At 44.6% G+C, this 144,179-nt stretch overlaps 1 protein-coding gene and 1 pseudogene across 1 annotated transcript; one reads left to right on the plus strand and one right to left on the minus strand.

The window, feature by feature from the left end:
- The first annotated feature begins 6,443 nt into the window (after nucleotides 1-6,443).
- On the plus strand, nucleotides 6,444-57,471 carry LOC126239622 (dipeptidyl peptidase 1-like). The gene is made up of 10 exons (XM_049947873.1): nucleotides 6,444-6,507; nucleotides 11,195-11,374; nucleotides 19,728-19,879; nucleotides 19,958-20,107; nucleotides 20,266-20,408; nucleotides 31,539-31,664; nucleotides 37,534-37,717; nucleotides 40,257-40,365; nucleotides 46,171-46,334; nucleotides 57,182-57,471. Exons 2-10 carry the CDS (start codon nucleotides 11,209-11,211, stop codon nucleotides 57,362-57,364), a joined length of 1,377 nt encoding a protein of 458 aa, XP_049803830.1. The 5' UTR covers nucleotides 6,444-6,507; nucleotides 11,195-11,208; the 3' UTR covers nucleotides 57,365-57,471.
- Nucleotides 35,330-35,448, minus strand: LOC126208299 (5S ribosomal RNA; annotated as a pseudogene).
- Nucleotides 57,472-144,179: the final 86,708 nt, after the last annotated feature.

A 144,179-nucleotide genomic window follows, 5' to 3' on the forward strand; every position in this document is an offset into this window, starting at 1 on the left:
TCGTAGTAGACGTAGAATAACACCATCGTAATCTTGGCAGAAACGCCAGTTTCATCCAGTGACAGTTATTTTACAACAAGATCATACACAGAAACTGACGCTGGCCACTGAATAACCCGCATTTATGTCTGTCATATTTGCACGGAAAACCACGGTGTTTTACAACGTTGCAGAGTGCAAGAATTCTTGCAGAAGATACTCTTTGTTGCGGCTGGTGCATACTACACAAAACTTTTTACGTGGCCCTACTGTGGAACGATTAAATGTGATATGCTACGACTTATCTCTCAGATTTGTGGAGAAGAAGCAGATGCAGGACTCTTAAGCAATAAAGGATAATGCCGCCTAAAATTTAATTGAAAATATGATAGTTCTTAACTGTAGCACTGACAGCGTCAAAGATTTCTTAATGGGTTTTATTACTAATGACAGTAATGTCTGTGGCTTTAGCCGAGAAACATACATAGCCAAGAAAGTAAGGAAGCACAATGCGACGATGAAGTATGCATGAGTTCAACATGGCGTGAATGTTCATGTCAGCAAGAGTTAAGTTTTGCACTCCTGTGAACAGTAACGTTGTATCTCCTAATCCCATATCACTTTCCATACAGTGGCGTTCACGACACCCATTTCAAGTGCAGCTCATCGAGGACTGACTAATGGCTCCTTATTCCCATGTTAATGCTTTATTTGTACCAATTTGGGAATACACACATCATGTTGTACTCCTCGCTTGTTATATTGCTATACCTCTTTCCCTGCTTATTTAACCACTCGAAACTGTTGGAAAAGCAGTGCACATCAGGTGCCTCCAATGAGGTCACTTTATTCGATATGATCGGCCATTCTCCGTCCACATTTCCCACTTCATACTTGAAAATCACATTTCTCAACACTGTAACCGAGTACCAAGTCTTTTCACAAACTCGATCGGTCATGGTTCTTAACTGGTAAACATAGTTTGCTTCTCACATACCTCTACATCAGGACTTACCATTTAGTTATAAATACAGCGCCATGTGTAGCGCAGTAACAGGGATTTTTCACCCTACTGCCTTCTACACCCACATACATACTTCGCAAACTACTGCATTCTGCGTGGTGGAGATTACAACTAGTCATTCCCTTCCCTGTTCCACTCGCAAATGGAACGAGGGAAAAACGACTTTCTATGTGCTTCCATACGAGCTCTAATGTCTGTTATCTTACCTTTGCGAAGTGTGTCAACTTATCAGTTGGGCTTGCCTGTTCTAGGAAGCTAGTAACTATGCATTATATAAATTATTTATTACACCCTCTACACAACGATTTGTAGGTTGCAGTTACAGATCTATAGATACTGCTGATCCCACTTAATTACAACACACATACAGTTCATACAGCCATAATCAAAAAAGAGATTACGTAGGCTTTCCCGGCGTAGTAAATGAAAGTCTCTTTGGGTTTGCTGCCGGATCCTAAAATCAACTTGACTGGATATTTCGGTGACCCAACTGGTCGCCATCTTCAGGAGAACGCTGCTTCTGCTGATGAGTCCCGCTGAGAACTGACGCCAGGTTGCAAATCGACGTCCTATATAGGCCCCCGTTCAGTACACGGCGCATGCGCCGCCCATCACGGTTTCTGTCTTCCAATACAGGGAGGTGGCGCCGCCCTTAGTGGAACACTGCTGGTAACGATATATCGCAATCAAGGCCGCACCGAAGAACGTTCAATTTTGATGCGAGATAATACAGGATTCCACGTTTTGCTAAGAGGAAACCCATTGTCTCTGTTGATTAAATTTTTTGGAACTGTGTGTATAAAGAGGCGATTGAAATTAGGTTGGCTTATTAATCAAATATCGAGTCAAGTTGATTTTAGGATCCGGCAGCAAACCAGTTCATGTCATAATCAAAGAAGTTTCAGATGCATCACATTGGCTTTAATTTCAGTTATGTCGTCAAAATGTTGACCCTTCATGTGAGTTTCCGCACTTCATCATTTTGGGGTACATTTATAATTCTAATCACATGTGATGCTTTTTCCTCAGAAAATAATTAACTGCATTTTGTATTTCAATCAACTCACGGGAGGGATCCAACATTGTTGTTTTCATTCGAAAGTCAAGATGTCCACGAACTTCTTAGATGGATCGTGTACTTCACAGTGTTATACGACAGTTTATTTCCAAACTTTCCTGTAACCTGCATTATAGTTCAATGTGCAGATCTGAAAAGTAAGTCACGACAGATCTTTAATGTAGTATGAAAATTACAAGCAATAATAACTACTTCCAATGATTGTAAATCTGTTTCTGCACCTCTTTTGCTTTTGGTAGGGTGAGGAACTGTTGTAATTATGGTAGCCTTGGGGCTTTTAGCTGGCTGGAGAAAGGGGAAATTTATTTGGGGGACAGCATGAGTCATAAAGATGTTTAGTGCTGAAATCCAGTTCTGGGCAGCTAAAGCACAAGGCATAGCAGTTTGCTAGCCCAGCCCGACAGGGGCCTGGAATGAAGGACAGCCATTGTACCATAAAGCTTCACTGTGCAACAAGTGAAAGAAATGCTTTTTAGCAAAGATAAAAATCTGAAACACTGGAGATAACACAAGACTACGTAGCATGGGGTCAGCTGTTAAGTCCACGTGAGGCTAGCTGGAATGTATATTCAGATTTTACTAAGGAATTCTCTGGTTGGCTCACAGTAATTATCTTAGCTGTGGACCGAGCGAGGTGGCGCAGTGGTTAGCACACTGGACTCGCATTCGGGAGGACGACGGTTCAAACCCGTCTCCGGCCATCCTGATTTAGGTTTTCCGTGATTTCCCTAAATCGCTTCAGGCAAATGCCGGGATGGTTCCTTTGAAAGGGCACGGCCGATTTCCTTTCCCATCCTTCCCTCACCCGAGCTTGCGCTCCGTCTCTAATGACCTCGTTGTCGACGGGACGTTAAACACTAATCTCCTCCTCCTCCTCTTAGCTGTGGGAAGAAGTTTCCACTCGTGTGTATGTGGATGTCTTCACGTTGGCCATGGCCTGAAAACTGTTACATTGTGGGGGAGATTCTCTGCTTTCTTCGACATGCCAAGGCAGGAATATACCACACGGTTAACCATGACAAAATAAATGTGAGTACGACTTTGTTAAGGTTCTTTATTAAATTAGCACTGGTTGGAAATCGCAAGGTATGTTGCAGCTGGCCAGTGCGATTCCAATGTTAACACAATCTTCTAAGTTTAGTAGAGCAAAATAAGAGTATACTTGCTGGAGGGGCATCATAAAGATCAAGTCTTCTCAGGATACATAGAAAATGCTTGCTACAAGTGATCACAGAAAACTGCTGGGCACAAGATGTCTCCGAATTACAGCTGTACATAGAAACCATGCTGAACATACAATTATCGGCCACCACTGCAGCACTTATCCCTCACGTGTCTTTCAAGTGGTAACTATTGGCCATCTATGCATCCACTCAGACAAGGCAAGCGCAAAGTCAGTTAATTTGCATCAGGGTTTCATTCTGCAGATCGAATTTTCACAGCCAGCTAGTAGCACCCACCGTGGACTTATGCGAAGGTATTGGTGTTATTTCATACATTCCCAGCACCTTTCTGTAACTCATTACCCTTTTCTGTAATCATAGGCTATATCTGACAAATAATGTTATCTTGTTGTTTGACATACCCACTCATCGTGCCGTGGCTATTTCTATTCTCTGGTCACTTATTAACTGTCAAAATTCTTGATTCATTTGTTGAAATGTTTTGATGGCTTTTGGCAGTAAACCAAGTTGTTCCGGTAATCATTAGCTTCCCTCGTAGTTACATGGGTCCCATTATAAATATGTGCGTGTCAGGTGCGGTACCCATACTTTCACGCTTAATTGGATTACCCCCAGTAATTATGATTTAATTCGGCGTCATCCTTTCTGTGAGCTTCTTTTCTCTTAAATTGTATCATCTTATACGAAACTTCCGATCTCAGAAGGCCAATGAGGTAGAATGTGCAGTGTCTCAGAGGTATGCTAAACAACCCAAGTGACACCTGACAACAGCCACTAAAACAAGCTCGTCAGTTACTTCTGAGTGTTCATACAATGCTCAAGTACTGTTAGTGTGCTACCTGTTTAATTGTTTGCATCTGAGGTTAACTATAGTGACTGAGGCATAATCAAATTTATTTTCTTGTCCGTCAAATGGAGCATGTTGGAGCAGAATCCACAACTGCAGTGCTGGTTATGTATAGAATTCCGACTCCAGCTGAATTCTTTCTGTTTTCAAAAACACGACCTGTTTCCCCACCCAAGGCTATTATCTAGTTGCTACAGGGTGTTTCAAAAATGACCGGTATATTTGAAACGGCAATAAAAACAAACGAGCAGCGATAGAAATACACCGTTTGTTGCAATATGCTTGGGACAACAGTACATTTTCAGGCGGACAAACTTTCGAAATTACAGTAGTTACAATTTTCAACAACAGATGGCGCTGCAAGTGATGTGAAAGATATAGACGACAACGCAGTCTGTGGGTGCGCCATTCTGTACGTCGTCTTTCTGCTGTAAGCGTGTGCTGTTCACAACGTGCAAGTGTGCTGTGGACAACATGGTTTATTCCTTAGAACAGAGGATTTTTCTGGTGTTGGAATTCCACCGCCTAGAACACAGTGTTGTTGCAACAAGACGAAGTTTTCAACGGAGGTTTAATGTAACCAAAGGACCGAAAAGCGATACAATAAAGGATCTGTTTGAAAAATTTCAACGGGCAGGGAACGTGACGGATCAACGTGCTGGAAAGGTAGGGCGACCGCGTACGGCAACCACAGAGGGCAACGCGCAGCTAGTGCAGCAGGTGATCCAACAGCGGCCTCGGGTTTCCGTTCGCCGTGTTGCAGCTGCGGTCCAAATGACGCCAACGTCCACGTATCGTCTCATGCGCCAGAGTGTACGCCTCTATCCATACAAAATTCAAACGCGGCAACCCCTCAGCGCCGCTACCATTGCTGCACGAGAGACACTCGCTAACGATATGGTGCACAGGATTGATGACGGCGATATGCATGTGGGCAGCATTTGGTTTACTGACGAAGCTTATTTTTACCTGGACGGCTTCGTCAATAAACAGAACTGGCGCATATGGGGAACCGAAAAGCCCCATGTTGCAGTCCCATCGTCCCTGCATCCTCAAAAAGTACTGGTCTGGGCCGCCATTTCTTCCATAGGAATCATTGGCCCATTTTTCAGATCCGAAACGATTACTGCATCACGCTATCTGGACATTCTTCGTGAATTTGTGGCGGTACAAACTGCCTTAGACGACACTGCGAACACCTCGTGGTTTATGCAAGATGGTGCCCGGCCACATCGCACGGCCGACGTCTTTAATTTCCTGAATGAATATTTCGATGATCGTGTGATTGCTTTGGGCTATCCGAAACATACAGGAGGCGGCGTGGATTGGCCTCCCTATTCGCCAGACATGAACCCCTGTGACTTCTGTCTGTGGGGACACGTGAAAGACCAGGTGTACCGCCAGAATCCAGAAACAATTGAACAGCTGAAGCAGTACATCTCATCTGCATGTGAAGCCATTCCGCCAGACACGTTGTCAAAGGTTTCGGGAAATTTCATTCAGAGACTACGCCATATTATTGCTACGCATGGTGGATATGTGGAAAATATCGTACTATAGAGTTTCCCAGACCGCAGCGCCATCTGTTGTTGACAATTGTAACTACTGTAATTTCGAAAGTTTGTCTGCCTGAAAATGTACTGTTGTCCCAAGCATATTGCAACAAACGGTGTATTTCTATCGCTGCTCGTATAGTTTGTATTGCCGTTTCAAATATACCGGTCATTTTTGAAACACCCTGTACATGTCAGCTATAAAATGAAAGAAAAATGCAGCTGCCGCTGGAATTTTACTAAAAATTATTAGATATATCAGCTGACCGGAGTTGGAGGCAACTGTCCGTCTCCAGATATTTATTTTTTACTGTGTTATAGTTTGTTACGTCTCGACAAATGTGAATGGCGCCGCAAGAAGGCTATACTGAAAGTAAAGAAATCGTCCCATCTGTCGATTCGGTATCACTATGGTCACTATTGATAAAGACTCTTCATTCTACACTATTTGCTTTGATGCCGGCGTATATCTGCTTCTTATCATACTCATTCGGATTTCTGAGCAGTGGCCATCAAGGATAAGTGGAGATCAGACACTTGAGTGGAGAGAAAGTGATTTATTTTTATTTTTATTTTTTTTTTAACGTCAGTGCGATTCGTCACACGTGTTAAGTGCGTAAAAGTTTGAGGCAGCGAGTTAAGTAGCCACCAAGGATAAACGGAGATAAGGCACTTGAGTCAAGAGTAAGTGATTTTTGTAACGTCAGTGCGATTCGTCACACGTAATAAGTGCGTAAAAGTTCGAGGCAGCGAGTTAAGTATATAACAGTTGCTGACCGGTTATCTCTCACACTACAGCTGGTTTCTGATCCAGTTAAGAAGAATCAATGAAGAGAGGCCAAGTAAGTTACACGAATCTTTATTTGTATGACGTCTGTTAAAATTAAGGAATACTTTTACATGTTTAATTTTCACTGTGTTTCAGTTCTGCACTCTATCTTATGTCGATTCATACATCCATGCTTTCGAATTCTGTTACAGAGTGCTAACAGCGCATTTATTAGTGCTCGTGGAGCGATAATTTGTTTTTCCTGCTTATCCCCAATTTATCTGTTTATATCTATTGCACAGAACACATCTGCACAGCAGGGAAAATGTTGGCGATATGCGCTATGTGTCTTGTTTCGAAACAAACTCGTGCCATTCACTCACCTCAAAGTTTTTATTTCTTCTCCATGGATTTTAATACCTACTCCGAACTTTTCTTTTGTTTCCTTTACTGCTTGCTCAATATACAGATTGAATAACATCGGAGATAGGCTACAACCCTGTCTCACTCCCTTCCCAACCACTGCTTCCCTTTCATGCCCCTCGACTCTTATAACTGCCATCTGGTTTCTGTACAAATTGTAAATAGCCTTTCGCTCCCTGTATTTTACCCCTGCCACCTTCAGAATTTGAAAGAGAGTATTCCAATCAACATTGTCAAAAGCTTTCCCTAAGTCTACAAATGCTAGAAACATAGATTTGCCTTTCCTTAATCTTTCTTCTAAGATAAGTCGTAGGGTCAGTATTGCCTCACGTGTTCCAACATTTCTACGGAATCCAAACTGATCTTCCCCGAGGTCGGCTTCTATCAGTTTTTCCATTCGTCTGTAAAGAATTTGCGTTAGTAATTTGCAGCTGTGACTTATTAAACTGATAGTTCAGTAATTTTCACATCTGTCAACACCTGCTTTCTTTGGGATTGGAATTATTATATTCTTCTTGAAGTCAGAGGGTATTTCGCCAGTCTCATACATCTTGCTCACCAGACGGTAGAGTTTTGTCACGACTAGCTCCCCCAAGGCTGTCAGTAGTTGTAATGGAATGTTGTCTATTCCGGGGGCCTTGTTTCGACTCAGGTCTTTCAGTGCTCCGTCAAACTCTTCACGCAGTATCATATCTTCCATTTCATTTTCATCTACATCCTCCTCCATTTCCATAATATTGTCTTCAAGTACATCGCCCTTGTATAGACCCTCTATATACTCCTTCCACCTTTCTGCTTTCCCTTATTTGCTTAGAACTGGGTTTCCATCTGAGCTCTTGATATTCATGCAAGTGGTTCTCCTTTCTCCAGAGGTCTCTTTAATTTTCCTGTAGGCAATATCTATCTTACCTCAGGCGAGATAAGCCTCTACATCCTTACATTTGTCCTCTAGCCATCCCTGCTTAGCCATTTTGCACTTCCTGTCGATCTCATTTTTGAGACGTTCATATTCATTTGTGCCTGCTCCATTTACTGCATTTTTATATTTTCTCCTTTCATCAATTAAATTCAATATTTCTTCTGTTACCCGAGGGTTTCTACTAGCCCTCATCTTTTTACCTATTTGGTCCTCTGCTGCCTTCACTATTTCATCCCTCAACGCTACCCATTCTTCTTCTACTGTACTTATTTTCCCCATTCCTGTCAATTGTTCCCTTATGCTCTTCCTGAAATCCTGTACAACCTCTGGTTTTTTCAGTTTATCCAGGTCCCATCTCCTTAAATTCCCATCTTTTTGCAGTTTCTTCAGTTTTAATCTACAGTTCTTAACCAATAGATTGTGGTCAGAGTCCACATCCGCCCCTGGAAAAGTCTTACAATTTAAAACCTGGTTCCTAAATCTCTGGCTTACCATTATATAATCTATCTGATATCTTCTAGTATCTCCCCTCAGTTATGGTCTTCTAATAAGGAACACCTTGAGTGCGAGGTCGCAAAATGCGAATGACGTTTACGGCATTCGACGCCCTTCATATTGTTTACCGTGCAACCACAATATTAGCTGATAATGCCAACAGGGGGCAGGAATGGAGGTATCCAGTGTTGAGCACAGCATTGCATCATATCTACAACCACAGTTGCCGAAGTTGATATTTCGTCAGCAAGGAACGCAAGGAATTTCGCAGAGAGAGAAAGAAGTGGCGGATGAAATATTACCGTTTCTGCAAGATGAGTCATTGGGATATATATATGCTCTATTGTGCGAACTATGAACATGAGAAGTACAATGATGATGACACGTGCTTAACAGGTGAAAATAATACTGAAAAAGGTGTCTAGCAGTGTAGTTCATCGTCCTTGTCGGACAGGGAACAACAAAACCCGTCTACAGTGAAACGTGATAAAGGATAATCGTTGTACAAGGAGAGGGTACTAAGTATAATTACATACATGGAAGATCATCCGCAGCATAGTAAAAAAAAATAATTATGAACAGATTTTGAATAAGTCCGCGGCAGTATGACCGTGGAGAGTATAAGAAAAATTACGGATATTCAAAGGTGTACAAAGCCCACTCGTTACAAAAACTGGTGTTTCCGAGTTTCAAGGATGTTCGATAGAATTTACAGCACATGCATGATAGTTACCTGTTACGTTATGCACATAAAACAGTGGGTGACGAAAATTACGGAGACTTCAAGGGAAGCAGTGGATTGTTGCATAACTTCAAACACTGATGGAGAATTGTAATGCGTAAGCTAAGGAAATTACAAACAAACGTCAACATGACGATTCACAGCAAAGTGTGGAATCGGTACTAAAATTTGTAGCTGAGATAAACAGATTTATCCCCTTGCGGTAAGAAATTTTTTTTTTCAGCTCTGACTAATCGGGATTTGAAGAGGCAATGAATTTTAAAGGAACTCTGGAAATTAGGGGTACCATGAGAGTTGTATCAATATCAGAAAACAACAGTGCCTCTACGGATTCGTATACTTATCATGAATAATAGCCAGCGACACTGCTCTGTAAATTGTTTCTGTTTTATATTATTCACGATGAGCCCATTCCGGCATATTGCCATTATCTGGTGCTCTGTAAATACATAAGTAAGAGATGGGTCCGTAACTACGATCGGAAAAGCTATAATACATCGTTAGGTGTAACATCGTACAATTTCTGCTAACTGAAGATGAATATCTGACTTTAGTTGTATCCATGTATGCTACTTTTATGATAGCCTGGATCAGAGCTAGTTTGGATCATTACACGTTTACATAGTTACCATTCTGTTTGTTTTACTTTTATTAGAGATTTTTAGTTTACATTTTTAATCTTTTTGTATTAGTTTTTTATTGTGCATGATTTACGTTGGTGTTATGTCTCTTTTTATACTCTTCATGTTATTATTACTGTTACTATGGATATGTGTTATTTAGTGTCTCTGACATATTACTTTATCCGTTTCCTTGATTTATAATGGGAATAAAGTTTTCTATGTAGTTTTTGAGCTTTAGGTCGCTTTGTTCGTTTAGTACATTTGTAGGGTTGCTGTATGCATGTGAATATATCTCTATTTCCTCAAGGATGTCGATGAATGTTCGGTTCCGCATAATATCGAGGATTAAAATTTTTTTCTGTTTGTGGATGTTGAAAGAATGTGGATGGGTTGTTTTTACTTTCTCTGATGTCTATGTAGAATTTGTGGCATGTGTTACACGAAATTTTGTAAGTGCACCGGTTGTTGTGTATGGTAATTTTCGAGCTGCCTTTGTGAAATTTGTGTTTGAGGCTGTGTGTGTTTTGATATGCGAAGGCGAAGTTGGTTTTGTTGAATGATTCGTTAATTTTGTTCGAGATGTTTCCTAGGTAAGTCGTGGCGACGTATTTTGTTTTATTCTTTTTCGTTGTGTGAACGTTTAGTGCTTTTATTATGTGCATTGTACCTTTCTGGTTGTATTTTACTTTAGTGTATTTGTGTTACAATTTTGGGGTCATAATCGTTTTCCAGGGCTATGTATTCTATCTCCAGGCAAAAAACATAATCAGGAGCAAACCTATAAAAACAGCAAAAAACAACTTAATTCCACGCATCACTTATTTATAATGGTAACTATGTAAACATGTAATATGGCTGATACACCGCCATACAAACTGTCAGAAAAGTAGCATACATGGAAACAACAAAAATAAGACGTACAGCTCCAGTTCACACCTAGAAGAAAGTAATGATTCTAGAAAAAGAGGACTTGGCAGCAACTATGTTACATGTAAGGTAAAGATACCTAACGTTGTATTATAGCTTTTCTAATCATAGCTACAGACCACTATATCAAGATCATAGCTTACTTACTTATTTACAAATCACCTGATGATGACAATAAGCCTTATAGGGCTCATCATCAATGCTATAAAATAAAAACGATTTACAGAGCAGTGTAGCTGGCTATTATCCATAGTAATCAAGGCATTAAAAGACATATTTGACTCTGTAGGTCCTAAAGAACAAAAGTTGTGGATTTGTATGCACATAGGCCGACTGTTAATCTGCTTATTAAATTGGCTGGCAAGTTATTTGTTCTGCTGCGACAAGGTGAAGATGCTCTGACCCTACGATCCTTTCTCGTGTTGTGATCTTGAAATGGCGGTAGAGAATATTTGCATCACGATAAGTAGCATCCCTAAACGGACTACCGTAGAAAGTAAAAGACATCTGGGATAAACATTCAGGGGATGGTACTCACAAGTTTTCGAAGATAATATTTATGGGCTTTCACTGCGAAAACGATTCCAAAATCTTTCCAGACAGGTAATGTGCAATTTGTTTTCAATTTCAGTTACCACTAACACAATGAAAGAACTGCTGCATATCGCAGCGTTGGCAGCGCTATTGTCCGTTGCGTCTGCGTGGACGTCCAGGGTGCACCCCAACTGCAGCTACGCAGACATCGAAGGCAGCTGGATGTTCTACGAGGGGGAGAGGAACCTCAACAACAGCGCCCAGTGCCTGTCTGTCGGTAAGGATGTTCACAGTAGAGCATCAGAGTGTGATAGGTTTCACAACATTCGCACTGTAGACAACCTGTTGATGGAACACACTTTTCAAAGAGAGAAGTGGAGGGCAGCCATCATCAACAACGACTTTCAGTAAATACGATAAAAACTATGAGGAGAATAAGTTTGGTGATCTTAAACTCACGAAACAGTTCTTGATTGCTTTCCCTTTACGTGAAAGTAATTCAAGAGACAGAATTAATTAAGGTTCCGGATTTGTTAACTTTAAAGTACAAGACAGATATCTATTGCTTTTGGAATATCCCCAAGATCATTTAGGTCTCTAAAAGTAGACGTTCCATGGCTTTTGTTGTTTCGTGATGGGAATTGGAATTTTATAGTAGAGATTTAGTTCATTGCAACAGTGTATAAAATTATGAACTCATTAAAGGCAGTTATAGGAAGTTTCTTGCAAGTTGCATGTACACCGACGGAAAAAAGTCACAACACAAGAACGAGTTGCACGACATAAACGAAAGTTGTTAAGAGTGTTTCTACATCTGAAATGTGATGTTATTCAAACTTCGTGCAAGTCACATACAAGTGGCGCTTGTAGCGGCTCTATACGGATGCAAATCAGGTTTGCAGAATGAGATTTTCACTCTGCAGCGGGGTGTGCGCTGATATGAAACTTCATACTAAAACTGTGTGCCGGACCGAGACTCGAACTCGGGACCTTTTGCCTTTCGCTACCATGTGAGCTACCCCAGCACGACTCACGACCCGTCCTCACAGCTTGGAACGTAAAAGACGAGGTACTGGCAGAAGTAAAGCTGTGAGTACGGATCGTGAGTCGTGCTTGGGTAGCTAGGACGGTAGAGCACTTGCCCGCGAAAGGCAAAAGGTCCCGAGTTCGAGTCTCGGTCCGGCACACAGTTTTAATGTGCCAGGAAGTTGCAGATCAGGTTTGTTTCAAATACATGCTGTAACAGTCGTGAGAGTTAGTTAGCTTTGAGACTGGACGTGGTGTGTTGATTTTAATTAAGAATGACTTTAAGACGACAAAGACGCCATTATCAGCACCACATTGAGTTTGAAAGGGATCGTGTCATATGGCTACGAGAAGTTGGATGTTCCTTCTGCGATAATGCAGAAAGACTTGGCAGGCATGTAGTCAATGTAGATGTTTGTAGGCAGCAGTGGTCATAATATGTACAGTATCAACAAGACCGGACTACGGGCGACCACGTGACACTACCGAGAGGGAAGATCATCATCTTCGGCGTATGACTGACGCATCGTGCTGCATCTGCAGCAGTTGGTACCAATATGGCACAACGAAATTTTACAAATCGGTTACTTCGAGGATAGCTCCGAGCCAGACCATCTGTACCGTGTATTCAACTGACCCAAAACCACCGCCAGTTATAACATCAACGTTGTCAGAACTCATTAGAGCGCAGGGTGGAGGTATTTTATGTTTTCTGATTAATCATGGTTCGACTTGGATGCCAGTGATGGACGCGTGTTGGTTAGAAGGCAAGCAGTTGAAGGCCTGTAATCAACCTATCTGCGTGCTAGTTACACTGGATTTACATCTGGAGTTATGTTAGGGAATGTGATTTCATACATTAGCAGGAGTGCTATCGTAGTTTTCCCACGCACCTTCCCTGCAGATTTGTACGTCAATGTGGTGATTCGACCTGTTGTGCTGCCATTCATGGACGGGATTCCAGGAGGTGTTTTCCAAAAGGACAACGCTGGCTCACATACCGCTGTTGTAACTCAACACACTCTGCATACTGTCGACACTTTGCCTTGGCCTGATTCATCACCAGGTCTGTCTCTGATCGCAATCCATCAGATAGGGGACGTCATCTGACGACAACTCCCTTGTCTTCCACAACCAGCGTTAACCGTCCCTGTACTGACCAACCAAGTGCAACAATCATGGAACTCCATCGTACAAACACTCATTCGGCACCTGGACAACACAATGTATGAACGTTTGCATGTGTGTATTCAACGTTGTGGCTGTTACACTGGCTATTAACGTACCAGCGTTTCACATTAGAAATAGCTTGTCTCGCACTCACATAACCTGCTTTCTTGCATGATTAATGACTTAGATATGTTTGCTAGACCAATGTATTCCCAAGAGGTTATTACTCTACGCTAGTAATTTTTTGGTGATGCGGTTTCTTCCGTCAGTGTATATACCGGTGGCCGGTAGATAACAACACGGCAGTGAATAGTATTATAGAAATTTACAATATCAAAAACCTGGATCTGGGCACTATGGGACTTAACATCTGAGGTCATCAGTCCCCTAGAACTTAGAACTCCTTAAACCTAACCTAAGAACATCACACACATCCATGCCCGAGGCAGGATTCGAACCTGCGACCGCAGCGGTTCCGCCATTCCAGAATGAAGCGCCTAGAACCGCTCGGCCACAGCGGCCGGCTGCTCAATATCAGGTTTTGAATGTAGTATGAATCAGCCTAGTGAAAGCCAGTAAACGCCGTGGAGACGGCTCAGAAACACTGCAAGAACGTCTCGATCGATTTGATTCTGAGCCGAAAAATGGTGGCACTTGTTCTTGGAAGACATAGAATCAAAACTTAGCTCAGCACTGAAATATATAGCGTGTACAACTACTTCAAGGAGAGGGGCAATAACTTACGAACTAATCTTCCTATGCGTACTACAGTGGTTAAGTATACTTCTATAAAAAGAAGACTAGCAATGTTTATGATGAAGCCTGATTGACTGGATTACTGTTCCTACTGTATGAATGTGAAATTATGGATTCAGCGTGCCTAACCAAAAATCGAATGGCTATTCCCAACACTTGCAGCTGTGTTATCGAAATAAATCAGAACTGAACAAATGCCTGCACAGAACTGATGACAAGCAACGCCGCTCTATCTCTGTCTCTCCCTCTCTCTCTCTCTCTCACACACACACACTTACACGCGCGCACGCTCATACGTACACACACACAAACACAAACACACACACATGTACACAACTACTCACATACAGACATAAACAGTTATGAAATTATAATAACGTTCTGTATCTGACGTGCTAATATGGCCTAGCGCTCAACTCACGCAAAGTAGCTGAGTGTAAATATCGTTAGTGCAAATTTTCGAGCGTAAAGTTGTGTATGTTGACCCAGAAACTCAATTAAACAACCTTTGTTGTTGTTGTTGTGGTCATCAGTCCTGAGACTGGTTTGATGCAGCTCTCCATGCTACTCTATCCTGTGCAAGCTTCTGCATCTCCCAGTACCTACTGCAACCTACATCCTTCTGAATCTGCTTAGTGTATTCATCTCTTGGTCTCCCTCTACGATTTTCACCCTCGACGGTGCCCTCCAATGCTAAATTTGTGATCCCTTGATGCCTCAAAACATGTCCTACCAACCGATCCCTTCTTCTAGTCAAGTTGTGCCACAAACTTCTCTTCTCCCCAATCCTATTCAATACCTCCTCATTAGTTATGCTATCTACCCACCTTATCTTCAGCATTCTTCTGTAGCACCACATTTCGAAAGCTTCTATTCTCTTCTTGTCCAAACTAGTTATCGTCCATGTTTCACTTCCATACATGGCTACACTCCATACAAATACTATCAGAAACGACTTCCTGACACTTAAATCTATACTCGATGTTAACAAATTTCTCTTCTTGAGAAACGCTTTCCTTTCCATTGCCAGTCTACATTTTATATCCTCTCTACTTCGACCATCCTCAGTTATTTTACTCCCTAAATAGCAAAACTCCTTTACTACTTTAAGTGTCTCATTTCCTAATCTAATTCCCTCAGAATCACCCGACTTAATTTGACTACATTCCATTATCCTCGTTTTGCTTTTGTTGATGTTCATCTTATATCCTCCTTTCAAGACACTGTCCATTCCGTTCAACTGCTCTTCCAAGTCCTTTGCTGTCTCTGACATAATCACAATGTCATCGGCGAACCTCAAAGTTTTTACTTCTTCTCCATGAATTTTAATACCTACTCCGAATTTTTCTTTTGTTTCCTTTACTGCTTGCTCAATATACAGATTGAATAACATCGGGGAGAGGCTACAACCCTGTCTCAGTCCCTTCCCAACCACTGCTTCCCTTCCATGCCCCTCGACTCTTATAACTGCCATCTGGTTCCTGTACAAATTGTAAATGGCCTTTCGCTCCCTGTATTTTACCCCTGCCACCTTCAGAATTTGAAAGAGAGTATTCCAGTTAACATTGTCAAAAGCTTTCTCTAAGTCTACAAATGCTAGAAACGTAGGTTTGCCCTTTCTTAATCTTTCTTCTAAGATAAGTCGTAAGGTCAGTATTGCCTCACGTGTTCCAACATTTCTACGGAATCCAAACCGATCTTCCCCGAGGTCCGCTTCTACCAGTTTTTCCATTCGTCTGTAAAGAATTCGCGTTAGTATTTTGCAGCTGTGACTTATTAAACTGATAGTTCGGTAATTTTCAGACCTGTCAAAACCTGCTTTCTTTGGGATTGGAATTATTATATTCTTCTTGAAGTCAGAGGGTATTTCGCCTGTCTCATACATCGTGCTCACCAGATGGTAGAGTTTTGTCATGACTGGCTCTCCCGAGGCCATCAGTAGTTCTAATGGAATGTTGTCTACTCCTGGGGCCTTGTTTCGACTCAGGTCTTTCAGTGCTCTGTCAAGCTCTTCACGCACTATCTTATCTCCCATTTCGTCTTCATCTACATCCTCTTCCATTTCCATAATACTGTCCTCCAGTACATCGCCCTTGTATAAACCCTCTATATACTCCTTCCACCTTTCTGCCTTCCCTTCTTTGCTTAGAACTGGGTTTCCATCTGAGCTCTTGATATTCATACAAGTGGTTCTCTTCTCTCCAAAGGTCTCTTTAATTTTCCTGTAGGCAGTATCTATCTTAGCCCTAGTGAGACAAGCCTCTACATCCTTACATTTGTCCTCTAGCCATCCCTGCTTAGTCATTTTGCACTTCCTGTCGATATCATTTTTGAGACGTTTGTATTCCTTTTTGCATGCTTCATTTACTGCATGTTTATATTTTCTCCTTTCATCAATTAAATGCAATATTTCTTCTGTTACCCAAGGATTTCTATTAGCCCTCGTCTTTTTACCTACTTGATCCTCTGCTGCCTTCACTACTTCAACCCTCAGAGCTACCCATTCTTCTTCTACTGTATTTCTTTCCCCCATTCCTGTCAATTGTTCCCTTATGCCCTCCTTGAAACTCTGTACAACCTCTGGTTCTTTCAGTTTATCCAGGTCCCGTCTCCTTAAACTCCCACCTTTTTGCAGTTTCTTCAGTTTCAATCTGCAGTTTATAACCAATAGATTGTGGTCAGAATCCACATCCGCCCCTGGAAAAGTCTTACAATTTAAAACCTGGTTCCTAAATCTCTGTCTTACCATTATATAATCTATCTGATACCTTTTAGTATCTCCAGGATACTTCCAGGTATACAACTTTCTTTTATGATTCTTGAACCAAGTGTTAGCTATGATTAAGTTACGCTCTGTGCAAAATTCTACAAGGCGGCTTCCTCTTTCACTCCTTCCCCCCAATCCATATTCACCTACTATGTTTCCTTCTCTCCCTCGCAGTACCAGCACAGCAAGGCCGTTTTGGTTCATGTTACAAGGCCAGATCAGTCAATCATCCAGACTGTTGCCCCTGCAACTACTGAAAAGGCTGCTGCCACTCTTCAGGAACCACATGTTTGTCTGGCCTCTCAACAGATACCCCTCCGTTGTGGTTGCACCTATGGTACGGCCATCTGTATCGCTGAGGCACGCAAGCCTCCCCACCAACGGCAAGGTCCATGGTCCAACCTGAGCGTCAGTAATTGTAATTTCAATTGCATTCAACTAAATCGGCTCAGTACAACACTAACTGTTCACCTTAGAAACTAATATACAAAAACATAGTTTCGAAAAAAAATGAAGCCTGCACCTTTGATGATATGTAGAGCTGGTTCAAAGAGCTGCCCCGCTTACCAAAAGTAGCAGTCGACAACAGCTGGAGTTAGTGAACGTTAGGCGTTATAAGGGAAAGTTTGGCTTGCCGTCCACAAGTGACAGGTAGCAATGAAGGATTCAAATTCACGAATAGCATGCATAAAGATAGGGAAACATCATACTCTACATGCAAACGTAATACAGAGTTGATTAAAATCTACTTATGCATTTAAACTTCCATAAAGACTTCAAAGGCCGATAGTGGCGGTCTAAATATAAAAGCCCTGGCTTCTGTTGTGTATATGATAGCACCATTTCATCCTGCAAACAGCTAGCCAGACAAAGGTTACGCCACGCCGGAAGACGACTATTGTTACTCTGGGGATGCCCGTTAGTACTGCCAACCGAGTGATAACTTGACCTGGAGTGGGGCCAGTGGAACGATGTTAGTCCGCCTCAATCTCCGAGTTATAAACCGTTCAGTAATAAAAGGTCACACATCATGACGACAGGAGTAACACTGCTGTGCCTCTCATGGACATTAGTAGAATGGGACCTGTCCCCAGAGCACTGACACACTCGACGACGATGGTCACCCAGGGTACTGCTACAAAGCGATTCATCGATGAACACAATGCGAAGATATTCATCAGCAGTAGGTGCTTCTCGCCAAGGGCACCAACCCAAGTCTGGGTACTGCAGGATTCGAACAACCGACCATGTGGAAGCCCTTGTCAAGAATTGTGTTACATGCTGATAACGCTGTCTCACACGAGAACATGGCATCTCCATCTCCTGCACAGCAATCACTCAGCATTTGTTCACGCTCCTATACGCTGATCAGCCGTCCCACTACCATATAAACCCGTCCAGGCGACAAATGACTGTTAGCCAGACACATGTACAGTACATGCTGTATCAGTGAGCGTGCTCTCCTTTCGTAGAATGGGACAGGCGTGTGATCTATCTGAGATTGACCGATGGCAGATTGTGATAGCCTGAAGGCTCGGCACGTGCATTTCGGAAACTGCACGACTTATCGGCTATTTTAAGAATGCTGTGGTGAGTGTCTTCAGCACGTAGCGAAACCACGGTAAAACCACGTCCAGATGTCGTGGGGTTGGACGGCCATCCCTCATTACAGATGTCTAACGTCATAGGCTGGGTAGACTAGTAAAACAGGCGGCGAACTGTGGCGGAACTAACATCAGACTTTAAAGCTGTATAGACTTCAAGTGTCCCTGAACACACAGGGCAGCGGGCACCCCTAAGGATGGGCCTTCACAACCGACGTCTCCTGGGTGAGCCAATGTTAACACGACTACATCATAAACTTCTACTGGAATGGGCACACGGCCATCGGCACTGGACGTTGGCTCAGTGGCAGTGCGTTGATCTAATGAATACCGATACCCTGTGCGTCATGCCGATGGGAGGGCGCGCATCCCTCGTCTTCCAGCGGAATAGCTCCTTGACACCTGTACTGCGGGAACGAGACAAGTTGGGGCGGCTCCATTATGCTCTGGAGGACACTCACGTGGGCACCCTTGGGTACAGTGCAACTCGTGCAAGCCACCGTGACGGCCAAGAAATGTTGTACACTGGTTTCGGACCACGTAGACCCCCTCATGACGTTCATGTTTCCAGACAGCAGTGGCATTTTTCAGCAAGATAATGCGTCATGACACAAGGCCAGGAATGTGATGGAGTGTTTCGAGGATCGCAGTGGCGAGATCCAATAGATGTGCGGGCCCCCAGCTCGCCAGATCTGAACGCGATCGAACATATCTGAACGTGACGTCAGAGCTCATTGCGTCACTCCCCGGAATGTGGAGATGTGGTGCCAACTCCCTCCAGTGGCCTGCCAAGCCCTCTTTGCTTCCATGCCAGAACACGTCGCCGCTGTTATCCGGACCAAAGATCGACATACCGGTTACTAGGTAGGTGGTCATAGTGTTCTGGCTGATCAGTGGATCATCTAGCAGGCCTCGTAACAGCACCAAACAACAACAACACTAATGAGCTCTGGCGACCGCTCTACTTGTTACGGAGAATTACAGATATAATCATTTGCGTAGCAGCCGATCGTGTGTACGTGCAAGAAGCTACACTGACGTACAGACATCCAACCATGTCTTCTGGATGTTCCAATTTTTTTTCTCAGGAAGAATATGTCTTACAGTTCTTCGGAATGATTAAAATTTTATCATTAGTTCGCTGCTCAGCTAATCACTGCTCATATACTCTTTGCCAACTAAGAACTGAGCGACTTTTAAAATTGGATGATATTTTCTGGGGACTAACTTATCTTCGAACTGCTTGATGTGATATTCAAAACTGAATGTTCCGATCCCTCGAAGTTATGAGTTATTTTCCTTCACAGATCCAGTTCGAGTAACGAAAGTACAACTGTACTACCCCAATCAGGCGACCGACCAGTTCGGCAACGTTGGTACGTGGACCTTACTCTACAATAACGCATTTGAAGTTTTAATCAATGGAAGAAAATATTTTACATTTAGTTACGCAGAAATGGTAAGTCCACGTGCTAAGCATGAATAAAATATTTCATCATTTATATTCTGCTCTTTAACTGGTTTCATTTGCTGGCAGATTGACAACTACTTCATCAGAAGTCTGTGCAACCAGACGTATCCTGGATGGTCTTACGATGTTACTCTCAGACACTGGTCCTGTTTCTATGGGGTCAAGGAAACTCAGACTGGTACTAAACTCCACGCTGACAACTTCAAGACAGCGCAGGCAAGTGAAGCCTCAAGGTCGGGGGAAGTATTTTCGCGGAAATTTAGCGTATTTATGAGGTTGTGTTTATTTGGCGCAATAGATGTTCGAAACATTAATTCTTAGAAACATTGTGTTGCCACGAAGTCAACCTACATTTACAAACCGTTACTTTTCAGAATAACTTCGTAATGACGACGGAGTACCAAAAGAAATTCGTCAGAGAAATCAATAGCAAGCAGAATTCGTGGAAGGCTAAAGCGTACGAGCAGTTCAATGGAAAAACGGCAGAGGAAATGTTCCGAATGTCTGGAGGTCGGAGGTACTATTAACTAAAACATAAGTAACACGATTATAAACATAGGTTTCGTATTATGCAAGTTAATTATGTAAGTGAGATACCCCCTCTCCCCCCCCCCCCCCCCCATAAGGACACTTGACACCGATACTACACCACCTAAGAAATGATTTATGTCATTTTGAAATTTTATACGCACTTGTTATTCCTCCTAAATAAATCTAGATAATATGTACGTTATAGAAACATACACCGCATTGTTACATCAGTGTGAAACGTAGACTACCTTCAAAAAGTATCTTTGCTTTTCCTGTTTAAAACTGACACAGCAGCTACACTGTTGTGTTACAAGCCACGCTTTTTGATCGACAGGGAACCAGAGTGCGCCATTAGTGCACGAAGCTCAGCTATTGGAAAATAAATTTCATTCCACGTATCAAACAATGTCGCGCTGGGGGTATCATACGTTTAAAAGAATTAGGTCAGTCCAAAATGTCTTATAGATGCTTACATAACTTATAATTACAGATATAATCATTTGCGTAGCAGCCGATCGTGTGTACGTGCAAGAAGCTACACTACTAATGCGAAGATATTCATCAGCAGTAGGTGCTTCTCGCCAAGGGCACCAACCCAAGTCTGGGTACTGCAGGATTCGAACAACCGACCATGTGGAAGCCCTTGTCAAGAATTGTGTTACATGCTGATAACGCTGTCTCACACGAGAACATGGCATCTCCATCTCCTGCACAGCAATCACTCAGCATTTGTTCACGCTCCTATACGCTGATCAGCCGTCCCACTACCATATAAACCCGTCCAGGCGACAAATGACTGTTAGCCAGACACATGTACAGTACATGCTGTATCAGTGAGCGTGCTCTCCTTTCGTAGAATGGGATCGGTTGGTTCTGAGATGCCTGTACCGGAGTTTGTGACATTCCCCTTGTGATACCCTGACTATGTGTTCTTGAAATTCTGTTGCATATTTACCTCTGCTAACTTACATAACCAAGTTATCAATCCATCCGGTCTTTATCTCCCCGTGAAACAAGAATTATCTGCATGAGATCGAGACCCCACAATCGAAATGACTGTGATGTATCGGTTGCTCGCATAAGTGGCGTGAAAGATCAAGTAGTCAGGTTGGGCACCACATTTAAAACAGTCGCAACGCGTGAGAAAAATTTTGACTGTAAAGTCACAGCGAAACAAAATCTGACCTAGTTAAAATGTTTATGTACGAAACAAACGATCGTATGCTATCACGTGTAGCCATCTAAAACGACACAGTGACACCTGCACAGTATGTTGTTTCAATGCTTCACTGTTGCTACCGTATACATGATCGGTTGGTTCTGAGACGCCTGTACCGGAGTTTGTGACATTCCCCTTGTGATACCCTGACTATGTGTTCTTGAAATTCTGTTGCATATTTACCTCTGCTAACTTACATGTACGGCCGGCTGATGTGGCGCGCTTACAGGACATTGGACTCGTTTTTTGGAGGGATACGTTACAGTCCCTGAAATCCAGTATTAAGATTTTCGTGACTCCCCTAAATAGCTTAAGGCCTATAGGAGGAATGAAAGCATGGCCAAAACATCTGCATATCCCTACACACTCCGAGCTCGTTATCCGTGTGTCGACAGGACGTTAAATTCTAGTCTTCCTTCAGATGTACACTATTTTATTGATATCAACTTTCCCAAATGACATATGAACTACCTAACGACAAGGGAGCTTTCCTGATTACGTGGACGTTTTGTATCACATAGCACTCACAAATCAAGTTTGTTATTGTTTATGAAGTTCCAGTGTACTGATAGAGGATAAGACTAGCAATTTGGATTGTTAAGTGAATATTTTCCTTCATTATCCATCACACTTGCGACAATGATTACTTCTTCGTCGTGACTAGTTTCGGACCATCACGTGCATTTTCAAACCGGGGCCTTAGACGTAAATGTATTCATACATGGGCACATTGGTGGGAACTGTATGAATACACTTACGCCTAAGGCCATGTTTTGAAAATGGATGTGATGATTCGAAACTAGTTACCACAAAGAAATGACTATTATCTCAACGGCGACTGATTCCGAAGGAAAACAAAGATTTATTCTTACTGACAGGTTATTCGGCACACACACATATAAATGTTACACTCATTGGAAGACTGTAAAAACAATTTGTATTAAAATGCTCATTTAATTACAATAAACAGCTGTAGTTTTGTGCCACCCTGTTTATTCTGCTCGTACAGGAGAGAACATTTTAATTCTTTCATTTTTTCAAGTTGAGTTATCTTCACAGAAACCTCACGCCATTTCTCTAACCTATATCTCGTGTCCTGTTGTGTTTTGAATAAGAAATTTAGATCTCAAGAGGATTTTAATTTTGAACAGATTTACATTTTTTACTCATTTGAATGTGGAAAACTACAACTGTGATGAATAAAATTTCTAAGAAATGACACTAAGCAGTGATTGGTCCGACAGAATGAATCCGATGTGTGTGCGTTTCATATAATTACTTCCGTCAACTGATTGAGAAACTTCTCGCTTTGAGACTTTAGTCAAGCACTAACGCTGCTGAAAGCAACTTTTTTTTGTTTTTGGTCATCAGTCTACTGACTGGTTTGATGCGGCCCGCCACGAATTCCTTTCCTGTGCTAACCTCTTCATCTCAGAGTAGCACTTGCAATCTACGTCCTCAATTGTTTGCTTGACGTATTCCAATCTCTGTCTTCCTCTACAGTTTTTGCCCTCTGCAGCTCCCTCTAGTACCATTGAAGTCATTCCCTCATGTCTTAGCAGATGTCCTATCATCCTGTCCCTTCTCCTTATCAGTGTTTTCCACATATTCCTTTCCTCGCCGATTCTGCGTAGAACCTCCTCATTCCTTACCTTATCAGTCCACCTAATTTTCAACATTCGTCTATAGCACCACATCTCAAATGCTTCGATTCTCTTCTGTTCCGGTTTTCCCACAGTCCATGTTTCACTACCATACAATGCTGTACTCCAGACGTACATCCTCAGAAATTTCTTCCTCAAATTAAGGCCGGTATTTGATATTAGTAGACTTCTCTTGGCCAGAAATGCCTTTTTTGCCATAGCGAGTCTGCGTTTGATGTCCTCCTTGCTCCGTCCGTCATTGGTTATTTTACTGCCTAGGTAGCGGAATTCCTTAACATCATTGATTTCGTGACCATCAATCCTGATGTTAAGTTTCTCGTTGTTCTCATTCCTACTACTTCTCATTACCTTCATCTTTCTCCGATTTACTCTCAAACCATACTGTGTAGGCTACTCATTAGACTGTTCATTCCGTTCAGCAGATTATTTAATTCTTCTTCACTTTCACTCAGGATAGCAATGTCATCAGCGAATCATATCATTGATATCCTATCACCTTGTATTATAATTCCACTCCTGAACCTTTCTTTTACTTCCATCATTGCTTCCTCGATGTACAGATTGAAGAGTAGGGGCGAAAGGCTACAGCCTTGTCTTACACCCTTCTTAATACGAGCACTTCGTTCTTGATCGTCCACTCTTATTATTCCCTCTTGGTTGTTGTACATATTGTATATGACCCGTCTCTCCCTATAGCTTACCCCTACTTTTTTCAGAATCTCGAACAGCTTGCACCATTTTATATTGTCGAACGCTTTTTCCAGGTCGACAAATCCTATGAAAGTATCTTGATTTTTCTTTAGCCTTGCTTCCATTATTAGCCGTAACGTCAGAATTGCCTCTCTCGTCCCTTTACTTTTCCTAATGCCAAACTGATCGTCACCTAGCGCATTCTCAATTTTCTTTTCCATTCTTCTGTATATTATTTTTGTAAGCAGCTTCGATGCATGAGCTGTTAAGCTGATTGTGCGATAATTCTCGCACTTGTCAGCTCTTGCCGTCTTCGGAATTGTGTGGATGATGCTTTTCCGAAAGTCAGATGGTATATCGCCAGACTCATATATTCTACACACCAACGTGAATAGTCGTTTTGTTGCCACTTCCCCCAATGATTTTAGAAATTCTGATGGAATGTTATCTATCCCTTCTGCCTTATTTGACCGTAAGTCCTCCAAAGCTCTTTTAAATTCCGATTCTAATACTGGCTCCCCTATCTCTTCTAAATCGACTCCTGTTTCTTCTATCACATCAGACAAATCTTCACCCTCATAGAGGCTTTCAATGTATTCTTTCCACCTATCTGCTCTCTCATCTGCATTTAACAGTGGAATTCCCGTTGCACTCTTAATGTTACCACCGTTGCTTTTAAAGTCACCAAAGGTTGTTTTGACTTTCCTGTATGCTGAATCTGTCCTTCCGACAATCATATCTTTTTCGATGTCTTCACATTTTTCCTGCAGCCATTTCGTCTTAGCTTCCCTGCACTTACTAATCATTTCATTCCTCACCGACTTGTATTTCTGTATTCCTGATTTTCCCCTAACATGTTTGTACTTCCTCCTTTCATCAATCAACTGAAGTATTTCTTCTGTTACCCATGGTTTCTTCGCAGCTACCTTTTTTGTACCTATGTTTTCCTTCCCAACTTCTGTGATGGCCCTTTTTAGAGATGTCCATTCCTCTTCAACTGTACTGCCTACTGCGCTATTCCTTATTGCTGTATCTATAGCTTTAGAGAACTTCAAACGTATCTCGTCATTCCTTAGTACTTTCGTATCCCACTTCTTCGCGTATTGTCTTGAACTTCAGCCTACTCTTCATCACTACTATATTGTGATCTGAGTCTATATCTGCTCCTGGGTACGCCTTACAATCCAGTATCTGATTTCGGAATCTGTCTGACCATGATGTAATCTAATTGAAATCTTCCCGTATCTCCCGGCCTTTTCCAAGTATACCTCCTCCTCTTGTGATTCTTGAACAGGGTATTCGCTATTACTAGCTGAAACTTGTTACACAACTCAATTAGTCTTTCTCCTCTTTCATTCCTTGTCCCAAGCCCATATTCTCCTGTATCCTTCTCTTCCCCTACAACTGCATTCCAGTCGCCCATGACTATTAGATTTTCGTCCTCCTTTACATACTGCAAAACTCTTTCAATATCCCCAAACACTTTCTCTATCTGTTCATCTTCAGCTTGCGACGTCGGCATGTATACCTGAACTATCGTTGTTGGTGTTGGTCTGCTGTCGATTCTGATTAGAACAACCCGGTCACTGAACTGTTCACAGAAACACACCTTCTGCCCTACCTTCCTATTCATAACGAATCCTACACCTGTTATACCATTTTCTGCTGCTGTTGATATTACCCGATACTCAACTGACCAGAAATCCTTGTCTTCCTTCCACTTCACTGACCCCTACTATATCTAGATTGAGCCTTTGCATTTCCCTTTTCAGATTTTCTAGTTTCCCTACCACGTTCAAGCTTCTGACATTCCACGCCCCGACTCGTAGAACGTTATCCTTTCGTTGATTATTCAATCTTTTTCTCATGGTAACCTCCCCCTTGGCAGTCCCCTCCCGGAGATCCGAATGGGGGACTATTCCGAAATCTTTTGCCAATGGAGAGATCATCATGACACTTCTTCAATTACTGGCCACATGTCCTGTGGATACACGTTACGTGTCTTTAATGCAGTGGTTTCCATTGCCTTCTGAATCCTCATGTCGTTGATCATTGCTGATTATTCCGCCTTTAGGGGCAATTTCCCACCCCTAGGACAAGAGAGTGCCCTGAACCTCTATCCGCTCCTCCGCCCTCTTTGACAAGGCCGTTGGCAGAATGAGGGTGACTTCTTATGCCGGAAGTCTTAGGCCGCCAATGCTGATTATTTATCAAAATTCAAGCAGTGGCGGGAAACGAAACCGGGACCGAAGACGTTTTGATTATGAATCAAAGACGCTACCCCTAGACCACGGGTACATCCCTGACTGCTTTCCAGAAATTTTCATTAAAGTGAAAGAAAATAAAGCAATTAATAAAACAAAAATAGCGACGTGATCCAGTGGTAAGATGATGGACTTTTATTCACAAGGATGGTTGTCTAAATCGCCATTTAGGCTTCCAGCTTTGGATTTTTTGTGATTTTTATATCACTTAAGACGCATGATGGAATTTTTCTCCAGTTGACACGATCTACTTCTTTTCCCAGTTCGATCTTGTGTTCCATGCACAACGCCCTCGTCATCGCCTGGACGTTAGACACTTTATTTTCTTTCAGTTTAATGAAAATTTCTGGAAAGCAGTCTCCAGATTAAACAAATATAGGGAACTTTACTGTGCACAGGTTGTGTCGAAGAGCTCAAATACTGAAAACATGCTGTTTATAAACTGTCATTTCAAAATTATTTGCAGGGAAATGTTATCAGTGCAAATTTATCGAGACAGTTGTATTTTCGGAAACTAAACGTGTTAAAGTTTCCCGAAACTGCAACTGAACGAAAGAAGCAGATGCATTTACTATCAAAGAACTCATCCTGAAAGAGGAATTCGAAAAATCTCCGGAAAATGACCTGAAGGTCAAGAAATATCCCGACGTGGAGAGAATTTCATTTGAACTTCTCTGGACAAGATAAACAAAAGCGAATAGCTACATGCTCCTGAGCAACCATGTACGATTTTGTAAGATATTTACAGATTTTATGAACAAATTAATACCGATCGCTGAAAAGACGAATGCCACAATATGTAAATGTTAACAACTCTTTAGCCTATTTGGTCTCTATTTACGAAGAGAACGATAGCCCAGTTCAAATATAAAGAGAACCGAAACGATTTCGAAGTGGCACATTCCGGAGACTGAGAGAGGCGAGGAACAAGACAATGTTAGCTTTAAGTTCCTTCTAGACAAGCAAATAGAAAAACTGTTTTATATTATACGTGTTGTTGTTGTTGTGGTCTTCAGTCCTGAGACTAGTTTGATTCAGCTCTCCATGCTACTCTATCCTGTGCAAGCTTCTTCATCTCCCAGTACCTACTGCAACCTACATCCGTCTGAATCTGCTTGGTGTATTCATCTCTGGGTCTCCCTCTACGGATTTTACTCTCCAAGCTGCCCTCCAATACTAAATTGGTGATCCCTTGATGCCTCAGAACATGTCCTACCAACCGATCCCTTCTTGTAGTCAAGTTGTGTCACAAACTTCTTTTGTCCCCAATCCTATTCAACACCTCCTCATTAGTTATGTGATCTACCCATCTAATCTTCAGCATTCTTCTGTAGCACCACATTTCGAAAGCTTCTATTCTCTTCTTGTCTAAACTATTTATCGTCCATGTTTCACTTCCATACATGGCTACACTTCATACAAATACTTTCAGAAACGACTTCCCAACACTTAAATCAATACTCGATGTTAACAAATTTCTCTTCTTCAGAAACGCTTTCCTTCCCATTGCCAGTCTACATTTTATATCCTCTCTACTTCGACCACCATCAGTTATTTTGCTCCCCAAATAGCAAAATTCCTTTACTACTCTAAGCGTCTCATTTCCTAATCTAATTCCCTCAGCATCACCCGACTTAATTCGACTACATTCCATTATACTCGTTTTGCTTTTGTTGGTGTTCATCTTATATCCTCCCTTCAAGACACCATCCATTCCGTTCAACTCCTCTTCAAGGTCCTTTGCTGTCTCTGACAGAATTACAATGTCATCGGCGAACCTCAAAGTTTTTATTTCTTCTCCCTGGGTTTTAATACCTACTCCGAATTTTTCTCTTGTTTCCTTCACTGCTTGCTCAATATACAGATTGAATAACATCGGGGAGAGGCTACAACCCTGTGTCACTCCCTTCCCAGCCAGTGCTTCCCTTTCATGCCCCTCAACTCTTATAACTGCCATTTGGTTTCTATACAAATTATAAATAGCCTTTCGCTCCATGTATTTTACCCCTGCCACCTTCAGAATTTGAAAGAGAGTATCCCAGTCAACATTGTGAAAAGCTTTCTCCAAGTCTACAAATGCTAGAAACATAGGTTTGCCTTTCCTTAATGTAGCTTCTAAGATAAGCCGTAGGGTCAGTATTGTGGTGTCACCGCCAGACACCACACTTGCTAGGTGGTAGCTTAAAATGGCCGCGGTCCATTAGTACATGTCGGACCCGCGTGTCGCCACTGTCAGGATCGCGGACCGAGCGCCACCACTAGGCAGGGCTCGAGAGACGTACTAGCACTCGCCCCAGTTGTACGACGACGTTGCTAGCGACTACACTGACGAAGCCTTTCTCGCATTTGCCGAGAGACAGTTAGAATAGCCTTCAGCTAAGTTAATGGCTACGACCTAGCAAGGCGCCATTAACCATTTGTAAAGTTGCATGTACCTCAAGATAGAGTCTCACTTGTATCATCCAGAATGCTGTATACCAAAGGACCATATAAAAGTTAAGTGTTCTAGTAGCTACGTTCTTTTCTTTATCACATTCATTACGAATCCTGTTCCAGACTTAACGCCAGACGGCGTGAGTTGACGCGTGCCCTTTCGGCTACTTCACTGTGGACTGGCTGCCTTAACAGTCCACTACAAGTATTGCCTCACGTGTTCCAATATTTCTACGGAATCCAAACTGATCTTCCCCAAGGTCGGCTTCTACTAGTTTTTCCATTCGCCTGTAAAGAATTCGCGTTAGTATTTTGCAGCCGTGACTTATTAAACTGATAGTTCGGTAATTTTCACATCTGTCAACACCTGCTTTCTTTGGGATTGGGATTATTATATTCTTCTTGAAGTCAGAGGGTATGTCGCCTGTCTCATACATCTTGCTCACCAGGTGGTAAAGTTTTTTCAGGAGTGGCTCTCCCAAGGCCGTCAGTAGTTCTAATGGAATGTTGTCTACTCCCGGGGCCTTGTTTCGACTCAGGTCTATCAGTGCTCTGTCGAACTCTTCACGCAGTATCATATCTCCCATTTCATCTTCATCTCCATCCTCTTCCATTTCCATAATATTGTCCTCAAGTACATATACATATATTAGTATACATAGCTTTCGTGAATACTGAGAAAGGTTTTGACACTGTAAAATCGGAGAAAATGTGTTGGGATTGTTGAAGAAAGTAGAAGTAGGCTACAGAATCTGAAGACTGGTATGAATTCCTTACAAAAGTAAGACAGCTGTAACTGGTGAGATTGTATTACTGCGGTACTTGGATTCTTGAGACTGAATGAAAAAAGCATTTCAGTTGAGACAAAACAGTTTCCTTCACTAAAATCAGAGAGGTACTAATACACTCCTGGAAATTGAAATAAGAACACCGTGAATTCATTGTCCCAGGAAGGGGAAACTTTATTGACACATTCCTGGGGTCAGATACATCACATGATCACACTGACAGAACCACAGGCACATAGACACAGGCAACAGAGCATGCACAATGTCGGCACTAGTACAGTGTATATCCACCTTTCGCAGCAATGCAGGCTGCTATTCTCCCATGGAGACGATCGTAGAGATGCTGGATGTAGTCCTGTGGAACGGCTTGCCATGCCATTTCCACCTGGCGCCTCAGCTGGACCAGCGTTCGTGCTGGACGTGCAGACCGCGTGAGACGACGCTTCATCCAGTCCCAAACATGCTCAATGGGGGACAGATCCGGAGATCTTGCTGGCCAGGGTAGTTGACTTACACCTTCTAGAGCACGTTGGGCGGCACGGGATACATGCGGACGTGCATTGTCCTGTTGGAACAGCAAGTTCCCTTGCCGGTCTAGGAATGGTAGAACGATGGGTTCGATGACGGTTTGGATGTACCGTGCACTATTCAGTGTCCCCTCGACGATCACCAGTGGTGTACGGCCAGTGTAGGAGATCGCTCCCCACACCATGATGTCGGGTGTTGGCCCTGTGTGCCTCGGTCGTATGCAGTCCTGATGGTGGCGCTCACCTGCACGGCGCCAAACACGCATACGACCGTCATTGGCACCAAGGCAGAAGCGACTCTCATCGCTGAAGACGACACGTCTCCATTCGTCCCTCCATTCACGCCTGTCGCGACACCACTGGAGGCGGGCTGCACGATGTTGGGGCGTGAGCGGAAGACGGTCTAACGGTGTGCGGGACCGTAGCCCAGCTTCATGGAGACGTTTGCGAATGGTCCTCGCCGACACCCCAGGAGCAACAGTGTCCCTAATTTGCTGGGAAGTGGCGGTGCGGTCCCCTACGGCACTGCGTAGGATCCTACGGTCTTGGCGTGCATCCGTGCGTCGCTGCGGTCCGGTCCCAGGTCGACGGGCACGTGCACCTTCCGCCGACCACTGGCGACAACATCGATGTACTGTGGAGACCTCACGCCCCACGTGTTGAGCAATTCGGCGGTACGTCCACCCGGCCTCCCGCATGCCCACTATACGCCCTAGCTCAAAGTCCGTCAACTGCACGTACGGTTCACGTCCACGCTGTCGCGGCATGCTACCAGTGTTAAAGACTGCGATGGAGCTCCGTATGCCACGGCAAACTGGCTGACACTGACGGCGGCGGTGCACAAATGCTGCGCAGCTAGCGCCATTCGACGGCCAACACCGCGGTTCCTGGTGTGTCCGCTGTGCCGTGCGTGTGATCATTGCTTGTACAGCCCTCTCGCAGTGTCCGGAGCAAGTATGGTGGGTCTGACACACCGGTGTCAATGTGTTCTTTTTTCCATTTCCAGGAGTGTATAATGACAGTGTAGCAACGACCACAGAAAGCTGAGTGAAATGTGAAGCTTGTGGAACGTTACTGTAGAAATAACTATTCACCTCTTTATATCTAACAGACGTATACGACTCCTAAGTGCGAAGACAAAGGGACATGTGAGTAGAAAAGGTATTAGTGGAAAACTACGGCTTACGCTCACAAATCAAGATATGAAAGAAGTCGTGTGTAAAATCCGTTCAAAAATGAAAATGACTTCCTAAGGAGGCGAAATACGGAGATTTGTTCTATCCACACATCTGAAAATGATGCTACCAGCCATTCCTTATAGTCACTCAGTAGCTCAGTAAATCATCTATGTCTTTCTCAGTGGTATATCACAACAGTGTAGCAAGTGTCATGTAACTTGTGCATACGTTGTTCTAATCTACTGTGCCTGAAAGCGCTTCTAATTCGACAGTCCAAAGGAGCATTTAACGTAAACGAAACGAGAGAAATGTTTCCGTCATGCTGAATAAGAAGCGGTATGTTTTGTTTACAGGGATATCCCGGTGGAGAAACCACAGCCGTCTGCGGTGACGGAGGAACAGAGAAAGCGAGCGTCCCTGCTGCCCCGCCACTGGGATTGGCGAAACGTCGACGGTGTCAACTACGTGTCGCCCGTGAGGTTCGTATATCAGGCACATCAGCGCTGTTTGCAGTGTAGTGTTGGGGTATGACAATATTAAAGAGTTTGTCCCACATATTTCCACTGTTACATCCGTCAAAGTATATGTGGTTAGTATACAGAGGGACTAAGCTGTCCGCTGTGACCGAGCGGTTCTAGGCGCTTCAGTCTGGAACCGCGCGACTGCTATGGTCGCAGGTTCGAATCCCGCCTCGGGCATGGATGTGTGTGCTGTCCTTAGGTTCGTTGGGTTTAAGTAGTTATAAGTTAAAGGGGACTGATGACCTCAGTTGTTAAGTCCCATAATACTCAGAGCCATTTTTGAACTAGGCTGCCCCTACCGAAACTATTTATGCAACCCGCACTACGACTGTACACGGACAGGCAACAGTCACGTAGCGAAACAAGTTCCCTCTCGGAGATTTGCATAACTGTTAGCAAACGGAATCATACCGAAAAAAATACAAGTGATGATTGACTATGAGCCGCACAGTATTTTTGGATTAATATATACCTTACTTCTGCCATTCTTGTCGAGGTGCCTCCATTCATTCTTTGCGCAATTACAGGTGTAATCATAGAGGTTTCGGATGTATCTGGAACTTTGTTCTGTTTACAGTACTTAACATTTCATAAATGCTTCTGAGGCTATACAAGGTGTTCGGATATTCCCATTACAAACCTCGACGACTTGTAGAAGGGAGTGAGCACATAGTATTTTAAACAGGAACCCATGTCCGGGAACGTCGTTCAACGACGCTATCACAGCGTTAAAGTTGCAGACGTCGGCGGCTGCAAATATATGTATATACGAGGTGATTCCGTGATGATGTTACAAACTTTCGAGGATAAAGGGTCTGGATAAATGTATCAATTTGAGGTACGGGTCTCTGGGTCGGAAACGAGCGAGTCGAAAGTTGGAAGCGAAAATCATTCTGATACGTCTGTCAGTGGACTACACGTAGCGATACTGTTGTTACTGACAATGTACGGTATGCGATTTTCATAGGTGGTAGTATGGAGCAAAAGAAGAAAAATTGTCTTGCAAACATAAGCTCTAAAATGCATACCTGAGGACCTGTGAGCACCGTCTTCGCCAGTGTGAAAGACATCTCCTCTATTTAAGAAGTTCTCATAGCTCTTAAGTTATGCGTTCTAGAGCCAATGTTTACAGGAGGTTTTTTCTTGCTTTGGTCCATACTACCACCTAGGAAAGTTGCCTACCCTGTAATCCTATCAACAACGTGTATTTCACTGTCAGAGGTATCAGAAAAGGTTTTGCTTGTACCTTTCGACTCGTTCGTTTCTGGTAAGGGACAGTTTCCCCCGACTGATACATTTATCCTTCTTTATCATACTTTAAAGTTTGTAACATCGGCGTGGAATCACCCTGTGTACATTTACAGGAGCTGGCGCCTGTAACTTTTACGCTCTGTAGCATCGTTGAATGACGTTTCCGTACATCGATTCTAATTCACAGTATTATGCACTCACTCCCCTCTATAGGTTCTAGAAGATAGTAATGGGAATTTTAGAACACCCTGTGTATGGAAAGCTGTTACTTCCGCACTTCCAATTTTGATATCTTCTGTTAGTTTCGTAGTTTCCAGTGATGAAGCACACTTTACAAGGCAACGTTTCTGAACCATTTACTAAAGATTAAATAATATAAAAGCAATAAACTTACAGAGACTTCCGAAACCTGTATCTGCTAATTAGGCAAAGAAAGATTGGAGTCACTGGATGAGTGTGAGACAAGTAGGTAAACTTTGGTCCAAAAATACCGTGCAACTCATGGTGAACCCTCACTTGTATTTTTTACATTATGATTCCGTTTTCTAATAAACAACCAAAGCCTTAAGAAGGAACTTACATCGACTACGTGGCTGTCGCCTGTCTGGATACCGTTCCTAATAGAGATGTAGTGCAGGTTGTATAAAACAAATCGCTAGGGGCAGCTGAATCAACCTGTGTGATGTCAAATAAGTCCTCCAGGCAAAATTGTGGATCGCCGCTAGAATACATCATTTTCATACCTTGTACCAGCCGCTCTGGCATTGAAAAAGTCCTTAACTCGGCGAGAGATATAGTCAATAAGTTTCGTCTGGTATGCCATATGACAGATGATTAACTGCCTGGGAGCTACCAAGCTAAGAGCATGCCGACTGTTACCTTTACCTGTTGTTCCCAGTATTTTTTGTGCTACTGTGTTTGGGTGGTCGATGTGGGATAAGGTGCCTGTGTTTCATCTAACTGTAAGAGTAAGTGAGCAGCACTGTGAACGTGGCTGTTGTCGTCTTGGAAGGCGGGAGTGACCACAGCACACATACATCAAGAGGATGTAAAGATGTACAAGGAATGCGACATTTCGTCTCCTAGACTCTATTGATGAGCAACCTGGTCCATTTACACAGTAATCTGAATGTGTCGCGCCACTGCAACGTCGAAGAAGCACTTACGACCTGAATTACACTTTTAAAATCTGCAGATCTACGTCTCATTTGGTCTCCGGTGCGCTGAACGCCTTATATTGTTTCAAAAGTGCCAAATAGTGACTCGTCGGACGATACTACACGTTTCCTGTCAGCTACGGCCCAGGTTCTGTGTTGCATAGCCCACTGAAGACGCAAATAGCTTCATGCAGCGCCACCGAGCGAGATGGCGCAGTGGTTGTCATACTGGACTCGCATTCGGAAGGACGACGGTTCAAACCCCGTCTCCGGCCATCCTGATTTGGGTTTTCCATGATTTCCCTAAACCGTTTCAGGCAAATGCCAAGACGGTTCCTCTGAAAGGGCACGGCCGATTTCCTTCCCAATCCTTCCTTAATCCAAGCTTGTGCTCTGTCTCGAATTACTCTGTCTCGAATTACCTCGTTGTCGACGGGACATTAAACACTAATCTCCTCCTCCTTTAAGTAGCGCTGCGAGCAACGGCCTCATATGAGGTACTCGACTACAGATGTCCGTAGCGTGCAGTGGCCTTCTCAATGATGGCCTAGAAACTGACTGAAATTACGTGTTTGCGCTAACAGCAGCAGTTCCTATTGGGTTTGAAACCGTCACTGGGTGGACATTGCACTCCCTCTCCCGTTCCTCTCAGTATATTTCCATTACCACTGTTCTTATGCCGTGTGAGACGGCTGTGACTGGTCCACCATTTCTTGTAGACGCATTGGGCAATCAGCATTCATACGTTTTCATTGTGTGGTCATGGCCATGTCGAATCGCGATAGCTTCTTTCTGACATTGTGTCAAATCTCCTCCTCGATCGACTTTACTGCGCCGATTCTGCGCTATTGGTAAATTTTCCTACACTAACAGGCTTGCGTCAGCGGTGGAAGGTCATATGACGGACTGCTACCATTTCCACGTAGTATAGACCGCCTGAGGCAACCAGTTTCCTCTTTCAAGGAGGTGACTCGTAGTTTGCTTGGTGAGATTATAGTGTCTGCTAACTCCGTCCGAATAGGACCCGGAAAACCAAACGCTACCGACCGACTGCCGTGTCATCCTCAGCCGACAGGCGTCATTGGATGTAAATGCGAAGGAGCATATAGTCAGCACACTACTCTCACTGCCGTTGTCAGTTTTCGTGACTGGAGCCGCTACTTCTCATTCAAGTAGCTCCTCAGTTGACCTCACAGGGGCTCAGTGCATCCTGTTTGCCAATACCACTCGGCAGACCCGAATGGTCACCCATCCAAGTGCTATCCAAGACCGACAGCGCTTAACTTCGGTGACCTGACGGGAACCGGTGTCACCACTTTGGCAAGGCCATTGGCGTGGCGAGATTATAAGCGGATTAAAATACTCTCCTATCAGTACACCGAAAATAAAACAGTATACATTAAATAAATATTTAAATAAGAAATAAGTATGTAATATGAACCCTTTTAAAATGGGAGTAAGAAGAATAAAATAATTTTCCCATCCCTACACTGATCCCTAACCTCATACATAGAGTTCTAAAAAATTATGATTCTGAATTTTTAATAAGTATGAAGGTATTAATAACAAAAAAGTGTAGGATGAATGCAATACATAACTAATGCACAAGTAATTCAGGTTCTAACTGTTATCTCCTGCATGTGCCCCACGTTTTTCGTTACAAATTTTACAAGTATTTTCATAAGTAGTAACAGTTGATGACGTCAAATATTTAGAATTATCTGTGTAAAGTTAAGAAATTGTATAGGTCTAGGAGAAATTATTTTATACATTTAGGCCGATTCAGTAACCTGTTATGTTTGAGGGAGGACAAGTTACTCTCTCACTTACTTTTCGTATATGGAAAATTATTAAAGATTTTGATACCGCCTTACACACCTTGAGTGAGAGTCTAGGAAGTTAGTGGCCTGGGCGGACGTTGATGGAGCCTGGTAGGGCGCTAAAAGAATGAGGTGTTTTTATGGATCTTAGCTCACAGAAACAGCATTCTGAAGTTGAAAGTAATTGGTGGCGAGGCCATCCCTCAATAAATCTTGCCAGACAGGCCCACAGCCCTACAAGGGAGACAGAGCAGCCCCTATTTGAGACAGGTCTCCAGCAGAACAATGCCAAGCTACCTGCCACGGCGCCAGCAGAAGCCTGGGCTGGGGACGACTGACTGAAAGGACGCATCTACACAGTGGAGTCGTAAACAGGGCACTGTGTGCAAAGCCACACCTAATAAAAATTCATATGTTATTTGTTAATCCTACCTTTTGAGTTCTTATGGTGACATTTGCTCAGAAACTTCCATCCCCTAACACACAGTTCTTTAGAAGTCAAATACCAATTTTTATACACTTACTATAAAAAGGTTTTAATATAGTGAAATATTTTTATAACAACTTACACATCCTATTTTATTCCCTTAGAGATTGAATTTCCAAATACACTGAAACATGCATTTTTTTGTTTCTAAGCTATAAGCTAATCACAAAATTTCTTAGATTTAGCTTTAAAAATGCTTTCGTTATGAAATATATTCATAACGATTTTCATCCACTATTTCACCTCTGTAGGTATTGAATTTCCAAAACATTCAAACAAACACATTTTATTTGTAACTGAGACGCCAAATAACCGTTTTAATAGATGTAGCTTCAATAATGATTTATTTAAAAAAATCCAAACAATTTTTTATACCTTTAGTTTGAAAATACTTTAGTAGATGTTTAATAATTATTATTTTTAAATAGAGGACTTTCATTCACTTCCCCCCTCCCCTGTACGGTTGAAGTTTCCAAAAATGCTGTAACACCTAAACCGAGCGAGGTGGCGCAGTGGTTAGCACACTGGACTCGCATTCGGGACGACGACGGTTCAATCCCGTCTCCGGCCATCCTGATTTAGGTTTTCCGCGATTTCCCTAAATCGTTTCAGGCAAATTCCGGGATGGTTCCTATGAAAGGCCACGGCCGATTTCCTTCCCAATCCTTCACCAACGCGAGCTTGCGCTCCGTCTCTAATGACCTCGTTGTCGACGGGACGTTAAACACTAACCACCACCACCTGTAACACCTAATCCTTTATTTCTGTCCAAGAAACCAAATACCAATATTTGTAGCTCTAGCTACAAAAGTTTCCTAATAGCGACATATTTTCAAAAGACGTGTCATTCCCTATTTCACATCGTTAGGGGCGTAGTTTCGAAAAATTCCTTTTTAATCGATACCTACAGTATATGATCAACACCTTCTCCAAATTTCAACTTCCTATTATTTACGGTTTGGCCTGAGCGATGATTGGTCAGTCAGATGGAGATATGTATGTGACCGTTGAGCTGCAAATCGATGCTATAGACGAGTAGAGTTTTTAGCAGACAGCCTTACTCACATCTTGTACAACCTCTCGTTGCTGAAACCCGCATTTTCATCCATTAGGAATCAGCTATCCTGCGGGGCCTGCTACGCATTCGCTGTGATGGGGATGTTGGAGTCGCGACTTCGCATCCGCACCAACAACACCTACCAGCCCGTGTTGTCTGTCCAGGACGCCATAGACTGCAGCGACCTCGTAGGGGGGTGTGACGGCGGCTACGCATACCAGCTAAGTCGCTACGCGTTGGTAAGTGATGACAACCTAACGCACACTATCTTTGAGGACGATTACTCGCTCGGCATATTTTCTCCTGGTATTCACGGTAGCGTCATTTTAGTCTGTTTTAAATCAGCTTTAATCATTCATCATCTTTAATGGCTCATGCACTGCCGTCGTACTTCTGTGGAAAGTTTTTCAGATTCAGCGTTCGACTGTTCAAATTTTAAGTCCTCCGTGGTTCCTAAATTAATTTATGGCGAATATTAGGATGGTTTCTAAACTATGGCTACGGTGTATTTCGGGCCACATTCCTAATCGGGCAGAGCTTCCGTTCCATTATTAATGAGCGAATGGTAAACGGTTCGCTATTCCATAAACTTCTTTCCTTTCCTTTAGAATGGCATGCTGGAGTGACGGTAAACGAAGAAACACTGATCCTATGTACTGTTCAATAATCAGAGAAATACAGGATGGTCCAGAACTTATGAGGGGATTATGGCTGTGAATAACTTTTTAATTATCATCTCCAGTTTTGGTTCTTTGATCGGTGATGAATTTTTCCATGTTCAGTCTCCCGTCCTTTCTGTAAAAATCTGAAACAAAAGGAGATAAGAATAAATAAAAAACTCACTTACATTTATAAGCCCTCTCTGGATTTTATCCGTCTTGTATATTTATATCCAGTGCAAAACACGGTATTAAATAAAGCTTCGTAGCTCGACGAAATATATGGCCACAAGGAAGGGCATCCACGCAGAAGTGTACCTAATCATTCTAACAGCGGACTGCGCACGATAGGATAAACGATTCGAGCCATCCACTACCCATGGGGGTGCCATAACTTTAGGATGCTTTAACTATATCGGCTACGGAGCAGGGAACCCCGTACAGTGTATCACAGTGAACGATACACACTTTCTGTCTCACACTAACACAGTGAAATCATTGCTCTCGCCACATTCTCTTGCTAGCACCTACCGCCTTCAGTTCCTCACCCGTTGCAGAATACCCTGGAGTCGACGTGTGTACCTAACAGGCACGACATTTGCATAAAAAGCAGGCTGGTATGGTCTTTGCTGGTTAATGTCAACGGGCGTGTGCAGGTATAGCTGCAATGAAAAACAATATCCGAACCGAATCATAAAAGAGATTGTTCAACTGCTTCAGCGTTGAAGTGAGACAGGCATCGTAGCAGGATGGTGGCAGATGCGCCAAACACATACACTGGCTGTGGACGAACTTCTAACCAAGACTATGAACGACGATACCCCTTACCAATAACAGGCAGGTGTCCCCCCCCCCCCCCCCCCCGCCCCCACGGCCCCGCCCCACCGACTTGAGACAAGGCAAGCGACTGCCTGGAACAGCCCTCTTAAAAAGCACTTGATGCCAGCGACACCTAAGACGTTTTTATGGCTTAGCGTAGAAGGACTTCTCTCAGTGGGTCAGCTTTGTTCACCCTGCCATCAAAATTCTATTATTCGTGTCATTCATACTGCTCAATAATGAAGGCAATTTCTGTTGTGTCAGCTAGTGTGGGAGTCAGCACCGACACGAACAAGGAAGGAGAGAAGCTGCGATGGTCGACGGCAGGAATCCAAAATGATCTGTGCAGCCAAAACAACACCTTATTTCCACAAGGAAATAAACATAACTTCTCGCTACGAGATGGCTTCCTGTGTCTCCTACATGCAGTTACATTTACTTTCTACTACTACTCGCAGAACGCAGTATCGTCTTCCTAGTACCGATACTCTCGAAGTCTGCGACCGATCTGGGACCTATTAGCTATGGGCGGCTGGTTAGGTGAGTGTTGACAGGGGGCGCTGAACTCCGTCTTCTTGGAGGTGTGGCGCTGCCTGCTCTTTACACTGGCGCGCCGGTCAGCGCCTTCTCGATGCTGTTTCGCGGTGCTGCCCTGGTCGGTGTGCAGCCGATACTTTAGAACTGCACAGTTTATCTCGCGACAGGATACTCAAAATTCAGAATACATATCTGTTTGTTACTCACAATGCCATCACCATGGTGGCCGCCCTACCATGAGGTCCCCTTTCAGCTCTAGCAGGGTTTAAGGCACAGTTTGTGTGGTTGGTGCGGGGGAGAGGACCAAACAACGAGGTCATCGGTTCCATCGGATTAGGGGAGGATGGGGAAGGAAGTCGGCCGTGCCCTTTTAAAGGAACCATCCCGGAATTTGCCTGAAGCGATTTAGGGAAATGACGGATAACACAGATCGGGATGGCCCGACGCGGATTTGAACCATCGCCTCCCGAATGCGAGTCAAGTGTGCCAACCACTGCACCGTCTCACTCGGTGAGGCCCAGTATGGCGTTCAGTTTTAATCCACTGGAGAGTTATCTTTGTAAGTATTGAAACACTCAATATGTGACAGAGGTATCTCAAAAAGATGATTAGCTTGCATGTACTTATTTTTAAGATTTGGGTGGATTATAACGTAAATGACATTTTTCGAAATGCATCTTTACGTGTTTGCGGTTGCTGGGATAAAATAGTACGGGGTGCCTTTGCATTAGTTGACTTCTGACATTTACCATGAACTTTGCAGGAACAGGGCGTCGTAGAAGAACAGTGCAGACCCTACAATGCCAATAATGGCCAGTGTTTGGCCAACACGTGCGACCGCATTTACGTGTCGGACTACTCCTTCGTGGGTGGTAAGTCTCAGCGGAGCAGACCGCAACATTATTGCTTTCACTTTGTATTGTAGTCGCCAGTCCGAACACTGGTTTGAGGCAACTCTTCAAGTTAATGTCGAGGAAATTTCCTCATTTCCAACCACTGCACCAACGTCCATTTGAAACTATTAACTGCATTTTAACCTTGGTTTCCCTCTTCAATTTCTACCATCCACACTTCCACCACTGCCATGATTTTTTTTATTAACCTATTACTTCTTTTATTCAAGTTGTGCCGTAAAAATCTTTCTGCCATTCCAGTCAGTACCTCTTGATTACCTAATCGCTCTACCTATCTAATACTCAACATTCTCCAATGGTAGCACGTTTCAAAAGATCTCTTTTTTTTCGTGTTTGTAATTTTTTCCGTCCACATTTCAGTTGCATACAAGTCTACACACCAATGAAATTCTTTCAGGAGATACTGCTTGTCCTTACACATAATGTTGTATTTGTCGTCTAAATATTTATGCTTTTCAGGATTTTCTTCTTTTTATTGCCATTTTCCATTTTACAGATTGAATAGCAGGGACTGATGACAATACTTTTTCATTCCTTCCTGCAGTACTGTCTCACTTCCTTCTCTTTCCACTTGCAAAGAGTGTATTCCAAGTTCCCATTGTAGTCGTCTCACACTGAGGTGACAAAGTTCATGGGACGGCGAAATGCACATAAAAACATGGGGATAATACAGCGTACACAGTGTATAAAAGCGCAGTGCATTGGTGCAGCTGTCATTTGTACTCAGGCGATTTGTGAGAAAGGATTTCCCACGTGATTAGTGCCTCACGACTGGAATTAACAGACTCTAAATGCGGAATCGTATTTCGATCTACACTCATGCTCATAAATTAAGGATAACTGCAGAATGTGGTGCCACACAACGCGGCACTACTCAAAACTGGTGCTAATAGCATAGGTACATAAGGAACACACACGACACAGATCTGTAAGTCCAGGTTTGGTGATTAGTTGAGAAAACCGTCCCGAAACACATGTGTTGCAAAACGCCACTGTTTCTTGCGCATGTACCCCGACATCAATATTGGATATGATCACCATGCACAGGTACACAGGCCGCACAACGGGTTGGCATACTCCGGATCAGGTGGTCGAGCAGCTGTTGGGGTATAGCATCCCATTCTTGCACCAGTGCCTGTCGGAGCTCCTGAAGTGTCCATGGTGTTTTGAAGACGTGCAGTGATACGTCGACCGAGAGCATCCCAGACGTGCCCTATTGAGTTTAGGTCTGGAGAACAGCCAGGCCACTCAATTCGCCTGATATTTTCTCTTTCAAAGTACTCCTCCACGATGGCAGCTCGGTGGGGCCGTGCGTTATCCTCCATCACGAGGAAGGTGGGACCCACGGCACCCGTGCAAAGGAGGACTTCTGGTACAGAATGACGTCCCGATACAGCTGAGCTGTTACAGTTCCTTTCTCAGACATGCAGGCATGTACGTGCACCAATCACAATCCCACTCCACACCATCAAACCACGACCTCCCTACAGGTCCCTTTCAAGGACATTTAGGGGCTGGTATCTGGTTCCTGGTTCACGCCAGATGAAAACCCGGCGAGAATCACTGTCCAGACTATACCTGGACTCGTCCGTGAACATAACCTGGGACCACTGTTCCAATGACAATGTACTATGTTCTTGACACTAGGCTTTACGGGTTCTTCTGTGACCAGGGGTCAGTGGAATGCACCTTGCAGGTCTCCGGGCGAATAAAGCATGTCTGTTCAATCGTATGTAGACTGTGTGCCTGGAGACTACTGTTCCAGTGGCTGCGGTAAGGTCCCGAGCAAGGCTACGTGCAGTACTCCGTGGCCGTCTGCGGGCACTGCTGGTGAGATATCGGTCTACTTGTGGTGTTGTACACTGTGGACGTCCCGTACTGTAGCCCCTGAACACGTTTCCTGTCTGCTGGAATCGTTGCCATAATCCTGAGATCACACTTTGTGGCACACAGAGCGCCCGTGCGACGACCTGCTGTGTTTGACCAGCCTCCCTGGTATTATACCCCTCATAATCGATATGTGTTCTTTGAGCCATTTTCAACACACACGTCACCATTAGCACGGCTGAAAACATCTGCACACTTACTCGCTGCACCGTACTCTGACATGCATCAACACACCTCTGCTTATGTGGACTGCTGCCAGCTCCACCGTACGACGACCGCAAGTCAAATGCACCGCATGGTCAAGGTGATTTAAACCCGCAAACCCCCCACCAGAGCGTTGTTTCACCGTGTATCAGCATTATCCTTAATTTATGAGCATAAGTGTAGATGCATGGGTCATTTCATTTCGGAAATCGGTAGGGAATTCAATATTCCGAGATCCAGAGAGCCAAAAGTGTGCCGACATACCAGATTTCAGGGGGCCGTAACCGTTATGACAACAGGGTGAAATTTGGCTTTAATGGGCTATAGCAGCAGACGACCCACGCTAGAGCCTTTGCTAACAGCTGATCGCATGCAGCGCCTCTCCTGGAGAAGTCACCATAATCGTTAGACGACTGAATGAACTTGGCTGGGTCGATGAATCCAGATTTCAGTTGATAATTGTTGATGGTAGGGCATAGATCCCACGAAGCTATTGACTCGGGTTATCAACAAGGCACTGTGCAAGCTGCTTGTGGCTCCATAATGATGAGGACTGTGTTTACATGGTAAGAACTGTGTCCTTTGCGCCATGTTCAGCTACTCGGAGACCATCCGCGTCATCCATGTCCCAAAATTACGATGGAACTTTTCTGGATGACAATGCGCCATGTCAACGGGCTACAATCGTTCGCGGCTGGTTAAAAGAATATCCTGGGCAGTTTGAACGAATGATTTGGCCACCCACATCGCCCGGCATGAAATCCGTCAATCATTTGTGGGACGTAATCGAGAGGTCAGTTCGCGCACCAAATCCTGCTTCAGCAACGCTTTCGCAATTATGGGCGGCTATAGAGGCAGCAAGTGTCAATATTTCTGCAGGGGACATCCAGGGCTTCTTGAGTCCATTCCATGCCCAACTGCTGCACTACGTCGGGCAAAATGACATCTGAGACGATATTAGAAAGCCCCGTGACTTTTGTCACCTCGGTGTGTGATATAACATTAAATTTAGGTGCCATGCATCAATGGGCTACTGTAGTACGATACACAGACTTCTTTTGGTTTTCGTTAGTGACTTTCTTGGCCATTTACGAGGGCAGTTCAATAAGTAATGCATCACATTTTTTTTCTGAAACAGGGGTTGTTTTATTCAGCATTGAAATACACCAGGTTATTCCCCAATCTTTTAGCTACACAACACTATTTTTCAGCGTAATCTCCATTCAATGCTACGGCCTTACGCCACCTTGAAATGAGGGCCTGTATGCCTGCACGGTACCATTCCACTGGTCGATGTCGGAGCCAACGTCGTACTGCATCAATAGCTTCTTCATCATCCGCGTAGTGCCTCCCACGGATTGCGTCCTTCATTGGGCAAAACATATGGAAATCCGACGGTGCGAGATCGGGGCTGTAGGGTGCATGAGGAAGAACAGTCCACTGAAGTTTTGTGAGCTCCTCTCGGGTGCGAAGGCTTGTGTGAGGTCTTGCGTTGTCATGAAGAAGGAGAAGTTCGTTCAGATTTTTGTGCCTACGAACACGCTGAAGTCGTTTCTTCAATTTCTGAAGAGTAGCACAATACACTTCAGAGTTGATCGTTTGACCATGGGGAAGGACATCGAACAGAATAACCCCTTCAGCGTCCCAGAAGACTGTAACAATGACTTTACCGGCTGAGGGTATGGCTTTAAACTTTTTCTTAGTAGGGGAGTGGGTGGGGCGCCACTCCATTGATTGCCGTTTTGTTTCAGGTTCGAAGTGATGAACCCATGTTTCATCGCCTGTAACAATCTTTGACAAGAAATTGTCACCCTCAGCCACATGACGAGCAAGCAATTCCGCACAGACGGTTCTCCTTTGCTCTTTATGGTGTTCGGTTAAACAACGAGGGACCCAGTGGCAACAAACCTTTGAATATCCCAACTGGTGAACAATTGTGACAGCACTACCAACAGAGATGTCAAGTTGAGCACTGAGTTGTTTGATGGTGATCCGTCGATCATCTCGAACGAGTGTGTTCGCACGCTCCGCCATTGCAGGAGTCACAGCTGTGCACGGCCGGCCCGCACGCGGGAGATCAGACAGTCTTGCTTGACCTTACGGCCATGATGACACACGCTGTGCCCAACGACTCACTGTGCTTTTGTCCACTGCCAGATCACCGTAGACATTCTGCAAGCGCCTATGAATATCTGAGATGCCCTGGTTTTCCGCCAAAAGAAACTCGATCACTGCCTGTTGTTTGCAACGCACATCCGTTACAGACGCCATTTTAACAGCTCCGTACAGCGCTGCCACCTGTCGGAAGTCAATGAAACTATACGAGACGAAGCGGGAATGTTTGAAAATATTCCACAAGAAATTTCCGGTTTTTTCAACCAAAATTGGCCGAGAAAAAAAATGTGTTGCATTACTTATTGAACTGCCCTCGTATTAGGTAACCAGTACTCTCATGATCTGCCCGAGAGAGGCGACCCAGTCCCGGGTCGAATTCACGCTGTGGATTGATGACTGTTTTTGTGGTACAATAGAATCATGTCGTTTACTAAAGTTTCTAGGCTAACACCATACCAGTTCCCCATTTCCATTTCGATACACAAACAGTTACAGTATAATATTTCCTACACACAGAAACTTGTTAACACGGTTCAGACAGTTTACTCCATTATGATGACAAGCTGTCGGTCGTATAATTAAAACCAAATCATTGTATTGGTGACCGCCCGTCATTGGGCGGTCCTGCAACAGCGGCACTATCACTGAAGACCACGACAGTACCTACTGTAGCAAATGTAACCGTCGTCAACTCTCATATCTTCTACAGATTACAGTCTTGTCTGTTCTCTCTCACATCCTAAAATCAGTGTCGTAACAGGTATCTCGCTAACCCGTCCATCGTTCTGATAAGAAATTTCCGTAGACTTCTGCTGTCTCCTGTTACTTGAAGCGCCTCTTCATTTTGTACGGTTTATATCCCTGTAATGCTTAATGTTATTCTGTGGGACAACCTTATTTTTATTTCTCAGGAAACACGGTCCCACTGAGATCATTCAGTTATCGCAGCTGGTTTTGTTCACTTCCTCGGTCCGTTCGATAGGAAAGTTCCTACATATTACCTGTCTCTGTTTCCAGCCTAGACTACGAGCTAAAGTCTGAAATATAAATATCTTATACGAACTTCTGAACACAATTTGCTGGCTTACCCTGCTCCTGAAAAACATTTGTAATGGTGGTGTTCAAGAAACAGGTGACCCAGTGTTGTGGTTAAATATTCAAAGAGCTCCTTTAAATGCCTTCATTCATGCTGAAGTCCGTAGGGAATTTAGGGATTTGAAATAGGATGTCAGTGTTACGAGGACATACTCCTGCGAGGACTCAGCGATGCCTCTATCTCTTTCGATGCTCTGATGATGCGCTGGAACAATGTCTTACCCAGTCTTTCTCTTTTCAACAGCTGAAATCATCATTTATTTCTTCTTGTCCCTAATGAGTATGACTTGGTACTCACTAACTTCTGACTTAGTAAGAAGCAATCGCTGTGGAGCACCCAGTAGAATGTTTTTTGAGCTAGTGTGAAAATAAGACGAAGTCCTACTTACGTCTCATGGGTCGGTATTATTACTTTAGTAGCTGGTATGCAAATGTCTCTAAGGAGCGCTTGTCTATCCGCAGGTTACTATGGAGCCTGTAACGAAGTGCTGATGCAGGAGGCGCTGCTGAACAACGGACCTATTGCAGTGGGAATGGTGGCATCATCCTATTCGTTTCCGATGTACTCCGGTGGCATCTACCGTGACCTCCAGATCTCAGCCAGGAGTGATTTTTATCCCTTTGAGGTAACAATAGAATTACTCTATGATCCAGAAATTAAGAGTTTACCTTTTTCATTTGGTACATAGAACTTCCTAGTGCTCATCAAAATTTCTACACAATAGCGTCAACAAGATACGCCGTGAGAAGAAGTAAGACCCCGATGTTTTCATTATCGCTGTCAAGTAGAATTGTGTGTATGTATCACGTCAGATTACTTCAAAATGCGAGGTTGGGAAAGTCGTTCAGGCTTATGCATTCCCCATTATTTATTAACGCCTTATCCATTTGTACTAAACATGTGAAGTGGCAATCTGAAAATTCTTTCATCCAACTGTTTTCGCCGTAATATACAGTGTTGTAATTCAGTTTCATTCACACGTAAAACGTTAGGTGGCAGGTTAAAGTCTTATTAGAAAAGCTTACGTTGACGAGTATTATGGTAAACGTCAAAGAGGTCATCTTTGGTTCTGTGTGGAGCAATATAGTAACCGAAGTATTATTTCAACACAAGAGACATGAGATCAACCTTTGCGACTTCACCCACTTTTTTATATCCCATCAGTAACTTTTATGACCAACATGCTTGTTTTCAGGGGTACAAAAGATTTGATGAGGGTGTTGGTGGGAGAGATATGACTGTAAACCACACAAGAAACATCATTGATACTTTATTCCTCGTGTTCGGTAAGAAATATCGGACGAAAATATGTTGTAGACGTTTTTTGACTTTGTTGAAAGTAGAGGAGAAACTCAGAGGCGGGCATTCTAGCAGAGTAATTCTTTTTTTTCACCTAAGCCTAGGACGCTTATTTTAAAAACATAGGTGGAGTTCAGCTGTTGAAAAACACGAATCTACAGTGCCTGACAAAAGATGTGAAGTACACAGAATGGAGAAGGAAACGAAACATAGCTTCTCTGCTTGACAGGGTATGTGATGTTGCTACATTGATTACAGGATCGAGTCAAACTTACGAAGAACCTGGCAGTGTGAGACCACTACCAGCACGACGCACTCCCTCTCAGCGGTAGCGTTCTCGCTTCCCACGCCCGGGTTCCCGGGTTCGATTCCCGGCGGGGTCAGGGATTTTCTCTGCCTCGTGATGACTGGGTGTTGTGTGCTGTCCTTAGGTTAGTTAGGTTTAAGTAGTTCTAAGTTCTAGGGGACTGATGACCATAGCTGTTATGTCCCATAGTGCTCAGAGCCATTTGAACCATTTGAGTCACTCCCTCTCACCTTGATGCAACGATTAATTCCGTTCGGAAGGTTATCATAAAGCCGTTGTATCCTGAGTCAGGCTGGCCAACAATTGTTGTGCCTGTTCCTCGATATCTTTGATACTAGTTCTGTGACTGAGTTGACGTGCGAGCTGTTTCCATGTCTTCTGCTGGTGAAATATCAGTGGATCTCGCTTGTTGTAACCGCGACTGAAACGGTCGCGGGGTTGCCGAAAACGAAGGCGCGGCGAAATCAAACAGGAGCGGCCCGCGAACAGACAAAACGAACGGGAGAGGACGGATAAAAACAAAGACGGACGACAGAGCACGACCTGACAAACAACAACACGCAGGAAGGAACGGGGTCACAAGCGAAAAACCTCACGAATCCACAACGTCCACTCGTACATGGAAACAAAGTAAACACATGTCTGTAGATGAGATGTCAATAGACTCACTGAGCTTGTTTGTTTACTTATTCACATTTCAACACCTTACAAAAGGTAAGCCGGTATCGGCCTATCTACGCCGCTCTTCAGCTATAGAAAAACATACATAAATAAGGCATAGAAACAAACATAGATGGACGATAAAAACAGGAGACACACATATTAAAATAAAGGAAGGCGTTCACGGATTCACTGGTTGTACAAAATAGTTCAGCAGAATATACAAACGGAGAGAAGGGAAAGATGGTGCCCTGGAAGAAAAACACAGGAGGAGGAAGGGGAGGATTAGATACGGTAGGAGAGTTAGATGTAGGGGACGAGGGCATCATCTGGGAGGTGAAGTGGGCGGAAGCCACCTTGGGCAAGGGTATGATGGAGAGCAGGTGGGATGCAGGTGTACAGGCGCGGCAGCGGAGGGGGTGGGAAAGGATGGGAGAGAGAAGCGGGTGAGGGCGATCAAGTTTATGGGAGGTGTAAAGGATCTGTATCCGTTCAAGGAAGAGGAGGAGGTGTGGGAAAGGAATTAAGTCGCAGAGGATTTGCATGGGGGGGTGGGAGGAGGATGCGATAAGCGAGGCGGAGCGCATGGCGTTTGTTGTGTACATAGTTCCGCGTAGTCGGCGCATACACAACTTTCCCAATAGAGCGCGCCCCACTAAGCACAACAGCGCAGGCGCACCGCTCGTCCGTCTCCGCACTACAAGATGGCGCTGCCATAGAGACGGACCAAATTCTGCTTCCGCCGATCCGCGTATTAATATGTAACGCAGCCAATGAGATTGCTGCTAACGTAGAAGCTCTTCTGCTCACGGATCACACTCGCGCAGTGATACCTGAACATGCGAGGTATTATAACGAGTGTACAGACCTCCGATTAGTCAGTCTGCATTTGTCTGTACCAGTCTGCATTTGTTTGCACCAGTCTATAGTCGAGTTTCAGTCCACACATATTAAGATTAGCATATTCCTGTACATAGCCATGAAGATAAATGTATACACAATTTTGGCAAGTATCAGAGATATATGTGAGAATAAGATTAACGTACCAGTACCAAAGGAACTTCAGATTGTCAATTGTAAATAGCATCCAGAACCAACTTAAGTAATTTTTATGCTTGTTATCATTTTAATAGATGTTTGTGAAAATTAATCGAGTTCTGTTTAAAATTGGTCACTGTCAACCTGCTACTCTAAGCGTGCAAGTGGCATTTCTATCGTCTGACGTAACGGCAGAAGATAAACACGCCACGATTAGACCACCAGACATATTGCTGACACTCGCCTACTTCATTAGAGCGACTGGTCAAATAATCTGATGGTGTGCATGCTGAAGGTCTTACCGTATGCATACCACAGCGTTCCAGGATTAGAAGGGACTTTTAGAAGGTGTATCGGGGTGGACATCCAGGCTGAATGAAGATAATAGAGGATCGGGCGGACGAGGGATTTATGGGTGTGGAGGTGTCCAGACCCCATGTGCGACCAGAAAGGAGCTTGAAGAGGCGGAGCCGGGAGCGTGCCTTGGCTTGGATCGTCCAGAGATGGGGGATGCAGGAGAGGCGACGGTCAAGGGTGACGCCAAGGTACTTGAGGGTGGGAGTGAGGTTGATAGGGCGGCCGTTGACAGTGAGATAAAAATCTAGGAGATGGAAGGAAGGGGTGGTTTTGCCTACAATGATCGCCTGGTTTTTGGAAGGACTCGCTGAGCGAGAGGCAGGCGCGCAAATACACGATGGCGTACGTCACTATTCGCCGCTGGGACCACGTGCTCCAATGTGGCGCCATGACATTATACGTAGGCCAGGAGGGCCGGCAGCCATGGCTTATGCAGCGACAACCGCAGAGCCCTGAAGTGGTAATCAAGGTCCATGCTGTCAGGTGCGGATTCGAAACCCGCGGCACTCGGTTCCAAATCGCTATCCACAGAAGTACCTCAGCGTCACTCATACAGTTCATAGAGACGCATGCAAAGGGTAGACAACCATTGTCTGGTTGAAAAATGACGCCACGGTAACATCACGTGGGATGTGAAACGTGACAGCGGAGGATGTCCGTGTTGTACAGTTGTGCCATTCAGAGTTCCTCTGTCACCACTAGCCTGTCACCATCACACTCACTGGGCGACGGATATCCGCAATAGGGCAGAGGTGCCATTCGTTGTTGATCACATTGTGTCACGAATCAGCAGCAGTCCGTGATTTCCGATCACGGCACCGCTAGAAACACATGTGTTTGTGCTGTGGTGCGCATAAGACAGTAATTCCCCAGTCTGGCTGCTGTTAGTCTCCGATCAGTGGTGGGGGATGACACGGATCGTTGCAAGGAAATCATTAGTTATTCTCGAATGGCAGGCGCAGATGTGAAGGGGGTTGCGATGTACTTGATGGACAGTATGACCACGGGCATCACCTGCGGTGGTCAGACGTGGTCGACCTTGAGACTGTCAATGAGTATGCCTGCCGTCACATACACATGCAGACCAACATCGGACCACTGTCACATCCGAGTGCAGGACAAATGTGAATACCGCTCGGTTTCGGCAAGCCGGCCAATTGGAGAGTCTCAGTTTTGTCCTTTCTGACTCCATTAGGTACTGATAAGAGTATCCCCACACGAGTAGGCCGCATCTCAGCTCCTTCGCAGTGATCACGCAACATGTGACGCTGCTCACGTCCATTATACAGGGTGAATCACCTGCACCACAGATATTGCGCATATGGAAAGTACTATTGATGTGCGGTTTTCACAAAATGGGTTGGTTGTAAGGGGCTCGTATTGCTAGTCAATAAACAGATTGTAATAATTCTTAGAATGTATACTTTTTGTGCGAACATACACTCTTTTCAGTGGAACAATGCCTATTGGCATTAACAAACTAAAAGTAGGGTACATTATATGTCAGTGGTCTTTACCGCAGGATTTTAGTGCCAGTCGTTTACAATATGTCTTACTTGGAAAATGTTGTAACGGCGACCGGAACGGTCGCGTGGTTGTAGTGACGGAAACGCGGCGGGACCCGCGGAGCAGCCCGCTAACAACAACACAACGGCAGAGGATGGACTTGACCAGTGGAGGACCTTACGACACAACAAGAACAGACAACAGAGTCATGAACCAAACAAAACAACCACGTCCACTTGTACAGAAACACGAAAGTCAATACGCTGTTTGAGGTGATTTGTCCTGAGACGCACGCGAGGTTAGAGAGGCTGAGCTTTTTTTTTTTTTACTTTATTGTTCTTTTAACACCTGAACAATCAGGTAGGTTGGCAGCGGCACGCTACGCCGCTCTTCAGCCATAGTGGTGACAATGACAGTACAAGAACGGAGAATTAAAATGAACAGAGTGATGGGCAAAAAATAGTGGTCACAGATACACAAAAAGCACGGAGCCGTTCACACGCGACGATAACGACACTGGAAACATGTTGACACGGCGCACAAAACTGATGAATCCGACGGCACAAGTGAATGTAGAAGCAGGACGGCGGATACTAGAAACACAAAACGACGTCACACACACGAGACACAGATGGCGATGATCTCCGGCGCGCGAAAGTCCATGTAGCGTGTGCGAGTCCGGGGACCTGCCAAGAGGGGAAGAAGGGGGAGGACGGGTGGAGGGGGTGGAGAGGGGAGAAGATAGATGCCAATGGCTGAGGAGATGGGAGGAGGAGTAGAAGGACAGGGGAGGGGAGGCCCGGGGGAGGAGTGGGGAGAAGGGGAGGAGGGATGCAGGGTGCCCAAAGGAACAGATACAGGAAGAGGGAGGGAGGATCAAAGTTAGTAGGAGGGGTAGATGGTGGGGAGGAGGACTTCATCAGGGAGGGGGAGCTGGCGGAAGCCACCTTGGGAGCGGATGAGGCTAGCAACAGGCAGGCGCTTAAGTACGCTATCGGGGACGCCGCTATTGGCCGCTGCAACCACGTGTTCCCCCGTGGCGCCCTCACTCTAACTGCGGGCCAGGAGGCGCGCGCCGCCACAGCTTATGGCGCAATGGTGCAGAGACCTCTATGGGTCTTCGACGTCCATGACGTCTGCCGAGGGTTCAAATTCAGCGGCGCGTGGTAGCAGACGAAAGTTTCCACACTGGCACTTGTTTGTGCCATTAAACCTGCTTAGTTGCTAGGTACGATGTTATTATGTCAGCTTACAGTGAGATTGTGTATTCCATGGTGCATTGCGACTTCCTAGACACTTAGTGTGTGACATGCCCAAGCAGCAGGTCGTGAGTGGACTACGAGATTTACCAGCGCAGAAGATGCTGACATGCTCATGGCGTATAGAGCAGTTCACTCTGGTATGGTGCATCCGGCTAGATATCTCAATAGACGTCAAGCATCTCGGCAATTGTTTATCAACTTCTTCAACTAATTACGTCAGTGGCAGTGTGACACATAGACAATATAACAGAAGGAAACAAGTGTCGACAGAAGAGGGCGAAATTAATGTTGTCTCTGCTGTTGCAGTTATTTCGCACATTAGGTCCTGCGCAATCGTACGTGGACTTAGAATGAGTCAGGCAAGTGTCCCAAGCATTCTCCATCCCTGTCACATCTCTCCTCGTCAAGATGTGCATGGAAACGATAACAAGAGTCGGGTTAACTTCTGTACAGGGGTTTTAAGACAGGATACTCCAGATGTATTATAGATCTTGTTCAGTGAGTAAGCCGTATTTAGCAGTCATGGCCAGATAGACCGCCGAAGCATGCATCATTGGTCTGTTGACAAACCTTGTTGGCTTCGTCAGGTGATACGTCAGCGTCCACGGAGGGTAAACGCGTAGTGTGGGACAGTGAACCATCAGCTCGAAGGCCCGGTTTTCATAGACGGATCACTGAAAGCAAACAAATAACGCAAGATATTGCTCCATTTAAAAAAGTTTCTGTTTACACAAAAGTAAACTTTCTAATTACGATTACAATCTGTTGATTGGCTAACAGTACGAGACCCTGACTACCAGTCCATTGTGTGGAAACCGCACATCAATAGCACTTTCCATTTCGATAATACCTGCTGTGCACTTGGGTGACCGTTCTACTTTTCACAGAGAACTGAAACTCTGTCATTTCCAAACACGCCCATGGTTTGTTAGTGTACGAAGGTACTTCAGTATTCTGCCATGTCTTTTGGGTGCTTAATGTTTCTTATGACACAGTGTGTACGATAAGCTTGTGTGTAAAAAAAATAAAGGCATTAATCACACTTCTCAGTCTTGAATGTTTTTCATTAAATGATGGTACCGCTTTACTGAGTGCAACAACGGTGACTGAAAACGATGCTGCTGAGCAGCTGACGTCAAACGTTTTTGGTCAACAGCCAATACTGACATTGTGGGGCGACATGTAGGACCTCACATGAACCGATATCATTATTAACTGATACCCTACACTAATTAGTATGTAACGAGCCCTAGAAGACTAACTACAGCAAGGACGTGAGATGAACGTTAAAAGTCGGCACATTCGGAACTATTCATGTCGACCGTTACCGTTTCAGATTCTTTCCACCATTAGCGACGCAATGTTGTGACACTACAATTGCTTGTTGTCTGTGTGAGTTGGTGATTAACTGATTAATAACAGTAACTGTATTTATATTTAAATTCATTATGCAGTATGAGACACCAGCGGTTAGCACACTCGATTCGCATTTCGTAGGACGAGGTTTCAGATTCCCACCTGGCCATCAGTATATACCTTCCATGATTCCTCTGTATCGCTTAAGGCAAATGCAGGGTTGGTTCCATTGAAAGGACACTGCCCATATCCTTTCCCATCCTTCATCAGTCCGAGCCTCGGCTCCAAGCTGAACGTCGAAGTGAATTTGAACACTAATCTTCTTCCGTTTAATGTAAGACGCGATCAAAAACGTTCACTAAATGTTTTTGAATATCATTTTCCTACTATTCATTGTGTTGTATTACAACAGGCTTAATTTAATATTATATTCGTTCCCACAAAATGTACCGTATTTGAAGAAACAGTCTCTGTAATGCTCATTCACTAATCCAATTTATGTCTCCGTAAGTTCATTTTTGTACTGATGGTAGTGGGACCTCGGCTGATCAGTATGAAATGTAAAATCAAAAAATCTTCAGCCGTCTAAATATCCAGTTGTATTTTATTTGATCAACCAGCTTCAGCGTTACATTACGCCATCTTCAGACCCATTGACCGACGTGGCTCGGCACGGTGGTGGAAAAAACCGCCGCAAAGGCACTGGAGGATAACATGGTCGTGAGGCTGGGAAGGCAGTGAACATTTAATGAGGCAGTTTACGCCACCTGGTCACCTGCTGCCACTGACTGATTTCCTGAGGAGTCGATATCCATTGTGTCTGAGGGTCCATAGAGATACAGGTCCTCAGCAGACGCCAGAATCTCCTCCTCATCCTCAGACGCAGAGATTGTATGTAGTGGTGGGTTGGGTACCACAGCAAGTTCCTAGCTCTTAGGGGACATCATATTGGACTTTTCTCACTGCTCCTTGGGTTTCACTGGCTGGGAGGGCTTCACTGAGTCAATCTCCAGAACTGAGGAGGATCGTGAAGCTCTACAACCATCTGCTTTTGGGCACTTCAGCCAGTGGCAGGCGTCATTTCCCGCTGGGGAAACCTGGGAAGGGAGGGACCCAAGGGACCCCTTCTGAGCGAGAGGAGCCAAAGAAGCTGGACGTTTCTCTTGCTTAGAAATGGGGATAGATGTCCCCATTGGTTGGGGGCTTGTTGCTCCCAATACAGGTGATGCAGGAACAATAGGGTGTGAATTGGCCCCCCACCATCAAGGGGCAGGTGTAGTCTTCCGGCTCTGAGAGGTGACTGTTGTATGTGGAGCTGATGGGGCTGGACCAGTGGTAGCAGCGGAGTAAGATGTAGTCATGCAAACACGATGGAGACCCTCAAACTTCCGCCTACCCTCAGTGTAGGTCACTTGGTCCATCGTCTTATATTCTGTGATTTTCCTCTCTGCCGGCCGTGGTGGCCAAGCGGTTAAAGGCGCTACAGTCTGGAACCGCGCGGCCGCTACGGTCGCTGGTTCGAATCCTGCCTCGGGCATGGATGTGTGTGATGTCCTTAGGTTAGTTAGGTTTAAGTAGTTCTAAGTTCTAGGGGACTGATGACCTTAGAAGTTAAGTCCCATAGTGCTCAGAGCCATTTTCCTCTCTTTCTGTAAAATTCTGCAGATGTTTCTTGTGATCCACATGATTTTCCCACTTTAGTTCGTCTGACAAGGCAGCTCTGATTTCGCGCCATATTCAGTATCTTTCCGTGAACTCTCCATCCCTCAGTTTCAATCATCATTTTTCAGTTAGGCAGCTTGCATTGTTTATGAAACTTTATTTCAGCTTGGACGACACTTGTCATTTGTGTGAGCAGTACAGCTACATTCTGAAACAAAGCAGTAATTCCTAGTTCATTGCTTCCTAGGATCAACGCAACTTTCATGTGCTTAATAATTTTAGTCGTAAGTTAAATAATTACAGTTAATTTCTTTTTTACCTAGAATGCTTATCTACGAAAAGAACGTATTCTCTATACTTTAGTATTCGGAATAAATAACAAAGGTAGAAAAAAAAGAACAAGGAGAGGGTTTCAAATGGTTCAAATGGCTCTGAGCACTATGGGACTTAACTTTTGTGGTCATCAGTCCCCTAGAACTTAGAACTCCTTAAACCTAACTAACCTAAGGACATCACACACATCCATGCCCGAGGCAGGATTCGAACCTGCGACCGTAGCGGTCGCGCGGTTCCAGACTGAAGCGCCTAGAACCGCTCTTCCACTCCGGCTGGCGGAGAGGGTTTAGCAGAGATACTAACGCATGGCTGGAATGGTTACAAGAGCTGAGCGATGAAGATCGTTAAAGCGGTATTGATGACTCAGAGACGAGGACTGTGTAAACGAAAGCTGTCATGATTCAGGAACAAAACAAGAAGTGTCAGAAAATTATGAATTTGAATCACAGGGAAAAGTAATTCAGGAGCAAGTAATTCTGTTATAAAAATATGGAATAGCCAGATGAATGAAAAGTAAATATCCTACCAATTTCAGAATAAGAGCTTGTAATGTTATTACTCATTTACCTGGACCGATAAATGAAGCTCATATAACAAATAGAGGTCACTAAGCTATTGTTCAATGAAAATGTGGTACCAATTATTGCAAAATTTGCTATTAATTCCATCAATGAACTTCGTGGTAAATTTTATACGGAAAGGGATGATAAATAAGGAGATGGAACTGAGATCAGAGCTTTTTTGTTTTGTAGTATCTGTGTGGGTATCTGAGACGTTCCACAAGGAGTCTAGATTGCGCAGCCGCACCCGCCGGAGGTTCGAGTCCTCCCACGAGCATGTGTGTGTACTGTTATTAGCATAAGTTAGTTTAGGGATCAATGACCTCAGCAGTTTCGTCCCTCAGGAATTCACACACACATTTATAGTAGGAGTTTAACAAAGTTGCGGGATAGCTCAAAGGGCAATAGACTTCAATCATGCTACCTGTGTATGCACGTCGCAGTTGAGGTGCCTCAAGTTTGATAATATTATTGATAGAGGTATTCTCAGGACAATGACAAGTTGGCTGCTCTCTAGAGGTACTGAAGATATTTACGAACAACTGTCAAAAATATTTTTGTTATAACTTTGCTGTATTTGTGTATTTAGTGTATTGTATTTAGATTTAAGTGAAACACTTCTAAAATCATTCACATATACCGTTCAGAATGTCCAATCATACGGTTTATGTTGTGGATGACACCTGTCATCCGCGCGAGAAACTTTGTCAGGAATTACGGCGCGAGTAACGGAGGGTTAAGTAACGTCTGAAAGACGTACTGGAACTGACAGCCAGACAAATTGTTCGAATCTATTAACTCCTTTTGTAAAAGATTTTAATTGTTCTGAAATTAATACTCAGCTAATCGCACCATTTGTTAGTGCACCGTTTGGCTTTTACGTACAAAAGCACTCACCATCGGTCTGATTTTACCATTTTACATGCGTAACTCTGTCCAGGACAGATTAGAACTTTTTGTGCTACGATAGTAGAATTTCACTCTGGTTATTAAATACGACCGAGGACCGTGGGCGGCACGAATACTTGATTCGGGCCGTAGTTTGACGACCACTGCTGTAGAGAACACACACTTTACTTTCCAGCTTGTCAAGTAAAACGGAGACTACACGGTTCTTGCCTGTTCACAGTACACAGACCACGCAGTGATCATCGTGGGCTACGGCGAGGACGCCGAGTCTGGCGAGAAGTACTGGATCGTGAAGAACAGCTGGGGTGACACGTGGGGAGAGGAGGGCTACTTCCGCATCCGCAGGGGCACCAACGAGGCCAGCATCGAGAGCGACGCCTTTGAGGCTTCACCTATACCTTGAACTCCGACGGTTGTGTCGACGCTCGAGAGATCAAGTGTGAAATATCTTACTGTTTACATTAACTGTAACAACGAGGAAAGTAAATAAAACTCTTGAGTTCAGCAGGATTATGGTGTCTCTTTTATTCAAAATCAGACACAATATCAGTAGCCTGAAGACACGCATCAACATAAGTTCCATTGTATCGTACATTGTAGAACTGCACCAGATTCCTTATAATTCCTTTACGTGTCTCTACCCTGCATAAAGGAAGCGTGTGCGCAGAATAATGTGGCTGGTAGATGTGCAGTCAGCTGAACGGTATTGGTGGGGGTTGCAGACAGCCGCTGTAGGGGAAATGCCGAGCTCTGGAGGGGAAGTGGTGTTCTAAACTGAAGCCAACGCTTACATTTATTGTGAGTGTTAAGTGGAGCCCAGCCACGCTTACACTTACGTGGTGGCCATTCAGAAAGATTTACTGTCACCTGGGCGTTTGTTACTATGTAAAAAGGATTCCAATGGAAACGGCAAAAGATCGAACGATTTATTACCATCATACCTATTAACCACTTGTAACTTTCAGAGAAGCGACATGAGTTGCGAATTTTCATTAAAGCCTACATTTCTCGTTTTGCCATATAAAATTTTTCGTCTCTTTTCAAACTAAAGAGGAGTTTACACAGTGTCACCTCACTACCAAGTTCTGCAGATAAAATTGCTAGAGAATTCTGAAACAGTGCATTGACTTTGATTAAAACAACAGTCGAGATCACAGTATCATTTGTTTATTATTGGCTGTTTCGGTTAATGTTAAAGCCATCCTCAGATTTTATAGGCCATGCAAGGGTAGGAACAACAAAATTAAAAATGTTTGTAATATTGTCCCTTCCATTTTAGTGCCTAGTTTGTCATAAAAAATTTACAAAACTTTGTAATATGGTGTCGTCAATTTCAGTGCATAGTTTCTCATTAAAATTTTTCACGTGATATTGCGCCAATTATGTGGCACACGTCGTCATAAGACAGTGATGTTTTTTCAGCTTTTTCAGCAATTTATGAGTCGTCCACACAAACGCCTCCAAAGGTATCGACCTGGACTGTGATTGCAGTCTGCATCTCCAAGCGAACTTCTTTGGTTTCTTGGTCGCCACTTTTGCCATTATGTTACCATGACAACCACGTCCATTCAGTACACACTTCTATGATTACATGGCGGCCATCTTGGCCTTTACGGAGCCTAGGCAACGGAGTCGTTTTGAATTTTTACCAGAGGGCACTGCCCTGTAAATATACAACGACGTGTATATATTTTAATGGTTGAATCTTTTAATGTAATTTTACCTTCTATTATGCCTGTATGTAATATCCGTATGCACATATAATTACCACTCTCTAGTTTATTCGGCTAACGACAAAACATTAATAAGAACGGTGTGTATGTCACTAGATGACACTGCTTCTTCTCTCGTTCCGTAAATCTGTATTTTTTTATTTTAACTTAACTGACTACTTGCCTGATCATTTATAATCTTTTAATTTCTTATGTACTCGATTTGGTTTATGCGAACTTAGTTTGCAAATTTCATACACCAACGACATCTCAGTTCTTATGAAGCGTTTGCCGTTGGCTGTTACTGGCGAAAATCATAGACGGCGCGGGAACTGCACTCTATTTAACCCGTTGCTCCACAGTCATTGGTCACAATGTACGATCATGGTATCACGTGAAGAACCAGGGAGCTACCAGGGGTAAACTCTACAGCATTTCTCTGTTTTGTTTTCAAGCCATATGTAGGAATGCTGTTTGTAGCTTTCTTGTTCCTACCGTCGCATGGCCTAAAAAATCTGGGGAGGCTTTAACGTAAGTCGAAACCGGTAATAATAAACAAATGTTATTGCGACCTCGACCGTTGTTTTAATCAAAGTTAGCACCAGATCGCTGGGTACTACAGACAATGTAGTCTAAATTTATGCACTGGTTCATTATGTTTAGTACGTTAGGAATTGAGGAGAAGTAAAATCAATCGCTTACACAAAGGCACATCCTCAGAATAACAGTAAACTTGTAATGTCCTCATTTATGTTGTTTGAAAACCAACAGCATTTCTCATTTCACCGGCTGTCGATGTTCCTTAAAAACTAATTTGCTTTTCGAAAAAAAATCTGCTGTTAGTGGAAGAACACGGAAGATAATGAAGTGTTGCATACTAACAATACTGCAAAATTCTCTCCACTTTGGGTGCTATCATTTATCAAAACCTCGTTACGATATCTAAAACTGTTTTTCTTATTTGAGGAATGTTGTGTGTTTTTTCATTCCGGTCTTATCGCAGGCGCACAAGATCACAAATGAATGTGCTATATAAAATCTCTTTTCTCGAGGTTTCTGACAGACTCCCACCCAAGTCTAAAGAAAAATTCGATATGTTAGCTAAATTTCATACACGGCAAGGTATTGCGCAACATTCATCAAACGCAAAATCATAATGATCCATACTTTTCACTACAAACTCTTTCTGTCTCACTTAATTCTAACTTCTCAGCCCCTACGACCATTACGAAATTATGGGTACGTCGCTATGAAGCTGATACACAAACCTACAAGTAACGCAAAAATGTATTTTTTTAGCGAATAGTTTCTGTAAGATCGTTTGAGAAAAACTGCAGGGCATGCGCCTCGATTCTGTGATCGCAGCGTATCGCCAACCGGCCGAAAGCTGGTAACCTATGTTGATCTCCCTTTCCGAACAAACGAATGAACCCGTCCAACGCTTTGGAGGATAACTGATCACTGCGCATCGGCCAACATTCCCTACGCGGACGCTATCTGATGGTATCACGAATGACATACTTATTGAATACAACCATGTATTATTCGACTTTTTTATTTTATTACGGAGACCAAAGGTAAGAAAAATAACGCTCAGGAACTTTAATCACATTCTACAGCGACTCGAATATGAATATTTCACGCATGAGAGTGATCGAATACGCATGTTATAGTACATTTTAAAGTATTTATGGCAACAGCTTATGTATGGAAATGCTCTGCAGCAGAAGAATATCACACCAACCTTTCCTTTCTGGGTTTTCTGGAAGATTCTCCATAATGGGTGTTGTGACTTGGCAAGACAGCCAAGCCACTAGGAGATAGCCGAAAGGCACGCGTTTAAGCTCACGCAGGCTGGCGTGAGGTCTGGAACAGGTAAAGTAATTATACTAGCAAAAAAGGTACGTAGCTTCTGGAATACTTAACTTTAATCCATAATTGGTAAACATCGGTCTGACGGTACATGCATCACAAGATAAATAACAAATGATAATGGCGCCTTGCTAGGTCGTAGCAAATGACGTAGCTGAAGGCTATGCTAACTATCGTCTCGGCAAATGAGAGCGTAATTTGTCAGTGAACCATCGCTAGCAAAGTCGGCTGTACAACTGGAACGAGTGCTAGGAAGTCTCTCTAGACCTGCCGTGTGGCGGCGCTCGGTCTGCAATCACTGATAGTGGCGACACGCGGGTCCGACGTATACTAACGGACCGCGACCGATTTAAAGGCTACCACCTAGCAAGTGTGGTGTCTGGCGGTGACACCACAATGGGTATTGCTAAATTTAGTACACAACACAACCTCATACTTGACAGGGTTTTTCCCGATAATAAGCAGTACTTCTTTCCGTGACTGTGGAAACGTGTGGTTCAATTTTACCTACTGTTTATCCGCAACAAATCACTTAACGACGTGCCTCTTCATTTTATAAAGTTAGCCTAGCTTATCTGCATTCTTCTCAACTTCCACGACGGAACCCCATCTGTCTAATCACTCGGTTTTGAATAATTTCAAAGAATTGATCAATTACCATGAAGGAAAACTCAGCACGTGTAATGGAACACAGAACTGCTAACATAGTGTCAGCGTAAGCAGCTTTATATGCAAGGCTAACTTTCATAGCAGCCCGAACTTTGTAAATATGGGCCCAAAGTACAATTTCTTCCTGTTACGTCTGTCGATTCTGCTGCTTATATCAATCACCTCTCGATTATCTTTTATAAACGTTCCATGGTATTCATGTCGGGCAATCTGAGTAGCCAAACCATTCACTCGAATTCTCCAGAATGTTCTTCAAACCAATCACGGACAGTTGTGGCCCTGTTACATGGAACTTTGTGATCCATAAAATTCCATCGTTGTTTGCGAACATGAAGTCCGTGCATGGCTGCAAATGGTCTCCAATTAGCCGAACATAACCATTTCCATTCAATGAGCGATTCAGTTTCTCCAGAGGAACTCGTCCATTCCTCGTGAACACAGCCCATATCGTTATGAGGCCACCACCAGTTTGCATAGTGCCTCGTTGAGAAAGTGGGTACACGGCTACGTGGGGTCTATACACTGAAACACCACCTTACCAACTGAAATAGTGACTCATCTGACGAGATCACCGTTTTTCAGTCGTCCAGACTCCATTTGACCTGCTGACGAGACCATGAGAGGCGCTGCAGACGATGTGATGCTGTTAGCAAATGCACTAGCCTCGGTTATCTACTGCCATAGCCCATTAATGCTAAATTTCACCTCTCTCGTTTAACGGAAACTTTTGTCGTACGTCCCACATTGTTTTATGCTGTTACTTGACGCAGTGTTGCTGGTGTGTTAGCGCTGACAACTCTGTGAAAATGCCGCCGCTCTTGGTCCTTAAGTGAAGGTCGTCGGCCACTACGTTGCCAATCGTGAGAAGAAGTGCCTCTAGGTATCCTTGGTAACCTCTTGAAACTTAGGATAACGAATACTGAATTCCCTAACGATTTCCAAAAAAAAAAAATGGTTCAAATGGCTCTGAGCACTATGGGACTTAACATCTATGGTCATCAGTCCCCTAGAACTTAGAACTACTTAAACCTAACTAACCTAAGGACATCACACAACACCCAATCATCACGAGGCAGAGAAAATCCCTGACCCCGCCGGGAATCGAACCCGGGAACTCGGGCGCGGGAAGCGAGAACGCTACCGCACGACCACGAGCTGCGGATTAACGATTTCCAAATGGGAGATCCCATACGTCTACCTAGAACCACCATTGTGCATTCAAAGCCTGTTAATCTTTTCCCATGAATCACCCGCGAACAAATGACAGCTCCACCAGTTCACTGCCCTTTTATACTTTGTGTTCGCGATAGTACCTCCGTCTGTGTACGTGCATATCACTATCCTACGACTTCTGTCACCTCAGCATATACAGCTCCTTTAGATGCCTGAGAACAAAACAGGTAGAGCACAGTGGCGGAATTCGAAAAACAAACTTCTCTACAACGATTGCGAAATAACGTCATTCACTATTCAAGAAAAATGTGTTTGAGCTTAGGAAACCAGGGAACGGAAAAAAGCAATACATGTAATCTGTTCGAGATTTTACATCTTTTTATATTTGTGGAATCAATATCTGCTGCTGAGCGTCATTCAGTTCCGTGTTACTTCGCTCGCTGTGGGATGATCATGAGATGGGCGAGGTGTTTTCGTGCACTAGTGTCTGTAAACGCACGCCCATCGCCGAAATATTAACTGCAGGGCTGGGAATCACGTTAGAGGATACGCACCCGTTACTGAAGAGCATTCACATTATCCTCAAAGGGGAAGAGAGATGTCCTACACTTGTGTATGATATACGCGCAAAACACTACTAACCCACTTTCTTGCTGAAAACGTGAGACTGCATTGCCGAGCCGCGCATTGGGACGACCTCACCTCCGCACTCTTTTAAGGCGATAATCAGGTGTAAAAATGTTCTTTGCTCGTCGGTGAAGACACTCAGACACCACTGATCCAAGTTCAAGCCCGGATGATTCCTTTCCCACCTTCTTCGCACAGTGCAACGCCAGTGGGTTTCTACTGTTGTTCGAACTGCATAGGCAGAGGGCAATTTGATTGTGTGGAGACAATTACGTACTGAGGAATCGACAAAATCTACCCGATTGCCTGGAAAATGCAGTGTGCAGTTTCGTTTCATTCTTGTTGAGGTAACTGTGAACCATAATTTTCACGAAGAAGGCTGAGTGTTCCGGCATAAAGTCAAGCACTGGCACGCCAGACGGGAACGTTAGAGAAGAGAGGGCTGTGAGACGACGTAAGCCGATTCCACGTTGACCTAGCCCTCTCCAGACGACAACGCAAGGGCAGTGCCATCTACGCGAAGAGGACATAAGCGCCGCGCCGACTGGTCGTGGACCAGTTAAAGACCAGCCCGTTCTGCAAGCTCTATGACCACAGTGCCATCAAGAATAGTCACTTGTGTAGCAGCAACTTACGAACTGCATTACTTCTCTCGTATTACGAATTGTATACAATGAAGACATTTCTTCTTTGTCTGACGCCCTTTGCTCGCAACACATCTGTATCTCACAAAGTTATCATTTACTCTTGTAATAAACTTCCGTAGTAGACGCACTGACTCGTCTTGGTTCGAATACCAAAAAGAGGAGACCTCTTTCTAGGTTTCGACGTAAGTTCAACGACAGGATACTTTGTTAAGGTTCGAAAATTTCTGCTAAGAAGCTGGTTCCAGGGATCTGGTTACACATCCATGCACTGTCCCCTCCATCCTTGTCTCCTCTCTCTCCAGTCTTACGTAGAAACATTACACTAGAGTTTGCTACTTTGGGAATGACAGAAAATCGGCCTCTCCCAGTCCTATTGACTATTTGAGGTAACACCAGAATATATATGCCTCAAGGCGGTTTGTAATTAAAATACATAACTGCACAACATGTAAACTAGTGTAAAAGGAAACTGTGCCTGACCGACCAGTCGTGAAAGAAAGACGAAACAATCACCCTGGAACCTAAAATCTTCTAGCTAAGATGCCACTGAGATGACCAAACATCACACAGAATTTTGAAACACTGACCAACCTGGAGGCGCGTTGATATTACTTCCTCTCGGCGTGTAGTATCACGAATCGTATTGCCAGGACGACATCGATGAATCCAATTAATAACGGAGAGAGAAGTTCGTGGAAGACCGTGTAACTAGGAACACAGTATATTTTTAATCGTGACTGATTTTAGAATCAAATGAAGGAACGCACATTCGAGACTGTCATAAGGGAACCCTGTTTCTTTCTACAGTTTTTTGTTGTTGTTATCCATGAGACTGTGTTTTGTCCAGCATTTTTAAGTATTTCGTTTTCTAAATATTTAACTGTTGTATAGTATGTTAAAATATATCGTCAGTTTAATTGTGTAGGCTTCTGCGGCCAGAACCAGTTGACATAAGAGTTTCCTAAGTATCGTACCGCGTCATAATGTAAAGAAACTATACTGGGGAAAGCAGCGGCTATAATTACAATGGCATTCATCTGGTTTGCTGTTGTGTTCTAGCTGTGTGTATTCGCTTATATTTTGGCACAGTTGGTTACTGAGCATAATGTTACGCCGAAAGGAGCGGGAACTTTATTATAATGGATTGCTACTTGGGAAATAGTAGAGATCTGCCGTTCTCTATTACTTCTCGTATTGTGTGCTATGATCGGTGCTCATCAGCGAATCAAGCGTTGGCTCCTGTTTTCCTCCTGCGAGACACACGCCACGTGGCGGCAGTAACTCGCTAATAGAGCTCGCGTCATGTGTTGTTAGTGTGGCCTGTTGGACACTGAGGACCGGCAGTTAGGATGGGGCAAGCCTGTATCCATCCCCTTTGTTCATGTTGTTAGGGAGTTTTATTATTTATATGGCTTCTCTGATCTTGTGTATTGTCAAACTGACTACTAGTCCAGTACGCGAGTTTCGTGAAGTTTAACTTCTCTACTGCCGTCTTTCCGGATTTCGGCCACTGCAAACTTTCACCAGAAGAATGTAGCGCTAGTGTTCCCGTATGTGCGTTGCTGTCGGCACGCGCGTCTCATTGTTAATTCTTCAGGTACAGAATTTTGTGGCGAGTAAAATGCTGTCTATTTTTGAACTATTTATATAGCACGTGGACAGTTAATACCATGGAACATGTGATACTTGCGAAGGACAGAGTTTCTTTAATGTCTTGACAATGTTACCTCTGCTGGAAACGGAAATTTTAGTTTCCGACAGCTTTTATTTCAAAATTTATTTAACTTGTAGTTGGTTTATGACGATACTTGTGCTTAGTTTGATTTCACTTCCTGGTTATTGGGGTTTACTAGAGGAATAATGTAACAGATAGACTATTAAAATGGTTCAAATTTCTCCGAGCGCTATGGCACTTAACATCTGAGGTCATCAGTCCCCTAGACTTAGAACAACTTAAACCTAACTAGCCTAAGGACATCACACACATCCATGCCCGAGGCAGGATTCGAACCTGCGACCGTAGCAGCAGCGCGGTTCCGGTCTGAAGCGCCTAGAAACGCTCGGCCACAACGGCTGGCGATAGACTATTATATACGGGATTTCTTGATAGCAACGCTTTTAAAATATATCTGTCGAGTATTTGTTACAGTGTACATGACCATCTTACTACACTACACTACACTACATGACGACTTTAGGACATGTTTCTACGTTTGGAAAAACCTTAATTTTCCAGAGTAATTTTTGTAATTTCATAAAAATACTGCAGCACACAAAAAGTGAACGTGATCATTTAAAAACGGTATATGAAAATGTATTGACGTTGTATTATAGGGCTTGTAGTGGAAGTCTGAAAAGCATATCTAGGTACAATACCTTCCCCTACTATTAACTGAATTTCAAGGAATTTTTGTTATAGATCTGAGGGACGTATAATGGTTCTAATGGGGATTACTCAGAACGATGCACCCAAGGTGTCAGTTGTTTATCAGTACTTGTGCAAGTATGTGGTATTACGTATTGGTACGACCCCATGGGCGTCAGAATATTGGCACGGGAACTGCAAGTTTCCATCAGACGCTGACAGCGGTCGTGTGGGATTTGGCGGACCCAGTGATGCATGCTCGTCTAATCACAGCACCAGCAGCTCGGTAACACAAGCGCCCTCTGTCGCCGTGGTAGAGGACGGAAAGCAGCAACCAGACGGCCCGCTTGAACTTGGAGCCTCTTCCCTACCAAACGCTACGCAGACGCAACCTGCTCCCAGTTCCGACCATCGTTCATGTTTAGTTAATGGAGCCTTACTCTTGTTGACACTGTGATAGCTGGACTCTATTTCTTGGTGCATTGTTTGTAATGAGTCTTCATGAGTAAATCTACTGTTTACTGTGTTAACATTTTCGCTAATAATTTCTGCTTCTGTCCACCTTTTCTACGATGGCAGTTGCAACATTACTCTGCAGCCCACCTCTTCTTACCATTTGGTATGAAATAGTATAGAGCAGAAATAAAATTGGTAATTTGTGGTACGGACTACGGGACCAAACTGCTGAGGTCATCGGTACCTAGGCTTACACACTAATTAAACTAACTTAAACTAACTTACGCTAAGGACAACACACACACACACACACACACACACACACACACACACACACACATGCCCGAGGGAGGACTCGAACCTCCGAAGGGGGAAGCCGCACGAACCGTGACAAGATGCCTCAGACCGACACAACAGAAGCAGTGTGCATCCCAGATATTAACATCTCCAGCAAACACAACTTTGTAACTTGAAACAGAAGTAGGTGTTTTACCGTGGAACTTGTCATGAAAGAGATCTGTCTACTCTGTGTTTATTGCGTCATTTGCTAAAGGGAACTTTTAATTCATGTAGTGTAACAGGTCCAGAAATTATCAGAGAATCGGCAAGCTTATTTTAAAATAATTAGCTGACTATTACGTGAAACATTACATTAGCCACTACGCACCCCCAGTGTGACTACTGGTCACAGGCACAAGTGAATCAGTTGCCGCTCAGAAGAAGTTGGAAATCGCCCACACTACTGTCAAGTTATTGGAAGCTGCTGCGAATGGGTGTATTGGGAAGGTCATCAAGATTCGTGTACCAGAGATATTAAATGTACCTCGAGTACTGTACTCTCCTTCTGATCTTGTCTCCTCTTCGCGAAGAACAAGATTAATCACCACCCATATACTTGACTGTGAGTGGTGTGCCAATGTTAGGAATACGGGCATTCTGTAGGAGAGACAGGGATGACTGAGAGCTCATGGAGCTATATTCATCCCTTAACCAATACATTTCTTATGCTGTCTTCCACTGAGACTGAGCCAATTAGACATTTATCACCTGTTGGAAATTATGCTGTAGTCCCTATCAAGTGCAAGCAAACACAAAGGGATAAGGCTCTATTTAACCTTTGGAAGTGAAATGCCCTTAGGGAGATGTTAGCAAGAGATGAGAAGACTCACACAGTGCATTTATAGTATGCCTGAATGCCTCAGTCAGCTTGTTGAAGTAAGTTTTCCGGTAGCCATTGCGGGAACATGGTGCATTAAACTCCAAATTTTGGTGCACATTGGACTACTATTGATGATGATGGTCCGTTCATAAAAAACTCTTTTTACCGATCAGCATTAGTGGTGACTACATGTACCTATCGAGTTACACAGGCCTTATCACGCAAAATACATGCAGAATAATTAACTGTCGGAACTCCTAGTATGTTCTCAAATCCTTGACATGCAAAGTACTCGCAGTAAGCAATGGGAGTGAACAGCATGTAAATAGAGTGTTACTGTTATCAACAGCTTGCAAAATTACGCAATTTGTATTCTAGGATATAGAGACCTTACGCGTTAGCAAAATTTAATTTAATTGTTATATATTTAAGAGACATCGCTGCTGGTAGAATGCACCAGATTCTTTTAGATTAAGTTCTCTGAACGGCTATATTTTCAACTGTGTCTTCATAATACCCATTCGGTAATTCGTCTGTTCCTCCGGTTTTCCGATTTACATTCGTGCTTTATGTTTCGACTGGTTGTTTAGACTGTGATGTCATTTCTGGAATGCAACACATCACATTTTATTAACGTCATTTAATAATTTTAGTGATCTAGTACCATAGTATGTTGAATTCTGATAGAGTTAATCAGTTGTCACTGTTGTACTCATTAGTGTCCGTAATAATTTCGTTTCGGTGATATAGCCCTATCACTCACAATATACATGCTGCAGATTCACTACGACTCCAAAATGAAACTTGTAATATTAGGAAGAAGTTTTCTTCAAAAATTGCACGTTAGTACCAAACGACGTGCGTGTCAGTTACAAACTCATAGAACGTCAAAATTAATGTGAATCAGTGCAGTACACAAGTCGTCATGGGTACTTTATATAACCCTTACGATGGGTCCCAAATATCAGGCTGGCAATTAAAAATTTTAGATGCAGCTAATGTGTAGAGCAAGATTTCTTTTAACAAAGGATACTCATCTTTTCCCAGGATTTTGAGCAAATTGTGAGCGTATACGGGAAGATGAACGTAAGAAATTGAAAATATCTCGATAGTATTCAAGGAAACAGCAGATACGACACATCTGTCGTTACGAAACACTCCTGCAAGCATGTGCCTGGACAAAGAATATCGTGACGGTACGATACGATACCTTTCCTCTGCCGGGAATGGTATCAGGGCGGGTTTCATATCGAGAAAGTAAACAGCAGCACTTACGGCAGAGTTTATTCACGCCATCAGAGATAACAAGTACTTGTCAGTGGCTAGGCCTTCCTCACCGAGAGCTCTACACCGCGGTCCCACGGTTACACTAAGCTAGGAGGATGCAGGGAGTGAATCAAAGAGCCGGAAGAAATTTTGACGTTACTGATGCACCTTCCACGTCTGTGACTGACGTATAAGACATAGAGCATACAATTCTCCCGGTCTTTAATGTTGGCTTTTGCTGTTTTTCCTTCAAAGAGGTCTCAGTAGTGCTCGTGACCCAGAGCGGCCTTCGATCTATACTGTTCTGCAAAACTTAAGGACGAAATAGTTAAAGAAACACGATACGTTAACAACTCCGTGGAAATGAATAAAAATGGCGAAAATGCTGCCAGTGATCTCCCTCTCGTACGCAGAGGCCTACTAGAATGACAGGGCGCGGTGCGTATGTCTATGCGGATCTTACGAGAGCCAGCAGCCGTCTGCGACGGGGAGCGAGTAACTGTTTCAGACGCCTTTATTTTCGGTTAAATATTGATTTCTCGTGGGCCCTGCTTGGATGCGAGCGTTCCCAAAGAGTGGCGGATAAGTCTACTAGCGTGACGTCACAAGTTCTTCGCATGGTCTGCATATCTCGTTGGACCCGGCGGGAGGCCAACCCGACTATACTTCAAATGGAACTGCGGCCGCAACACGAAGTAGCTAAAGTTATTAGTCGACCAAGTATTATTGCATGTGGGAATGATGGTGCTTAGGTCGGCTTATCGTGAATTTTTATCGTGATATTCAAGAAGTCTCGTAACCGGTTGGCCCTGACTATTATTAGCACACAATCTGACTGCATAAAATAAAAATAAAGAATGACAAGTAATTTCCATGAACACAATTGATTAATTAAGTCCTCTGCAACCATAAAATCTACAAAACAACAAAGCACAAGTGTAACTGTTCTGTGTGTGGTAGTGTGACTCAACGTACATGTATCTGGCTCGGGTTTTTCTCAATACGACAAAATATTTTAAACACCATTTACAATGAACTAATTGAAAAGCCAGAAATACTATAATTGCACATAGAAACCAGAATTACAAGTGTAATAAATGAACACGAGCCAGATGCTTTGTTGACTGTACCTGTGAGCAAGAGGGGTTATTATTAAAGAAAACTGTAATACCTTTTTACCTCATTATATATTGACGAAAATATTCCATTACACTAGCATCATAAATCAAAAGCTCATATCCTTTCTCAAATATATACTGACAGCTGCATCTCCTTCCATCTATACATTACACCAACCGAACAGTACAACATTTCTGTCAACACTCAGATCGTCTACTCTCTCGCCCAACAGAACAACGACAGCTCTCGACATCCTCTAAACTACTACTGCGCCAGTGGAGGCGGCGGAATAGTAATCTTTGGCGCAATCGCTGGCGCTGTGACTCATTGTAGCCACCTTTCATATGCCCCTCCTCCACGGGCTAGAATTTGATGGTATTTTTGCCAGCATTGGTGGTGAAAATACCACCAAATTCGTCCAAAAAACATAGACAAAAATAAAAGATGATATACCAGTAGGAGAACAGAATGTCAACAATTGGATGCAGCACAATCCCTACAACGAGGCACTGCCAAGCGAACAATCTATCATTAATACCATAGTGTAACCTAAACTCTGTGTTCGTACACAGTATATAAGCATTTCTATATACTAAATTAAAGAGTAGTTATGACACCAAAACAGAAATGTGTAAACTTTCAACTTGTTTACTGCAACGTCGCCGCATGTTTCCGACAACGCCCACGGGAAGCCAAGTACAGTAATATCGTGGTCGGGCTGTAAAATGCAATGAGTTGGTGTTTTTTATTACAAACGTGCCCTGGATACAACATTTGGTTTACTTCACAGAATAAGAATCATCGCAAACGGGAAGAAGGAAGAAGTGAGACGAGTGCAGCCCGGGAGATTGATATTGCTCACAGCGTTGTCCCACGTGTGTGGTGAGCGTTCCAAATTACAGGCACTGCTGCCAGAAGGAGAGCTGGTAAACTACAGCCGCAGATCAGCGCTACATGTACAGGGTGTTTCAAAAATGACCGGTATATTTGAAACGGCAATAAAAACTAAACGAGCAGCGATAGAAATACACCGTTTGTTGCAATATGCTTGGGACAACAGTACATTTTCAGGCGGACAAACTTTCGAAATTACAGTAGTTACAATTTTCAACAACAGATGGCGCTGCAAGTGATGTGAAAGATATAGAAGACAACGCAGTCTGTGGGTGCGCCATTCTGTACGTCGTCTTTCTGCTGTAAGCGTGTGCTGTGGACAACATGGTTTATTCCTTAGAACAGAGGATTTTTCTGGTGTTGGAATTCCACCGCCTAGAACACAGTGTTGTTGCAACAAGACGAAGTTTTCAACGGAGGTTTAATGTAACCAAAGGACCGAAAAGCGATACAATAAAGGATCTGTTTGAAAAATTTCAACGGACTGGGAACGTGACGGATGAACGTGCTGCAAAGGTAGGGCGACCGCGTACGGCAAACACAGAGGGCAACGCGCAGCTAGTGCAGCAGGTGATCCAACAGCGGCCTCGGGTTTCCGTTCGCCGTGTTGCAGCTGCCGTCCAAATGACGCCAACGTCCACGTATCGTCTCATGCGCCAGAGTTTACACCTCTATCCATACAAAATTCAAACGCGGCAACCCCTCAGCGCCGCTACCATTGCTGCACGAGAGACATTCGCTAACGATATAGTGCACAGGAGTGATGACGGCGATATGCATGTGGGCAGCATTTGGTTTACTGACGAAGCTTATTTTTACCTGGACGGCTTCGTCAGTAAACAGAACTGGCGCATATGGGGAACCGAAAAGCCGCATGTTGCAGTCCCATCGTCCCTGCATCCTCAAAAAGTACTGGTCTGGGCCGCCATTTCTTTCAAAGGAATCATTGGCCCATTTTTCAGATCCGAAACGATTACTGAATCACGCTATCTGGACATTCTTCGTGAATTTGTGGCGGTACAAACTGCCTTAGACGACACTGCGTACACCTCGTGGTTTATGCAAGATGGTGCCCGGTCACATCGCACGGCCGACGTCTTTAATTTCCTGAATGAATATTTCGATGATCGTGTGATTGCTTTGGGCTCTCCGAAACATACAGGGGGCGGCGTGGATTGGCCTCCCTATTCGCCAGACATGAACCCCTGTGACTTCTTTCTGTGGGGACACGTGAAAGACCAGGTGTACCGCCAGAATCCAGAAACAATTGAACAGCTGAAGCAGTACATCTCATCTGCATGTGAAGCCATTCCGCCAGACACGTTGTCAAAGGTTTCGGGTAATTTCATTCAGAGACTACACCATATTATTGCTACGCATGGTGGATATGTGGAAAATATCGTACTATAGAGTTTCCCAGACCGCAGCGCCATCTGTTGTTGAAAATTGTAACTACTGTAATTCTGAAAGTTTGTCTGCCTGAAAATGTACTGTTGTCCCAAGCATATTGCAACAAACGGTGTATTTCTATCGCTGCTCGTTTAGTTTTTATTGCCGTTTCAAATATACCGGTCATTTTTGAAACACCCTGTACAACAGGCAAGAAAGGACCCAGGACACATAGTACGTCCAAATGCAACAACGTTTAACAGGAATGCAAGGCACGCATTCTCACGCTCCGCAACGGCACGGCAACTGATTGTGGTTGAGCTCTTTGCGCGGCGACCGGCTCATTGTGTGCCATTCATACCTGCCCATCGACTACTTCGTTGGCAATGGTGCCAACAGCACAGGGGCGGGACCAACGAGAAACCGAGTCGCACGCAGTTATCGGATGAGAGCAGATTCAGTGTGCTCATTTGGCGATAGTTGGAAACACGTACTGTACCCAGGTACGTTATTTAACATGATCGCTTTCGTGGTGCAAGTGTTACGGTGTGGAGGGACGTCATGTACATCGGCGCACTGACTTCAGTACCTTTGATCAAGGTACGCTCATAGGTCATCGTTACTGTGACATTGTACTTCTTCAGCTTTTGTTCTTTACAGGGGTACATTAGGCACCGACTTCGTTTTTATGGATGATAATGTGCGAGCTAATCGAACAGCTCAGGTGGAGAAAATCTCTGATCCACATCTACATCTACATTTATACTCCGCAAGCCACGCAACGGTGTGTGGCGGGGGCACTTAACGTGCCACTGTCATTACCTCCCTTTCCTATTCCAGTCGCGGATGGTTCGCGGGAAGAACGACTGCCGGAAAGCCTACGTGCGCGCTCGAATCCCTCTAATTTTACATTCGTGATCTCCTCCGGAGGTATAAATAGGGGGAAGCGATATATTCGATACCTCATCCAGAAACGCACCCTCTCGAAACCTGGACAGCAAGCTACACCGCGATGCAGAGCGCCTCTCTTGCAGAGTCTGCCACTTGAGTTTGCTAAACTCTCCGTAAAGCTATCACGCTTGGACTACATTTTCTAAGGACTCTTCCAATGAATCTCAACCTGGCACTCGCCTTACAAACAATTAATTTTGTATGATCATTCCACTACAAATCGTTCCGTACGCACACTCCCAGATATTTTACAGAAGTAACTGCTACCAGTGTTTGTTTCGCTATCATATAATCATACAATAAAGGATCCTTCTTTCTATGTATTCGCAATACATTACGTTTGTCTATGTTAAGGGTCAGTTGCCTCTCCCTGCACCAAGTGTGGTGTCACCGCCAGACACCACACTTGCTAGGTGGTAGCCTTTAAATCGGCCGCGGTCCGTTAGTATACGTCGGACCCGCGTGTCGCCACTGTCAGTGATAGCAGACCGAGCGCCGCCACACGGCAGGTCTAGAGAGACGTCCTAGCACTCGCCCCAGTTGTACAGCCGACTTTGCTAGCAATGGTTCACTGACAAATTACGCTCTAATTTGCCGAGACGATAGTTAGCATAGCCTTCAGTTACGTCATTTGCTACGACCTAGCAAGGCACCATTATCATTTGTTATTTATCTTGGGATGCATGTACAGTCAGACCGATGTTCACCAATTATGGATTAAAGTTAAGTATTCCAGCAGCTACGTACTTTTCTTGATAGTATAATTACTTTACCTGTTCCAGACCTCACGCCAGCCTGCGTGAGCTTAAACGCGTGCCTTTCGGTCTCCCGTCCATTGTGGAATGGCTGTCTTGCCAGTCCACAACACCAAGTGCCTATCCGCAGCAGATCTTCTTGCATTTCGCTGCAATATTCTAATGCTGCAACTTCTACATATACTACAGCATCATCCGCGAAAAGCCGTGAGGATACTTGGCGAATGGATTGACTTACTCGTTCTCCCCAGCTTAAATGCCACTCAATACGTGTGCGATGCGTCGTGGAGGCGAATTGCAGCACGTTCAAATGCTCCAATGACCCTCCAGCAGCTGCTGATCGCGCTGGGTGAGGGATGGAACGCCCTCGCTCAATGACTCCTTACCAATCTCTTGCCCTGCATGGGAGCACGTTGCAGGCCATGAAATGCCGTCCATGACGATCACGTACATTATTAAGAAACATCAGACGCCTTTTGCGATGTCCATGGGACCATCATCTATCGCGGTGACTTCAGTGTAATTTTTGTCTTTGAATGAAAGTGTTACTTCTGTGCCTCTCGTTGAGCATTTCTTTCAGTTCCTTTCTGTACTATGCAGTAGCAGCTCTTTCCATGTATGGTAAAAGTTTCATCGAGTTGACAGCGATACTTCGTGAGAAAGATACTTCCGTCTGTAAGTTTCGCACACCAGTGTCGTTGCAGTGGGTAGATACTCTGAGCTGTTAAGCTGTGGAGGCCATAAAATGCGAAGACTCACTCCAATACTCAGTCAACAAATTGTCAGGAAAATGAAAGATTCATATATGAGCAAGAATATAGAGCAGGTGAAACTTCCTGGCAGATTAAAACTGTGTGCCCGACCGAGACTCGAACTCGGGACCTTTGCCTTTCCCGGGCAAGTGCTCTACCAACTGAGCTACAGAAGCACGACTCACGCCCGCTACTCACAGCTTTACTTCTTCCAGTACCTCGTCTCCTACCTTCCAAAATTTACAGAAGCTCTCCTGCGAAACTGAGTTTCGCAGGAGAGCTTCTGTAAAGTTTGGAAGGTAGGAGACGAGGTACTGGCAGAAGTAAAGCTGTGAGTACCGGGCGTGAGTTGTGCTTCGGTAGCTCAGTTGGTAGAGCACTTGCCCGCGAAAGGCAAAGGTCCCGAGTTCGAGTCTCGGTCGGGTACACAGTTTTAATCTGCCAGGAAGTTTCATATCAGCGCACACTCCGCTGCAGAGTGAAAATTTGGCATTGCCTTTCTGTAACCTGTTGTGAATTCTCAAAAAATGGTTCAAATGGCTCTGAGCACTATGGGACTCAACATCTGAGGTCATCAGTCCCCTAGAACATAGAACTACTTAAACCTAACTAACCTAAGGACATCACACACATCCATGCCCGAGGCAGGATTCGAACCTGCTACCGTAGCAGTCACGCGGTTCCGGACTGAAGTGCCTAGAACCGCACGGCCACCGCGACCGGCTGTGAATTCTCCGTTATGCATTGGTTTTGCGTGATGACAGTGAGACACTCCTGCATGATGTATTATTCTGCTAGTGTTATTGTGGGAAGATACGATACTTTAACGATTTCCTAAGCTAATATACAGAGTGAAGAAACAGGAAACTAATAAACTACGAGGTGTTGTCAAGGATGTCTGGAAGAATAAGTGAAGGATGGAAACCCATATCCACGAATGCCTTCCACTGATGTTTGAGAACGTCGAAGTTACAGGAATTCCATGCAGCAGCCTTAGTGGCATTTGGGACTTCAGATGTCCTCTAACGAACCACGTCCGTCTTAGCAGCACTGCAGAGCGGACAAACTGGCGTTTGTTGTGGAAGGAATGACCCTCGTCCGATGTTCGGCAGTTAATTTCTACGAGAGATGATCAACAATCACTGAGCCAATTTTTTCCCTGTAGCTTCCGTAATACGTTCCCAATCTGTACCAGTAATACTTGAAAGGAGCGTTTTTTTTAATTTGTAATGGTTTTAGGCGGCAGCACTCTCGTATCGGTGGGCTGGTAGCAATGCTCTAGTTTGTAGTCGATCTTTGTATTTCGCTTACCAAACAATGGTGGTGACGCAAGAGGACCATTGCTGCGCAACAAAATTCTGTTTTCGTTTGATCTGCTGTGACTGAAGTCAAGATCAACACAGCTGTTGTGACTGTCTGTGAGTATCGGCGAATAATATTATGTAACCTCAATAAAGTGTTGAGAATTTCATATGGCAGTTTCTTTCCGATTATGCATGATCATCTCCAAATGGCACGTGTTTGTGCCCGCTGTGTCTGGTGAATCCCGAAAAAAAAAAAAGGCTGTGCGAATGGAGGCATTTCTCATGGAGGGGACGCCTTTACGGAATCAATTATCACCCGTGATGAGTGATGGCTACATCAATATGATCTGAAGAAAAACGAGCCAGCACAATGTGGAACTCACTAGGTTTCCCAACATTAAAAAAGGCGAAAATTTTTCTGTCTGTATGGAAAGTAATGCTGATCACAGTTCCTATCATGAAATGAGTTACCAGCTTGCAGTTTCTTCTCACATTACTGTCACAGCAGAGTATTACTCGTCAAAATAGGCTAAAATGAGGAAGCACATTTCAGGGAAACAATCAGAACGTTCTTATAATGGATGGCGACTTCATTTTGACAATACACGGCCTGGTCTCGCAAATCAAGTTATGCAGTTCCTGGCAGACTTCAACATTACCTGTATGCTGCATCCAACACTATAGTCACGATCTTCCACGCTGTGATACTTTTTATTCCCATCACTAATTCCAAAGCTTCGGGGCATTTGATCTGAGAACTCTGAAGTTCAAAAAAGTGGGACGATTCTCAACGACCTGACAAAGAATGGCCCGCACCATGTATTCGAGCAGAGACGCTTAAAAAGTAAATTCTAGTAGGAGAGGAATACTCTGCGGAAGATCATGTAGCCAATGAAATGGAGTAATAGACACGGGCGAAAAAAACACGGTCTTTGTTGGTCCGCCCTGTATTACTCCGTGTTCCCCGAATGAATTACTCCTGACGAATAGTACCAATGGGATGCTGAGAACGTTCTCACTATTACGTGCCTTCAGTCCATCACAAGCTATGGAAATATTTGTAATTTAGAACAGGTTTCTGATGCTCGGTTGCGTGATTGTAAAAGTCACACAACCATTTCTCCCTGTGTTGTGTCCCATATGATTCATTAGAAGAATTTCCCTTCACCACGAATTCAATCGCTTAACTTTGAGATCAAGAGCTACTCTACAAGAACCTGTGATCAAGAGGAAATGCACAAAAACAATGCCGTTACGCAGTGTCTTTGAATATTCTCCTTCACCAATAATCTATATTATCATTTACTTTCAATTTGGTTTTATTTTTCGAAATATCTATCTCGATAGTGCGTTAGCTAGAGCCAAACAACTAATAAATAAATCATCTAATAAAAGTAAAATTCTAACAGAGAAACAAATAAAACGAAAAGTTCTGTAAGTAAACAAACATGTGTATGGAAATGTATGAACATATTCAATGTGACTGGGTTGTCATAGTCAGTCCGACGAACGAAATGGACATTCAATCCTTACACATTGTAGGATTTCATGTGCATATGACACTTGGTGTGTTGGCACTTCAATTACTACCGTCAGTGCCTCCATCCAAATAGTACACCGCTCTTTTATAAGCAAGTAATTGAAATTCACGTGGTGCTAAGTTTCGGATTAAATAAGGGATAATGCATTAAATATTTATCGATCACTTTAATGAATAAATTACTAACTGCAACCAAGCTACTTGTATTTTCAGGATTTGAATCTGCATTGGAAGTCGGTGCCCAAGTAGTTGTACAGCGAGGGGGTGTCATTACCTGGCTCCCAGAGAGATGACGTGCTAGCCCGAAATAGATGAAGTGTGGAGATGGCTATCATTGTACGATGCGAGAGTTAATATCTCATGATAGTAATAACGGTGCCATGTCTCTTATTGGGTACTTGACAGATAACAATCTTGTATGCATATTGGTGCGTGTGTGAGTAACCGTCGCTCTCCGCCATTGAATCACGAATATTCGTCGCTATCCAGCATGTGGTGGAAGTATGCAGTCCTACTTCCTAGAAGCTATCTAGGCGCAGCAGACGGATAGAGAAACCCAAGTGCGCTTGTGACTCAATGTTACCGTAGGTTTTCAGAAGAAACAAAATGGATATTTAACGTAAATAACACTCATAGCACTTGCAAAAGTGCAAGACTTGACAGCTTGAAATGGTGTAACATGTTTTAAATTCTCTAAGAATTGGGTACAAGTTTAGGCAGAGAGGGGTATTAGACAATATGTAGAAGAACCAAGAAGGAACAATAAGAATGGAGAACCAAGAACGAAGAGCTCGAATTAAAAACTGTGTAGTCGGGATGCAGTCTTTCTACGCTACTGTTCAATCTGTAAATTGAATAAACAGTGACTGATGTTAAAGAAGGTCTAGGAATGTGATTAAGAATGCGATTAAAACTAAGGGTTAAAGGATATCAATGAATAGATTCGCTCATGATTACGCCATTCTCAGTGGAAGGGAGCAAGAATCATAGGACAATCTGAATGAAGTGAACCGTATAATGGGCACAATATAAGGACTGACAGCAAGCCAAAGGAGTCCGAAGTAATGACAAGCCGCAAAAAACAGACTAGCTGTAGCCTTAACAGCAAAAGATGTGACAAAGTAGGAAATTAAGTGAAAGAATTTTGCAATTAATTTTCCTATCTTGGAGACGAAATAACGCATGATGGACGAAAAATGGAAATGCTGTGTGGCTAGGGCCTACCGTCGGGTAGACCGTTCGCCTGGCGCAACTCTTTCGAGGTGACGCCACTTCGGAGACTTCCGTGGCGATGGGGATGAAATGATGATGAAAGACACACAACACCCAGTCATCACGAGGCAGAGAAAATCCCTGGCCCCACCGCGAATCGAAACCGGGACCCCGTGCGTGGGAAGCGAGAACGCTACCACAAGACCACGAGCTGCGGACATGATGGACAAAGTAAGTCGGATATAAAAAGCAGACTAGCTGTAGCAGAGACGCCGTATCTCGCTAAAAGAAATCTACTATCAAACATACGACTTAAGTTTGGGAACACAACCGGCCGATGTGGCCGAGCGGTTCTAGGCGCTACTGTCTGGAACCGCGCGCCCGCCAAGGTCTCAGGTTCGAATCCTGCCTCGGGCATGGATGTGTGTGATGTCCTTAGGATAGTTAGGTTTAAGTAGTTCTAGGTTCTAGGGGACTGATGACCTCAGCAGTTAAGTCCCATAGTGCTCAGAGCCATTTGAACCATTTTGGGAACACACTTCTGAGAATCTGTCGAGACCGTGACTAGAAAGAGAGACAGAATGACAGAACTGGTAAGACATCAGAGAATAACATCCCTGGTACGACAGGGAAGGCAACTTGCAATGTAAGTAAAGAATAACGTAAATGAATAGGAACGTAAAGGATGGTTCATAAAACCATTACATCTGTCATCAATAGTCGCGTGGAGCTGCTGAGAGTCCGAACTGCGTTGACTACGGCACTCCTGAACCTATCGTTTGCATATTCGAGTGTTTGTCTTGAACATGTATACCTTGTATGACGCTAGTCGCATGGGTCGCTGTAACCTTTCATGACGATGATCGTGACCTTCCTGAACATACCGATTTCACAGTCTCATGACAGTCGCTGTTCCTTCCTACTTTGAACGGGTGCGGCGAAATGCTAACAATTTGCATAACCAAGGATGCAGTACAGTTCGTGTCAGTTTGAGTGTTGTTGCACGCTGCTTTCATGGTGCTGGCCGCCCTTGGTAGCTGAGTGCTCAGCGCTACGGAATGTTATACATAACGTCCCAGGTTAGATTCCCGGCTGGGTCAGAGATTTTCGGAGCTCAGGGACTGGGTGTTGTATTGTCCTTATCATCATAATTTCATCCCCATCGACACGCAAGTCGCCGAAATAGCGTCAACTCGAAAGACTTGCACTAACCGTACGGTCTACCCCACGGGACCCGCTAGCCACACGGCATTTCGATTTTCCTGATGCTGTAATTTTAATGACCAGTAGTATGTGTTTTAGGAGATCCTGAATCAAAAATGAGTATAAGACATGTGTCTGTTTCGTAAGAGAGTTATTGGCCAAATCTAAGCTTGTGGCGCTACCTTGAAAAAAACTACACATTTGTCTGTGAGATTTCCACTGTGTTCACAATTCGAAGTCGGTTGTCGGGAATACATCATCAGTCTTCATCCAAATTTACAGACATGAATTTAATGTATGGTGGTTCAGAACGCAGTGTCTACAAAACGGTACATATATTCAGGAAGAACTTTCACTTCTGCTGTCCTAATTGGAAAACGTTTATCACTGTGAAAGGTAACTTAGAAGAAACTGGTTAGTTCAAGACACAGAAAAGTGGGCAACGTTTATCGAGAAATAAATGTATGGGGGAAAATGGTGCTGAATCGTACGGGAGGAGACACATAAATGAGTTTCTGTCGACTTTCCTGTAGGAAGCACAGTTCATGGAACACAGTGTGGACGTACTGTTGCAGTAGAGCTCAAACCTCCATCACAAACATACATATGCAAGCTATGAGGCCAATGATTATGATCGTAAATAACTGTCAGTGGCCGGCCGAAGTGGCGGTGCGGTTAAAGTCGCTGCAGTCTGGAACCGCAAGACCGCTACGGTCGCAGGTTCGAATCCTGCCTCGGGCACGGATGTTTGTGATGTCCTTAGGTTAGTTAGGTTTAACTAGTTCTAAGTTCTAGGGGACTAATGACCTCAGCAGTTGAGTCCCATAGTGCTCAGAGCCGTTTGAACCATCTGAACTGTCAGTGTGCTATCCAGCACAGTACTGCAGTGCCGAACAAGAAACATTTTGTTCACGGATGACTTCTCATTCACCGACGAGAACGATTTCAGTTGCCGCAATTTTTGTGTCTAATAGTGAATGACAGTATGCCACGTGCGCCTCAGATCACTTCAATGGTATTCTGTCAACTTGACGGTTGGAAGTCAAGTAACAGAACCTTATTAGCTGACATCCTGTTTGAACTATGCATTTTACCCGGTATTCTTTCGAGGAATGCTGCCAGAGTTGTTAAATATTACATCTCATGTTGTCCTCATGAGTGTGGGGTTTCAATACGAAGGAGCGCCATTACACTTCGATACCTACATCTATGTATACATTTAAACCTACATTAGTACTGTGCAAGCCACCTGACGGTGTGTGGTGGAGGGCCCTTCTGGTACTATTAACTGATCCCCGCATCCCTGTTCTATTCGTGAATGGTGCGTGGGAGAAATGATAATTTTAAATGTACATTGCGTTGCGACCACCGTGAAGGATGCACTGAATTTTTATTTTATTTATTCAAATGGTTCAAATGGCTCTGAGCACTATGGGACTTAACTGCTGAGATCATCAGTCCCCTAGAACCTAGAACTACTTAAACCTAACTAACCCAAGGACATCACACACATCCATGCCCGAGGCAGGATTCGAACCTGCTACCGCAGCGGTCGCGCGGTTCCAGACTGTAGTGCCTAGAGCCGCTCGGCCACTACGGCCGGCACTATATTATTTACTCTCTTTTTAACAGAATCTGTTAATTTACTAAAGCGAAAAAGTATAATTAAAATATATGAACAGGGACGCAGCAGTTTCAGTCTGCTGAACATTATTAATGTCATTTGGGGCGCTTCACGACCGAATGTCGGGGGGTTTGGGCGTAATTCATTTGTCATAGAAAGTTTGCACATTTGTATATAGTAGTCTCATTGTATTTAGAGTTTCCAAGCGCATCTAATTAGAATTTTGAGAGTATGTTAGTAATAATTAGAGTTTTTGGACTGTTTTTAGTTAACAAAAGAACATGGCCTCCCTTAGTACATAACTTACTTTGTAATAGCACTAACTTACAAACCCATGTTTTCATATTGCCAGTTTTCTCTTAAAAAGGAAAGCAAAAATGAAACATGTTTGTAGCGTATTATCGAAAAAAATTCATTTACATGTATTCCCGAAAACACCTTTCAAATTATGAAAAAGTCATACAAATCAATAAGCATAATGTACATGTGTGTAAGTACAGCTGTTTCACGTCCCTGCAACGCGATTATGTGAACGCCTCTTTTTCAACGCCTCTCCATAGGTCTATAGATTGCTATTATTTTCACATACAGCCGTTTGAAACCTATCATAGGCGCTGCCAGGTGTCTTTAATTGACTCGTTTATAGGACTGTCTTAGTAGTAAAGAACAGAACCATAATGCGGTCCCCAAAGTGCTCCTTCAGGACGTCAAACACTCTCCTGCTTCTATGGGGTCTCGCTCCGTCTTACATGAACCACATCTTGTCCAAATCAGGGTCACTTTGGATAATGGGGATGAAATCATCTTTCAAAACCTTCCCGTACCGCTCTGTAGTCACCGTGGTATGCAGGAACATCGCACCAATTATTGTGGGACTGGACATTGCACACCACAGAGTCACCCGTTGAGGATGAAGAGAATTCGTGATCGCGAAATAAGGATTTTCAGTCCCCCAAATGCACCAATTTTGCTTCTTGACGAACCCCTCCAAATAAAAGTGGTCTTCCTCGCTGAAACAAACCATACAGCGCATACTAATTCCCATCATGCCCCTCGGCTAAATGTGCAGTTTGAATGTCCCAGCGCAAACCGTTAAGAAGTTATGATTACTTTATTTCTTATAGTTGAACAATCGTCACCCTGTTCATACATCCCTTTTTACAATACGTAAGAATTGGACTATTGCCACATTGTATGCTTATTTCATGTAACGCTCTCGGATACAAAGGCATGCGCTTTCTCTGTGCAACGGGATAGTAAGGTACTAGGTGATGTGCAGAAGACGCCAACTTCTAGCTGACCGTTCGGCAGCTTTTGAGACTCGTTCGCTACTATGGCTACACGGAATACTAACCTTCGAGCAGGTGCGTGTTTGTTCATAACACGAGCATGCATATAGCGTAGTTTCTGCACATGTAAAAAATATCTACCTTTATGTAATCAAGGTAAACACATATGGGCAGAATCACAGCTTAAATTTAGTTTCATTAAACGACGATTAAAAAACTTACATAATGTGAAATAAACCACAGTTTAATTAAACAACATTAAAATAAACTTTCATTATATCACTCAAATGCCATGGGCAGTTGTTGCCCCACCTTAATGACCCACTCGAAGTATTAAACAGTGCAGCTGAATGATATCTCAGGCAACAACTGCCTCATTGTGGGGTTTTTCTGCTAGCTCGTCATCTGGGCCATTTTCTTGGGTGGATCGTAAATTCTCTCTCACTTAGCGCCCTGTTTGTTTTATATTAATGCTGCTGACTTGGACGTATGACAACAAAATTTATCACTGTTTTTACCTGAAGCTATAATTAAGAAGCAGGTAAGAGCTAAGAGCTGTGAAACAACAGTGGAAAAGTGCAAAAAAATTATTTTTGTGGTTGGCGCAGTTTATAGAGAGGTGCGCCCGCTCTAGGTGCAGAGCTGTAGACGCACTTAAGACTACACTGCAGTTACAGCATGTATGAATCATCGCGATTGCCTGACGTACGATGGATGGTTGAAAGGCACGCCGCAGCGCTAAACGTGCTGTAGGAAGTTTACTACTTCTATGAAAGTACTCCAGCAAAGCTGGAGTTATGCTGTTATTTTACGTGCTTTCCTCTTTCCACCTACACTGGCTGCAACTACAGAGATGTCTCACCGCCACGGAATCTTTTTGCAGATATTAATTTATACAGCAACAAAAATCATTGGAGATAGCTCCAGGTGGCCCGGAAGTATGATTGATGGCGCATACACACACATCTAATTCCTTATTTTAGCCCAAAAAATACATTAAGAACAGGAACCAGACTACTTACGCACGTTCCGTTCAATGGTCTCTTGCGTCTGGGGTATATCCAGACGTTGCAGGGGGCCGTATCAGGAGAGTAAGGAGCCTGTTGAAGCACAGGAATCTGGTCTCTCGCCAAAACAGCCTGAATCCGCCAAAACAGTCTGAATCACGAGCGAGGAATGTGCTGGAGCATTGTCGTGATGCAGGCGCCAATATTCTGTTGACTGCAAATACGGTCTCTTGCGCCACACAGCATCACGTAGGCGACGGAGGACATCCCTGCAGTACTCTTTTGTGACTGTTTGACCCTGTGTGTGTACTCGTGGTGTGCCGCAACGCAGGAGTCAAAGAAAGCAGTCAGCAACACCTCGACGACGCTGCGCACTTGGCGGGTCTTCTTTGGTCTTGGTGAGGAGGAATCCTTCCACTGTGACGACTGGGATTTGGTACCGGTACACCTAAGACTCGTCACCAGTGATTATGGTGTCCAAGAAGTTGGGAACACTTTTTGCGGAGTCCAGCATGTCCTGTGAGATATCGACACGAAGTTACTTTTGGTCCGCCGTCAGCGGCTTGGGCTTGAATTTCGCCGACACTACCTTCCTGGCCAAATCTTCAGTCAGAATGTAGTGTGCCAAGCAAGCACTGCCGCCCACCTCTTCCGCAGTTTCTCTACCAGACACACGACGGTAGTGTATCACCTCAGCGCTCACGAAAGCAATTACCTTGTCATTTTGGAATGTTGATGGCCAATCGGAGCGTCGGTTGCGCTCCACTGATGTGTAGCCGTCTTTAAACCGGTTGTACCACTTCTTAATCTGTGTGGCGCCAACAGCATCGACACCGAAAGCCGTCTGAATTTTCCGTATGATTTCCATCTGGCTCTCGCCCACTTGCTGGCAAAATCTGAGGTAGTAGCGCTGCTATATTCGTTCTGTCATTCCCCTTGCAATGAAGCACCGACGTGGGCACTTCATCGCTATCGAAAGGTGGGAAAAAGGCGGACGCATGCGCACGAATGTTCAAGGTAGGCTCATGCAAGCGAGTTAGATTTAAATCCATAAGGTGGTTGCAGAAAAGATAAGGGGGTCGCATTCTTTTCTAACAGACCACGTAAAAGGGAAAACCTGTACGCTGAATCGTGAGTAATCTATTACACCTGTAACACAGCACTATGACATAACTTTCCCCGTGTGCAACGGCTGAACGTTAACTGTCGTCCGTCTGTGTTTTATGCCGACTGCTAGAAGCAGCCAATCCCTGATGGGCTGTTTGTGGCTGCAGTGATCACATCTGCGTGCCGTCGTGCAAGTGCCGTCGCTTATTTTGTGTTATTTGCTTTCTGGGAGCGCACGGAGAGTGCAGCGTAAGAGTAGCTCCAGCCACGTCTGTGATTCAGCTTCTCACATTACAGCCGCTGGGCGCGATGCGGTAGGCACGAACGGGCGCTACGACCCTTCTGGGCACTCCGCTAACGAGCCGAGCGCCCTACCAGTTCCTCGTTATTCATTTACTTATAGTTCTCGGAAAATTACCTTTGCGACAATCTATATATGATTTAGGACAGTGCATCTCGACTTTCAACTTATACTTATCTCCGAGCCAGTTGATTATCTGAAGCGTTTACGAACCTCTTAACATTAACACTGCTATTGGTTTTGTAATCACGTCTGCTCTACTACTGCTTTCCCAATGATTTAGGTTGCACGTTACGTATCTTCAGGAGCTAACAAGCAGTAGACGTTAAGAATCACAGAGGATGCAATACGCCCAGAAGACCTGTACTAAAGCGTATCACAGTAATCAGCATCATTCATTAGTATTTTTGTTGACAAGGCAACTACTCCCAATGTGACTTTCTGCAGGATGCTCAATTCTTGACGATGTACCACTCTTTCAGTAACACTAACCCACTCATAAACGCATATCTCGAACAGTTAAGAAGGCCTCTAAGATTCAGGCATCGATAAGCTAAATAAAATGGGAACATCACAATGATTCGTGGCTGTCAATCAATTCAGGCGTCGTTATTTCTACTTATTAAGCCAGGAAATACGGCATATCCTTCAAATGGGGCAGTAACGTGAAATATCTTCGTCTAAAAATGTTTACGTCAGTCACTGACTGCTTTGATGTGACCCGCCACGAATTACTCTACAGTGCTAACCATTTCATCTCACAGTAGGACACGAAACCTACGTCCTCATATATTTCAGTCTCGGTCTTCCATACAGTTTTACCTTCTACAGCTCCCTGTAGCACCAAGCAAACTATTCCCTGATGTCTTAACAGGTGTCCTATCATCCTGTCTCTTCTTCTTGTCAATGTTTTCCATATATTCCTTTCCTCGTCGATTCTGCGGACAACCTTCTCATTCCTCACATTATCAGTTCACCTAATTTGCAACATTCTACTGTGGCACCACATCGCAGATGCTTCGATTCTCTTCTGTTCCAGGTTTTATCACCGCCTATGTTTCACAACCATACAATTCTGTGCCCCAAAAGTACATTCTCAAAAGTATCTTCCTCAAATGAAGGCCAATGTTTGATACTAGGAGACTTTTCTTGCCAGGAATGCCTTTTTTTCCCAGTGCTAATCTGCTTTTTATGTTCTGCTTGCTCCGTCCTTCAAAAAATGGCTCTGAGCACTATGGGACTCAACATCTTAGGTCATAAGTCCCCTAGAACTTAGAACTACTTAAACCTAACTAACCTAAGGACATCACACACACCCATGCCCGAGGCAGGATTCGAACCTGCGACCGTAGCAGTCCCGTGGTTCCGGACTGCAGCGCCAGAACCGCACGGCCACCGCGGCCGGCTGCTCCGTCCTTCATGGGTTACTTTGCTGCCTAGGTAGCAGAATTCCCTAACAACCATCTAGTTACTGATCCCCAACTCAGATGCTAAGTTTCACGCTGTTGTCATTTGTGCTACTTATAATTACTTTCAAGTTTACGTCAGGGTTAAAGTTGCATATATTAAAATGCTCTGCACAGTAGAGACTGCATGAAGATCCATAGAGCACACTTTTTGCAGCAGTTTTTAAATACAAATACAGATGTAATAGGACAAAAACTTCTCTAAATTTTAACGTCAATACCAATACACTTATCAGCACATTTCACCAGATTCCTTGTCACTGTTGCAATTTTATGAGCTTTTAACTTCTCGTAATGTACGTACCCGATTCGTCTCTTAAACGAGTATGTTTTGGTTTTGGTTTTAGGGCGCAAAACTGCTATGGTCATTAGCGCCAGGTCCGTGACTTAGAAACAGTAAAAACCGAAAATGGAAACCAACAGAAATTGGAACGAAACTCAGAAAATTGGAGAAACTAAAAGCAGAAGGAAGGATTAAAAATCCACTAGAAAAGCTTCAAATGACTGACGTCATTTCACTGGCACTAATAAACTCGAGAACGCGATCGGCCGACCGCGTGTAATCTGCTAAAATGGACGATATATCAGACGACAGCTGTAGACGGGCGCATAACGGAGTAAAATAGGGGCACTCAAGTAAAAGGTGTCTTACCGTCCACAGCTGAGAGCAGTGGGGACATAGTGGGGGAGGATCGCCGCTTGAAAGATGTCGATGGCTAAAAAGACAGTGCCCTATCCGGAGTCTAGTTAAAATTACCTCCTCCCGACGACGCGTTCGGGAGGAAGAGGTCCAAGCACAAGGAAGAGCCTTCACGTCCCGCAATTTATTATGGGGAAGTGTCGACCAATGGGCGTGCCATAAATGAACAACACGACGACATAAAACGCTCCGTAGATCGGTGGAGGGAATCGATTGAATAGCTGGCCGCAGAAGAGAGACAGCAGCCATGGCCGCTATATCGGCCACCTCATTTCCACAGATACCAACGTGTCCTGGGAGCCAGAGGAACGCCACCGAGACGCCCCCCAGGTGGAGCAAGCGCAGACAGTCCTGAATCCGGTGGACCAGAGGGTGGACAGGGTAAAGAGCTTGGAGACTGAGGAGAGAGCTGAGAGAATCTGAGCAGATAACATACTGTATCCGCTGATGGCGGCGGATGTAGTGGACAGCCTGGAGAACAGCGTAAAGCTCCGCAGTATAAACCGAACACTGGTCGGGAAGCCGAAATTGATTTGGGGTGTCGCCAACAATATAGGCATTCCCTACACCTAACGATGTTTTCGAGCCATCAGTGTAAATAAATGTGGCTTCCTTCATTTGTGCACATAGAGCAGCAAAGGCCCGACGATAAACAAGTGAAGGGGTACCATCCTTGGGAAATTGACCAAGGTCACGGAGCAGGCAGATCCGGGGACAGAGCCGAGGCGGTGCTGTACCCCAAGTTGTCAAGAAGGTTTTAGGAAAGCGAAAGGAAAGAGAATGGAGAAGTTGACGGAAGCGGACTCCCGGTGGTAGTAGGGAGGAGGGAGGAGGGGCGGCCTGCGTACCCTACATCAAAGGAGGCGTCGAAAAAAATGTCATGGGCTGGATTAGCAGGCATGGAAGACAGATGGCTATCATAACGACTCAGAAGGACTGCTCGCCGATTGGACAGCGGAGGTTCAGCAGTCTCAGCATAAAGGCTTTCCACAGGGCTGGTGTTAAAAGCTCCCGACACTAAACGTAATCCACGGTGGTGGATAGAGTCGAGACGACGAAGAATAGACGGCCGAACAGAGGAGAAACTATGCTTCCATAGTCCAATTTCGAGCGCACTAAGGCGCGATAGAGGCGGAGAAGGACTACTCGGTCCGCTCCCCAGGAGGTACCATTCAGGACACGGAAGGTGTTGAGGGATCGCAGACAGCGAGCCGAAAGATAGGAAACGTGGGAGGACCAGCACAGTTTTATGTCCACCATAAGACCCAAGAATTTAGCGACGTCCGAAAACGGAAGGTTGACAGGTCCTAGATGTAGGGAGGGTGGAAGAAACTCCTTACGTCACCAAAAATTAACACAAACGGTCTTACTGGGAGAAAAACGGAAGCCGGTTTCGATGCTCCAAGAGTAGAGGCGATCGAGACATCCTTGAAGACGTCGTTCAAGAAGGCTGGTCCGTTGAGAGCTGTAGTAGATCGCAAAATCGTCCACAGAGAGGGAGCCCGAGACATCAGGAAGGAGACAATCCTTAATTGGATTTATGGCAATGGCAAACAGTACAACACTTAGCACGGAGCCCTGGGGTACCCCGTTTTCTTGGGAGAAAGTACGGGAGAGTGTTCACCCGCACTCGAAATGTGCGCTCTGCCATAAATTCGCGAAGAAAAAGGGGCAGCCGACCTCGGAAGCCCCAAGAGAACAGTGTGCGGAGGATGCCTGTCCTCCAACAGGTATCGTATGCTCTCTCTAGATCAAAAAATATTGCTACTGTTTGGCGTTTCTGGAGAAAATTGTCCATGATGTAAGCGGAGAGAGTAACAAGATGGTCAACTGCAGAACGATGCTTTCGGAAACCGCATTGGGCAGGTGTTAAAAGACTGCGGGACTCCAGCCACCAAGCTAAACGGCAATTCACCATACGCTCCAAAACCTTACATACACTACTCGTGAGAGAAATGGTGCGATAGCTAGAGGGGAGATGTTTGTCCTTTCCAGGTTTCGGAACAGGAACGACGATAGCTTCCCGCCATCGTCTGGGAAAAGTACTGTCGGTCCAAAATTCGATTATAAATGCGAAGCAGGTAACGCAGACTGTGGGTTGATAAATGCAGCAACATTTGGATATGGATACCATACGGTCCTGGGGCGGAGGAGCGAGAAGAATAGAGTGCATGTTGGAGTTCCCGCATGGAGAAAACAGTATTATAGTTTTCGCGATTTTGAGAGAAGAAAGCAAGAGGTTGCACTTCCGCTGCACGTTTCTTCGGGAGAAACGCTGGCGGGTAATTTGAAGAGCTCTAAATCGCAGCAAAGTGTTTACCCAAGCAGTTAGAAATTGCGACGGGAAGGGAAGACGGACAGCGACAGCTTGGAAGGAAGTGTTTAAGGGGATTGGGTGATAATGGAGAGTATCATGGACAAGAATCATGAGTCCTCCATGGGCTGGAGTGCCTTCAACAGACGGGAGATCAAATCGGACGGACTGAAAATGGGGGAGAACAAAGCGGTCATGGGGACGCAGCTTTGTTTCCTGAAGACAGAAGATGACCGGCGAGTAGGATCGTAAGAGGATCGACAATTAGTCCCGATTGGCTCGAATGCCGCGGATATTCCAGTGGATAATGGACAAAGGGTGAACAGAAAATGGAGGAATGTGACCAAAGTTTCCATCAACTCAACGACTGCTCAGAGCTTGCGAACGACAGCATGGAATGGCATTCAGCCGAAGGCAGAAGATCCTGATCCATAGGTTGTTCAGGAGCAGCTCCTGCCACCAGCGATCGGCCGGTTGATCGGCTGCCAGCAGTGCGCCTCGGCGACACAGAAGACGGCCGAGGGCGACTTCCGCCAGGTGGTACTGTAGATGGGACACGCCTTGGCGGAGAAGGAGATGAACTGGGTTTCTTATTAGCCTTCTTGGAAATATGTTTAGATGAAGGAGGAACCGATGGTTGTGAAGTTGGGGTACGTAAAAAATCATCACGAGTATGCTCTTTTTTCGAAGTCTTGGTGTCTGACTTGTGGGCTCCAGATTTAGCAGAACCCGATGAAGGGTGAGCCATAGAGTGGGCAGGCGAAAGTTGTGAGGTTGAACGGGCGATCTTTACGCTGGCCGATCTGACGACCGTGGTACTAAAGGTGAGGTCGCTAGTCTGCGTGGCCGCCTCCTTTGTTGGCCAAGGAGAAGCAAGGACAGTGCTGTATTTTCCTGTCTGAGGCACGGTGGGCTGTCGACTGGCGAATAATTTTCGAGTAGCAAAGGTCGACACCTTTTCCTTCACTCTGATTTCCTGGATGAGCTTTTCGTCTTTAAAAATGGGGCAATCTCGAGTGGAAGCAGCGTGGTCACCCATACAGTTGATGCAGCGAGGGGATGGAGGTGGACAAGCACCCTCATGGGCATCCTTGCCACACGTAACACATTTGGCCGGATTGGAACAGGACTGGCTGGTGTGATTGAACCGCTGACACCGATAGCAACACGTAGGGTTAGGGACGTAAGGGCGAATGGAAATTATCTCATAGCCTGCTTTGATTTTCGATGGGAGTTGAACTTTGTCCAATGTCAAGAAGACAGTGCGGGTTGGAATGATGTTCGTGTCAACCCTTTTCTTAACTCTATGAACAGCCGTTACGCCCTGATCAGACAGGTAGTGCTGAATTTCTTCGTCAGACAATCCATCGAGGGAGCGTGTATAAACGACTCCACGCGAGGAATTTAAAGTGCGGTGCAGTTCAACCCGGACTGGGAAGGTGTCGAGCAGTGAGGTACGCAGCAATTTTTTGTGCTTGGAGGGCACTGACTGTTTCTAACAACAAGGTGCCATTCCGTAATTTGGACCAAGACTTTGCAGGACCTGCAATTGCGTCGACACCTTTCTGAATAATGAAAGGGTTGACCATGGAGAAGTCGTGACCTTCGTCAGACCGAGAAACAACAAGGAACTGTGGCAACGATGGAAGAACTGTCTGTGGCTGAGACTCAGTGAACTTGCGCTTGTGAGCAGACATAGTGGAAGGTGAGGGAACCATTGCGGAAGAATCCCCCATGATTACCGGCGTCTCCGATGGCGCGCTCCTCCTCTGTGGGGGCCCTCTCTGAGGGCACTCCCGCCTTAGGTGATTGTTCACACCTCAGGTCACACCTCCCGACAAACGGACAGAGGGACCAATCGCACTTTCTGAAGGTATCAGCTCGGGTAATCACCCCTCCCTGGGCCTGGCCGTTACCAGGGGGTATGTACGTGTCCTACCTGTCTACCGGGGGTGGGGAATTACGCGTTACCCCGTCACCGGCTACACATGGAAATGCGTGGTCGGCCTTCAGACACGCACAGGGAGGAAAAAAGAGAAAGGGAAAGGAAAGAAGAGGGGTCTCAAACGCCGCAGCGGAGAAAAGGACAAAGAGAAGAGGTAAGGAAAAGAGAAAGACAGAGGAAGGACGAAGACTTGCAAGCGTAGAAAGCAAAGAATTTGTAACAGTTTCGAGTGTCCGTCTCCGGACGTAGGCACAAACCATACTCCCAGAGGGGGAGAAAGGGAAAGAAAGAGCCAGAGGTGAGGGGGGGGGGGGGGCGAAGATGATGGATGGGGAAGGATGCGGAAAGGGAAGGTATGCATCCCGGAAAGGAAGGAGGGCCACATTAGCTCGGGGTCCCGTGCTCGCTATGCACGTATCCACAAAAGAGTTGTGGACCCCCTGGGTGGAAACGAGTATGTATAGCTGTGTTGAGTTCATTCGTAATTTACAGACTTCATACGTCGTTTACGGAGAAAAACCAAATGGACGGAGCTCTGAAACCATTATCGGCAAAGATAGAGACAGGCGTGGATAGCCTCCCGATCAAAAGAACCTTAAACTGAGACAATGTTTTTGCTGGTGCGTGATAAATGCTGAAACTTCACCGTGCTGAGGGAAAACGGCTACTCTCGTACTCACACGTATCTCTTCTAGCCGCAGTGATATTTTTCTCAGGCATTTCTGATGTTTGAGCAATGTAAGACGACTCCACACCACAGGATTTACGATTGCTGATCAGATCCCACCAGATTTTTTTTTTTAATCAATCGATATTGATTTTGTGTGCACACAACGATGAGTGGATGTCCATTGCACTATCCAAGTCCGTTATCGGTGAATACCGATTCTATTATTGCAGTACGAATGACATTAATCGGACATTAGTAATCGATACTAATATTTTAAATGCGAAATAACTGTGTGTTACGCATTTACGACTAAACCGCTGAACCGATTTTGATTAAATTTGGTATGGAGATAGCTTGCACCTTGAGGAGGAACACAGGCTACTTCAGAAAGTGTCTAGTACAAGATTTTTAGTCATTTGATCAATACTACGCGAGTGAAAGATATATATATATATACACTCTGAAAATGATCTTTGAGTTTTAAACTTTATCATATTTGTCAAAATCCTTTATTCATTCATATATTCTACATAATACGATTCACCTTAACGAATAATACAATAATTATGCAACCGTCAACGTGTTCAATACAAACTTCAATAACAATATTATTAAATACGAAAGTAGTTCTGTTTGTTACTTTTTCACTGCAGAAGTACTGAACTGGTTTCGACTAAATTTTGTATGGAAACAGAACCCTGAGGAAGAACATAGGCAACTTTGGAAGATAAAAAAAAGGAAACTGACCCCTATGAGGTTGTAGTTGAGAATACATCTTATTTTACATGAGCGAACGCTAACCATGTCAAAAATTATGAAAGTTGTTGCTTAATGTACTCATTATATAACGTATAGGTACTTAAATAGCACGATGCACACAGATGCGTGCTCTTGCCCGCGCCCTGCGTATGCGCTGTGAGGCAGTGACGATGTACTTAACGCCGGCCCGTGCATTGGGACAGTCGAGAAGGAAAACAGGGAGGGGCTTACTTACCGATATCCACTCATCACACCAAAACTCGTATGTGAATGCAGCCACGGGTAACAGCTAGTTATTCACAAAAACCGCAATATTTGAGCTTCATGAACTGCGTGAAGGTGATACACTCGCTGCTGATGGAAAAACCTGCACCATGTGTTACTGTAATACGTGGGAAGCAACAATATTTATCGATTATCTTCGAACACCTGTCGTAAATCTATCTACTACCTACTGAAATATGTGCTAAACTTTGTTCAAATTTTATTCAAAAGAAACAGCAACTGCACAACTCTCACTAAATTACGTGAACACGCCATTTATATCTCTTTAAGAACAGAGACAGTTTATGCAATTGAAAAGACAAGGGAAAAGTAACTGAGAGGACTGGGACAAAAATTTTCGTTCGGTACTCAAGGTTTAGATTATCTGCAGCGTTCTTAATTCATTTAGGCCAATGTCTATTAGGTTACTTCAAAGAGACGCGCCCTATTTGTCGCTCCATCTCCTTGCAATACAAGATTTTCATCTGTTGCTGAACCCGTTAGCACAACTGTGCAACGCCAAAATTCTGTCCATTTTTAATGTGATGTGCTACATTGTAGTGGCCGTAGTGGTCTGTCGAGGTGAGTACCTGGAATCTTTCACGGGGGTAAAAGGCGGCAGGGGTGAGGAGCACACCGTCACGCCACTTCCCCCTCAGTGCCGCTGAAAACAAAGGCCGCACTCTCCCTGCAGTTAGCTTCGGTCATAGGACTGGGCTATGGAGTTTTGACCTTTACCTTATCTTATACTAACGAAAAGCGTATGTGACGTTCTTCCCGAACACGATGAGTTATTCCTTAGTGACACTGTAAACAAATACGGTGTCTAGAAAGTAATTTTGAACATACAGCTATATGAAATTATCTTTAATTACGATGTATTTCCGCCAGTTTCGGTAAGTTTCACGTTAAGTAAAATCTCTTGCATGTACAGTGTGTCGTCTAACTTTGAAGTACCATACATGTTGGCCGGCCTGGGTGGCCGAACGGTTCTGGGAGCTTCAGTCTGGAACCGCGCGACCGCTAGGGTCGCAGGTTCGAATCCTGCCTCTGGCATGGATGTGTGTGATGTCCTTAGGTTAGTTACGTTTAAGTAGTTCTAGGTTCTAGGGAACTGATGACCTCAGACGTTAAGTCCCATAGTGCTCATAGCCATTTTTGAACCATACATGTTGTAGCTCAGATTTTATATTACTGTGATTAAATGTGAAACACTAAAATCACATAGAAGATTGATTAAGTACCCGGCAGAATGGAGTCTTTATCAAAGGAACACCAAAAATCTTAGCTTTATTATAGGTAGTACCACAAAGTGAAGTGAAATGAAGTTAATGTCTCTGATCTTTTGAGTGCAATGGAGTTGACCGCACGAAATTGGCTATAATCAACTCATTTAGCTACGTTTCAAAGTAGCTTCCTACAAATACTTAAAATCTCTTTGTAATCTCCTCCTGAAAATGATGAATAACATTTGAACTTACTAATTATATACATAGATGTATGGCATTATTTTAAAGAGTGCAACTGCCGTTTCGCCACATTGTAACATCATAATCATGAATTTCAATATCTTGTTTCAGATTTATCTGCATGCCTCGGATGTGACAAGGTTAGCCTAGGAAACTTTATGCCACGTTCACTAAAAAACTCCTAAGACGTTTTTTTGAAATTCTTTTTTCCAAATTTTCCGTGCAACTCCCTTCTGATCTGTTCACCAAAGTGCAATAAGCGCTCCGTTTTTTGTAAGTGCACTCCTGGGTGCGAAGCAGCAGCCTGGCTATAAAGAACAAAGTAACACTACCATCATTTTTCGTATACTCGCACAGCAGAGTAAAATGTTGGTTTTTAAATTTTATACTGTCTCCTTTACTTTAGTAAGATTGAAGTCAGACACTCTTTACCTCAGAAAAGCTTTCAGCCAATATAACAACGCCACTATCAGAAAGCAATATACCGTCTGATCAAAAAGTCAGTATAAATTTGAAAATTTAATAAACCACGGAATAATGTAGATTGACACACATGCTTGGAATGACATGGAGTTTTATTTGAACCAATAAATAAATAAATAAATAAAGTTCACAAAATGTCCGACAGACTGCGCTGGACAGCAAAACGTCAGTTACTGCGCACTACAATAGTGTATAAAAGTCATTTAGTGAAGCGGAGGGCATTTGTGGTGTGGGCGTTTCAAAAGATGGCGGAAGATGACGATTGGTTGAGTAACGTGTTGTGGACCGACGAAGCTCATTTCACGCTCCGAGGGTCTGTCAACGCCCACAACTGCAGAATTTGGGCTACCTAAAATCCTAGAACTGTCGTGAATACTCCATTGCACGACGAGAAAGTCACGGTATAGGTTGGATTTACCACACCTACCGTTATCGGGCCTTTTTTCTTCGAGGAAATGGGTGATTCTGGCTTTGTAACTGATGCCGTGACGGGTGAGAAGTACGCCGATATGTTACAAAATCGCATCATCCCCAGCCTGGCTGATAAACGTCTGCTGAAACGCACGATGTTTATGCAGGATGGCACTCCACCCCATATTGCTAGACGCGTGAAAGATCTCTTGCGCGCGTCGTTTGGTGATGATCGTGTGCTCAGCCGCCACTTTCGTCATGCTTCGCCTCCCAGGCCCCCAGACCTCAGTCCGTGCAATTATTGGCTTTGGAGTTACCTGAAGTCGCAAGTGTATCGTGATCGACCGACATCTCTAGGGATGCTGAAAGACAACATCCGACGCCAATGCCTCACCATAACTCCGGACATGCTTTACAGTGCTGTTCACAACATTATTCCTCGACTACAGCTATTGTTGAGGAATGATGGCGGACATATTGAGCATTTCCTGTAAAGAACATCATCTTTGCTTTGTCTTACTTTGTTACGCTAATTATTACTATGCTGATCAGATGAAGCGCCATCTGTCGGACATGTTTTGAACTTTTGTATTTTTCGGTTCTAATAAAACCCCATGTCATTCCAAGCATGTGTGCCAATTTGTACCTCTCTACCTACATTATTCCGTGATTTATTTAGTTTTCAAATTTATACTGACTTTTTGATCACCCGGTATGCTTCCTAGTTCTAGTGTGAGGCGATTCAACAGTGCGTTCCCATTTTCTTTGATCCCTATCACATAAGCATGACAGCGGACGTCGGTAGAATCCTGAGAGCAGTCCGCATCTCGTTGTCGTGCGGCAGCGTTCTCGCTTCCCGCGCCCGGGTTCCCGAGATCGATTCCCGGCGGGGTCAGGGATTTTCTCTGCCTCGTGATGACTGGGTGTTGAGTGCTGTCCTTAGGTTAGTTAGGTTTAAGTAGTTCTAAGTTCTAGGGGACTGATGACCATAGATGTGAAGTCCCATAGTGCTCAGAGCCATTTGAACCATCCTGAGACCGCAGCAGGATCATAAAAGGCTCATGTCGAACACACATGGAAGTACGGTAACGATGCTAGTGGACACGAGTAAAATCGCTGGAAAGAAGTGCGCCTTTGCTCTCCTGAAGCCCTGTTGAGTAAATGTATTATATCATATAGTGTGCTGCTGACTTGATCGCATGTGTGTATGTCGTACTGCTTTGGTGAGCAAAGATACGGTAAGATACATCACAATGTGGAGGTAAGCATACAGTCACTCTTCCTCCCAAACTCATGTACTCGTAAATGGAAGATGTAAGGAGCGACTAATATTGGTACAAAATCCTTCTGTCCATCGTTGTGGGATATACATGCAGACGTAGGTGTAGCCATTCTGTTTTCCACTTCTTTCATTTTATGTTCATGATAGTGTTGCTTGTGCCGCTCATACTGTACCTATCGTAGTTAGTGGCTATAGATTACTTTCTCTAGTCCGCAGCTCGTGGTCGTGTGGTAGCGTTCTCGCTTCCCACGCCCGGGTTCCCGGGTTCGATTCCCGGCAGGGTCAGGGATGACTGGGTGTTGTGTGATGTCCTTAGGTTAGTTAGGTTTAGGTAGTTCTATGTTCTAGGGGACTGATGACCATAGATGTTAAGTCCCATAGTGCTCAGAGCCATTTGAACCATTTTTTTTTTGTACTTTCTCTCATACGTAACTTTTTTGTGACACAAAATCCGCGCTTCTCATGTGTAGCGTCTTATGTTTCATCATTGAAGTGACTATCATTGTAGGTATCCTCAGAGGCGACGGCACACTCATTGTACTGGTAGTTAGGACAGCTTGGCTGTGGAAGTGGAAGGGTAGCCCACAACATAGACAACAGTATCCACAATTACAAGCACCTAAGCTTTAATGATCTTCCGGCAATGAAGGCTCTAAACAAATCTCAATTAAGCAAGGACATAAACTTGGTTACAAACATCTGTTAACTTTCAACCAGCGAATAACACCAATAAAGAATTACCAATCAATAAAACGTAGATAAAGAATGCTTAAATTAAATAAAATCATGAAAGATAAGTTACAATTTTTATGTTGAGCTTTGAAGGTGAAGAACCCCAATAAATAATTCTCATTTAAATAAAACAAATAGGAAAATGCCTTACCAAAATGCTTGAATTGTGTAAAATCATGGCAAGCTCAGTTACAACCTTTTCTCACAAACTGCTTAGGAATTTACTGCAAATAAACAAATTTGATCTCTTTAATCAGAAGGTTACTGCCAAGTCCAAGCGACCGAAGCCACTCAGAGCGGACGACCGCCCCAACGCTGGTCATCCACCGACATCGTCACGGTCCAGTGGCCACCGTGCTAAAACAGACTAACGTTTCGGTAAGCGATCGACACAACACAGGAGTGACAGTGACAAAGTCAGCGTACGCCTTACGAAACACGGCACACCCTGAATCGGGAGCAGTCACAGCTGACTAGCGGCCATACAACCGCGAGCAAACAAATCTCACGCCGCCCGTATTAACGCGGGAAATGATAGCGAGCGACAAGACGCCACGCGCAAAGCAGCAACCGTTCCTACCCCTCGACCACAGAATGTGCCCTGTCTCCTTGTCTAGGGTAATACAATTTATACACACAAGAAACGATTTAATAATGGCATTAGTTCAACGCAAGATCAGTTAACAGGTGCAGTAAAGATTTACCCACGGATTTACCTTTAAACCAGCTTCCGAACCACAGGCGGAAATTAGTAAACTTGGCATAAGTCTTCACCAGACCGATAAACAAGAAATCAAATTAAACAGTAGCCAAAATACAGTCACGATACGCAAGCCCTTCAAGACCTTGCTATCTTGCAGTTATCATTAACGGCGAAACGTACAGCAGTGAATGACAAGAAATTCACCATTGAAAGCAAAACACACCACAAAGGTTAAATTAATTAATTTGCAGACGAGCCAGTCACTGAAAGCTCAGTTTCACAAGATTAGGGCTAACCTGACTCGGCAGCAATACATTTGTGTGCACGATAACGAGGTTGCCCAAATAGGACTCCAAAACCCAAAACTGGCCACACGTTAGCCGTCTTGTTCACGACAGAAAAAAAAAACTTTGAAATTACAGCTGCCTGCAGCAAAACAAATGAGTCAGGGTGCATGAACGTAAAGCACAAGCCACTGTTACAGCCGGAGCGTAACCTTTCCAATGCACATACGGACAGAACAACACACGTGGGCATAGGGGAGCAGCAGATGTGTACCAAGCAAACTATACGGCGCCAAAATACGACCCACGTAACGTCCACAACCCGGAGCACTGCTCCCGGAGCTGGTGTCTGCTCGCTGGACTGCCGCAACTCTCTGTTCCCCGGAAAGCGATGCTGACTGCCGCCTTGCTCAACGCCCCCTTCTCGGCCGTGCACAGCAACTCTTCGCTTGTCGCCTCAGAGTGCGGCCGCAATGTCAGTTCTCTCCTCCTGTCCGCCCCAGACTCCACTTTACTCGCACTCACTCCCTCGTTAGGACCCGCTCCGACAGGAGGCGCTCACGATCGCACATAGTGCCAACCTCAACCAGAGGAGTAATCGATAGCGTCTTGCGCCCGAGAGACGAGCCACGGCTCACTCATTCCACCTCATCGAGAGTACCACCTTGCCGCTTTCCAGGCAACAACTGCTTCGCAAGCAATTTAACTGCAGCTAACTTATAAGAAGTTCCTCAGCGCCGCAGGCCGCACTATTTCACACAGCTAACCATAAGGCTATCAGATAGCAACATATGCGGAAACACGTTCACGGAGATATCAGCAGTGTACTAGACATTCAATTGTAATCTCTTATAATCTTAGCGGCGACCGAAATATTCCCACGATTTTCGCACGCCTTTTACGCAGCAAAAGTCCATTAACCAGAAATACTGTTGCACACCGGCATAACCACCGGAGTAACACCTCAGAAACATTTACTTCACATTGTGAAATCATACGTGTGTAGACTGAAACCGCATGGTTCTCAAAAACATAGTGCGGACAACTGGGAGATGTGTGATTCAGCTGACGACTGTCAACGGAAAAAGCCTGAGAATCTTTCCTTTCGTTTAGTAGTACATTAATTAGAGAAGGCCGCTACATTTTAGTGCAGTATCTATAAATATGCTGAATTATAGACGCTAATCTATAGCTTTTACGTACATTACGTCTTACCGCTTAGCCTATAACACGATACAAAAGGAATCTGTGATTGTTTCGATTTAATGATAAGTTTTAAGCGTAGTTGGCTTACTACATTGTGTACAAATATGAGAAAAATACGCTTACTCTATTCATGGGACGAATGATGGTGGACTGTAGAGTCAAAATCGACAGAAAATAAAGCAAGAAATTTAAATGCAGCTGAAGGATTCAGTCATACCCATGCACAACACTAGAGTACGTACAGATGATTATACCAATTCATGATGAAATCAGATTTTCTGATTGCAAATTTTAATGACCTCCTTTGTTACGCACATTGGATTACCGTTAAGAGTAATAATTGTTCACGGAGTAATTAAATATTGTTAGCTGGGTCTAGTGGTAGTTTTAAAGAAAACATACTTATCTTGATTCTTGAGGATCTCCTTAAATCCGTTGCTTGAACTTGTTATGTCTGGAAGCCAGGTTCTCTTGTAGGTCTGCAAGCCCTATAGATGTGTTTGTAGAAGAATGAAGACGACAATGCTGATGTGTACGTAATTTTCATATTTAATAGTCCTAGATGCCTTGCTCCCATAGAATTACAATGTTCACTCAATGAAATACACTCCTGGAAATTGAAATAAGAACACCGTGAATTCATTGTCCCAGGAAGGGGAAACTTTATTGACACATTCCTGGGGTCAGATACATCACATGGTCACACTGACAGAACCACAGGCACATAGACACAGGCAACAGAGCATGCACAATGTCGGCACTAGTACAGTGTATATCCACCTTTCGCAGCAATGCAGGCTGCTATTCTCCCATGGAGACGATCGTAGAGATGCTGGATGTAGTCCTGTGGAACGGCTTGCCATGCCATTTCCACCTGGCGCCTCAGTTGGACCAGCGTTCGTGCTGGACGTGCAGACCGCGTGAGACGACGCTTCATCCAGTCCCAAACATGCTCAATGGGGGACAGATCCGGAGATCTTGCTGGCCAGGGTAGTTGACTTACACCTTCTAGAGCACGTTGGGTGGCACGGGATACATGCGGACGTGCATTGTCCTGTTGGAACAGCAAGTTCCCTTGCCGGTCTAGGAATGGTAGAACGATGGGTTCGATGACGGTTTGGATGTACCGTGCACTATTCAGTGTCCCCTCGACGATCACCAGTGGTGTACGGCCAGTGTAGGAGATCGCTCCCCACACCATGATGCCGGGTGTTGGCCCTGTGTGCCTCGGTCGTATGCAGTCCTGATTGTGGCGCTCACCTGCACGGCGCCAAACACGCATACGACCATCATTGGCACCAAGGCAGAAGCGACTCTCATCGCTGAAGACGACACGTCTCCATTCGTCCCTCCATTCACGCCTGTCGCAACACCACTGGAGGCGGGCTGCACGATGTTGGGGCGTGAGCGGAAGACGGCCTAACGGTGTGCGCGACCGTAGCCCAGCTTCATGGAGACGGTTGCGAATGGTCCTCGCCGATACCCCAGGAGCAACAGTGTCCCCAATTTGCTGGGAAGTGGCGGTGCGGTCCCCTACGGCACTGCGTAGGATCCTACGGTCTTGGCGTGCATCCGTGCGTCGCTGCGGTCCGGTCCCAGGTCGACGGGCACGTGCACCTTCCGCCAACCACTGGCGACAACATCGATGTACTGTGGAGACCTCACGCCCCACGTGTTGAGCAATTCGGCGGTACGTCCACCCGGCCTCCCGCATGCCCACTATACGCCCTCGCTCAAAGTCCGTCAACTGCACATACGGTTCACGTCCACGCTGTCGCGGCATGCTACCAGTGTTAAAGACTGCGATGGAGCTCCGTATGCCACGGCAAACTGGCTGACACTGACGGCGGCGGTGCACAAATGCTGCGCAGCTAGCGCCATTCGACGGCCAACACCGCGGTTCCTGGTGTGTCCGCTGTGCCGTGCGTGTGATCATTGCTTGTACAGCCCTCTCGCAGTGTCCGGAGCAAGTATGGTGGGTCTGACACACCGGTGTCAATGTGTTCTTTTTTCCATTTCCAGGAGTGTATATTCCATTTGTACGAACCTCCAGAAAACTTTACGTTTCTCATTCCTACCTTCCCGCTGCTCACACATGCAAGCGGACCGCACTCAGTTAACGTTATTCCTAAGTAGATCAGTAAAGATATACTCATTCGAGGATCAAAACATGGAACATTAAATCGAAAATAATTTACAAAAAATGAAATTTATTCAATGAGCCGTGGTAAAAATTTGCTGTTTTGAAGAGCGCGCCGCAGCGCATAGTGTAAAGCAGTCGCTTTTCGTTTCTGGCGGTGGCACCGCTGTGGCAATCGCAACTTTGATGTCTCCCTCTCGTGGGAAAAGGGAAAAGTTGCCTGTTCACGTGCATTTAAGGGGCGCTATGAGCTCCGCAGTGAGTCAGTCTGTTAGTCTGAGTCTAGTCATTTGGTCAGCCGGCTGAGTGTGGCGAAGTCAGTGTCTGCCTGTCCTTCTGTCGGTCTGCTGTACGTTAAGGGAGTCAGTCAGAGTGAGGCTAGGTCAGTCTCGCGTCTCCAGTTGCTGGTCTGTCACTCGTTTGCATTTGTGCGGCAGATAGTGTCTGTCTGTCGTTGGAGTGCTAGTATGTCTGTCGTTTGGATGAGACCTTAAAGCCAGAAAATGAGTCTTGCCACTCCGCCAGTAACAGTACTCAACTAGTGGTCGCCCGGTCGGGGCTGAGTTCCTGCATGTGAGTCTGCGCGTTAGGCCGCCAGTCTGTTCGGGCAACGGTCATTGGCGGTTGGATTGGTCGGTTGGTTGGTCGCGCACTGAGACACGAGATGACTTGTCCGCGTTGAGCGTCGGCGCATGTGATGTCCCCACGTGAGTCCAGTGGGCAGCGCCGTATAGAAAGGGGTAGTGGCTTCGCGGTTGACACGAGATCAACAGGAGCGAAATCACGACATCGGGCTGGCCGCGGCGAGCTGCGACACCGTGCGACAGGAGATCGGCGCGCCTTCCTGAGTCCGTTGAAGTGGCTGGCAGCGGACGGTTCGGGAGAGCGTCAGGGGTGCTGCGCCAGGTCTTTGCCAGAAATCGCAGTTTATTATAAGTTAAGTGATTGGAGATATATTGTTTCATTTACTTGTTAAATTATACTTGTTTTCTTGGTGAGGTCACCAGCCGCTTTGTTTTGGGGTCGTCCCACCATTCTTTTCCGTTTGCCCACCCGCTGGAGGTGGTCGTTGTGAGTTGGGTGGTCTGTTTTTCCCTTGAAGGAGTGGGGAGGTTTACAGCAATCTGCGGTTCAGGTTGTTTAGTAACCCCCCCCCCCCCTTCCGCTGTGAGTCTGCCATATGTTAATAACTGCCTCTGTCATGTTTGTCGGATTCGGTGTTAACGAATTTATTGCTTAAAGGCCAAATTCTTGAAATATGTTTCTATCTTGCTTATCATCTTGCGAGGTGGCATATGAGTAATGTAGAGCATGTCGTACATTTCATGTAAGTCTGCATTTTATGAGTTTTATTTAAATAGTCATTTTAGGTTATAAGCTTGCCACCCTTCCACCATAAGAGTCCTTAAAAAATAAAAAAAAAAGTTGCACTTTCGGTGGCAAATAATTTGAGGGTTGTACCATTTCCATCCCTCTTACCGGGTGCATAGTTTACATGTTTGTATGAGTTGTTAAAATTTTTAGTTTAAAGTGATCTGGTGTGTTGCACATTTGCACCAGTTTACTTTTTCAGAGGTTGTTGTGAGCGGTCATGACTACGGCCGTGTTGAGTGGGAGCAGGCAAGCTTTTCAGGCCGAAGGCTCCTACTGTTAATATTGTTGTTGCCTCTAAATAAATTGTGACTTGGTATTTCGAGTGTGCTTTTCTGCTTATAATTTTAAATCTGTTTTGAAAAGCTTCTAGGAATAAAATCACATTTGTTAAAGGTAATTTTCCACGAGTTACTTCCTGGCAACTACTTACACGCTCACCTAGTGTGATTAAATGTGTCAATGTTCTTGATGAATCGCCAGTAAATAAAGTAAATTCTTTAAGAAAAGATTTTGAAAGTAAATTCACGGTTCACTCAGCAGCATAATAGAACAATTATCATAATATATATTCACATAAACAAAAGAAGTCTGTTTGTAGTACAGTAATTTTATTAAATTTGTTTTTTAATCGCAGGGGTTAATTGTGCTAGCACGTCATATATTATTTTACAGTTGGAGTTAAAAACATTCCATGTAAGATCGAAGAAAGGATAAAATCATAAATTTGAGAATATACATGTTGCAGACGGCTTATTGCACGTTACAAAATGTAACGGGACAGACACTTCGAGAAATATCAGGGAGCTAACGTGCAAAATACACAAACACATATGCAGTGATAACAGACCTTGCTGACCATGCGTTATTTCCGCAATCTGTCGCCATTCCCTTCTGTTTTGTGCTCGTTTTCTCCAGATGTCTTGAACCACTAGGGCTGCAAGGTCCTCCGCCAGGTCACCCACACAGCGCTGCCATGGTCGTCCTGTGGGGCGTCTGGTGCTTGGTTTCCCCTCAAGTGCTTTCTTCTCCTGTCTTTCTTCTAGCATGCGAGATACTTGGCGTCCCCCACCGGATTCCTTTGCTCTTTAGCTACTATATGATTCATACTGCCGTATTAAACATAGGAAGAGCTTTCCCATTGGACAGAAGTGTTCCCAGCAAATGGAGCAAAGCATGTTGTTCTTAACGAACGGAAATCTTCTGACATAAAGGTAACTTCGAGCGAACACTAATAAGTGTTACTGTCCACGATATATGTCCAGTGGATAACGTCAGAACCCCAATGAGTCTGTTCGCAGGTAATGCTGTTGTATACAGAGAGGCAGCAACCCTAGAAAACTGTACAAAAGTGCAGGAAAATACGTAGAAGCGCGACGGTTGGTGTACACATTTGAAGTCGACGACCATCATAAATGAATGTAACCTATTGAGAATTAACTACAGTTAAGCCCCGTTATTTGTTTGATCACAGCATTGGTCTTCAGTCACTGAAAACAGCCACATCCATCAAACAACAGGGAGAATGCGTACGGAACGATTTAAAGTACGAGGATTGCCCAGAAACTAATGCAGCGCATTTGTTTCTTCAACAATTTTATGTTGAACATAATGTGAGTTACACGCACGATAGAATGATGTCTTATCTGCACACCTTATTTTTCCTCGTAATCTCCATCACGTTCTATTGCCTCCCTCAAGCGCGAAACAAGGGCCCACATGGGCTGCCCGTACCGATCCATGTCCTGGTGGTGCTTCACTGTGTGAGTTTCTTTTGCAGCGCCAACTGCCGAGTCCTAATGCGTCTATCCTCGAGAATGACAACATTAGCTTGCTGCATGTTAGTTGTAACAACAGTGGATGGTCTCCTCGACCGCTGCAAATCGTGTAGCTCCGTCGAACCGCCTTCTGATGACGTCACCCTCCGTGCCCATTGACTAAGTGTTCTTCTGTCGACAGCAGAAGCTCCATAGACTTCGTACAAGCGTTTGCGAATATTCACCACATTTTCTGTCTCTACAGTGAGAAAGTCAGAGACAGCACGTTGCTTGTAACATTATCTACAGTATTTTGAAACTGTCCTGCAGCTACGCTATCTGTCGGAAGTGACGGACGGGTTCCCGGGTTCGATTCCCGGCGGGGTCAGGGATTTTCTCTGCCTCGTGATGGCTGGGTGTTGTGTGATGTCCTTAGGTTAGTTAGGTTTAAGTAGTTCTAAGTTCTAGGGGACTGATGACCATAGCTGTTAAGTCCCATGGTGCTCAGAGCCATTTGAACCATTTGGAAGTGACGGAAACTTGGCGTGCTCACTCAGGAGCTCTCAGATAATACATACGTAGCCTTTCCGCATGCGTAGTGTTAGTTTCGGCTCAGAAAAGAGATGCGGTGCGTTCCTTTCTGGGCAACTCTCGTAGAACAAGCATGTGCCTCTAATACACGGCGGAGAAGCTAGAAGTATCCTCTGGGAGGGGAGTCCGCCGACGAAAGAAGTAGCTTGCAAAACTTCATTCAACCGATTCTTGAGTATGGGACGCTTATCAAATAGGACAGATACAGTAGATAAAAAACAGACAAAGCAAAGAAGCAAACATCGTTACGGGTTTGTTCAGTAATCGCGTTAGCGTTACAGTAATTCTGATCCAAATTCAGTAGGAGTCCTTACAAGACAGGCGAAGTGTAGCACTGTATTTCCGGAACATACGTTCCTAGAAAAGTCAGGGAAAGATAATTATTTTATTTTATTTTTATTTATTTATTTATTTTTTTATTTATTTTTTTTTTTGAGTCGTAAGTCTCCTGACTGGCTTGATACGGTCCGCCACGAATTCCTGTCATGTACCAACCACTTCATCTTACAGGAGCACTTGCAACCTACGTCTTCAACTATTTTGTGGATGTATTTAAATCTCTGTCTTCCTCTACAGTTTTTGCCTTCTACAGCTCCCTCTAGTACCACGGAAGTCATTCCCTCATGTCTTAACAGATGTTTTATCATCCTGTCCCTTGTCCTTGTCAGTGTTTTCCACATATTCCTTTCCTCTCCGACTTTGCGCAGAACCTCTTCATTTGCTTACCCCATCAGTCCACCTAATTTTCAACATTCGTCTGTAGCGCCACATCTCAAATGCTTCGATTCTTTCCTGTTGCTGTTTTCCCAAAGTCCATGTTTGTCTATCACGCAGAGCTCTGCTCCAAACGCACATTCTCAGAATAATGTCCTCCTCAAATTAAAGCCTATGTTTGATACTAGTAGACTTCTCCTGACCAGGAATTCCCTTTCTGCCAGCACTAGTCTGCTCTTGATGTCCTCCTTGCTCCTTCCGTCATTGGTTATTTTTCTACCTAGGCAGCACAGTTCCTTAACTTCGTCTACTTCGTGATCACCAATCCCGATGTTAAGTCTCTCCCTGTTTTTATTTCTGCTACTTCTCATTACTTTCGTATTTCTTCGATTTACTTTCAGTCGATATCCTGTATTCATTGCAGTATCACTCCATTCACCAGATCCTGTAATTCGTCTTCACTTTCGCTGAGGATTGCAACGTCAGTAGCGAATCCTGTCACTGATATCTTATCACTTTGAATTTTAATTCCACTCTTGAACCTTCCTTTTATTTCCGTCATTGTTTCTTCGATGTATAGGTTGAACAGGATTGGCGAAAGACTACATACTTGTCCCACGTCCTTCCTAATCCGACTTGTTCGCACTTGGTCTTCCACTCTTATTGTTCCTTCTTGGTTATTGTGCACATTGTGTACTACTGACCTCTCCTTATAGCTTACCCCTATTTTCCTCCGATATTCGAACATCTTGCACCATCTGACAGTGTCGAATGGTTTTTCCAGGTCGACGAATCTTATGAAAGTGTCTTGATTGCTTTTCAGTCTTGCATCTATTATCAACTGTCTTCTCAGAATTGCCTCTCTGGTCCCACCCCACAACTAATTTTTCCTGTCTTCTGTATATTACTTTTGTCAGCAACTTTGATTCATGAGCTATTAAGGTGACCGTGAGATAATTCTCGCACTGGTCAGCTCCTGCGATCTTCGGAAATGTGTAGATGATGTTCTTCCGAAAGTCAGATGGTCTATCGCCAGACTCATAGATTCTACACACAAACCGGAATAGTCGTTTTGTTGCCGCTTTCACAAATGACTTTAGTAATTCTGGTGGAGTGTTATCTAACCCCCCCCCCCCTGTCTTATTTGATTTTAATCTTCTAGAGCTCTTTTGAATTCTGATTCTAATACTGGATCCACTATCTCTTCTATATCGATTCGTGTTTATTCTTCTGTCACGTTTTCAGACAAGTACTGCCCCTCACAGAGGCCTTCAAGTGTACTCATTCCACCTATTCGCTCTGTCCTCTGCATTTACTTGTGGAATTCCCATTGCACTCTTAATGTAGCCTCCCTTGCTTTTAGTCTGAGCGAAGACTGTTTTTAGTTTACTACATGCTGTGTCAGTCCTTCCAAAAATCAAATCTTTTTCAATTTCTTCAGATTTTTCTTGCAGCCATTTCGCCTTGGCTTCCCTGCACTTCCTATTTATTTTATTACTGAGCGACTTGTATTTCTATATCCCAGAACTTCCTTCAACATTTAGTACTTTCTTCTTTAATCGACCAACTGAAGTATTTCTTCTCATTCCCATGGTTTCTTTACAGATACCTTCTTTGTACCGACGGTTTTCTTTCCAGCTTCTGTGATTGCCCTTTTAGAGATGTCCATTCCTCTTCAACTGTACTGTCTACTGAGCTATTTCCTATCACAGTATCTATAGCCTCAGAGAACTTAAAACGTACCTCTTTATTCCTTAGTAGTTCAGTATCCCACTTCTTTGTGCATTAAGCCTGTTCTTGATCAATCGTGATCTGAGTCTATATATGCTCCTGAGTACGCCTTATAATCCATTATCTGATTTCGGAATCTCTGCCTGACCGTTATGCAACCTAACTGAAATCTTCCAATATCTTTCGGCCTTTTCCAATTATACATCATCTTCTTGTGATTCTTGAAAAGAGTATTCGCTATTCCTAGCTGAAACTTACTGCAGAACTCAATTAATATTTCTCCTCTCTCATTTCTTGTACCAAACCTATATTCTCCGGTAACCCTTTCTTCTACTCCATCCCCTACAATCGCATTCTGATCCCTTTACGTACTGAACTATCCGTTCTATATTTTCGTATACTTTCTGTATCTCTTCCTTGTCGGCTTGCGAAGTCGGCATGTATACCTGAACTACCGTTGTCGGTGTTGGTTTTCTGTCGATTATGATAAGAACCATGCTACCTTTACACTGTTCTCAGTAACACTCTCTGCCTATCGTCCTATTCATAACGAACCCTACGCCCGTTACACCATCATCTGCCGCAATTGATATTACCCTGTACTCATCTGGCCAGAAATCCTTGTCTTCACTCACCCCCACTATGTCTAGAGTAAGCCTTAGCATTTCCCTTTTCATCTTTTTTAGCTCCCCTACCACGTTCAGATTTCTGATATTCCACGCCCCATTCGTAGAACGCTATTCTTCCATTGGTTATGCAATCTCTTTCTCACGGTCACCACTCCCTTGGCAGTCTCCTCCCGGAGATCCGAATGGGGGACTACTTCGGATCCGTTTGCCAATGGAGAGAGCATCACGACAATTTTCAGTTACAGGCCACATGTCCTATGGATACACATTATGTGTCTTCAATGCAGTAGTTTCCATTGCCTTCTGCACCCTAATGTGTTGATCATTGGTGATTCTTCCATATTTAGGAGCTGTTTCCCACTCCAAGGGCAAGAGAGTGCCCTGAACTGTTCGTTCCTCCGATCTCTTTGACAAGGCCGTTGTCTGAATGAGGAGTGACTTCTTATGTTGGAAGACTTCAGCCGCCCCAGATGATGATTTTTTCTTTTTTTTTTTTCAAAATTTAAGCGGTGGAAGGGTCCGGATCCGGACCGAGGACGTATTGATTATTAGCCAAAGACTCTACCTCGAGACCACAAAGGCTAAATTAGAGACATTCGAACTCGCACAGGCGCTTACCGTTAGCCGGTCACGCTGCGCAACATTCTCGACTACAATAGGAAAGGGGAGGAGGTGATGATTGTAAATGAAGTACGCTCCGGTACGTACCGTTAGATAGCTTACACAGAATGTAGCACAGCGACACTGAATTTAGGTTTATGCAAAACACTCCTATAACATCTATCTGAAGCTTCAACATAGGAATCTTCTTCCTGCCTAGTACTGTCATTTATACATATGCAGTAATCTTTGAGCATAATACAAAGCTGTACACGCTTAGAATATGTGTTATTATAAGGATTAAGGTAACACCGTTCCATAAAAATTATCTCTATTCTGACGCTATCTCTTTCTCAGGACTGCACCTGTCAGACGCTATACTTATACGTAAATCTGAGTCACTATCACGCCTAAACCACACAAGTTTTTTGATCACTTTCTCATTAGCATAATCACGATATTCCTGTTTCAGTCAACGAGCGAATCGGCATAAATTGTACACTGAATGTTATTTTTTTTAATACTGCACAGTCCACACATACACGCACAACTAAATAACTGCCTTCTAGCACTTCGATAAACCTTTCTAACTTTACGCCGCGCTCCACGCTCCGAGCAGCGAGCCCGGCTGCTACTACTCTCTTTCTCTACGGGAATATCAGAACTCTTTTCTCGCCAATCGTCACCGATCGAGCGCCAAAGAAACCAAAGCGACGCCAACGGCGCGGTATCGGTAAACATAACGATAAGCATCTTCCAAATGCTTGAACTGCCACTCTTAGAAGTGCTCGAATTCTTTTGCAACTGTTGATTACATGTTTCTCTAAATCATACGTTCCGGTTGCTAATTATTTTAAAGCTATTTTCGCCAATACGTCTTTGCTGGGTGGAGTATAAATTGGCCGCGAGCCTTTACTCTAGCTAACGACAGCATGTCGCCCCAGTTCGAGTAATGTATTATATAACATAGCTCTTCTCTAAATAACACCTTGAGTCACTTTAAAATGCTCCGTAATTGAGTTGAAATGGATCGCGTGCAAGAAATTGAATGTAATTGGCAACTGGACCCTTTGATTTCAAGAAAACTCAAACATCTGTTACATACTGCATCCGCAGCCAAATGGATAGTGGAGTAAAATTTGAGGCAGGCAGATACAATTGCATGTTATACAAGGATTACACATGCTGCAAAGAAATAAAATTACGGCTTTAAGGTCCTGTCGGCATAGGGAGCATACGTATGGACTGATTCGAGGGTGAAGAAGAAAATTTGCCGGGGCCTTTCGGAACAACCGTCCCGTCTTTTCCCTGGAGTGATTTAGGGGAATCGTGGAAAAGCTAAATCAGGATCGTTGGACGAGGATCTGAACCGTCGTCCTCTCTAATGCGAATTCAGCGTGCTACTTGTGCACCATATCACTGACTCCGTGTGGTCTGGCTGTACATATAGACACGTTCGGAATTCTTTAATTCTACATAAATTTCTATATTTCTCTGATTTGTATTATGTATAACTGTAAACAATATGGTTCTTAATAAAGCAATAACAATTATATGGAATTATGTATCTATGTTTTATGCTGTATGCAAGACGATAAACCAGTCAACCGCCAACTGCTGAACGTACGTGGTGGTCGTTGTGTTTACATCACTTCTCTGTCCATCGCCAGCCGGTGGTGAACATGAACACTCGTAATCGGCGCAATACAGCTGTACGCAGGAATTTCACATTTGAAATGCCGATTTTAAGTGATCTTCGTGGCAGTGGGAAGTGTACATGCAACGTGAAACGACTTGCAACACCAAAGGTTAATATGTTGTAATATTTTAAAGAATATTATAATTCTGTAGGCTGTGTTACCATTTATCGAGTTAAGGAATGATTACAAAAATACGTATCCCATCATATTGTGTTTATCTCCTTGCAGATCCGTTGTTGACAGTGTAGTTCTGTAGAATTCAGTAAAATGCCTTTTTAGCGATGTTGCCTCGTTAAAGTTTCTGTGGTGTCACCGCCAGACACCACACTTGCTAGGTGGTAACCTTTAAATCGGCCGCGGTCCATTAGTATACGCCGGACCCGCGTGTCGCCACTGTCAGTGATAGCAGACCGAGCGCCATCACACGGCAGGTCTAGAGAGACGTCCTGGCACTCGCCCCAGTTGTACACCCGACGTTCATAGAAATGGTTCACTGACAAATACGCTCTCATTTGTTAGCATAGCCTTCAGCTACATTTGCTACGACCTAGCAAGGCGCCGTATTCAATTGATATTGAGATTCTATTAATGTATCATCAAGAGCGATGTTCTACAAATGTGGATTAAAGTTACGTATTCCAGAAGCTACGTACTTTTCTTTATAGCATTCATTACGTATCCTGTTTCAGACCTCACGCCAGCCTGCGTGAGTTTAAGCGCGTGCGTTTCGGCTTCCTCTCATTGTGTCTAGGCTGTCTTGTCTAAACACAACAGTTTCTTCACTTACCATACCTTGCAGGTCGCGTCCATACGGACAGTTTGAAGAACGTATAAAAATGGTTCAAATGTCTCTGAGCACTATGGGACTTAACATTGAGGTCATCAGTCCCCTAGAACTTATAACTACTTAAACCTAACTAACCTAAGGACATCACACACATCCATGCCCGAGGCAGGATTGGAACCTGCGACCGTAGCGGTCGCGCGGTTCCAGACTGAAGTGCCTACAACCGCTCGGCCTCACTGGCCGGCGAAGAACGTATGAATCTTTTTTATACTAGCGTAAGAGTTGCCAATGTAGCTAAAGTTGAAATCTGCTAGATTCGAAGCAATAGTAGATGGAAATAAATAACGAAATTAGTTTAGAGCTTTCTGATCCGGCGTAACGTCAAGCGCCCGTACGTCGGGCAGGAACCGAAGAGCAGAGGGGGCTGGGACGTGAGCCAGTAGTACGCTGACGGACCCCTCTCTAGGAAGACACCGAGACCCTCCTATTACTATAAAGGCTAACCAAAACAGTGGTGCAGCGTATATGCGACGTAGCGTGACTCCGATGCTGGTATATAAGCACCGACATGTAAGCAAGTGTTTATTGCGGCTTTCGGTCTTTCCGACTCGTAGGTAGTAAATGCGGAAACGTAAACTACGGCAACGTCATTACCAAATGCGTCAAAACAGGGCGTATGTGCTGTTATTCTTTTCTTGGCTACCGGAGAACAAACACCGGTGGACGTCCATCGGAGAATGAAGAATGTGTCGGGGACAGAACGTCTGTCGAAAACCACAGTTTTGGAATGGTGGGCCAAGTTCCGAGCTGTTCGATACAAGATGCCGATCGAAACGGAAGGTTATCAGAAGTTACGGCAGCTCAACTGCGAGACAGTCGAACAGCTTACCAATAGTCCCCATGTGATTATCACGCCTTAAAAAAGCACTTGGAATGTCGTTGATTCCTCTCAGACGACGATTTGCAGCATGCAATCACGGACTTCTTCATATGGCAGGTCACAATGTTTTACCAGATGGGTTTCGTGAAAGTTGTGCGTCGGTGGGACGATAGCCATAATGTTACCGGAGATTTTGCTTGAGGGCTATACCGATTCTGGACTGCAAGGTCTTCGAACGAAAACTTTTTGATCGCCCCTTTGATCTTGAGCTCAAGTGGGAGGTAGAATATTCGAAGTATTTGGCGATAATAAAATTATACAACCAGGTAATGTTATGTTACAAGGGCGGATGGCCACTGTAATAAGCGTCAACGATGACTGAAGAGAGAAACACGAACCATGGAGCGAAAGCGGGTAAGTATCGTAGCAGGAGCAGTATTATGCTATGGTAGTCATGCACTGGTATTCCTTAGGAATGAAATTTGTTCACCATGAATACGTGTGACAAACAAACACCCGAGCAATTATTGGTCGGCAGCCATTGAACACGTATACTGGTGCTGTTACGCTCTTGAAAGTAGGTCCTGCTTATGTACACACATCAAAAAAAGTTTTGCATCACTCCGGTTCCCAGAACTCCTGAAGATAAACATTGACTGTGGACATGGTATCACAGACACAGTCCCTTTGACTATCCAGAGATGTCACTAAACCCGCCCAAAGATGTAAACCATCATGCATGAGCAGGCCTGTTAGACAGAGGGGGTCCCACAGCCGATCAGTTCCAGTCATTCCACCATGAAGTATGTAACGGCTCGTGTTGTCTGTTGTTCAACCATGCCTAGACGGTCATTACTGCTGTTCGATCGTGTCCGCATTGTTACTTTGTGCCAGGAAGGGCTCAAAACATGGGAAGTGTCCAGGCGTCTCGGAGTGAACCAAAGCGATGTTGATCGGACATGGAGAAGATACAAAGAGACAGGAACTGTCGATGGCATGCCTCGCTCAGGCCGTGCAAGGGCTATTACTGCAGTGGATTACCGCTACTTAGAGATTATGTGTGGGAGGAACACTGACAACAACGCCACCATGTTGAATAATGTTTTTCGTGCAACCATAGGACGTCGTATTGCGATTCAAACTGTGCGCAGTAGGCTGCATGATGAGCAACTCCACTACCGACGTCCATGGCGATGTCCACGAACCATGCAGCACGGTACAGATGAGTTCAACAACATGCCGAATGGACCGCTCAGGACTGGCATGACGTTCTCTTCACCGATGAGAGTCGCATATGCCTTCTACCAGACAATCGTCGGAGACATGTTTGGAGGCAACCCGGTCAGGCTGAACGCCTTAGACACACTGTCCAGCAAGTGCAGCATGGTGGAGATTCCCTGATGTTTCGGGATGGCATGAAGTGGGGCCGACGTACGCTGCTGGTGGTCATGGAAGGCGTCGTAATGGCTGTACGATACGTGAATACCATCCTCCGAGCGATAATGCAGCCATATCGGCAGCATATTGGTGAGACATTCGTCTTCATGGATGACAATTCGCGCTTCCATCATCCACATCTTGTAAATGACTTTCTTCAGGATAACGACAAGGCTCGACTAGAGTGGCGAGCATCTTCTCCAGACATGAACCTTTCAAACATGCCTGGGATAGATTGAAAATGGCTGTTTATGGACTACGTGACCAACAAACCACTCTCCACTCTGAGGAATCTACGCCGAATCGCCGTTGAGGAGTGGGACAAGCTGGACCAACAGTGCCTTGATGAACTTGTGGATAGTATGCCACGACGAATACAGACCTGCATCAAAGTAAGAGGACGTGTTACTCGGTATTAGAGATACCGGTGTGTACAGCAATCTCGAACACCACCTCTGATCATCCCGCTGTATGGTGGTATAACATGCAAAGTGTGGTTTTCATGAGCAATAAAAAGTGCGGAAATGATGTTTATGTTGATCTCTATTCCAATTTTCTGTACAGGTGCCAGAATTCTCGGAACCGAGGTGATGCAAAGCTTTTTTTTTGATGTGTATATTAGATATCTTATTATTATGTTACTGTAAATGAAACATTAAGATGTTCTGATCTGTTAATAGCCATCAATGACATTCTTAATCACACTTCAACTATGACGTTTCCATTTTAAAAATCACGTGTAGCAGTAGTCACTGTAAACGCTGGTTTTGCTCTGAGTGCCTCACTTTTAATATCCACTGCAGAAATGGTTCGTGCTGCTTCCTGCGCCGCAGTCAAACACGCACCTGGAACACCGTTAAAAATGGAGAGAAGAACGTTGCCCTCAAAGTTATGACAAATTTACAGAGAGAATCATCTCTGAAGTTTTCCGATGAACTTTTGTTACTAAAGTTAAAGCGCTTTTTGCAAGCGATGTGCGTGGCTGAGTCGGTAGCGCTGAAGAACGGTAATAGGGTATTGTATGGATCCCTGGTTCGAATCTGTCTTGCGTCCTTTTTGCATTTTCTTTTTGTTCAGTTAGAATATATAAATCATTTAACTATAAATTTGATCAAATAAACGCTAATTAACACATAATTTATCTGACTACGAATTTTTAATTTCATTCCACAGGAAACATTTCATGTTCCATTCAAATACAAACCCTTAATTAACGACATTTTATAAAAGATTGTTTGTAAAGAGTGTTTAAATTAAGGAAACATCAGAAATTTAATTTTTGGGACAAAACTCAAAATCAAATACATTTTGGTTGGCCTGTGTCTACTGTATTATACCAAGGATGTGGTCTCACACCGGCCAAAACGATGAGCGTCGTAGAAATATAGAAAACAATAATTTTCACGGCGTCGAGCACACCGTACAAATGCTGCAGTTTTACAATTACCACCGCGCTACCACAGCCTGAACCAAAGAAAAATTCATCTGCAGCCAAATTAACGAATTTCTCGCGAGAAATAATAAGACATTTAACACTAGAACAGCGGAATTTGTGGCATTCCTAGAACGGCGGAAGGGAGTAACCTTGACCGGACATAAAAAATTTTCATATTTGACTTAAACAAGTACTTTGCTTTAGTGTTGGTAAATCAATATCTTTTTTTTCTAATAATCACAATAGTTATTTCATACTGTAATTAATAATTGCTAATTTTTTCAGCAACAAATTATCTTATGGATCTATTGTTGCTAATGCAAAGAAGTTTCCTAAACTGTAGATTTTCATTTATTAACTATTCGTACAGCCTTCTAGACGCATTTAGTGTGTTTGGTCCACATTACTCTCGCCTGTGTTCTACACAAATTTTGTATTGCTTTTCATTCAAGACACCAGAATCTGCTACACTCGATTAGCACAGGTGATTTCTGTTTGACGCATGCGTTTTCCGCACAAGGCTTTGTGGTATTCTCCACAGCTTTCGCTGGTCTTGTTGCCTTTGCAGAGACTGATATGGCACTTTCTCCACTTTCCAGGTGATTATAGTCCCGTATCCTCTTCCTTTCCCTGATGTTGTTTCTCTGTCGTTCCCTTGAGTTCATCCGCCAGCTGAAGTATGAAGTTCTTCCTTTCCATTTTTTTGCTTTTCACCATGTTGTAGATGACCCTTGAATTTATTGCCGACATTTCCAATAATCTACAGAAGACATTCATTGGCCATCTCCTACACGCAACCTTTCTAGTATATTTAGGGGTCATTTGGTCAACCACGTCTACCCCATACTTTGTTGCATTGTAGAATGTTAGGGTTCCATGTTTCTTCTTTCCTTCTTCGCATATTGCTACTTCATTATGCATTTTACTCAGCAGAATGATATTTTTATTCCTCTTTCCTTTGTATACAATCATGGTGCACTCTGTGTTGCCACTATGGTGCAGGATGTTGGTAGATCATAATTCAGCATTGGTCTTCCTTACTTCATCGGTGATTTCACGACGAATCTCGTTCGTTGTACCAACTAATGAAGTTTTCTTTTCTTCGAGGTTCTTAGCAAGTTGAAGAGACATAATGAAATTGTCTATCGTCACATTTCTTCGTTAATTTACATATGGTTCCATGGGACGCAGAACGACGTATTCTCCAAGTGGTTGCTTGTGTCTGTGCGTGTCCTCTATGCCGAAGTATGGGAAAGCAATAGGAAGGAATACTGTTTTCAGTGAATGTCCACATATTTCAGATGCAAGAGCGAATTTGATGGCTGTCAGGCGTACAGCTCGGGTTGATTTTTCATCGAAAAGGATAAATCTGAGGAGCTCCGGAAATCTGTCCCTTGGCGTATTGTCTTTGAGATAAGTCGGCCTCCAAGCGTGCTATCAGAGAACATTCACAGACATAGTTTGTGTACAAATGCCACCCCTAGCGTACATAGTGGCTATCATATTCTCCAGTTTCTTATTGTTTTTAGTACTTTCCGAGCACTTGATTCGTAGCAGTGCTTCGCCAAAAATAAGACAGAAGGCACCGGTTACAGAGTCGTCTACTCGCTGGCAAGCGTAAACAGTGGAACCTCCTCTCTTCTTGCAGAAGATGAAAAATTGGCAATATCCCACATAGTTCCATCCCTAGAAACCATCTTTATAGACGTCTCCAACTGTGCCTGCCGTGATGAAAGAGGTTATATTTGACGTAGACCAACCTATGAATCCTCTTCCACTAATCGCTCCTCGTTCACAATGTCTTCAGCTTCACTTGTCTAAGGTGTATAATCATCATCTTTGAGCCGTGGCGGGACTGGCGCCAGGGATATCTTTGGCTCAGGCCCTATCTATTCCCTCTGGCAGAAGATTGCCTTTGGAGCCTGGGCCGGCTCAGGATATAGCGGGCGGTACCGATTGGAAGGGAGAGCAGGGTTGGGCATGGCACGCGGAAGTGCGCGTATTAGCGAGACGTTGGACAGACGACAGCGAGCACGGTGTGTCTGAGTACACGGCGGCAGTTAGCGCTTGATCGTACTGGGATCAGTAGCAGCGGGCCGGTTCTGTGGCTTCTTGGCAATCTCGTGAGCTATGCATGTGCTCGCTTCCGAGAAGGAAGACGGTGTTACTATCGGACTAAGCAACGTCTGTCGTCGATGCAGCAGCTGGCATCAAGTTAAGTAATTCAAGTCCTACCAACGATTAGTGAAATACACTCCTGGAAATGGAAAAAAGAACACATTGACACCGGTGTGTCAGACCCACCATACTTGCTCCGGACACTGCGAGAGGGCTGTACAAGCAATGATCACACGCACGGCACAGCGGACACACCAGGAACCGCGGTGTTGGCCGTCGAATGGCGCTAGCTGCGCAGCATTTGTGCACCGCCGCCGTCAGTGTCAGCCAGTTTGCCGTGGCATACGGAGCTCCATCGCAGTCTTTAACACTGGTAGCATGCCGCGACAGCGTGGACGTGAACCGTATGTGCAGTTGACGGACTTTGAGCGAGGGCGTATAGTGGGCATGCGGGAGGCCGGGTGGACGTACCGCCAAATTGCTCAACACGTGGGGCGTGCGGTCTCCACAGTACATCGATGTTGTCGCCAGTGGTCGGCGGAAGGTGCACGTGCCCGTCGACCTGGGACCGGACCGCAGCGACGCACGGATGCACGCCAAGACCGTAGGATCCTACGCAGTGCCGTAGGGGACCGCACCGCCACTTCCCAGCAAATTAGGGACACTGTTGCTCCTGGGGTATCGGCGAGGACCATTCGCAACCGTCTCCATGAAGCTGGGCTACGGTCCCGCACACCGTTAGGCCGTCTTCCGCTCACGCTCCAACATCGTGCAGCCCGCCTCCAGTGGTGTCGCGACAGGCGTGAATGGAGGGACGAATGGAGACGTGTCGTCTTCAGCGATGAGAGTCGCTTCTGCCTTGGTGCCAATGATGGTCGTATGCGTGTTTGGCGCCGTGCAGGTGAGCGCCACAATCAGGACTGCATACGACCGAGGCACACAGGGCCAACACCAGGCATCATGGTGTGGGGAGCGATCTCCTACACTGGCCGTACACCACTGGTGATCGTCGAGGGGACACTGAATAGTGCACGGTACATCCAAACCGTCATCGAACCCATCGTTCTACCATTCCTAGACCGGCAAGGGAACTTGCTGTTCCAACAGGACAATGCACGTCCGCATGTATCCCGTGCCACCCAACGTGCTCTAGAAGGTGTAAGTCAACTACCCTGGCCAGCAAGATCTCCGGATCTGTCCCCCATTGAGCATGTTTGGGACTGGATGAAGCGTCGTCTCACGCGGTCTGCACGTCCAGCACGAACGCTGGTCCAACTGAGGCGCCAGGTGGAAATGGCATGGCAAGCCGTTCCACAGGACTACATCCAGCATCTCTACGATCGTCTCCATGGGAGAATAGCAGCCTGCATTGCTGTGAAAGGTGGATATACACTGTACTAGTGCCGACATTGTGCATGCTCTGTTGCCTGTGTCTATGTGCCTGTGGTTCTGTCAGTGTGATCATGTGATGTATCTGACCCCAGGAATGTGTCAATAAAGTTTCCCCTTCCTGGGACAATGAATTCACGGTGTTCTTATTTCAATTTCCAGGAGTGCATAAGGATGATTGCTCTTGAGGCAGCAGTGTTGCAAGGACTGTGATGTGATATTTCTTCCCTCTTATTAAGTGTGTAGGTGTGTGCTTCGCTCCTTAATAGTATTGCTCTTACTTCAGCTGGCAATTGTCAAAACAAAAAAAAAAACAAAAAAAATTTATACGTGTACGGAGCCTTACCGAGCGATCTATATTCTGTGTCCAGTGATTGCCGTGTGGTACCTTACAGAACCTTACAGGCCCACATAAGGTGCTCCATGTGATGCTTGGGTTTTAATGAGCCAGTTTCGTTTGCATCATTAGTGTACGTGGTTCTGCTTAAAGGAATGAAATTAGTTTTATTATTGTCAATTTTATCGAAGTAGTTTCCTGTATAAGTTTGAGTATTAAGGTGAAGGAAGATTTGTTTGGTTCCCCGTTGTCGCTTCTGATTTATGTTTCAGAGATCGGAAGCAGTGGGCCACCGAAGTGCGGAGCCTCCCCTTTTAAATTACTAGCGTGCGTACGGGCGGTGGACTTCGCCTGAGCTCGCGTGTGCTGTTTGGTTCCGATTTCGGCGTTCTGAGCGGGGTGGAAGTACAAACGGAGTCCACATCTTAATTCGAAGATAAGTACTCAGTCGTCTCCACGGTTCGTGGCCAAGTCACGGCCTCACAATCTCGGGCCTCAGTTATTGTACAACCTGCAGTTTCTTAAAGCTTGTGTTGGCTCTGCAAGGTTGCCAGGTTAAATGCTTTAAATATTTGTCTTAAGAATTTTGAGGGATTTATAGAAGAATGTGTCTTAATTGAAACCTTTCTTTTTTAAATTGCAGTGCAAAAAAATGGTTCAAATGGCTCTGAGCACGATGGGACTCAACTGCTGTGGTCATTAGTTAAATTGCAGTTGAATTCAGCCTTAGTGGCGTATGTCAATTTTGATAGAGAAATAATTGGGTTATTACTGATCAAATTGTCTATAACCTTGTAAAATTGTTTGGTAATATCTCGCCCGGGGGGGGGGGGGGGGGGGGCTGCTTTTCAGTCTATGTGGAAACAATAATTGATTGCCTGGTTATTTGATGTAAAGTTTATTTTAAATGAATTACTTGGCCCGAGTGGCGGTTTTTTTTTAAATGTTTGCAAAGAGATTAATTCGCTTGTGGTTTCATATAACAAGCAGTTTGTAAAATTTGCCTGAGTGTCGGGTTTTTAAATGTTAAAGAGTTTAATTCATTTTGGTTTTATAACAACCAGTTTGTGAAGTTCGCCTGAGTGGCGTTTCTTAATGAAATTATCTCATTTATCATTATAATTCTCTTAATGATTTATCCGTGATGCAAATAAATATGTTGAAATGAAATGGTCACTGTATGGATCAAGTCCTTCCACTCCCTTTGTAGTAAAAGTTAAGGAATTTGCAGTTCAAAAAGAAAAAACGTTCCAATCTTCATCAGTGAAATAGATTTCCCATTCAACTTCGGAGTTCTCTAAGAGATGTAACACTTCTCCATCAAAAAGTCCATTCTGACGATACATGTTCTAAAACATGTAGCACGGACAAAGACTGTTACCTGAACGACAAGGTATAAAGTGTGATAGATCGGAATTTGCAAGTGCCAAGTTGCAACAATGAGCAGCAAGTGATCTGCATGACTGATGACAGTTTCCGCTTCATTGTTGGACAATTTACATTTATTCAGAAGAGAAATTACAGTGGGATCAATTGACCCCTTTCACCGTCCCAAATATACCGAATGAGAAGTCGAAGAAAATATGAATACTATGTAAATCGTAATACACTATCGTACAGCGGCGTAGAAATTAGGAACAGTCATCTGATTTAATTACCGAAGTAAGTAAATTGAATACGGCACTGAAATAAAAAAATATGACAGGGGTCATTTTGACCACTTTCGCCGTTCTAGTGTTAAGCTGCCAGACGTACTGGAACTAACGCACGGAGTTCTGTCACACGTCATTACTGAATGTCGGTGGGATGCTGAATTCCACGTCATGAAAGAAGAAGAGAAAATGTGGTGCTTGGATGCCTTCGTGGATTCTCTTGTTGATGGCTTCGTTATCAACATTGCAGATGACAGTTCCAGTAGCGAAATGTATTGCTCTGATTCGGTTCTGAAAAGAGTTCAGAAATTACCAGATGGTTGCCTGCGATGTATTCAGTGGCTTCAATATTTAACTATACAGTGAATCATTGCAATACACTTTCATGTCACATATAGCTCGCATAGAAAAATCTCCCAGGTTTTAAGTTAGGAATTTTCAACAGTCTTGTTTTTAATGCCAATACAACGTTTGCTAAGAGCGAGCGCATGTTATGTTTCCGTTGTGTTCCCCTAAGAAGTATATTGCTAGAATTTTGCTATAGGCCATTATTTCATTCAGTTTAAAATGAAATGACATTCGAAGCCATATTCTTTCTCTGCTACTTCCTTTGTAAGTCTTAACTGCACCTGTTCAGATCGCTACAGGTTGGTTGGTTGGAAGATCTGGTTGACCAGTGCCGTCATAGTCAGCTGGATAAGCAGCTGCAGCAGCAAGTCGTATACTCCTAGCTCACTCATTTCTTACATAGTTTAATTCTTAATTTCTTTGCGTGTTTTTGGTACTTGCATTGTTTGATACATATTTTTCGGGCGTATTATAGTATTTGCGAGTTGTAGCATCGCGTTTTAGTACCTGAATAGTGTAAAATCGCGTAGTCTCCTTCCGCTGCCGAGCAGTGTGTCAGCAGTGCGTTAGTAGCAGCATTACTGCATTTACTAGGCAATCTTGTATTTTAATAACCGTTTAAATTTTGTCGATTTGTTTGCGCTCTCTGTAGATTAGTTCAGACGTTCTTTGCAAAACAGTTTTTAGCATGGATAGGGACTGCAACTGCTGTGTTCGGATGCAGGCTGAGTTGGCATCCCTTCGCTCCCAGCTTCAGGCAGTGTTGGCTTCGGTCACACAGCTTGAGGCTGTTGCCAATGGGCATCACTGTGGGGGTCCGGATGGGGGTTTGTCGGGGACGGCCAGCTCGTCCCACGCATCCCCCGATCGGACTAAGACTGTGGTTGCCCGGGATACTGCCCGCATTGAGGCTGATCCCTCACCTGTGGTAGAGTGGGAGGTAGTCTCAAGGTGTGGCAGGGGGCGAAAGACATTCCGGAGGGCTGAACGGAAGGCCTCTCCAGTTTGTCTGACGAACCGGTTTCAGGTTCTGTCTCAGGCTGATACTGATCTTCGGCCTGACATGGCTGCTTGTCCTGTTCCAGAGGTTGCCCCTCAGTCTGCAAGATCCGGGCGGTCGCAGAGGGTGGGCTTACTGGTAGTTGGGAGCTCCAACGTCAGGCGCGTAATGGGGCCCCTTAGAGAAATGGCAGCAAGAGAGGGGAAGAAAACCAATGTGCACTCCGTGTGCATACCGGGGGGAGTCATTCCAGATGTGGAAAGGGTCCTTCCGGATGCCATGAAGGGTACAGGGTGCACCCATCTGCAGGTGGTCGCTCATGTCGGCACCAATGATGTGTGTCGCTATGGATCGGAGGAAATCCTCTCTGGCTTCCGACGGCTATCTGATTTGGTGAAGACTGCCAGTCTCGCTAGCGGGATGAAAGCAGAGCTCACCATCTGCAGCATCGTCGACAGGACTGACTGTGACCTTTGGTACAGAGCCGAGTGGAGGGTCTGAATCAGAGGCTGAGACGGTTCTGCGACCATGTGGGCTGCAGATTCCTCGACTTGCGCCATAGGGTGGTGGGGTTTCGGGTTCCGCTGGATAGGTCAGGAGTCCACTACACGCAGCAAGCGGCTACACGGGTAGCAGGGGTTGTGTGGCGTGGACTGGGCGGTTTTTTAGGTTAGATGGCCTCGGGCAAGTACAGAAAGGGCAACAGCCTCAAAGGGTGCGGAGCAAAGTCAGGACATGCGGGGACCAAGCAGCAATCGGTATTGTAATTGTAAACTGTCGAAGCTGCGTTGGTAAAGTACCGGAACTTCAAGCGCTGATAGAAAGCACCGAAGCTGAAATCGTTATAGGTACAGAGAGCTGGCTTAAGCCAGAGATAAATTCTGCCGAAATTTTTACAGAGGTACAGACGGTGTTTAGGAAGGATAGATTGCATGCAACCGGTGGTGGAGTGTTTGTCGCTGTTAGTAGTAGTTTATCCTGTAGTGAAGTAGAAGTGGATAGTTCCTGTGAATTATTATGGGTGGAGGTTACACTCAACAACCGAGCTGGGTTAATAATTGGCTCCTTTTACCGACCTCCCGACTCAGCAGCGTTAGTGGCAGAACAACTGAGAGAAAATTTGGAATACATTTCGCATAAATTCCTCAGCATGTTATAGTGTTAGGTGGAGATTTCAATTTACCAGATATAGACTGGGACACTCAGATGTTTAGGACGGGTGGTAGGGACAGAGCATCGAGTGACATTATACTGAGTGCACTATCCGAAAATTACCTCGAGCAATTAAACAGAGAACCGACTCGTGGAGATAACATCTTGGACCTGCTGATAACAAACAGACCCAAACTTTTCGACTCTGTAAGTGCAGAACAGGGAATCAGTGATCATAAGGCCGTTGTAGCATTCCTGAATATGGAAGTTAATAGGAATATAAAAAAAGGGAGGAAGGTTTATCTGTTTAGCAAGAGTAATAGAAGGCAGATTTCAGACCACCTAACAGATCAAAACGAAAATTTCTGTTCCGACACTGACAATGTAGAGTGTTTATGGAAAAAGTTCAAGGCAATCGTAAAATGCGTTTTAGACAGGTACGTGCCGAGTAAAACTGTGAGGGACGGAAAAAACCCACCGTGGTACAACAACAAAGTTAGGAAACTACTGCGAAAGCAAAGAGAGCTTCACTCCAAGTTTAAATGCAGCCAAAACCTCTCAGACAAACAGAAGCTAAGCGATGTCAAAGTTAGCGTAAGGAGGGCTATGCGAGAAGCGTTCAGTGAATTCGAAAGTAAAATTCTATGTACAGACTTGACAGAAAATCCTAGGAAGTTCTGGTCTTACGTTAAATCAGTAAGTGGCTCGAAACAGCATATCAAGACACTCCGGGATGATGATGGCATTGAAACAGAGGATGACACGCGTAAAGTTGAAATACTAAACACCTTTTTCCAAAGCTGTTTCACAGAGGAAGACCGCACTGCAGTTCCTTCTCTAAATCCTCGCACAAACTAAAAAATGGCTGACATCGAAATAAGTGTCCAAGGAATAGAAAAGCAACTGGAATCACTCAACAGAGGAAAGTCCACTGGACCTGACGGGATACCAATTCGATTCTACACAGAGTACGCGAAAGAACTTGCCCCCCTTCTAACAACCGTGTACCGCAAGTCTCTAGAGGAACGGAGGGTTCCAAATGATTGGAAAAGAGCACAGGTAGTCCCAGTCTTCAAGAAGGGTCGTCGAGCAGATGCGCAAAACTATAGACCTATATCTCTGACGTCGATCTGTTGTAGAATTTTAGAACATGTTTTTTGCTCGAGTATCATGTCGTTTTTGGAAACCCAGAATCTACTATGTAGGAATCAACATGGATTCCGGAAACAGCGATCGTATGAGACCCAACTCGCGTTATTTGTTCATGAGACCCAGAAAATATTAGATACAGGCTCCCAGGTAGATGCTATTTTTCTTGACTTGCGGAAGGCGTTCGATACAGTTCCGCACTGTCGCCTGACAAACAAAGTAAGAGCCTACGGAATATCAGACCAGCTGTGTGGCTGGATTGAAGATTTTTTAGCAAACAGAACACAGCATGTTGTTATCAATGGAGAGACGTCTACAGACGTTAAGGTAACCTCTGGCGTGCCACAGGGGAGTGTTATGGGACCATTGCTTTTCACAGTATATATAAATGACCTAGTAGATAGTGTCGGAAGTTCCATGCGGCTTTTCGCGGATGATGCTGTAGTATACAGAGAAGTTGCAGCATTAGAAAATTGTAGCGAAATGCAGGAAGATCTGCAGCGGATAGGCACTTGGTGCAGGGAGTGGCAACTGTCCCTTAACATAGACAAATGTAATGTATTGCGAATACATAGAAAGAAGGATCCTTAATTGTATGATTATATGATAGCGGAACAAACACTGGTAGCAGTTACTTCTGTAAAATATCTGGGAGTATGCGTGCGGAACGATTTGAAGTGGAATGATCATATAAAAATAATTGATGGTAAGGCGGGTACCAGGTTGAGATTCATTGGGAAAGTGCTTAGAAAATGTAGTCCAGCAACAAAGGAGGTGGCTTACAAAACACTCGTTCGACCTATACTTGAGTATTGCTCATCAGTGTGGGATCCGTACCTGATCGGGTTGACGGAGGAGATAGAGAAGATCCAAAGAAGAGCGGCGCGTTTCGTCACAGGGTTATTTGGTAACCGTGATAGCGTTACGGAGATGTTTAATAAACTCAAGTGGCAGACTCTGCAAGAGAGGCGCTCTGCATCGCGGTGTAGCTTGCTCGCCAGGTTTCGAGAGGGTGCGTTTCTGGATGAGGTATCGAGTATATTGCTTCCCCCTACTTATACCTCCCGAGGAGATCACGAATGTAAAATTAGAGAGATTAGAGCGCGCACGGAGGCTTTCAGACAGTCGTTCTTCCCGCGAACCATACGCGACTGGAACAGGAAAGGGAGGTAATGACAGTGGCACGTAAAGTGCCCTCCGCCACACACCGTTGGGTGGCTGGCGGAGTATGAATGTAGATGTAGATGTAGATGTAGTTAAATGCTCCGGGAAAGCTGTTGTCCCATATTATAGCTAGGTCGATCTGCGAGTAACGCAGAGCATAAAGCATACTCTTACCATCGTAGATGACTGTAATCGAGACAGCTTAGCTTCCGCTTCACGCGATACGAAATCCAGTGAGATTCCAGCCAACGAGGAAGAATACATAGCGTAATGTTTACACCTTGTTTATTCTTATGATGAACGCAGTACAGTGGTACTAATAGATGACACCATGACAGATGTAGACATGAACATTATTGTGGAACACGTTCATCCCCTCGTTCAGGTAACAAAAGTAATGTGAAAAAATAACGTTCACTACTTATTCACAGTTACATTTTCCTTCATGTTTGGGCGAGTAAGGACCTAGTGACAACAGAGTTTTTTGTTAAACTTATTCCATATTTAACATGGAGCTGAAACGTGAACAGATTACAAGGGAAATAAGTAAAAAATTGTGAAGCTCTTTAGTATTTTTTTCTGACGGAGGTTAGAACGAATTTACAAACAACAAACTGTGAACGCAAATAAGGATACGTTTCTCTGTTCATTTACATTCTATTTAAAAACGATACTGACTGTTTTATATATATTATTATATTTTTGTTGACTACCCTAAATAACTGTTTGTCCAGATGAAAATTACAAAATGTTTCAAGTAAATGTTCTTTGGCCGTCATGGGGACATTAATCAGCATGATTGCCTTCATTGTAGCTTTGTTTTTTACAAAGATCTGAACAGCGGATTGACGTTTTTAGAAGGCGCCCTGTATTTTTTATTCGGTAATTCATTTCCTCTCCGAAAGACGCATTCAAAAATGTATCGCAGAGTACCATTCGCTGAAACACAATGTTGTTAATCACATAACACAACATTGACACTGACGCTCCCAGCGCTGAGTGCAGCTACTCGGGGTAATGGAAACATCCACGTGCTAACGTTGACAGAGAACAAATGTAAACATAAGTAGAATGCACACCCATCATTCCGCCAACCATCGTCGGTTGAAGAGTTGTGTGAGAGAATGCACACCAACGAAGAGAAGGTAAAAATGTTACTCATCTTTAGTGAATGTAAGTTAGCAGAAAAGTAATTGCAATACTGTTTCCTTATGTACGGGTACATTTAGTAGAGTACTTTAGTCGTTTTAAATACTGTTGTGTAGAGTACGGATACAGTAAAGGCTGTCCTTCCTACAAACAGCATCGACATAAGGTTTCTTTTATTGTTGTTGTTGAAAGGGCCGGCCGGTGTGGCCGTGCGGTTCTAGGCGCTTCAATCTGTAACCGCTACGGTCGCAGGTTCGAATCCTGCCTCGAGCATGGATGTGTGTGATGTCCTTAGGTTAGTTACGTTTAAGTAGTTCTACGTTCTAGGGGACTGATGACCACAATTCTTAAGTGCCATAGTGCTCAGAGCCATTTGAACCATTTTCTTTTTGTTGTTGCAGGTAGGCGAAATGCTACTCAGGCAGCGGAACTGTACAGAGAGCGATATCCTGACAAGAACCCACCTTCCCGACGGATGTTTTCTCGTCTTGTTGCGACGCTTCAGGAAACGGGAAGTTTCAACCCACGACAACGCAGTCGTCGTAGCACTCGCACAGACGAAGCTGCCATTGCTATGAATCCACATGTGAGCACACAACTGCTTGAACACGAGACTGGCAGTCCTAAAACCAGTGTACATCGTATTCTTACAAGTCGCCGGTTCCATCCTTACCATGTACACCTACATCAAGAATTGCACGGCAATGATTTCCAGAATCGTGTACAGTTCTGTCAGTGGGCACAGCAGCAAATCCTCGCCAACCCGAACTTATTCTCCACTGTTCTGTTTACCGATGAATGTTCTTTCTTAAACAAAGGACAGGTAAATACAAAGAACATGTATTACTGGTCCAGCGACAGCCCACGGTGGCTTAGACAGATGGAACATCTGCGTTAATGGAGAGTCAACGTCTGGTGTGGGATGCTTGGTACCACAATTTTTGGCCCTTATTTCATCAATGATAGTCTAAATGGCACAGCGTGTGCCAACTTCCTCCGACCAATTCATCCTTCTCTTCTGGATGATGTGCTGCTAAGAACCAGAATGCTTATGTGGTATCAACACGATGGATTTACAGCACATAATGCCTTGTGTGCACGTCGTGTTCCGAACCGAAGGTATCCTGCCAGATGGATTGGTCAAGGAGGAACAGTTACTTGGCCTGCTAGGTCTCCTGATTTAAATCCTCTGGACTTTTTTCTTTCGGGATGCATTAAAGACGTTGTGTATAGCGATATTTCAACAACTCCAGAGGACATGCCGGAACGTATCGTGCTTGCTTGTAATTCTCTTCAGCAGGCAATACTGGAAGCAGTAAATAATTCTTTCATTCAACGAGTGCACCAGTGTATCGGTGTCCAGGGTCACCACTCTGAGCAACCTTGGATGTTCTACTCCAGGGCAATGGCACTGGAGAGTCAAAGTCAAATTTGTGTTATGTTTTTACTTGGTTTTCATTTGTTTTCTGACAAATTCAGTAACTGAACGAGTTTGTGATCCCGGGCTCAAAGTCAGTGTTGTGTTATGTAATTAATAACGTCGTGTTTCAGTGAATGGTACACTGTGATACATTTTTGAATAGGTCTTTAGGAGAAGAAGTGAATTACCGAATAAAAAATACAGGGCGCCTTATAAAAAAGTCATACCGATGTTCATCCCTTTGTAAGAAACACAACTACAACTAAGGCAATCATGCTGTTTGATATCCCCCTAACGGCTAAGGAAAACTTGCTTGAAACATTTTGTAATTTGTATCTGGACAAACAGATATTTAGGGTGGTTAAAATAAATGGGACACCCTATACCTATACAAGGTGGTCCGTTGATCGTAACTGGACCAAATATCTCACGAAATAAGCGTCAAACGAAAAAAACTACAAAGAACGAAACTTGTCTAGCTTGAAGGGGGAAACCAGATAGCGCTACGGTTGGCCCGCTAGATGGCGCTGCCATGGGTCAAACGGATATCAACTGCGTTTTTTTTTTAAATAGGAACCTCCATTTCTATTACATATTCGTGTAGTACGTAAAGAAATATGAATTTTTAGTTGGACCACTTTTTTCGCTTAGATAGCGCTGTAATAGTGACAAACATATGGCTCGCAATTTTAGACGAACGGTTGGTGACAGGTAGGTTTTTTTAAAATAAAATACAGAACGTAGGTACGTTTGAACATTTTATTTCGGTTCTTCCAATGTTATACGTGTACCTTTGTGAACTTATCATTTCTGAGAATGCATGCTGTTACAGCGTGATTACCTGTAAATACCACATTAATGCAATAAATGCTGAAAATGATGTCCGTCGACCTCAGTGCATTTGGCAATACGTGTAACGACATTCCTCTCAACAGCGAGTAGTTCGCCTTCCGTAGTGTTCGCACATGCATTGACAATGCGCTGACGCATGTTGCCATGCGTTGTCGGTGGATCACGAGAGCAAATATCCTTAAACTTTCCCTACAGAAAGAAATCCGGGGACGTCAGATCCGGTGAACGTGCGGGCCGTGGTATGGTGCTTTGACGACCAATCCACCTGTTATGAAATATGCTATTCAATACCGCTTAAACCGGACGCGAGCTATGTGCCGGACGTCCATCATGTTGGAAGTACACCGCCATTCTGTCATGCAGTGAAACATCTTGTAGTAACATCGGTTGAACTTTACGTAGGAAATCAGCATACATTGCACCATTTAGAATGCCATCGTTAAAATGCGGGCCCATTATCCTTCCTCCCATAATGCCGCACCATACAATGACCCCCCAAGGTCACTGATGTTCCACTTGTCGCGGCCATCGTGGATTTTCCGTTGCCCAATAGTGATTATTATGCCGGTTTACGTTACCGCTGTTGGTGACTGACGCTTCGTCGCTAAATAGAACGCGTGCAAAACATCTGTCGTCGTCCCGTAATTTCTCTTGTGCCCAGTGGCAGAACTGTACACGACGTTCAAAGTCGTCGCCATACAATTCCTGTTGCATAGAAATATGGTACGGGAGTAATCGATTTTGATGTAGCATTCTGAACACCGACGTTTTTGAGATTCCCGATTACCGCGCAATTTGTCTTCTACTGATGTGCGGATTAGCCGCGACAGCAGATAAAACACCTACTTGGGCATCATCATTTGTTGCAGGTCGTGGTTGACGTTTCACATGTGGCTGAACACTTCCTGTTTCCTTAAATAACGTAAATATCCGGCGAACGGTCCGGACTCTTGGATGATGTCGTCCAGCATACCGAGCAGCATACATAGCACACGCGCGTTGGGCATTTTGATCACAATAGCCATACATTAACACGATATCGACCTTTTCCGCAATTTATTAAACGGTCCATTATGACACGGGTTATGTATCACCAAGGAAATACCGTCCGTACTGGAGGAATTTTACGTGATACCACGTACTTACACGTTTGTGACTACATATATGATGTACGTTCAGGTGACAAAAGTCCCCTGCAGATAAACTGAGCAGTCCTGCCTCTATGCCTCTACAGCCGTCCATGATTGTGAAAGCGTTGCCGGTGGCACGATTTTATGCATGAACCGATCTCTCAATTATATCTCATAAATGTCCAAGGGATTCATGTCGTGAGATCAGGGTGGGCAAATGATTTACTCGAATTGTTCAGAATGTACTCCAAACTGGCTCGGTGGCAAGGCGCATTGTTATCCATTAAAATCCCATCGCATATGGCTGAAAATGGCCTCCAAGTAGCCGGACATAAACATTTTCAGTCAATGATTGGTTCATATGAACCAGAGGACCCAGTGCATTACATGTAAAAACATCCTACACTATTCGGGAGCGTTCACTAATTTGCATAGTGCCTTGCTGAAACATGTGTCCATGGCTTCGTGAAATCTGCTCCACGATCGATCCCTACCAACAGTTCTTATCAACTGAAATCGGGTCTCATTTGATCAGGCCACGGTTTTCCAGACAGCTGCGGTTCAACCGATGTGGTCGTGATCCCAGGGGCAGCGCTGGTGGCGATATCGTCCGTCGCCTGCTGCCACAGCTCCGTAACGCCAAATTTCACCGAACTTTCCTAATGGATTCGTTCGTCGTACGTCCCAGATTTCACCGCACTTACCTAATGGATACGTTCGCCGCACGTCCTACATTGATTTCTGCGGCTATTTCACGCATTGTTGCTCGTCTGTTAGCACTGACAACTTTACCCAAACGCCGCTGCTCTCGATCGTTAAGTGAAGGCCGTCGACCACTGCGTTGTCCATTGTGAGAGGTAAGGCCACAGATTTGGTAGTCTCAGAACACAATTGACATTGTATATCTCGGAATACTGAATTCCCTAGAGATTTCCGAAATGGTAAGTTCCATTGTCTAGCTCCAACCACCACACCGCATTCAAAGTCTGCATTTTCTTGTCATCTTGTCGTGCGCCATAATCATATCGGTAACGTTTCCACATGAATTACCTGAGTGCAAATGACAGCTCCATCAATTTGTAGCTTGTGTACGCGATATGAGCGCCATCTGTAGATGTGCATGTCACTATCCCATGACTTTTGTCACCTCATTGTGTATTTTACAATAAACATTAAATTGACGAACTGCCTGTTGGCTTCTGCCTCGGGTTCTTCGGCCGACGTTCATCTAATGATTTTTCTGGCGTTTTGCCAGCACGAGTGGCTGGCATTGTCAAAGCTTCACCCTCCATTGCCGGTGGTGAACTGGAGCCGAGCTCGCGGCCGCAGACTATATGTACCTGGCGCGCCAACGTCCGAGGGCTTCTCCGCGGTCATTTCCGGTGCGGTTCTCCTCTTGCTACCTGCGACGGTCGTTCACTGCAGTACGGGAAGCCAGGATCCGTTTACCTTAAGGCTTTCCTATTTCTTGTTGAAACTGTTCGCGTGTTTTTGGATTTCTACAGCTTCTCTGAACAAGCGCGTGTGATAGTGCTTCTCTACAGCCAGAACTTCCGTGTCGGCGAATTTTATTACGTGGTCGTATAAAAGAGCCAAACACTCGGCGAAGTAAGGAACCAGAAGAAGAAATGTCGGGTACGGCCTTTCTGCCATACATTCCCAGAGTGACGGACAGAATCGGCCGTATATTGCGCAAACACGGCGTAAAGACGATTTTCAAACCGACAAGGAAGATCAAAGAGTGTCTTAGGTCGGCGAAGGAGAAAAGAGACCCACTTGCAATGTCGGGAATATACCGTATACCTTGCACATGCGGAAAAGTTTATGTCGGAATGACTGGAAGATCCATTAACACCAGGATCAAAGAGCATAAGCGACATTGCAGGTTGGGGCAGGTGGAGAAATCGGCCGTGGCAGAGCACGCACTGAATGGGACCGACCACGTAATAAAATTCGCCGAGACGGAAGTTCTGGCTGTAGAGAAGCTCTATCACACGCGCTTGTTCAGAGAAGCTGTAGAAATCCAAAAACACGCGAACAGTTTCAACAAGAAAGAGGAAAGCCTTAAGGTAAACGGATCCTGGCTTCCCGTACTGCAGCGAACGACCGTCGCAGGTAGCAAGAGGAGAACCGCACCGGAAATAACCGCGGAGAAGCCCTCGGACGTTGGCGCGCCAGGTACATATAGTCTGCGGCCGCGAGTTCGCCTCCAGTTCACCACCGGCAATGGAGGGTGAAGCTTTGACAATGCCAGCCACTCGTGCTGGCGAAACGTCAGAAAAATCGTTAGATGAACGTCGGCCGAAGAACCCGAGACACACGCCAACAGGCAGTTTGTCAACAAGTGGCCACGAAAGCCTTAACAATTTTGTAAACATTAAATTAACTTTTGTTCTGCACCGTTTCGAAAGTTCTTAGCATTATAGTCCTCTGTGGTGACAATGACTGTTGGTTACACAGAAGCGGTTGTCGTTGCGGCGGGTAATTGGAGGAACACCTCTACTGTTTCCTCTGAAGGACTTTTTGTATTGAAAGAATGTTCGTTCGACTTGTTAAATCAGGAGGTCTGACGTGGCTCAACCACAGATGATAAAAGTGACAACTTGAGTCCCTAGTTAGTATTCAGATTACAGGTCTAATAAATGGCCACCTCCTCGCTCCTGCAGAAAAAAAATTGCGCTTGTATCAATAATTGTTCTCTGTACGACTAGTGTTCAATGCACGGGGCTTTGTTCGGAATTACGTGTTAGCAGCTAGCCATAAATTACGATTCGCAGTGAAAAGAATGGTACGGCAGTACAAGGTTGTGGAAAGACAGGAAGAGACGTTTTTAAGGGTGCTGTACCGCAATACTGCACGTCTTACTACGACGGCATAAGACAGTCTTGGAGAGTACCTGGTGAAAATCATGTGCAGGTTTCTATATTGAATATATTAAGGTGTTTACAGTTAATGCAGTTAAACTATAATCCAACTTCGCAATTTGAAAGAGCACCCACGACAAATGGCTGATCGTACGTCAATGAAACTTTGTGGAAACATTTGTAAGGATATTAGGAAGAGAAATAACGAAAAAATCTTTGAAAGAAACACATTTTAATTTCACATGGGAGGGTTACCATGTTTATGTTGCACATTACAAACGTTTGCGACTGGGCGAGTTGCTGTCTCACTATCCATGTGTACCCACATGGATAGCCTTCAGGTTGTCTGTCCCTTCACTCTGCGATGTTAGGTACTGGTGTAGACGACAAAACCAGCGTTGATGAAAATTCGCCTAAATACCTACCACGCAAATAACTCCAATCAGTGGGTAGTAGCTGAAAGTTAGTTAAACTATAGAATGTTCAGGATTCTGGCATAACTCGTTTGAAAAAATGCCTAAAATTTCCTTTTATTTGGTTTATTCTTTCTAAAACAAGGAGAATGGCTGTCAAGTTTGTATTTAATACCCTGGCACTAATTATGGAATGTTATTGACTGTCTCTCAAACAACTTCACAGCCAAAAGCAGCTAGAACTTTTTGGTCCGACCCTATATTTTAAACGTCCTAAACAGTCAATGGCCTGCGACTGTTTGCGAGTCAACACATGCAATTGTTCAGCAGTCTTCGTGTACGGAAGAGCTCGCCATAATGTCTCGTAGGTAGCACGAAACATGCCATGTGGAGTTTAAGTACGACTTGAAATGTTCACACGCGAAATTTCGTAAAATAAATCACTCTCAAAGCTCAACCTTACTCAAAATACTCCACACTGTAGTCGTTTTTTATCAACTACACGAGAACCGATCAAATGCTTCGATTTCTTCATTTTGGTACAAACTTGATCAGCCCGATTTAACACATGTGTCTACCAGAAGACGGCTCCCGAGCGACTATATCGACTCATATATCTGAGGCACAATGCCCTACTCAAACGCTAGTATGTTAAGCAGCCAATCAGGTAATGTCAGCACTTCTACACTTGCGGTGTTTCTAATGTGGGCCAATCACATTATGCCAAGTAATTTAGAACTCCGAAACTAGATAAGATTTAAGGAAAACAAAATACGATTCTTTTCCACAAGACATATTACTAATAAATTAATACTCAACGCCCCTTCTGGCTGCCCTTTACAAAATCAAGCACAGTCAGACATACATACGTCACAAATTCCCCTATTACACAACAACTCTCTCACGCTTACATTTTTATAGTTCTAATAAAATATCACATTCTTACTTTACGTATGCCCTGCATTCACTCTCTCAGTGTTACCAAAACATTCACACAACCCAAACCAACGATATAATCATTTCCCAAAGTTCTTTTAAACTACGTCACAAATCTGTGGCAATGAAACTAAAGAAAATTACAGAAAATTAGATTAGATGAACCTATCCTCTCGTTTGTACTTTCATTTGACAATATAGATGAAGACATTACAGTACCTAACTTGGATTCACAATGCCAGCAAGGTAGTTACGTGTTTATATCTCCAAAAACACTGAGGTTATTAATTTAAAATTTTAGCAGTACTGTTCTGTTATCGATAGAATTTGGTACACTAGGTATGGAAAATATCGATTAATATTTTATAGTACTTCTTGAGAGTCATAGAGAGTTTGTGTGAAGTACTGCAAGCAGCGTTAAGGAAGTACACCGCCCGTGCGGCCCAGTATCCACCTTCAGCTGTGCAACCGTGAGAACCACCTCTTCGCCTCCCGGCTCCACGGCAAGCTATCTTTTCAATGCAAGATGAAAACTTATAATGATTTGCTAGGTTAGACGTTGCTCTATTTGACAACCATCTACATCCACGACAGCCTGCAACCGTACAAAGATTGCTCTACTGGTTCCCAAAACAACAGGTGACCGTAGTAAGCTCAAATGCTGTGACCACGTGCACTGCTTAAAGATCGCACGCTGCATCCAGTATTCTCAGCCACGGCAACAGTACCTTCTTAAACAGTTTGTGGAGCAAATGAGCGTCCTCCTCTTCCAGGAGGAATTGCCAACTCGGCTAACTCGAACTCTCAAACCCTGGTGCAGATAGAGGATCTCCCAATTTCTTTAAGGCGTCGATGTTCGCAAAGAGACTGATGACCTCAGCAGTTACGTTCCATAGTGCTCAGAGCCATTTGAACCATTTTTGAAGTTGTAGGAGTATATCCGTGCTCACCTCGTCCAGAACCATGCTGACGGTCTGCAACTGTAATGCAAACTGATGCTTGTGTTGCAAACCTACGTCGCCGTGACAGTGCTGGCACCTAACGGCAAGTTATGGCACCAAAACTATTAAGAACATAGATCCAGGAGCACGTAGTCTGAAAATCGTCCCTATAAAAATGGGTACTCATGCAGTAACTGATTTTATGTAAATATTTGTTAAACTTTTTGGGAAAGCTGCCATAAAGAAAAGAAATGAAAGAGAAATACCAAACAAAGATAACCAAGTAAAACAAAACAAAATAAAAGAGACAAAAACAAAACACGATCAACTATGACCCGCCTCCACGTGGCGGGACACGGGCAACGGTGCGATCGGATGCGGGAACTGGTGTGGAGGTTCTAGCCACATCAGCGCCCATACACCGATCGCAGTGGCCAAGTGGTCAATAAAGACCCATATTAAGCAATCAGGTGGTGGGTTTTAAAATCAGGGCGGCAAGTGAAAAAAAAAGTAACTGCTTTTCCATATACACTAGCTCAAGTAGCGAAAGTTTAATTATAACTGCATTGTACTTGTGGTTCTTACTGTTATCTCTATTTCTGTCACAGTGTGAGGTAACGGAGTTATTTTTAGTGCTTGATAAATAGCTGGTACGAAAGAAATTATGTGAAATGTCTGCATTGCAATCGTAAAGGAGAATATTCGTTTTTAATGCATGTGAGGCAACAAGGCCCTTATTACACCTGAATGCTTAAGATGGGCTCAAGAGAAGTTTTCGCCTACAGTTTCGTATTAGCATCTGGATACCGGTGATCACTTCACGCAACATCTTCCTGTAAGCAATTTCCGAGAAACAGCGGCGGGTTTAGCTCCCATCTGGCCCGGTGTTTGCTGACTGGCCGCAGGCAGGAATGCGTTCCAGGAAAACAGGTCCTGCACGAGAATCAATTGTGACCACCGGCGAGGCGGCGCGAAGCGCCGATGAAAAATGTGGGCATCCCAGCTCCGGCTGCGGAGCCCTGTGTGGGCTGCGACACGCCATCCATCAATCAAGCGGCCGTCTCGCGGCGAATAACAAATACTGCGGAGCCTACTAATGGCGCATCGTCTGGCCGTAATTAACTTCAACTCGAGATTAAAGCTGCCGTAATTAAACGCAGGAGGAAGAAAAAAGGGCGCTTAATTTGAATTAATCCGCTCAGCGCCGGACATTGGGGTCGCGTGTGTCAAGGGAGCTTAAGGCGGCCGCGAACCCGCCGTGGCCCGCCGTGGTGGCGTCGGCTCGCCTGCTGCAGGGAGACGGAGAGGCACCAGGTGGGGCGGCGGGGCGGCGGGGCGGCGGGGCGGCGCGCCGCCCTCGCGCCGCTGACGCTGACGCATGGAGGCTGCGGCTGCCGGCTTTCCAAGGCGATGCGCCGGGCCATTAGTCACGGCTGCGTCCAGGCGTCCATCTCCACCCAGCCGTGGCTCACGAACGGCATTCCGAGTCTCTGAATGTTCCATTCTGAAGGGCGTCGTGAACATGGACTACGAATGATTCTTAATGTAGCCTAAGCTAGTTGCGTGTTTAGATATTCGGTAGAGTCAATTAGATTCAGATGAATCGGTCTGGATTAAATAGTTGCTAGATGATCATCTAAAATTGCGTAGACAGAGCTGGTTTACAGAAATTCCTCTGTGATTACTGCATTCGTGAAAATCAAGAGACAATGTTTCTCTCGTAAGATTCGTCAGGTGTGAGCCAGATCGCTGGTCAATCATCAGCGATCGGCTTGTTATCTTTGGCGCGTCCCCAGGCATGAGCATCTTTGCGTTTTCGTCTGGGGCGCGCGGAACGGCGAGAGGCAGTCGGTTTGGGGCGGCCGGTGAGACTAGCGCATTTGTGGCTCGGGCGTAAGGCCGGTATTACATTATCAAATTTCTTTGTCAAAGATTTGATCAAAGATGTGATCAAATATTCCGTCAAATATATTTGACAAAGAATTTTGATGTAGTGCTAGAAGGGGTATTATACTGTCATCATATTTTTCGTCAAAGTTCAAGATGGCTGACAACAACAACTTGTTATTAACCGCAGCAGCTGCATGTACCACAATTGCACAGTGTGCACGTGCGGAGGAGAAGCGGGGGAAAAAAAGGAAACGTACCTGGGTGAAGCCGTGGGTTTTATGACGACACGATAAAAGCATTCAACAAAACTTGTTACGTGAGTTTATATTGGCGGACGTCAAGTCGTACATTAATTACTTAAGAATGGATGAGCACATATTTCTGTCTGTGCACAGTGAAGTGTATCCTCATATCACAAAGCACAATATTCACTTAAGAACTGCTACATCTGCAGAAGACAGGCTCACTGTAACACATTACAGGAGAGGGTTAGGTTAGGTTAGGTCAGGTCAAGTCACGTCTCCAATCTTCGTAATTTACTTTTGCATTCAGCATGCCTCACGTTGTAAAGCGCCTTATCAGCTTCATACATCTCTATTAATTTTGTAGTTGTCGGCAAACACCAATTGTAATTACCGGCAATATTTATAAAAACACTACAGACGACAGAATGCAGCGATGCTAGCGCTCCATGTGGTAACATGTCACATTGCAGTGAACAGAAGACAAGCGACTTCTTTGATCAAATCTACAGCAAGGCCCTAGATTTGATCAAATATTGGACGACATTTGACAAAGTTCCCTATTACACCATCAAATATCTTCTGATGTGTTGGTGAATGTGCCAACACCTTGTAGATAGAGGAGGCCGAAATGCACGCTATCTAACGCAGACGGGCGTGAATTCTGGAACAGGATAAGTAGTGAATTCTAATAAGAAAAGTATGCAGCTCCTCTAATACTTAACTCTTATTTATCCTTGTTGTGAATACAGCATTCTTGATGAGACATTTCATACGATAACTATCAAACTATGTAAGGCTAATGGCGCCCTGCTAAGTCGTAGCCATTAACTTAGCTCAAGGCTATTCTGTCTCTCGGCAAATGAGAGCAAAGGCTTCGTCCGTATAGGCGCTAGCAACGTCGTCGTACAACTGGGGCGAGTTCTCGTACGTCGCTCGAGACCTGCCGTGTGGTGGCGCTCGGTCTGCGATCACACCGTGGCGACAGGCGGGTCCGACATGTACTAATGGACCGCGGCCGATTTAAGCTACCACCTAGCAAGTGTGGTGTCTGGCAGTGACACCACATTCCTCCCCCGCATATCGGCGAACGGTCATGTGATAAGGCTTCCGCCCGCCGTGGGGAGGACCCCATGTTGACGTATGCAATGAGGTGGGGAGCCTAACAACAGGCGAGGCTGTGCCACCCGCACCCGGCCATTCGGTCCGAGGGGAGCTAGGAAACGCCTGAAAACCTAGTCCAGGGTGCACGTCAACATGCGGTGTATGCGCCCGTAGAGAGACAGGAGGGGCCGAAGGGTCGACCTCCATGTGGTCGGGGCACCCGACAGGTGATGACGCCATGTGGTCCGGAGCGGGCAAGAGTTCCATGGTGGAGGACAGCTGGTCACGGGAAGCGAGCGGCGGCGCGTGACCCAGGGAGGCGCCAGGCGGTGGCAGCGACACGTCCACTGCGGGCGGCGCCGGCGGGAGAACAGGCGGCGGCTGCGGCGCGTCGCCATGAGGCAAAACGGAAGGCAGCGTCGGTAATACCTGGGGATGAGGCGAGCCAGTAGATGGGTCCCCAGGGCGCTGACCAGACGGCACCGTTGCTGAAAGCAGACGGGGAGCGGCAGAACCCAGACGACGACAGAGGCGCACCTGATTGAGATGCCGACGCACCTCACCCGAGGCCACCAAAACCAAATACATCGCGCGGCCGAGGCAGCGAAGAATGCGCCCTGCGAGCCAACGCCGTGAACCGCGATAGTTGCGATAGAAAACAACGTCGCCAGGAGCAAAAGCAGTAGTCTGCCGCTGCACAGGAACCTGATGCGGCGGATGCAGCAAAGACATCAAGGTTAGATGAGGACGACCATGGAGCAACTCAGCCGGCGAGCGACCATCGCGGGGCTGAGAGCGATACGAAGACAAAAAGAGCGACAATGCGTCCTCCCGAGAATGCGACTCTTTCAATTTCAACATCTGTGACTTGAAAGTCCGGACCAACCGTTCAGCGGCACCGTTTGACTGAGGCGAAAACGGCGCGGATGTCAGATGTTGAATACCATTGGCCTTGCAGAATGACTGAAATTCTGCGGACATGAATTGTGGGCCATTGTCGGAAACAATTGTCTGTGGAAGACCTTCAATGCAAAAAATAGCGGACAACGCTTGGATTGTGGCAGAAGACGTCGTGGAAGACATCCGGACAACAAAAGGAAAATTACTGAAAGAATCCACCACAACCAACCATCGAGCATTCCAGAATGGACCAGCAAAATCGATGTGCAAGCGTTGCCAAGGGGAAGTGGCTTTCGGCAATGCAAAGAATTTCCGTGGCGGTGCGGATTATTGTTCGGCACACGCCATGCAAGAAGAGCACATATTCGTAATCGCAGCATCGATTCCGAACCAAGTACAGTGCTGATGAGCAAGTTGTTTCGTTCGCACTATACCCCAATGTCCTTGGTGAAGAAGCCGTAAGACAGAGGACTGTAACGAACGTGGGTCCACGACTCTGGATTGATCATTATCCGAACGCAACAACAAAACACCACGTCGTACAAAAAGTCTCTCCTTGTGAGCAAAAAATCGGCGAACCAACGGATCCTCGATCCATGACTTTGACAAGGGCCATTGCGTAGCAACAAAACGCAAAACAGTAGCAAGGACAGGGTCAGCAGCAGTGGCTGTAGCGACACGACGGAAATCAATCGGAAACGATTCGACCACGTCATCAGTTTCCGAATCAATGAACATGCAAGCAAGTTCGGAAGAATCGAATGCTTTATCCTCAGCAACAGGCAAACGGGACAACGCATCAGCGTTTCCGTGCTTAGCAGTGGACCGATACAAGATATCGTAGCGGTACTGCGAAAGGAAAAGAGACCAGCGAATGAATTTCTGCGCTGTACGTGGAGGTACAGGCTTGTTCGGATGAAAAAGCGATGTCAAAGGTTTGCGGTCTGTGATGATGGTAAAGTGACGACCATACAAGAAATCATGGAACTTAGTAACACCAAACACGAGAGCTAAAGCTTCTTTCTCTATCTGTGAATAATTGCGTTGCGCAGACGAGTCAATTTTGAAGCAAAGGCAATAGGACGATCATGCGATCCATCTTTGTGCGCAAGCACAGCACCGATCCTGAATTCCGATGCATCGACCATCAACAAAAGGGGTTTCTGAGGATCGAATGGCGTAAGGCAAGTATTTGAAAGCAACGCCGATTTCAACCGGCGAAAGGCGCGTTCGCATTCCGTCGTCCAGACGAACGGAACACCTTTACGGCGTAAGCGATGAAGCGGAGCTGAAATGGAAGAAGCACGCGGCACAAACCGGGCATAGTAGTTAATTTTTCCCAACACACTCTGGAGCTGTTTCAAGTTCCGTGGCGAAGGTAACTCCTGTATGGCACGGAGGTGCTCTGGACTCGGATGTATGCCTTGGGCATTTATGACATAGCCCAGATATGGTAAGTCACGAGCAAAAAACACACATTTGTCCTTCCCCAAGCGAAGACCATTGTGTCGCAAGACCTGAAATAACGTTCGTAGGTTGGCTAAATGTTCGTCTTCTGTCTTTCCGGAGATCACAATATCGTCCAGATAGTTCGCAGCAGTAGGGACCGACGCACAAACAGTTTGTAAATATTGCTGAAACAATGCAGGGGCGGATGCACACCCGAATGGCAGTCTTTTGAATCGGTACAATCCAAGATGCGTGTTAACCACCAAGACGCGCTGGGATTCTGCGTCCACTGGTATTTGCAAGTATGCATCTGCTAGGTCCAATTTCGAAAAGTATTTACCCGGGCACAGTTTATCAAAAAGATCTTCCGGGTGGGGCAAAGGAAAAGTTGCAGTCACAAGTTGTGGATTCACAGTTGCCTTGAAGTCCACGCAAAGTCTCAATTTTCCGGAAGGTTTTGGCAAAATTACTAAGGGTGAGGCCCAGAGAGACGCCTGCACACGTTCAATTACACCTTGAGATTCTAAACCGTGTAATGTTCTTGCGACCTCATCACGCAATGCGTGGGGAACATTGCGTGCTCTGAAAAATTTCGGTTGCGCGTCCACTTTGAGTTCCAAATGTGCTTCATAGTTCTTAGCGCAACCAAGGCCCGGTGCAAAAATGTCTGCAAATTCTTCACAAAGATTAGAAACACTGGCGGAAGGCACAGTCTGATTCACTGATAGGACCTGATTTACTATAGACATGTTAAACAACTGAACCAAGGCCCGGTGCAAAAATGTCTGCAAATTCTTCACAAAGATTAGAAACACTGGCGGAAGGCACAGTCTGATTCACTGATAGGACCTGATTTACTATAGACATGTTAAACAACTGAAATAAATCTAAACCAAACAAGTTCACTGCCGCAGAAGAACGAAGAACATAAAATGACACAAGTTTTGTTTGTCCCTTGTATGTGGCAAGAAGGCTGCATTGTCCTAACACAGGTATCTGCTGTCCGAAGTAACTATTGAGCTGAACATTTGCGGCATGCAACGGAGGTTTGCCCAGTTGTTTGTACGTGTCTTTATTGAGCAACGAAACTGCAGCTCCAGTATCGAGCTGGAATGGTATCACTTTGCCTCCAAAGTCTAAGTCTGCAAAAAGTTTATTGTCCTTCTGACGACAAGAGCGACTTTCACGTGCAATTTTAACTGATACAGGTACAGAAGCACTTGCGACTTTACGGGATTTCCGGCGACGTCGACGCACACTTTTTGTGGGACGAACACAGTCACCGTTAGATAAAGTGGCACTGGACGGGGTGGAATTAACTACATGAATGTCCATGGGCGAAGGTCCACGAGCCTGATTGTCCCTGGTTCGATTCCAGTGCGAAGCAAAGGGCCTGGAATGGTTGTAATTGTCTGATCTTATCTTTTTCTGGCAAACACTTTGAACATGTCCTTTCTTATGACACTAAAAGCAAATAGCTTGGCGTGACGGGCAATGTTCACGCGAATGTCTAGTTGCACACCGCGGGCATGATTTTAGAACTGCATGGGCATGCTTACGTGGCACACGTGTTTGCGAGCTAGGCTGCAGCTGCGCTGTCGTGCGCGAGGGCCGTTTAGCGTCCCGTGCTGCGCGCCCGGCGGGCCGGTCAATGCGACACACTGCTGGCGAAGTTTCAAATGATTCCTGAGCAAAGTCAAGTGTGTCTTGCCTATCCAATATGTCTATCACTTGTTGAAGGGAGGGATTAACTAGTTTCAAAATCTGTTCCCGTATGCGAACATCAGAAACGTTCTGTGCTATTGCATCACGCACCATAGTATCTGAATACGGAAGTCCACATTCACATGCAAAATCACAATCCCTAGTAAGTCCTTGCAATGTTGCAACCCACTCCCTATTAGTCTGACCGGCCATATGTTCGGTACAAAAGAACGTATACCGTTTTGCAACCACATTAACCATTTCCTTGAAATAGGCATCTAAAGCAGACAAAATTTCTTCGTAGGACAGAGTTGCGACATCGCGTCGGGGAAACAATTTCACTATCACACGGTAGGTGGACACACCGACACAAGAAAGCAAAAACGGCTGCCGCTCATTACCTTGATTTCTGTAGGCGGCTAGATGGAAGCCGAACTGTCGAGACCATTCTTGCCAGGTCTCGTGGGTTGAATCAAAGTTACGGAAGGACGGCACAACGGCGTGTTGTGGCTGCGGTAGCGATGAAGCGGCGGCGGCCGCATCGGTTTGCAGCGCACGTTGACCCTGGACGAGCTGTCCCAGGGCATCGAATAACGCCTGCGTCTGCTGAGTCTGCAAGCGATAAAATTCGGACAGTACATCTGGCGAAGCCATGACACAAGTAAATGTAAGCAATCAGAAAGAACACTTTTCCCTCGTCGCCAATGATGTGTTGGTGAATGTGCCAACACCTTGTAGATAGAGGAGGCCGAAATGCACGCTATCTAATGCAGACGGGCGTGAATTCTGGAACAGGATAAGTAGTGAATTCTAATAGGAAAAGTATGCAGCTCCTCTAATACTTAACTTTTATTTATCCTTGTTGTGAATACAGCATTCTTGATGAGACATTTCATACGATAACTATCAAACTATGTAAGGCTAATGGCGCCTTGCTAAGTCGTAGCCATTAACTTAGCTCAAGGCTATTCTGTCTCTCGGCAAATGAGAGCAAAGGCTTCGTCCGTATAGGCGCTAGCAACGTCGTCGTACAACTGGGGCGAGTTCTCGTACGTCGCTCGA

This window comes from Schistocerca nitens, chromosome 1 (assembly GCF_023898315.1).
Source record: "Schistocerca nitens isolate TAMUIC-IGC-003100 chromosome 1, iqSchNite1.1, whole genome shotgun sequence".
NCBI classification, from domain to species: domain Eukaryota; kingdom Metazoa; phylum Arthropoda; class Insecta; order Orthoptera; family Acrididae; genus Schistocerca; species Schistocerca nitens.

Coding starts and splice junctions, on each gene's coding strand:
- LOC126239622 (XM_049947873.1), top strand. CDS start 11,209: ATGAAAGAACTGCTGCATATCGCAGCGTTGGCAGCGCTATTGTCCGTT. Junction 19,880..19,957: donor CATTTAGTTACGCAGAAATG/GTAAGTCCACGT, acceptor ATTTGCTGGCAG/ATTGACAACTACTTCATCAG. Junction 46,335..57,181: donor GTGATTTTTATCCCTTTGAG/GTAACAATAGAA, acceptor GCCTGTTCACAG/TACACAGACCACGCAGTGAT.